A 142,994-nucleotide genomic window follows, 5' to 3' on the forward strand; every position below is an offset into this window, starting at 1 on the left:
TCTCTTTTTTTAATCCAATTATTTCTTGGAAATTGGGGGTTCGGCTGCGCAGGTGCTCTGCTGCTGGCGGTGACTAACCGCAGTTCAAAGATCTTTTGGCTCTTTTCCCGACACTCACTGTCAATTTCCACCAGGCATTTGCCCCACCGGCCACGGTGGGGCGCACACGGCATGTGGTGCCTGCTTACCTTCTCCTTCCCGGTCGTCTTCCCGCCCTTAACCGACACCAGGCTGCTTCCTCTGGTGTCCAGCTGTTGCTCTCTTCTCGCGAGAACTGCTCCTCCCGTCCTCCTCCCTCCTCTCCCCCCTCCCTTGGGCAGGTTCCATATTGGGTAAAATCTCGGTTCGCGGAGCGTCTCGGGAGCTCGTCTCGCGAGAGTACGGCGGGAGGCTCCTGTTCTCTGGCTCGGGAACAGCGACCACTGGAAGCCCAGCCGGCGCTGCAGCTGGGTCCGTGGTCCCGTGGCGCAGCCGGAGTCGGCCTGACAGGGGAGAGGGTGCAGGGGGAGCTTGGCGGGCGCAGCCTGGAGCCCCGGAGTGCGTCCTGCCCCCAGCTGGGCTTGCTCCCATCGCTGAGGCGCGTCCAGCCTGCGGCTGACAGGGGCCGCGCGCGGGAGTCCGCAGGGTTGCGGCCACCGCACCTGCGCGGGTGACCAGTGTGGGGTCCCGCCCTACCGCGTGGGCAACGAGGGCCAGGGAGCGGGTGCGGGTGCAGGCGGGGCCCCGGAGGGCCACCTCCTCCCCCCGCGGCCGCCGCTGGAAGATGTCTCAGGAAAGGCCCACGTTCTACCGGCAGGAGCTGAACAAGACAATCTGGGAGGTGCCCGAGCGCTACCAGAACCTGTCCCCGGTGGGCTCCGGCGCCTATGGCTCCGTGTGGTGAGTGTCACTGGGCCTGGGACCGCGGTGGCTAGCTGGCCCTTTATGCCCCAGAGCCAGGCCTGCCCCCACGGCTCAGCGATGCACCAAGTGGCAGGAATTTTCCTTGGGGGAGGGCATCGCCGCACTTTCGACCCCTGCCCAGCACTCCCTGTGCCCCTTGCACCCCTCACCCTGCACACCTAGGTGGGTGGTCAGCTGTGTGCAGGATGCAGGTCCGTGGTGGGCGGTCGGTGGTAGCGCTGGAGCTCGGCCCTGGCTGCACCCTGCGCATTCCCTCCTTGGGGGTTGCTCTGGGGCCAGGCACGGGGTGGGGGGCACTTTCCGGGGGGGGGGGGAGGTTCCTGCTGGCATCCAGCAGAAGGACGCTCTCCGAGGTGCGCCCACCCCGGGCGCCGGAGCCTGCCCTCTGAGCACAACAGCCCGGGGAGCCGCCGGGAGAAGCAGAAGGGAACAGCCCGACTCGGAGGCTGCGGTCGTCTGAGCAAAACTGAGGACGGAGGGCGTCTGTCGGACTTTTTTGCAAGCCTCTGTCAAAATCCCATTTTGAGAGGCGTTCTTTTTGAATTTGCAGTTGAATTAGCAGCGACCCATAGAGCTTAAAATACCGACTTTATCTCGGTGAGCGCTGTGCCAGCTTGAGTGGTGTGTTTCCGATTCGGTTGGAAGCGTATTTCCTCTGGCAGACTGCGGGGTGGGTGATAGCGCCGCCGAGAACCCTGCAGCTTGAGAAGCTGGCGGCCCCGCCGATTAGTCACATTCCGCTGCTCATTTAAGTATTGTTTGACAAAACAATTTTCTCACTTGGAGCAAGTGAGAATCAGATCCGTTGGGCGCCCTCAAGATCAAAAAGCTCTTAACAATGCTGGGAGATATTGTAAATATTTTTTAATTGCGACAATTCTTGTGAACAGTACCGTGTTTTTAAAGTCCCCGAGCGTTTGCGGGGTGGGGGTGGAGGGGGGCTTATCTACATTTATAGCCCGAGGAACACGATGGTTCTGTGGGATATATCAGCTTTAATTCACACTGTGAGTGTGTTTTAAATGAAATTAAATTAATACCATAAAATTTCCAGATCTGAAACATTTCACTTAACTTCGCTAACTTCCAAGGTTTTAGACATTACATTTTAGAATTACTGTAATTCGAGAGCTCCTTATCTGAAGTTTATTCATGTAATTCATGCCCGTTGAACATTTGAAAAGGGGTCTATAAAATTATTTCTTGTTTTGGAACAAATTCCAGGCTTTTGAACGTATTAATCTTTAAGTATAATTCCTGTGTTTCTTAAAGTCACATCATGAATTTCCTGTTTGGTAGAATCTTCTGGGTAATTGAGATTGTGCAATTGTGTCCAACAACAGATCATATTGCAGTATCTAGTTCAAGCTGCTTGAATTATGTTGCTAATGGCACCATACTTGACATCTTTTCCACATTTTCGTAGTACAGCGGACTACATTTTAAGGGAATTTGCAGCATTTTACTGTATATACAGTATATGTGTTATTGACTTGCTACTTTTAAAAGATGTATTTGGATCATTGCTCCTTTAATAGCTCATTAGTTTACTTGGTTTTTTATTCTTGAATTGACACATTAATTTTTGTAATACCAAATTTTTGTTTTCGATGATGTGTGCTTTAATGCAGTGATACAGTAGAATAGTCCAACTATGATGAGTTTAGTGAACTTGAACTGCTTGCAAGGTTTCCCTGCCGTTGGTGTGAATAGCTCTGCACTGGAACTGGAGGTTCAGATTCACAGTGAAGTGACGTTAAAATGAACTCCACAATTCTTTAGTGCTAGTATTCTTTTCTGGCTGGGGAGCCAGAAATATCCGACACTTGGAAGTAATTTTGTTAAACAGGTTTTAAAAAATACGTAATGCATTCACATTGTATAACGTTCTAAAGGTATAAAAAGATACTCGGTGAAAAGTCTTTTCTTTCTGTTCTCCAGCCATGCTATTCCTTTGCTCAGAGATAGCCCCTGTTAAGTTTCTTTAGTGTCTTCCCAGGAAGGCAGAGTTTGTTTGTTTTGTTCTTTAAGTGGTATTTCTGTGAAGGCTATTTAAGGTGTAACCTTTAGCACATTAGTGGAGGAAAGTACAGCTGATCTATGTAACAATTGACTGTAGACAAATATAACTGATTTTGGATTATAATATCAGAATTTAGATTTAGAAGTAAGTAAGTGTATCATTCAGAGTAGTTATTTGGAGTTCTTTCAATTAGCAACTTTTCAGGTATGGCAGAAAATACTCTATGAACTTCTCTTAGAATTCATTTTTGAGCCTGTGTTATTTTTCACCATCTTCATCCTTTGAGTGTAGATTTTGGGAAATAACAAAATCAAATTGAATCCAAATAATTTAGAGAATTTGTACTAAAGTCTGGTGAAAAAGATTAAGCAGTCAGGTTGGTGATACTGTTTTATGTCTAATAGGAGTCTCAACTGAAAAGTAATGACACAGAATTTCTTGTGTGACTTGTAGAACTGGATCTGAAGTCTGTTCCCAAAAAGAATCTCTGAAAGTATTTTAAGGAATGCAGCATCACTGAAATATGTGTCAGCTTCCTAATTTGATTGTTCTGAACTGCGATATGCTTTGATGTGTAACTTAAACTTTTTTTTATGTCAAGGCTATTTTCATTATTTTAATTTGTGCAAAGTATATAATAAAAATGCAAATAGAGCTAGTGTGATAACCAACCACAAATCAAAGAGCAAGGAATCAGACTAGAAATCTGAGAATTGATAAAGTTTTACAAATATGCCTTTCCTTTTTAAGGGATAAAGGGAACTAAACTAAGCCTTGCAGTTTAAGGAACTTTGTACATTGTCTGTGAGGGGAAATGAAGCAAAATTGTTTAAGAATAGTTGTTGCAAAGCATTGATTTTGTGGGTTTGGGACAGAAATGGGTGAGGGAATCTTTGTGGTTAGTTTAAGGAAACATAAACAGGAACTTAAATGCCTTTTTCTGGGGTATGGTTTTCGGACCCTTGCTGTTGATTAGAGGAGGTGGGGCACTGGTCACCATAAAATAGGTGAGAGTTGAGAATTACTCTTAAAACATATTCAGTTACTTATTCAAGGTATTTATTAAATACAAACTATGGACCTGATAGTGGACTGGGTTTCTTGGGATAGAGTGCTGAATGAGACAGAGCAAGATAATACAGCCCCTCATAGAGCCTATAGCCAAATGTGAATAGAAACCACATTTTATGCATTGCTTACTATGTTCCAGGCATTGTGGCATGAGATTTATATTTATCATCAGTATATAGAGTATATAACAAGACTTAGTAAAAGGTTGGCAACATTTTAAAAAAATATATTTTATTGATTTTTTACAGAGAGGAAGGGAGAGGGATAGAGAGTTAGAAACATCGATGAGAGAGAAACATCGATCAGCTGCCTCCTGCACCCTCCCTACTGGGTATGTGCCCTTGACCAAAATCGAACCTGGGACTCTTGAGTCCGCAGGCCGACACTCTATCCACTGAGCCAAACCGGTTAGGGTAGCATTTCTTAAATCAAGTCCAGTTCCCTGAATGTTTTGTGGAACAGTTGTATATCAATCAATACAATAAATAAATTAAGCTAATTTTTCAATATTAATGCCCATTCATCATTTAAAATCTTTCATTTTTATTTATTTACTTTGGATGAACCAGGACACAAATAAAAATATGTCATCATTGAGTATATAAAGATGTGAAGTGACGTTAAATGAACTCCACAATTCTTGAATTGACACATTAATTTTTGTAATACCAAAATACTCAACGAGACAGACTTGCCCTTTGCTTTACTAGTGGTGACAATAAGCCCATGCTGATCTTTTTTCCCATTTGTTTTTGTTGGTAACCAAAAGTAATGTGATTGGCTGCATATAATTAGTGCTAAACAATAAATATTTAAACATAATGGCAAATATTTGTATTGATAGATAAATACTTTTATTTTTATATGTCTTTATTGATTTTATAGAGAGAGGAAGGAAGAGGGAGAGAGAGATAGAAACATTAATGTGAGGGAATCATCGATTGGCTGCCTCTTGCATGATGGAGCCCGCAATCCTGGCATGTGCCCAGGAATCGAACCGGTGACCTCTTGGTGCAAGGGACTACGCTCAACCGACTGAGCCACGCTGGCCTGGCTATATATAAAGACTTTTAAGAAGAAGTTCAGTCAAGTTGGCTATGAAGCCATTTTATTTATCAAATCCCACTTTTTCACCGATAGTTTTCCATTGGTTCCCATTTTAAAATAAGGGTATTCTGGACCTCTAGCTTTTCAATTCTGCCAGTTTAGTCTCCTGACACTGAGGAGTACTCTGCTTCTGATTTTGTGCTAACTGTGTTGTTTGCCCCCCCCCCCCTTTTCCCTCCTTTTTAAAGAAAGGAGTTGCTAGGTCCCTTGTCACAGAGCTGTGATTATATAAAGCCAATTCCACCAAGGCCATTGCCCAGCTAGTCAGAGGGGTAATGACTTAACTTATTAAAGTCGCATCTCTTCCTCAGAATTGATAAAACAAAAATGAACTTACTGTCCAGATTAAATTTTCTCCCCAGAGAATTATTAGGCAGTGCATATAGTTAATTCCTGAATTTATGAATCTTGTCGATTTGAAATTCCTCAATGTGCATTTTGTAAAGTTGAGACTTCTGTGTATGTTTGTGTTATGTAAGTATAGGACATAAATAGAAACAATTGCCTCTCTAGACCTTTGAAAATACATTGGATTTTTTCTCTTTACTGTGAAATTTGGTATTGAATTGTTCCTGCCCAAGAGGTATAATTACTGTAGTGCTTTAAAAAAAAAATCTTCATTATAAAGTGGGTTCCCTGACTTGGAATCTAGGGATCCCAAGATTTCTTTAAACTTGAAATGTGTGTGTGTGTGTTTTAATAAAGCTTTCAGTATTAGAAGTAGTTTGTCTTTGCATAGTGCTTCCATAAATTAAGTATATATGTGTTAAGGATTTATAAAATTAACTGGCTTTTCAGCATTTCATTTCCTTTTACAGTTTTAGGGAAGAAGGAGATGGTGGTCTGTAAGTTCTGCATTTGAGAAATAGGTCCTGGCTTCAGACATGCTTGGCTCCCAGGCTGAATGCGGGGAGAAAGACACAGAAGAGAAGGGACTCCAGGATGACCCCTGAGTTCTGGCTTAGGACAAATGGCTAGATCTTAGTGCCATTATCTGAACTTTGGAGTATTACAGGGCATAGGATTTGGAGGCAAAGAGAGAGGAAGATGGGTTCATGCTAATCTCTCTGAGGGTAGGACTCTGAATATTATACTGATATTTTGAGCAAATACTATGTCATTCTTCAGGTGCTGGAAATGGGATATGAGCAAAACAGGCAAAAATTTCTGCCCACAAGAAACTATATTCTAAGGGGGTGGAAGTAGAAGATGATAAACAAGTAAAAATTATCATATGCCAGGTACTAAGTACTATGAGGAAAATGAAGCATGGTAAGGAGAGGGACTACTGGGTTGGCTCTTTGAAGCAGAGTAGACAAAATGATTTAGAACACCTGTTGGACGTGAGTGGGGAGAGAACATTTCAGGCTGAAGGATCAGCAGGTGCAAAGGCCCTGAGGCAAAGGTCCCTTGCTCTCTAGGAATAGCTAGACCAGTAAGGCTAGAGCTGAATGAACCAGGGGCCAAATAGTAGTAGGAGAAGGAAGTAGAGAGGCTGCAGATGGGCAGGGATCATGAAGAGTCCTTTTTGCCTTTGTAAGAACTGTGCCTTTTACTCTGAGAGGGGAAGCCATGGAGGGTTATGATCAGAGAAGAGACATGATTTCACCTTCTGTTTTAAAACATCACTCTGCTCTGGGTCCCTACTTTTTTCATTTCTGTGTTTTATCCATTAGAGGTATTAATTGTAGTTTAGGTTGATTGGGAGAGTCAGATGAATTGGTGCACAGCCCGGACTGATGCTCACAATTGTCATTCCAAAAGACTTAGAATACCAGAGCCAGTACTTTTGGTGGGCCCTAGAAATTTGGGGTACTCAAGCTCTTTAAATAACATGGGCTTCCCTGAAACCAAAAGGAAGGGAGCAAAGAGATTATCTTTAGGCTTCAGTAACAAAGGAAGATTAGCCTGCTGGCAGGTTGTTCAACTTTCTTTGGGTTTCTAGGTGTGTGTGTTTCATTTTGTTTTTACTGTCAGGTCATATTTTAAAAGTCATTTTTGCCTTCCTTCAGCATTTAAGATCTCATTTAATTTGTTTTATTTGGGCCTGGATCAACTTTACATTCATCCGCCTTTTCCCCATTACAGTAATTGTAGTCGAGATGAGATTGTTGTTACCAGTTACTAATATTTTGGCTACGAGGTCCCCACAACCTCTCTCTTAACTTGAATACATTTTATAGGTTAAAAGATTCTACACTTGGATGACCCTGTAAGAGCCCATGGGAATGCTCGTCTCCCCCACCTTCACCGATACAAGTCTCTCTCCTCTTTCGGGAAAGCTATGCCCCCGTTCGCTGCTCTGACATATAGTTGCAGAAAATGTGTTCCGTAACACTGATTCCCATGGCAACATAACAAAAGGTTATAGAAGAAATGTTTATTCTGTTTAGATCTGCTGTCAGAGTGACTTTAGACCCTGAACATGCCAGCTCCTGTTACCTGGAATGATGTTGTTAACAGATTTCCTTGTTTTCCTCTAAACCTTCCCCTCAGGCCTCGGTGGTGTTGTCCCCGTGCCTGGGACAGGAGGAAGGTGTGTGAGGATGTGTGCCTTACCGTCAGCCTACTCACAAGTATGCTCTGGTTGCTTTTCCAAGCTTATGATCCAGAGTGCAGGCATCACATAACACACATGTGACCATGCACAACAAAAACAAAAACCCCACAAGCACACCGTTGTCCCCTTGGTTTTCTTAAATCCATTGATTCAGTATTGCCAGTGCTTATAAAGATTAAAAAACAACAACACAAAAGCAGGAAGGATCTCTGCTTTTGAAAGTATCATTCCACAAGGGGCATATTTATGTTGTTTCCTCAGGTTGCTTTGGAAATCCCCTTCCCTCTCCCCCCTCCATTTTTTAAAACTTACATTGCCATCTCAAATCTACCTTTATATTTCTAATGCTTCCTTGAAATCTTTTAGATTTTTCTGTGTCTCTTGAATCTAGTGGCACACTGGTCACTTTTTACATCTAGGGCAACTTCATGCAAGGCTATGGGTTGAAGATCTGCGTCAGAGAAGCCTTCCCATCTGATGACTCACATCTAGAAAGTGGTGACATCAGTTGTGCCCAGAAGAGGTCAGAACTTCTCCTTTTGATCTGCCAAGGGCTCAGGGAGGCTATGATTTAGGGGGAGGAAGGGACGGTGAGGGTAAAGGTCCTCTAAATCCTTAACCCAGCCCTGTACCCGCACTTGAGCAGTATCTCTGTGTGACAGTTTCTCACCTACAAATTAATCTGCCCCTAATCATGCCTTTAGTCTGTCCTGTGACTCTGGCCTGAGGTGTCTGGTTTATGCAAATGTATATTCAACTCGTATATTTCCTCAGCCCTGTAGTAGATATAACTTTATTCTCAGAAATAATTGCCTTATTCTTACTATCCCTAATAGCTATTTCTTTATATACCCTTCTGGCAAATCCTTCATCTAAGGCTTTAGCTAACTTGAACCTTCTTGTACTCAGTCTTTTGAATTCTATTTATGTTTTCTTCTCCAGACTGCCAAATGCTGGTGAAAATCTTAGTTATCTTCCTAATTTGGTATAATAAAAGATGACTCCCTAACACTCTCTTGGTATTAAATTTAAGTGAAATATTGATGTTGGTATCTTAAATTGATATATTTCTAGTAATTTCCTCATCTGACATTATAAGTTTAGCTTGCTTCATTTTCCATTTCCTAGTTTGGTGTCCTAAGTGCCTTTATGCTTTGAATGATATGCTTTGAAATGAGCAATCTCAATACATTAAATGATATAGATGCTAAAAGGAGCTAAAGGGGAAAAACAGTAAATGAAGAGAGCAGTAAATATTATGAGTATCTATCAAGCTGTGTTTCCATTTTCTAATATACATAGTATTCCCTAGGATTACACAATCTATTGACATTTTGAGTGGGATAAATTTTTGTTGTTGTGGGGTCTGTCTTGTGCATTATAGGATGTTTAGCAGCGTTCCTCTACCCTACCCACTAGATGCCAGCAGTAACCCTCAGTTGGTACAACCCAAAATATATCTAGACATTGACCCATGTCCCTGGGGGCAAAATTATCCTTGGTTGAGGACTACTTATATAATCCTGTATATTTAGATCGATTGGCCGTGAATAAAAGTGAGATCGGATAACTTGAATTTCCCCCCTGCAAAAAGGATCGAAGCTATATACTTTCTGTGCATATTTCTTTTGAACTCATTACTTGATACAGTCTCCACAGTGGCCTTGTTCATATACTGTGTGTCCAAGATTGTACTTACAAACTTAATCTTAAAAATTTCTCCTCCTTTGGATTTCAAGTCTATTGAAATGTAGTGTTTCACGCTTTCCCTGATTACTTTCCTACACATTATCAAGGACAGAGCTCTCAGAGACATAGCACTAACTACCCTAGGAATAGATTCATGTTGTAAAATTGTATGGGTCAGCCTTAGATATGTGGAGCTGATATTTGAAGGAAGCTTATCATTAGATGAATGACAGTTGTCATGAAAATTACAATCAGGGAGTGAGCTAATTACCTGAAGATTTCTATTACTCTAGGTATTTAAAGCAACATCATTTTGAAAGTTTGAAATATGTGTGTATATATATGTTTTTATGTTCGTGTTTTATACTTATGGTAAGGAAGGAAATCTGTTGGTCATCCATCATACAGTATTAAATGCTCACCAGTGTATAAAAGAAATAGATATAAAATGTTAGTGAACTGTGTATAGGTATTGCTGTGTATAGAGATATGGGGACATTGTGGGCTGTAGTAGTTAGAATGCTTCCGTGGAAGGAGAATGATATGAAGATTATTTTGAAGGGTGGGCAGTATTTGGAGAGGAGGAAAGGGAACGTTTTTAGATTAACAGGAGAAACCATAACTAAAGGAATTAGATAGGAGATGGACTGGCCTGATGGAGGAGTATCTCAGTAGGGTGAACCCAATTGTTTTTATGCTGGTTTGTGCTTCAGAATCACTTGTGGAACTTTTTAACATGCAGGTGCTTGGGTTCTACCCTCAGAAATTAAGAATTAGGTCTGGAATAGGGCTAAGGCAACTGCATTTTTCTAGGCAATAGAGAGCTGTTAGAATTGAGTTGTAAAGTAACAAGGAAAAGTGTTATTAAATTGGTCTGACTGGAGGTACAGAATGGATTGGAGAAAGCAAATGTGTTGCTCTGTAAAAGTCTTCAGTAATTTGTTTGTGTCTGTTCTTTCTGACTCCGCAGCTAGATTTCTGTTCCTCTAGGTCAGGAACTATTTGCTTAGGTATGTATTAATCTTGCAGTAGTTTCGGGCACTGGGCTAGGTTCTAAGGATAAACTGTAGCTTCTTCTCTCTCTCACAGTCTAAGTTGGGAAACAAATATATAAAGGGATAGTTTTTTGCAGTTCAATGTCATTACGTATTGGTTACATTATATTGCTGTTTTTAGTAGTTCTTAAATCTCATCTAGTAGTCACTGAATAAGTATGCATATTAACTTGTAGAAGCAATATTTTAGTTATCTGTAGGGTGACAACAAATGATTGAGGATTTGAGCCCTCAATTACATTTTAATAATCTGCCTTATTTTACTGTCATTTCAGAGATATGCTCAACCTCAAATTTGAGAATAAGAGATCTAAAAATAGATATTGAAAATAGATTATGTAATAAGTCCCATACAGCTTCATTTCAACTTGGAACATTTAAAATTACCTGCCTTATCTATCTTACCTTATAATAGACAAATATGCAAATTGACCGCACCTTCGCTACGTCCAAGCCACGCCCACCAACCAAGCCACGCCCACCAGGAAACCATTGCAGGGACATTGGGGTGTGGCGGAGCCCAAGGCCTGGAAAGCCTCCCAAGGCTTTCCAGGCCTTGGGCACCAGCGGGGAGCCTGCGCCGATCGCAGGAAACCACTGGGGGTCGGCTCCTGCGATCAGTAGCAGGGATGCTGGGTGCGGCCGAGCACAAGGCCACCGCCCGGGGCCAAGCCCCGACCCTGAAAGAAGGCAGAAGGCGGGGACCACAGCCAAGGCCTGGGTCCCCGGTGCAGGCAGCCAGGTGAATGAAGGTCTATTGCACGAATCTTCGTGCAAACGGGCTACTAGTATATATATATATATAAAAGGTTAATATGCAAAGTGTCTCCTCGGGAGTTCGACTGAGAGACCGGGAGTTTGATCGCTCACTGGGACGTGCGCTGACCACCAGGGGTCAGCGTGGAGCGAAGGAAAGCCCTGGCCAGCAGCTGGGGAAGGAAGGCCCCTATCGGCCCTGATCCCCGGCCAAGCCTAGGGACCCTACCTGTTCACAAATTTCATGCACCGGGCCTCTAGTGTAATTTATAAAGTACTTTCACCTAATTATCTTGAGCCTCAAAACAGCATTTCAAGATAAGCAGAGCTGGTGATACTACCATTTTATTTTATTTTATTTATATTTATTTTATTTTCGTGCACGGGTAGGGTCCCTAGGCCTGGCCGGTGATCAGGGCCGATCAAAGTCCCCACCTCCCTGCCTCCCCACCTGCTCCTTGCCACCAAGCGTGCCACCACCGCATGGTTCCCTGCCTCCTCCTCCCCTCGTTCCCTCAGTGCCCTGCCGCTGGTCGCCTGCCATGTTCCATGCCGCCCCCTGGTGGTCAGCGCACGTCATAGCGAGCGATCAAACTCACGATCAAACTCCTGAGGGGACATTTTGCATAATAGCCTTTTATATATGTAACTAGAGGCCCGGTGCACAAAATTCGTGCATGGGTAGGGTGCCTAGACATGGCCGGCGATCAGGGCCGATCTGTGGGGCAATCAGCGGGATGACTGGGGAGGCCCCCTGCTGGCACCTGCCTTGGCCAGCCTGGGGTCTGTGGGCTGGGGCAGCTGCCCCCTGATGGTCAGTGCGCATCATAGCGACCGGTTGTTCCGCCATTTGATCGATTGCATATTAAGCTTTTATTATATAGGATATCGATTTTACTTGATTATTTTATTTTATTCTAGTTTTGGTTAATCGTCACTTGAGGATATTCATCCATTGGTCTTTAGAGAGAGCAGGAGGGAGAGGGAGAGAAAGAGAGAAACATTGATGTGAAGAGAAACACATCGATTGATTGCCTCCCGTAGGTGCTCTGACTAGGGCCAGAGATCAATCCTGCAACCCAGGTATGTGCCCTTGGCCGGGAATTGAACCCGAGACCTTTTGATCTGAGGCTAATGCTCTGACCACTGAATGACTTTGGTTAAGGCAACACCACCATTTTACTGATTTGGAAACAGGCTCATAGAAGCTTTGGCCAAGATCACTTGCTGGGAAGTGCCAGAACTGAAACTAGAACACAAAACTTTTCACTCCTAGTTTACTTTTCTCTGTATCAGACAGCATGTGTTTGTGCTTAATAGAATTTTTTTAGATCAGGTCCTCAAAATACTGCAAACAGAGACCTTTCACTAGGGTGCAAAAGTAGCTTTGTGAAATGGAATTTCTGTGATTTTTTTCTAGAGCACTAAAAAGATTTTATCTAGCATTCCCAAACGAAAATGAGCTATCTTGAAAATTCCAGTATTTCGATTTAAAAATATCAAGTTGCTTTGGGGAGGTGAACACACAATACAATCCTACATAATAAAATGGTAATATGCAAATTACCATCACTCCGCTACGCCTGCCCACGACTGGGCCGTTGGGAGGCTGGGGGCGGGACTTGGGGTGGCTGATTGGGCTGGCAGGGGGCGGGGACTTACGAGTCCCCGCCCCCCTTCCTCCTGCCAGCATGATCGGCCACCCCGAGTTCCAATACAGGCGGTGCTGGAGGAACTCAGGGTGGCTGATCGCACTGGCGGGAGGCACTCCGATCTGCGGGTGCCCAGAGGAAAACTGGTGATGGCAGAAAACTGGTGCCAGCAGCCAGGTGAAGGAAGGTCTTTTGCATGAAACTAGAATTGTACACCTGAAGCATAATTGTATTAACCAGTGTCACTCCAATATATTTAATTTAAAAAAAATCAAGTTGCTAAGTGTAATGATTTAAAAATATGACTATAAATTACTTGATACTCCTCCCTTCAAGAGGTGGAGCTTAATTCTCCTCCCCTTGAGTACTGACTGTACGTAGGAACTCACTTCTCTAATGTATAGAATGCGGCAGAAATGATGGAATGTGACTTCTGAGGGTAGGTCATAAAAGACATTGTGGCCCCTATCTTGTGCTTTCTCTTAGATCAGTTGCTCTAAGGCAGTTTCTCAACCTCAGTACTATTGACATTTAGGCCAGATAATTCTTTGTTGTGAAGGATGTTTAGCGATATCCCTGGCCTCTACCCATTAGTTGTCAGTAGCAACTAGTGCCTCTCAGCCCCCCTGCCCCGCCCCCCCACACACCAGTTGTGACAGCTAAAAATGTCTGACATTGTTAGATGTCCCCTGGGGGTGGGGTACAGTTGCTCTCTGCTGAGAACCACTGCTTGAGGGGAAGCCAGCTGCTATGTTGAGAAGACGCTGAGCAGCCCTATGGAGAGGCCACCGTGTGAGGGACTGAGGCCTGCAAGGCCATGTGAGTGAGCCATCTTAGACGTGGAGGATCAGCCTCACTCCAGCCTTCAAATGACTGTAGCTGTGGGCAGCATCTTGACTGCATCCTCATGAGAAACTGTGAACCAGAAACACCCAGCTAAGCTGCTCCCAAATTCCTGTCTCACAAAAACTGTCAGATCAGACATGAAATTTGGTGGTAATTTATTATTCTGCATTAGATAATTAATGCACTAAGTAAGTGTTGCTGTAAAAAATATGTACAAGTCATGTAAGATGGAGAATCACAGACTGAGCAAAACCCAAAAGTTTTGAAGACACATTAATTAATGCCTGTTGAATACTTCTGTAGTCATGTTCATAGCATATATTTGTAGGGTGCTTTTCTGGACACAAAGCTTATAAATACTATTACTGTAAAAGCCTGCTATTTGTAGCAGCAAGGCAAAGTTGATTGATGGTCATAATCATTGCTAAATAGTTACAATGTAATATATTATTAGTCTATTTAATATTTCAGATTTGCTTGAAAGGAGTTATGATTTATGATAACTTCAAAAACATTTGTTATTTAAATTTTCAAACACCCAAAGATAAGAAGGTGTACCAATGGTGACAACATTCTCACGGGGATTTGGAAAATAATTCCTTTTAAAAGAAAAAATAGTCCTGGCCGGTGTGACTCAGTGGTTAGAGTGACAGCCTGTGCACAGAAGAGTCTCGGGCTCAATTTCTGGTCAAGGGCATTTACCTGGGATGCAGGTTAGAACCTCGGCCCCGGTCAGGGTATGTGCAGGAAGCAACCAATTGATGTGTCTCTCTCACATTTATGTTTGTTTCCCTCCCTCCCTCCCCCTTCCCCCCCTCCTTCCTTCACTCCCCCCCTCCTTCCTTCCTTCTCTCCTTCCCTCCCTCCCTCCCTCTTTCTCTAAAATAATCAATGGAAAAAATTTCCTGGGGTGAGGATTAACAAAAGAGAAAGAAAGAGAGAGGGAGGGAGGGAGGGAGGGAGGAAGGAAGGAAGGAAGGAAGGAAGGAAGGAAGGAAGGAAGGAAGGAAGGAAGGAAGGAAGGAAGAGAAAGAAAAGAAAACATGGAATAAACAAGAATCCACATGTAATATTTTTGCAGTTGATATGGGTTGACTATTGTTCTTGATGTAGATATATCACTTCACATTTGCAATCAAAGAAATATGTTAACTTACCCCACTATAGCTTTTAAAGTTTCAATGAAGAAATATAAAATCATTGTATTTTCAAATGGATCCTGCAGCAAATAAAGATGAATTGCATTTTAATCGCAAATGGTTTTGGATTTTTAGATTGCATGTCTGAGTGAGTTTCTACATTGTTTGGATGTTTTCATTATCTCAGTAAAAATTGAAGCAGTTGTGAAAAACATTTTTGCTCTAGTAGTTTAGAAGTTTTTGCAGCAGGACTGAAACCGGTTTGGCTCAGTGGATAGAGCGTCAGCCTGAGGACTTGAAAGGTCCCAGGTTCGATTCCGGTCAAGGGCACGAACCTTGGTTTCGGACACATCCCCGGTAGGGAGTGTGCAGGAGGCAGCTGGTCAATGTTTCTCTCTCATTGATGTTTCTAACTCTCTATCCCTCTCCTTTCCTCTCTGTAAAAAGTCAATAAAATATAAATATATTAAAAAAAAAAAAGTTTTTGCCGCAGGAACTGGACCAGATCAGGAATGGCAAGTATCTAGTATGTGTTGCCATTCTCCGAGTCCCTGCCCCCTGGCTAATGTCCCTAATAAATCCTATCACAAATGTATTTTTCTATCTGAATAAGATTTTCATGAAAAAACTAAATTTGCCTAAGAGTTCTTGAACTATAAGTTCTGCAAGGCAAGGTAAGTGATCAATTAATGATCCTTTTTAGGGAGGGGGGCTATGTTTTAAGCCTCTTTGAGAAGAAGTTTTAGAAACTGAAAAGCTGGAAATTGGTTGCATTGCTCATACTTGTATTAATACCATTTTATGTTCTTCCCATCAATAAGAAAGTGCTATTGTAAGAGACTAAATTCCATTTTAAAATACCATGTATAGTGCAAATAGTAAATAATTTTTTTATTTTTGAAAAAACTCTGTTATGTAGACATTAAAACAAGGTATTTGAGAACTAGTGGTGATATTAAAAGAAAGCTCACAATGTTTTATAAAGTCAACTTTAAATCCCTTTCTACTCTGAAGAATATATATTTTTAAAAATATATTTTTATTGATTTCAGAGAGGAAGGGAGAGAGAGATAGAAACATCAATGATGAGAGAGAATCATTGATCCACTGCCTCCTGCACACCCCCAACTGGGGGTCTAGCCCGCAACCTGGGCATGGGTCCTGACCAGGAATCGAACCGTGACCTCCTGGTTCATAGGTCAGTGCTCAATCACAGAGCCACGCTGGCTGGGCTGAAAAATATTTTTTGAGGCTCCTAAATCAAAACTTGAGCTCTAGTTTTTGCATAAAGTTGCCTTTATTTTCATGTTATTTCTAGGAAGGGGCAGAGCATAAGCATCAAATGTACATGATACTTGCATCTGTGTCTGAATTTAGAAGAGAGAAAGTAGGTTTGTGTAATAGAGGGATATTTGTACCAAAAAGTATTTCCAGTATGGTATTTATTGTAATTTATATCAAGTATTACCAGGTAAAGAGAAGGTACCAAGTTAGTAATCTGAATTACTTAGTTATTTAGGAGGCACATTTTGAAGGCAATTCATAATTGGAATTCAGTTGGAACAAAGCCTCAAATTGTATGATCTGTGGAAGAGTAAATATTTCCATTGATTTCCAAAAATAAAATTGTGTTTATCTTGTTAACCATTATTGAGGGCTCATTTTTCCTTATTAACATCACATGGGGATTAGAAAAGTCATCTATGACCATTGAAAGAAATTGTGAAGTTACTTATGATCCCCACAAATTATTCAGAGGCTTGCCAGGTGATTATTTTTCATTATGTTGGGGAAAATCCAAATTGTTTTCTGAGGACAATCCTGGGGCCCTCATTCGTCCTCTCATGCTTTGTGGACGTGGCACTTGTCCGGGTTAGGCAGCACATCACCTTTTTAAGAGGTTGTCTCCCTTCCTCTACCTACCAGCTCAGCTGACAAAGCATATTGCTCTGCCTTTATCCTGCAGCACATCTGCAAGCCAGGTGCCAGTCATGGAACAAACACAAAGTCTTTATACCTATCAAAAGCTCAGTTGATGGGAATCATCATCTTTGGAAGATTGTCTAAGGAATTTGGAGTTGATTAATCTGTTTTTCTAAACATGCTGAAGATTTCCTCTCGGATTAAGTCTGTCGGAGCAGCATACCCTGCTGTTTTATACTCACTCTCCTTTCTCCTTTGCTAACAATGAACTGAATTTTGGCTTTGTGAAGGATGCTCTAAGGAAAGAACCACCTGAAACACACTGTTATATTTGTGTAAAGATGTTGACAGGACATCTTTGCCACATTGTAAGTGTCTTCTTCATAAACATACACAGGAGGAGGAACTTTTCCCTAGTTTTATTACAGGGATAATTATGCCTCTCTTCAGTTCTCCTGAGTACCCGGTTTGTTTTTATTATATGGTTCCTGTGACACGTGTCTTCACTGGTTGTTTTTGTGTCATAGCTTTAGTGGGCTCCGAGCCAAATTTGAGGCCCACCTCTAGCCATATTTAAAAAGGTCCTCCTGATAAACATTTATGCTAGCCTCACCCATAGTGAATTTCTTATTTATCTTAATCACACTTGTGGGTATATATTTCCAGGCTGCTTTAAATTCATTGTGGATTAAAGCAGGGTGGGATATATAAGTAAATTTAGAAGTTAAACAAAATTATATTAGTATGTATTAAGAACCTAGTAAGCCTTTTTTTATTTTCTGGGCAGTTGCGGGGGAGGCAAGTATGAATGTATAACAAAACATTCAATTTTCTTAATGACTATTATTGTGTCCTAGGCACTGCATTTATGATCAGCAGTAAATGAGTGATAGTGACATCCTAATGTTGTAATAACTGCTTTTAATGAATTTTATATTTATTTCTTTATTTTGTTTAACCTCATCAGTGATTTTATAAAAATGTGAATTAACTATAACTTTGGGAGACTTCATTTGAATTTATATTCAGGGGAAAACTTATTAAGCAATGTGTTCTGAATTTTAGTTTGGAGAATCTGATCATCATAAAGATAATTCCATTTTATGATGTTGTCAATGAAAACAAAGTTTTATTTGTAGTTTTTAAAATGTGATTTAAGAGGAAATTTCTCAACTGCTAATATTAGTAAGTGAGTCATATAATAAAGGCAAAGTCAAAAGTTGGTCCTAGGGTTGTCCTTATTCTGGCAGCTTGGCATCCTGGAGAAAGAGTGAGCATTGAAATTAGACAGATTTGGCTTTGAATCCCACTGCATACTCGATCCCCAGTAGGGGGTGTGCAGGAGTCAGCTGATCAGTGGTTCTCTCTCATCATTGATATTTCTATCTCTTCCTCTCCCTTCCTCTCTGGTTGTCCTTATTCTGGCAGCTTGGCATCAAAAGTAAGTTTACAGTTGTGAGTACAAAACAGTTTATTCTTGTATTATTTATTTGTTTTACAATTGCATTGAAATATTAGACAGAAGTTTGGCTTTGAATCCCACTGCATACTTTACTCTCCTCTTCCTCTTCCTCTCCCTTCCTTCCTTCCTTCCACTCTCTGAAAAGCAATGGAAAAAATATCCTCAGGTGAGGATTAACAAAAAACACACCACTTGGATTTGAATTGCAGCTCTCCCAATTTCTGTCTATTCCCTGAATACATTACTTAACCTCTGTGTGCCTCATCATGTATGAAATGGGAATAATAATAGTGCCTTCTCATAAAGTTGTGATAATTAAAGACATTCATTCATGTAAAGATCCGAAAACAGTGACTGTCAATAAATGTAGTTTAAAAAAAATTTTTTTATCCTCACTTGAGGATATTTTTTCCATTCTTTTTCAGAGTTGAAGGGTGGTAGGGAGGGGGGAGGGAGAGAGAGAGAAACATCGATATGAGAGAGAGACATCAATTGGCTGCCTCCTACGCGTGCCTTAACAAGGGCCAGGGATCGAACCTGCAACCCAGTACATGCCCTTAACTGGGAATCGAACCCGAGATCCTTCAGTGCTCAGGCCAATGCTTTAACCACTGAGCCACACTGGGCAGGGCAATAAATGTAAGTTTTTAACATTAATAACAGTTTCTTATTAGATGCTATTAAATTGATCAAAATTGAGAACCAAATGAGCAGTTAAAAGTTTTTCTTTAATATTTCAGGTGACTATTGTTGTAAAATACTCTTTCATATTTTGTTAAGCATTTATTGAGATTGTAACATGTGCCAGGCATTATGCTGAGTTTTACATAGTACAATAGTGAATAAAACAGATGACGCTTTTTGCCCTCGAGATGTTTACGATGAGTGGGGCAGGCGGACGTTAGTAATGTCTAATACTGGACTTTGTCACATTTAGTCCTAACAAACACCCTACAGATTGGATATAAACATTATCCTCATTTTATATGTGAGGGTGAGAGAATTTAATTAACTTCCTCAAGATTATACAGCTACTCTGATAGTCCAATACTAAAGCTGCAGCTCTCATTTAACCACTCTGCTGGGTTGTAAATAAACATAGTAATAAACTGTAATTATTGGGGTCTGTAGGTACTGATTAATCCTAGCCTGCCTTGTAATGAACAGATACAGGAGTCAAATAGAGATTGAAATATGTGTTCTATTACTGTGAAGCTGGCATAGAGAGCGCCTTCTAATGCTTGGACGTGCAGCTCAGGTGGACTTCTTTTTCCCTCCACTGAATTTAACTTGCACACTAAGTCACAGGCAGGTCAGCTAGAAACCTGATGACATCCTTGCTCCAAGAAGCCCCAGCAGGCTTACAGTGGAATAGAGGAGAAACAGAGAGTTGAAGGGAATGGGCCAGACAGGAGCAATGACCGTTGCTTTCAGTCTCACCAGAGCCAGTGAGGGATTTAGAGAGAGTGTAAATTTACTTGGTACTTCCAATAAGGAAGGAGTTCATCTTTTATGGGTTTGTGGGAACAAGGGGAGTAGGAGAGAAGAGAACCAGGCCCCTCCCTTTATGTGGGATAAGGTAGGAAGCAATGAGGGTGTTGTGACAGGGAATGGCTCCTTGGGACCTGTTAAGACATCTCTGAAGGGATGGCTATTTAAGCCCATTCTTCAAGGATAGGGATTCAGCTGTGGGGTGAGTGGAAGTGTAGAGATGTGGGGAGAAGAGCATTTCAGGGACCAGGGACCACCCGCCTGAAGAGTTGAGGGAACTGACAGGAGCCAGCTTGTTCAGAGCACAGTGTGCCTGAGGGGAAGGAGGGACCAGCGCAGGAGCAGGGTGGGATGGCCTCCGGTGGTCGGATCACCTGAGCCTGTAGGCTGATAGGAAATTTGCTTTTTGTTTTATATGCCAAGGAAATTCTTTGAAGGATTTGAAGCAGGGGAGTGGTGTCATCTAAGTTATATTTTTTAAAGGTTGTATTGGATGCTTGTGGAGAGTATATTAGAAAGTAGCAAAATAGTGGGAGACCAGTATAAGGAGCAGTCTGGTGATGAGGATGACTTGGGCTGGTGTGGAAGCAGTAAAATGAAAAGTTGAATTAGCCCTGGACAGTGTGCTCAGTGGTTAGTGTTGGCCTGAGCACCAAAGGCTCGTGGGTTAGATTTCTGGTCCTATTCAGGGCACTTATGGGAGGCAGCCAATCAATGTGTCCCTTTCACATCAATGCTTTTCTCTCTCTGTCTCTCTCACTCCCTTCTGCTCCCTCTCCCTGCTCCCTCACTCCCTTCCATTCTCTCTAAAAATCAATGGAAAAAATATCCTCCAGTGGGGATTAACAGAAAAAGAGAGAGAGAAGTTGAATTAGAGATGTGTTTTGGAGATGGAAACCATGAGATTTGCTGATAGATTTGCATGGGTCGGGGGCAGGAAACAAGGAAAGGGAGAAATCAAGGATGGCATTCAAATGTCTGGCTCGAGCAACTGGATGAAAACTTTATTTGCTGAGATAAAGAAGACAGGGAGAAATAGTTTTGGGTGTTTTGAACTTGCTAAATTTAGATGCTTATGTATTTTTATATGGAGACTAGAGACCTGGTGCATGAAAATTCATGCACACGGGGGGGGGGGGGGTCCCTCAGGCCAGCCTGCACCCTCTCACAGTCTGGGACCCTTGGGGGATGCCCACCTGCTGGCGTGGGCCTGCTCCCTGAGAACAGATGATCTAAAAGAAATAATCATATCCTTTGGTAAGGATTTTTTAAAAAGGTAATGGTCACATGAAAATTCACTGCCAGCATGGCTGAGGGGACTGGGCGCCACCATCTTGTGGCTGTGGGCACCACCATCTTGTGAGGGTGTGAGGGTCAATTAGCATATTACCTCTTTATTATATAGGATGTCAGGTAGGCAGTCAAGCGCAGAGGAGATTTCAGTGAGAGATGTAGATTTGGGAGTTTTCAGTATATAGATGGCATTTAATTTAAAGTCATGGGTAGAGATGAGATCATCAAGAAGGAGAATGTGAGAAAGAAGAGAAGAGGGCCCAGTACTGTGCCCCGAAGAACTCCAACGTGCAGAGCTTGACTAGTGGAGACAAAAGGTGCTGCCGCAGAGGACATAGAAAACCATTCGAATGTACTGATCCGGACTCAGGGTGGACGGTGTTTAGAGAGGGAAGGTGGCAACTATGTCATTGCTGATCCAGAAAAGTGGCCATTGGAGTTGGTAATGAGGCCATGAGGGCACCGAGAAGAGCAGTGTGGTAGCTTGAGGGAATGTCACGTAGATCTGTGCTGCTTCAACACAAGATGCAGATGAATTACCTGGAAATCTTGTCAAAATGTAGATTCTTTTCCAGGGCCTGACATTCTGCATTCTAAGAGCATCCAGATGATTCCAGTGCTGCTGGTCCATGGATTATTGGTTCTCAAATTCCAGTGTATGTTAAAATTACATAGAGGGCCCTGGCTGGTGACTCAGTTGGGCATCATCCCATGCACTGAAAGGTTGCTGGGTCCATTCCTGGTCAGGGCACATGCCGGGGTGTAGACTCAATTCCCTTCAGGAGACAGCAGATCAATGTTCCGCTCTCACATTGATGTTTCTCTCTTTCTCTGTCTCCCTCTTTTTTCCTCTCTCTAAAAATCAATAAAAAATCTTTTAGAAAATTATGTGGAGGGCTTGATAAAGTACATATTATTGGACCCACTTCAGACTTTCTGATTCAGTAGGTCTGGGGTGGTACCTGAAAATTTACATTTCTTCTAAGTTCCTCTGTGGTACTGAATCTGCTGGTCTAGGAACCACACTTTGAGAACCACGGGAAAGGTTTTAACTGTGATGGGGAGCTGTCAAGAGAGATTTTTCATTTGTTTGTTGAGGGTGGCAAATAACTAGAGCATTTTTATGCTGATGAGAATGATCCCTTAGGGAGAAACTGATGATATGAGAGAGAAAAGGAACAAAGGAGTTAGTCCCTGAAAAGATGAGGGAAGATGGGCTTTTTGTAAGAAAGACCATGCGCCCTTCACTATGGCAAGAGAGAATGCCTGAAGGTGGGTCCATAGGTTTGTAGATGTAACATAGGCAGATGGAGTTCCCCTTGGATGGTTTGTGTTTCCTCAGTGAAGGCGTGGGCTACTCCTGAGGAAGGAGGGCGACATTGTCAAAGGCTGACTTTGAGTAGGAAAATCACCTTTAAGGAAAAAATGGCAGTATTGAGAGGCTTACTTGAGGTTAAGGTAAGAAATTAAGAGTGAAACCGATCTGTATGATTGTGATTTCTTTTTTTTTTTTTCTTCAACCACAGTTTTTCAGCCACAGTCAGACATGGAGAATTAAATAGTTGAGATCTCCCAGAGTTAGACTTTATCTAGGTGAGAGAGAGAGAGAGATAGAGATAGAGATAGAGATAGAGATAGAGATAGAGATAGAGATAGAGATAGAGATATGAGGGAAGGAGGGAGGGATTAGAGAAGTGGTACAAGGGAGCCTAGACTACAGTCTAAGCCTGACAAGACAGGAAATGAAGACATGAGAGGGTGCAGGATAGAAATAAGCAATGATGAAGGGGTTAATGCATTAGCATGGTTAGGGTACAAGTAAACTAAAACTAAAAGGCACAGGTTTGTGATGGAAAACCAGTGCTGGCATTCAAAATTTGGTAGGCAGGGCAGCTCTTGGTGGTGATAGAGGTCCAGAGTGTGGCACAAAGGTGGCTGAACGAGGTGGAGTTCCCTGGAGAGGTCAGGAAACTGAGGCCAGGATGTTGGATGTGCCCTCCACCTGGATATTGAGGTTGCCAAGAATGATGACAGAGTTGGGAGTGGAGAGAGAGTTTGAGATAGAAACTAACTTTTCAATGAATGATGGAAAAATCCCAGGTCAGTGGATAACAGCAGCAGAGAGGGTTGTGAGCAGGGACTTTTATAAACCAAAGGGAGAGTTAGGGTTGGAAGTGGTAATGCTTGGCAAGGCGGACATCTACCCACCCTGCTAGCCTTGAGGAACCTGGGATATGAGGGAGAGGGTGCCCTCTAGATGCCAGGCTGTGAGGGAAGTAGTATCTTTAAGGTACAGCTTAGTTTTAGTGAAAGCAGAGATGGAGGGAAGGTTCAGAAAAGGGGTTGAAGATGTACATGAGTTTATCACAAAGAGGGAGTTGAAGAGCAAAGACATAGTGTTGTAAGGATTTGGGAGTGAAGGTAGGGAGCTTCTGGAGTAAGTCCAGAGTCATATGGGAAAGAGAGTTTGGTGATAATACATGATCTGAAAGTCTCGGGCGCCCATTCGAGACTGACAGAAACAGGAGGATGAGGCATGATGGAATTAGCCAAGTCTCTAAAAATACTTAACATGCATAGTAAGTTTGTTGCTGCAGATGTTCTATGTGGTCAGCCTCTGCCTACGAGTACACCTCTGACCTCATTCTCTTCAACTCCGCTCGCTCCCTGTGCTCGAACGCCATCTTTCTCTCGGCCACTTGAGCATGCCATCGTTTTTCTACCCGTTTCCTTTCCCCTTTGTTTGCACCTGCTCTTCGGAGAGGCAGCATAGCAAAGTGGCTAATAGCATGAGCTCTGGTTCCAGACTTCTTTCTGCCACTTTCTAGCTTTGTGGAGGTTATTTAACCTCTCTGGGCTTCAGTTTCCTCATTTGTAAAAGTGATTATAGTACTTACTACAGAGGGATGTTGGGGACTAAAAGAGTTAATTTTAAAAATGTCAGATGCTTTCAGTGGTTCCTAGTATTCAGTGAAGATTCAATAAGTATTATTTTTTTAATGCTTGAAGCTCTTCTTTCCTATTTCTTTACATGGTTGCTACTTCCATTCAGTTGTGTCAGCTTCCCCAGACATCCTAGCTAAAGCAGCATGACTCCATTGGTTTTCTTAACCCTGCATACCATTATCCTGTTTTATTTAGTCATAGCATTCATCACTATATTTTTAAATATGTTTCTTGGATTTTTTAGAGAGAGGGATAGAGAGAGAGAAACCTTGATCAGCTGTCTCCTGCTTGCCCTCTACTTGGGATTAAGCCCATAACCTGGGAATATGCCAGACCTGGAATCAAACGGGTGACCTCTTGGTTCATGGGTTGACACCCACCACTGAGCAACACTGGCTGGGCATTCATCACTATTTGAAGTTATTTTATTACTTTGCTCTCCCCCCTTCCTCTGAGGGTAGGGGTTTGTTGGCTTGTTCCCTACTATATCTCAGCTTCTAAAAAGTGTCAGATACTTTAAAGGTGCTCAAAAGTTTTTATACCAACTTGTCCTGAAAACATGGTGGTTTCCAAGGCGTCTACTCTGAACAGCCAGCTTATTGTGGCAAAGGGACACTGAGACTCGGGCAGAGAGGCCAGCTGGAATCTTGCTCTTTGTGTATTAGTCTGTTGGCTTCTCTGAACAGGTGCCTCCTTTCTTGAGCTACTGGGACATGGCCACTTCCATTTTTTAAATTTATTATCTGGCTGCTTTTCAGCTACCGCCACAGAGTTGAGTAGCTGTGACAGAGACTCTAGGCCTCCCAGAGTCTAAAACACTTACTGTCCAGCCCTTCACAGAAAAGTTTGCTGACCCCGGATTTAGATGCGTAGAAAAAAAAGGCTAATAGGAAACACCAAAAATAGTAACAAGTTTTATTTGGGTAATGGAATTAGAGGTTATTTTAGTTTTTATCTTTATCCTTTTTTGGTATTTTGTTATAGACCCTTTTAATTTGAAAATGAAATAGCCTTGTAAGTGCTTAATTTTGAAGTATTTAGAGCACATGTAATGATGGGGTTTTTTGTGTTTTTTTTCCTTAGTTCTGCTTTTGACACAAAAACTGGGTTACGTGTGGCCGTGAAGAAGCTCTCCAGACCGTTTCAGTCCATCATTCATGCCAAAAGGACCTACAGAGAGCTGCGGCTGCTCAAACATATGAAACATGAAAACGTAAGTTCTTCACTCAATTCTGCTCTGAATGGACTAGAAAAAACTGTTTTTATTACTGCCGATGGAAATACATTCGAGGGCATCGGACTTTGGACCATGCTTCTTACACTGGGTGTTAGTGGTCACAACTTTATGTCAAAGCCTTGGGATGCAATTGGAGCATCTTCTTGGAGTTTGGGTTTTACTCAACGATTTTTAGAGGGAAAACATTAAAATAATTTTTAATAAAAAAGGATATATTATGAGTTACAGCAATTCATAGCAAGTTTTAAGAGAAAATATTACCAAAAAAATGTTGTGTTCTTTACCTGGTTTACTTAAGGCCACCTTATCAAAATATGGGGATCCATGGCTATTTTGTGTTATTGTGGGTTATTTCAGTGGAGAAGTTTGAGGAAGGAGTACCTTAGACTCACTCAAAGTCCTATCAGAGATGGCTATTATTTTATGTACAAATTAATATTATAATTTTTCTTTTCGGTCTGCAAAAGCAGTTTTACCAGATGTGGGTATTTTAATAAATATGACGAAGACATTGTTTAAATTTAAAAAGCTTTTTCTTTTCTATCAGTTTGGAAATTTGAGAGCAATGCCATCCTGCAAAGGAGTGCTTAAAAGTTCTAAGATGGTAAATAAGTGGATGCAGTTGGAATATTATCTGAAAGTGAAAAAACAATTGACTGAGGACACTTATTTGCCTGTGTTTTGAAATCAGGTTAAAAAGAATTTATGTGATTGCTATGTGAAAGGAACTGTAAATTTTGTAGCATTGTAGAAACAGTGACCATAGAGATTTGAGAGTCATTTGACACTATTGATTGTTACTATGTAGAGGAAAAATTCAAAACCTAAATTTCTTACTTGGCTATTCAGACCTTTTCTGTTTTAATAATTGAACTTGTTTGTCCATAGTAAGAAAAAAAACCCATGATAAGTGATACATTATTAATATACACTTGTTTCACAAAGTATAAGTTTCTTCTACATTGAGATTTAAATTCAGAACTGGATTATGGGTGCTGTTATAATTTTTCCTAGGTATAATACAGACAGTCCTAGGGTTACGTCGGACTCAACGTACATCGTTTCGTGGTTACGTCGCCATCTCCCATTTATTTATTTAAAAAAAAAGTTCCATCATGTCGACATGTACATATGTGCTTTATGTTTTTTGTTTGCTTGTTTTTTAAATATATTTTATTGATTTTTTACAGAGAGGAAGGGAGAAGGATAGAGAGCTAGAAACATCGATGAGAGAGAAACATCCATCAGCTGCCTCCTGCACACTACCTACTGGGTATGTGCCCGCAACTAAGGTGTACATGCCCTCGATCGGAATCGAACCTGGGACCCTTGCGTCCACAGGCCAACTCTCTATCCACTGAGCCAAACCGGTCAGGGCGTGCTTTATGTTTTTTATTATTTATTTACCACAAGTAAAGGTCAGGAATTGTTATCTTCCTTTAAAATTTTTTTTACTGTTTCACTTCATTACTGCTGTATGTGCTCCATGTGAGTGACGTAGGTGCTTATGTAGGTGGGTTCCGACTTAGGGTGAAATCGCGTTACATTGTGCCGTAGGAACAGGTCTCCGACGTAACCCGAGGACCTACTGTAATTATAAATTTATAATTATAATTTATAATTATTCTCAGATATAATTTTATAGGAGCATCCATGTGCAAGCCTAAGTTTTTAAAAATTTCAGTGCAGAGCTGCAGTTTTTCTAACCAGTGACAGTTTACAAGAAGTTGAGATTGTGGAAAAAGCTGGCAAGAAAAGCTTGAATCCAAGGTCTGCATAAAATCAAGGTGGCCTGGCAGCTTAACTGATACGTTTACATTGGGTTTTTAACACAGTTAGTGTGTGTGCTGTTTTCATTACATATTAATATGACAGAGACATTGTCATAGCTTTTTAAATATAAAGAATACTTAGAAAATGGAATGCAAGCAAACATAGATAGAACCCTAAAATAGCTCCAGGAGGCCCCAGGATCCCACACTAATTTAAGAACATCTGGCTTACCAGTGCTATATACTTTATTGTTTTGCTTTTCATTGTTGACAAATTAAGCCAGTATTCAGGGCACAGTTTATTTTGGGTTATCTGAATCCATGCCTTGACTTTCCTCAGTGATCATAAGCAACAACCTTATTTAGTTTTCTATGCTTTAATTTTCTGTAATGTCATCATTTGAAATGTGTCATGACATTGGGCTGGTTACATTTGGGCCATTTTGTATTTGTAGAAATGACGCCACAGTGATGGATACAGTTTTTCTCATTTAGGATTGGTTAAGACTCCATTTAAAAGGAGAGCTGAGCCTGGCTAGGGTCGTTCAGTGGTTGAGTGTCTACCCATGCACCAGGAGGTCTCAGTTCGATTCCCTGTCAGGGCACATGCCTGGGTTTCTGAGTCCATCCCTGGTAGGGGGTGTGCAGGAGGCAGCTGATCAATATTGATGTTGATGTCTCTCTCTCTCTCCCCCTCTCCCTCTCTCTTCCTCTCTCTCTAAAATCAAATGGGGAAAAAGAAACATTAAAAAGAGAAAGAGGGCTGACTGTATTAGAAAAACAGGGTTTATTATTTTATAAACAACTTGCTTAATAGCAGTCCATCATTTTTATATTAAGATGTTTAGATTTTAGCAGTATCAGTGTAGGGTCACCTATGCTTAGATATTGGTGATTTTGTTGTTTGAACAAAAGAAGGCATATGGCTGAATGTTTCATAGTTCTCTGTTGTTTTGGCAAATGTTTGAAGGGGGAATGAGAAGAGACCAAAAGACTGACTCAATGTAGAAAAATTCCTGAGTTTTAGTCTTGTCTACAAACAATTGTTAGGTGCTTACAATGTAAAAGTAGTTTTACCTGGTAAGAACCAAGACTTCAAGTAAACTTAAGCAAGGATTTTTTGTTATTGTTAATCTTCACCTGAGGCTATTTTTCCCATTGCTTTTCAGAGTAACCCTAGGACTGTCTGTATTATACCTAGAGTGAAAGGGAGGGAGGAGGGGAGAGGGGAGGAGAGAGAGAGAGAGAGAGAGAGAGAGAGAGAGAGAGAGAGAGAGAAACATCAGTGTGAGAAAGACACATTGACTGGTTGCCTCCTGCACGCGCCCTGGGGAACAAACCCAAAACCCAGATACATGGCCTTGACCAGAAATTGAACCCGCAACCCTTTGGCTCATCGGCCAGTGCTCTAACCACTGAGCAACCTGTTAGGGCAAGCAAGGATTTTAAAAGGAATTCCTCTCCTTTGTCCTCTTCTTCCTCTTTCTTCTTCTTTTTTTAAATGACTGTTTTGGGCCACCATCTGATTTTTAGGTAGCCACCAGGCCACCAAAGACAACAGCAATAGCAACAGCTTAAAACTCTTTTAAAGTTTAAGTAAATATTGATAACAAAAATAAGGTGCTGAATGCCCATGTGATCTTTACACAAAAATGACTCTGACTCACAATCCATGCATGGTTCATCTTAAGTTATTTATTTTACTGGTGATAATGAATGATAGGTGTACATTTATCAGGTGGGTAACAAGAACGAAGGGATGCTTTCTGTGACTAAGTTACTCTGAACAAAGTTAGCTTGCTTGTTCTTGATTGAACTTGTGACCTTGGTCTCATTAATACCTGCTCTAAGGAAAGATTAAAGGGAAGCAGCCTGCCAGCTGCATCCTCTTGCTGTCGGGGTAATTACTACAAAGACTGCCCCGATAAGGACCTGGAGATCTGTAAGTTTTGAAATTTAAAAATGATTAAGGGAATCCTTTCATAAATTTTATTCGGGAACCTAAGATTCAATCTTACCATGGTAGACCAAGTGGTGGTTTTGTGGCTGGTGTTAAATACAGTAAATATTGTCTTTGATTGATTACTAAGTTAAAGTGTTTATTTTTTGAGTGTTTGCTAGTTTAATAAAAATGTATTACCCTGTTAGCTTTTGGACCATTGTAGGGCAATCAGAGATATTTGCTGATTATTTGTATTGTAAATGGGGTTTTTTTGTTTGTTTGTTTTTCTAAAAATTTGAATCCTGGCCTTTTAGGTGTCATATAATGGCACAAAGAATAAGAAAATAGGCCAAAATATGATGAATTAAAAGGAAATTTCCATTAAAGAAATGAGAAATCATTAGATTATGTAATATTCCTAAAATGTTCGCCTGATCTATTTTAATGCTGAGAAACATTTTTTACAATGTTTTCCTTATGATTAACACTCAAAAATATGATTAATAGAGAAGGGATATTTTGTAAAAGACTATAAAACATTAAAAATACTTTGATGTAAAAAAATAAACATAGTTTTAATTTCATAAAATGTGTCTCATTTAAGGAAATTAAAATTTGATAGGGCATTTACTAATATGATTTGCTCTACTTTTTCCAAATTAGTTAATTGTACTTTTAAAAAAATATATTTTTTTATTGATTTCAGAGAGGAAGGGAGAGATAGAAACATCAATGATGAGAATCATTGTTCAGCTGCCTCCTGCCCTCCCCCTACTGGGGATCAAGTCCACAACCTGGGCATGTGCCTTTGACTGCAATCCAACCCAGGACCCTTCAGTCAGCAGGCCGACTCTATCCACTGAGCCAAAACAGCTAGGGCAGGGGATGATGTTCTTGATCATTGCTAGTCTGGATCCCCTAAAGCCACAGCCGGGCACTGGAGCTCAGAGGAAGCCAGACCTTGTAAGTTCCTTCACCTGCCCTTTAAGAGGACCTGCTGGGTCTCCAGCAGCCTCTGTATCACTCAGCCACAATCGTCACTGATTGTTATAACCCAAAGTCTGGGGCTTCTCTTCCCAGCTCTGGAATCCTGGGCTGGGGGTCTGGTGTGGGGCTGGGACCCCTTGTTTCTCACAGGAGGCCTCTGATATCCCTCCCTATTGAAAACAGTGTCACGTGTTGGACCAGCCCGTTCTCGTGCACCTCACCTGCCATTCTCCATGTGCTTTCTTCTTTACTTCTCTAGTTGTAGGATTTCCATTCAGCTAGATTTCAGGCGGTTCTGAATGATGGTTGTTCTGTATCTTAGTTGTTTTAAACTTTTCTTGTATTGAGATGGGGCATCTTATAAAAGGAACCAGTGATTAGAAATGTTGGAACAGGTGGATAATAATGGCTTCTAGCTCTCAGCTACCTAAAATACAAGTGGGTACAGGGGAGAGAGTAATCAAAAGACCAGAGATTTTAAGGCAGGAGTATATCAAACTCAAAGAAAACAATTGTGATTTAGATGGAGAAGTGTGTAGACCCACATCCCGTGTGGTTCAGGGTTCAGGGTTTGGGCTCTGGAAGAGGGACTGCGCGCAAATGACAGAGATGAGACAAGAAATAATAATTTGGAAATATTGGAGGCCAGGCGGGAAAGCCCAATGCAAGAGAAAGTACTTCCACTGGTGTTCAGGCCTTGCCAACTATTCAATTTTGGATACACATCTAGCCCTTCGGCAGGTAATTGCGGTAACAGACAGACTATTGTAAAGATCAGTAAATATTAGAAAGATTTACTGTGAGACTATTTGGTCAGGAAATTGCTTGAGCCCCCATTGTCTGGACTAAACAATCGATGCATAGCTCTGGCCCTTGCCAGGGGCTCAAGGGTCACCAGCGTTCCAGGATCCTTGTTTACACGTCTCTGATAGTGAAGACAATGGGTGGCTTCCCACAGAGTAGGATAAAGAAAATGATTTCACTTAAATTGAAAGCACTGTTGAGAGCCGTGGATACACAAGATCATGGATACACTATTGGTGAGAATGTAAGTTGGCCTCACTTATGGAGGACAATTTGATAAGATTAAAATCCTTAAATATATTGGTGTCTTTTTCATGGAATAATAATAACATTTTAAAAGAAAAATGATACTGTAATAACAATTGTAGAAGTGTGACTTGTTTCTGCTTCTTAGACTATTAGTGCATGTTAAGTCAAGACCCCTAAGCCTTTTTGCTTCCTGATAAACTAGTAGCTATATATGACTAGATCCTAGGGAGTTGAAAATTTTAATAGTAAACTAGATTTTTATGAGAGGTAATATTAACAAGTAAAAACAAAAGCATAATTTTGGTAGAAAATGTGTTACACAGTCTATATATAATATTGTGATGTTATTGAACTCAACGGGATTTAGAATCAGTTCATAGTCATAGACCTGATGGGTGCTATACTAAGTTCAGTATTTATTGACTGTTTGATTTTTATGTTTTCTTATAGGTAATTGGTCTGTTGGATGTTTTCACACCGGCAAGGTCTCTGGAGGAATTCAATGATGTGTGAGTAAAGCTTGTGCGTTTGTCTTCCTCAGCTGGAAGATGAAAACTGGCAGCCCATGTCTATTCCTGAGCCATTTAGCAGTATACTTACTTCAAAAGAGTCTTTAATTCTATCATCCAGTTCTCCTGGGGGCTGGGATGGATACAGAAGATGTGTATTATGGGTAGTGAATGTATTTTCATCATTTCAGACATATTGTACTCTATTTGGAGAGTCGGTGGTGAGTCCTTGCAGATGTTCAATGGAGAAGAGTATATAGGGAGTTTGGACTATGATTTTTGTTCTGAACTTGCTTGCCCCAGCTTTTAAAGGGACACTTTACATTATTACATTTACATAAAGATATGTAATGGAGCCTTGGTTCCCTCTAGGTTCTTCCTTCTCTTTTATCCCACCCGTGTGTGGAAACTGGTACTGGAGCTGCATGCTGACCCTGAAGCATTGGATGTCTGCACTGGGACAGGGGTGGGCCTCGCATAATGAGAAAGCTGGTGAATAGTTCTGATTCTCCCAGTTTTGTGGCCATCTCTATTATTTTAGTAGTGGGGCTAGGGAAAACGAGACGGAAGGATTGAGAAGGCTGCTACAAGGGTATATTATTAAGTTGCCCACCGTTGTGGGCTGTGGGCTACAAACTGCCAGGATCTTTTAGGAACCTATGCAGAGTGCACCTGAGATGGAGAGCATTTACCCACTGGCAAGGTTACTCCACGGGGCATTCATGCCCTCATGTGCCCAGGTTACATATGTGTGAATGCGAGACACATGAGTACACAGGTTTGAGTGCAGGATAGATTCCAGCAGGTGTTTTTGTAGATGTACAAGCACTCTGCTGCAGCTTTCCCACTATGGAATTAGCACACCCCCTCCCACAGTGGTGTATTTTCTTTTTACCAAGGCTGAGCCTACAGTGACACATCATAATCACCCAAAGTCCATAATTTACCTCAGGGTTCACTCTTGGTATTGTACATTCCTTGGATTTGTACAAACGTATAACAGCATATTATTTTGATGTACACCGTATTTTCATTGTCCTCAGAATGATGGGTTTTGATATTCTGCCTATATGTGGAAGAAATGCTGAAGTAATGTGTTTGTGAATTACTTTGGAAAACATTCGAATCAGGTCTGAGCTATTTCCCAAAATTTTAGGTGCAATGAAGAGGGATTTATTTAACAAAGAAATTAATGATTGCTGACCTAGGCAAATGCTGTATTTTGGCTTAATCAGGCATTATGGAATTGGGTTATTCCTAAGTGAAAAGACCTTATTTAAGGCTAGTGTGTGTTTGAAAGGTTAAGTTTTATCCGTTGTAGTGCCTTTGCCTCCTTTATCCTTTTGAAAGCCTACCAACTTCAGCATACCCACTGAACCAAAGTTGTATTTATTTCTTCTTTGAAGGAGTAGAAGAATTAGACTCATGGATGTCTGGTGGGAGAGCATTCCAGGCAGAGAGAACAGTCAGTGAAAGGCTCTGTGGCCGAGGCTGCATGAAGTGTTGGAATTGCAGCAGGGGCCTGTGTGGCTGGAGTAAGGCTAGCTGGTGTGGAGCTGAGTGAGAGCAGGGGAGAGAAGTAGGTGATGAAGTGAGAGTGGTAATTGGGACAGCCTACTGGATTATGTAGGGCTTTATTTGAAGTTGAAGGGATTTTTGCCTTTTGATGAGAGAAGGGACGTGACGTGATTTTTATTTTTAAAGCATTATTGTCTGCTGTGTTGAGAACAGACTGTAATGAGGATCATTGAATGTATTTCAGAGGCTTGCAGTTGTCAATCCCTGTGATTATTTTAAATAGTTTATTTAAATATGGAAGTGTTTTTTGCCTTTTCATAATTGTGCTTTATCAGTTAGGGCTGGCAATAGGAAAGATGCCAATGTGTAGATGTAAAAGTTTTTTTTCCTTCATGGGTTCTTTCTGACTGTATTATGCTTTAAAAACAAAGGTGGTAGGGTAGGAATCTTGACAATTGGGTGTTACCCAAAAGTGCCTAATAACTGAAGTTGTAGAGTAGGGCTGTCTACAGTACTGAAAATCACTTATTGTAGACATTTGCCTTCTTGCCGGTACAATGCATTTTAGTATGAGCCACTTTAAGAAATGGTGGTTTATACTGTTTATAGTTTGATTAATTTAAAGGAGACCATTTTCACAAGAAAAGTGAAAAACAAGATTTGTATCAGCCCATGAAATAATCTTTTCTGCCTTTAGCCTAATAAAGTCCTACTCATTTACCTCCTTTTTAAAGATGGGAGAACTAGGTATAGATAGCTGTCCAGCTGTCCTCAAGTCAAACTTTTAATTTATTTGAGATGTCATGAACACTGTCATGAGCACTGCCTTTACAAAAATGTAATTACATTTGCTTTCCAGAAGCAAATGCTATAGAAACTGGGCTTTCTATTAATGCTCCTTTTGGAATTGCCTTGTTTAAAATGTGTTCATCTACGTTTTCCTCCCACTCCCTAGTTCACTACTTTTAAAAGTTGGCATGTCGTCTATAAGCACTTAGTAACATTGCATGATGCTTGCTTTTGTCTGCTCTTGAAAGATTTATTTTGGAAACCTTTTTATATGTGATGAGTTGGAACTGGACAATTGGTTGTCATGGATTAGTCTTTGAGCTTCATGGAAACAACATACAGTGATTTTGTTAATTCTTGCAAGACACTTCTGCCAGGAATAATGCTTTTCAGTTGATTCAGTTGCAGCCTAGCAGCAGTGCTTGGAAGTTATTACTGTATATACTGGTCTTATATACTTACATAGTGTATAGACTGTCTCACCCTCCATCTGGAAATTTTAGTGGTAAAATGGATATGGTCTCTGATGGGGAGGAGGCTTGAAGGAAATTACATGCTGGTGGAATATTCTAACTGAAAATATGTTCTCTCTCTCAAGCTGTGAAGTCAGGGGTCTCCTGCCTGTATAGGATTCCTTGTCATTGGTAATCATTAAAACACAATAGTTATACTTGAAATTACTGTGGTTGCATTGGTAATACTGCTTAACACTTTTGTGAACTAGCAGACATTTTAGAGGATTAAGACTTTTAGGTTGTATTTCAAGACAAATTAAGGCAGATTCTAGGTAGAATCATCCAAAGCATTGTTTAGCTTTTCTCCTTAAAATTGTTTTTAAATGGTGAGAGAATAATCCTCTTACTACCTGATGTCATAAAATAGAATTATTTGCAAAGCAGTCTTATATGACAGAAATTGGATTCTCTCTTCCTCAACCTGAGCCTTGCAATTTTTTCATAATTGGTGTTTTGGATATTGCAGCCATCAGCCCAGGTTTTCTGGGGGAAGTTCTGATTTCAAAATATTAACCAATTATTCACAGTTTTATCATATTTGTGAGATTATGTGTCAATTTGGGGTTTAAAAAATACAGTGACTGATTAGGATAGAATATTCATTCATTGCTGCTTTGCCAGCTTTCTTTTTCATTAAAGGTTAACTTTGATAATAAATATTGAGAATTGATAAGAAAATTATCAAAAAATACTAGTTCCCTGGTTATTGTGACATTTATAATATATTTTTAAAAGATCATTCTCTCGACTTAAATTTTTTGTCAGCTGGAAGAATGCGGAGGCAGTATATGCTGTGATTAAGATCACAGTCTCTGAGGTCAAATAGTTTTGAATGCAACCCCTGACATTTCCACTCTTTTAACCTTGGGCAAGTTGTACATTCCTGTTCTGTCTCTGTTTCCTCATCTGTGAAATGGGAATACTAATGGGACTTACTTCACAGAGTAGTAGAAAGAGTGCATGAGCCATGGGCATAATGAATAGTGCCTGGTACAGAGTAAGCACTACCTGCCTTTATGCTGTGCTGGGCTTGGAACATCTCTTAAATAAGAACTATCTTTATGGAAAAATTTCAAAAAGCCCCATTTTTTTGTTTGTTTTTGTTTTGTTAATCCTCACTCGAGGGTATTTTTACATTGATTTTTAGAGAGAGTGGAAGAGAGAGGGAAAGACAGAGAAACATTGGTGTGAAAGGAACACATCGTTTGGTTGCCTCCTATACCAATCCCACCAGGAAGGAGCCTGCATTCAAGGTACGTGCCCTTGACCGGAATCAAACCCAGAACCCTTTGGTCCACAGGTTGACGCTCTATCCACTGAGCCAAACCAGCTAGGGCATAAAAAGCGTAATTTATACTTCGTATTACATTTAGAGCCCAGCCTTTCCTCAAGGCAGTATAAATGTGCAACTTTTAAAAATATGAAATGCTAAAAATCTTACCTTAGGGTCACATACATCTAGGCTAACTCCTTTGATCTTGGTGCAATTGGGAACTGACCATAACAGCCCAATAGGGAAATTAGGAAACACAAAATTTCCATTCCTCTTTGAGGAAAAAAATTAATAAATATAGCGGTGTGTGTGTGTGTGTGTGTGTGTGTGTGTATAAAGAGAGGTCATACACATACTTATTCATATTCATATAATGCATTATAGTAGACTTAAATTTACTGGCCTGGTTTCTTTCCCTCCAATTTATTTTTTTTAAAGAAACAAATGAAATGCAATCGTCATTCTTTAAAGCTTAACTAGTCTACATTATTATTCAGCCTCAGGAATGGGTAATGTTCATACACAGTAGATAAAACCTAATTTTTAAAACTTCAGCCTCTTTAGTATTGATGTGGTTTTTATGTTCCCCTCACCTTGTAATACAGTAATGAGTGGGGGAAGGCATTGCATCTAAAATATCTGTGGCAGACCTGTTGGACTTGAATGTAATCATTCCCTGATCTTACTGTGTAATAATAGGATTAATTACCAGCACCACACCCGTGAGGAGTCGTTCTGGAATGCCTCATCTTGCTTACAGATAAAATGTGTTCCTCCTTCCTTTAAAGTAAATGCAGGAATACCATCAGTGAACAATATTCTTTTACCAGTCATTTCTGAAAAAAAGGTGTTATAATTTGAAAATTTAAAGATACTCCTATTTTTTAGAACCTACAACTTGGAGGGTTTATAATGAGGTGCAAATGCAATGGTGGATTTATTTTTTTATTTTTAAATTTTCATATTTTTATTGATTTCAGAGAGGAAGGGAGAGGGAGAGATAGAAACATCAATGATGAGAGAGAATCACTGCACGCACCCGGGGATCAAGCCCACAACCCAGGCATGTGCCCTTGACTGGAATTGAACCTGAGACCCTTCAATCTGCAGGCCAACGCTCTATCCACTGAGCCAAACCAGCTAGGGCTGTAATGGGGGATTTAAAATACAAGATACTTATTATAGCCAGGCATTTAGTTATTTTGTACATTTCTATGCAATAATAACATTTTTAAAGAAAAGTGATGCTAACAGATATAATTCTAATATCCATTTTTATTCTTTAGAGAACCTAGGAAAAGATATGTCAATTAGGAATGAGTATAAAGTTTTTAGAAAAATAGATGGCAGGAGATTAAAGTTAGAATAGTAGTATTAAAAATGAGTCCCCGTGAGAAGTTACTAAGCTGTTAGGTATCACTGTGGTACTTCCTGGGAGGCTTTTTCTTAAAAAGATAAGAACTTCCTTAAGGTTTCTGGATTATTGTGTAACTCTCCATTAATTTCTAGGTATCTGGTGACCCATCTCATGGGGGCAGATCTGAACAACATTGTGAAATGCCAGAAGCTTACGGATGACCATGTTCAGTTCCTTATCTACCAAATTCTCCGAGGTCTCAAGGTACAGACAGTACTAGTAATACTTTTGAGACATGAAATTCTCTGTCTTCTGTTTAGGACTTAAGGGGGTTGGGGGGAGTGAGACCAAAAAAACTTGTCTCGTGAAACATTTAGAACACTCCCCAAATCACTAGTACAATCATAGAATTACGAAGCCCTGTGTTTACTCAATGACCACAATTACCAGCATATGGCCAATCTTGTTTCTCTTGTAGTCCCCAAGCACTGGATTATTGTAAGGGAGGTCTAGACATCATCTCATTCCACCCAAAGATACTTCAAAATGCATGTCTGAGAGTGGAGTACTCCTCATTATTACACCTAAACAGTAATAATAATTTTTTGATATAATCTAATATCTGGTCAGAGTCATGTTGAAACCTTAAAAACATCCTTAAGGAGGCTAACTTATTTGTGAGAGGGGCAGATAAGCAGTGTTTAAAATTAAATCACTTGATATTTAGCTGCTTTGAATCCTCATTGAGCTATAGAGAACCAACTGGAAATAGATTGAAAGCACTGTTTCAATCATTACTTCAGCTTTGAGTCAAGTTCATGGTGTGGAAATCATAGTTATGATAAATGCATAGACTAATAATAATTACTTGTTCTGATTTCTAATCCCATGGTTTGTACTAGCAGTTCTTACTGTTTCCTGAAAATGTACTTCAAATAAGTCATAATGTGGCAGAGGGAGGTTGGCAATGACTTCTTATTTAACTGACTCTTTTCTATTTCACAGTATATACATTCAGCTGACATAATTCACAGGGTATGTCTTGTGTTTTTTATTAAATTATTTTGGGGAACTGGTGGCGGGGGAAGACTGTCATTTAGCCAAGATCATTGATTAACTGTAACTTTACTCTAAGTTTAAATTGATTTAAAAAAGAAGATGGATAGTTTTTACCAATTTAAGGCTAATTAGGGCTAGATAGTGACTACAGAATGGAAATTGTCTGTTTATGGCTGGGTGAAGCCTTAATTTTATGTTAGGATCTAAGGAGAGAATTCACCATGCACAACAAAGCTGTTCCTGTCCTCTCTGTCCTTCCTCCTAGGACCTGAAACCTAGTAATCTAGCTGTGAATGAGGACTGTGAGCTGAAGGTAAGGGGAAGAGACGGTGGGAAATAGTTGTTTCACTTTGTAATTACAGGTTTGATAAACCAGGCACATTTATACAGGGAATGGTTATATAAGCCATGACTTTTTATCTGAAAAGTCATTTTGTCCTCAAGAATATCAAACTTTGATATTTGAACCATAGATTTAGTAAGCTTCAGTTTTTGTGTGTATGGTTTTTTAATATGTTTTTATTGATTTTAGAGAGGGAGAGAGAGATAGAAACATCAATGATGAGAGAGAATCATCGATTGGCTGCCTCCTGCACGCCCCACACCGGGGATTGAGCTAGCAATCCAGGATGTGCCTTGACCGGGAATCGAACCATGACCTCCTGGTTCATAAGTCGACGCTCAACTACTGAGCCACGCCAGCCTGGCAGCTTTAGTTTTAAATGACATTGAAAGTGGCATCAGGTATCTTGTTTTCATTCTAAAAGTTAAATTTGAAATTTAATATATTAGTTATAATAAAGGAAAATTATAGTCTGAATATCAAGTAAGCAGTTCTGAAAAGATAATTATTAAATTGAAAAAAATGGCAGAAGCCTTTTCATTCAAAATAGTTCAAATAAGAGATAAATTGTCTATAAAGAACAAGCAGCTCTGGAATTTCTTTGTTTCATTTCTTTTTTTAATATTTTTTAATTTTTCAATTAAAGTTGACATACAATATTATATTAGTTTCAGGTTTAATTTCATTTTTTACTCAAATTTTTAAAACGTAATTTACATACAGTAAAATGCATCCTTTTAAGTGTACATTTGACAAATTTATATATCCATGTAACCAACTCAGTTATGATAAAGAACATTTCCATCACCTCAGAAAGTGCCTGGTGCCCCTTCCTAGCCGATCCTCACCCCTCTGCCCCTAATCCTGGCTACAGACGACCTGCTTTCTGACACTACAGGAAGATTTATCTTTTCTGGAGTTTCATGCAAATAGAATCATACAGTATTTGTGTGTGAATGTGTGTGTGTCTGATTTTTGCTTAATATAATATTTTTGAGATTCATTTGTATTGCGTGTTTCAATAGTTAATTCCTTTTTTTATTGCTGAGTAGTATCCATTTTATGAATATACCACAATTGGTTTATCCATCCATCCATCTGTCGGTGGACATTTGTTTCAGTTCTAGTTTGGGGCTATGTAAAGCTGCTATGAACATTCATGTGTTAGCTGTAGTGTGAACATTTCTTTTCATTGCTCTTGGGTAAATACCTAGCAGTGGCATTCTTATTTTGCTTTTTGTAATTTCATTTTTCAAAGTACTTGCTGTGTTTCTCATGCATTCTGAACATAGATCGGGATATATGTTTATGAACGTACTATTTTGTTCTCCCTTTTTATAGGATTTGTTCATCCTGCTTTACAAGTCTTAGGAGGTTGAATCTTTCAGCACCTGACTTCTCTCCTTTTCCTTAGATCTTGGATTTCGGACTGGCTCGACACACAGATGATGAAATGACAGGTTATGTGGCCACCAGGTGGTACAGGGCTCCTGAGATCATGCTAAACTGGATGCATTACAACCAGACAGGTATTGCTTACTTTGGTTATTTAGGGCCTATTAATGCCATCTTGGGTGTATTTGGGATTCTCAGAAGTAGAGATAGTGGGAATAGGAGGAAACATCTTTTCTTCCCTCAGTGATCCTTTTAAAGTCCACAAATAGGAACTATTTCAGTAGCTCAGTTAAAATGGAAGTTTTAATACACAGTTTTCAAATTTTGTGATTTAGCAATTGAGTTTTTATTTATTTAGATTTTCAACTTATTCTGAGTATTTCTACCTGAAGACAATGGTTAGTAATCTTCACCTCTCAATATTGAGAGAATCTACGATTTCTACTAAGAAGAAACTTTTGCTCCTTTGTACACAGCTTATTTCTCTTGCCGTAATTATGTTTGGCCTTATCCTACCCTATGAAGCCCTTTACTGGGTGAAGGTCTTAATAAGCTTACTTATTCCTATAAAAAGGGGTATGATTGTTTAAACCAGATGCCTTAAATATTCTTGTGAGTGTTTCGCCCTTAGTTACAGTTTCACTGGGAGCCAAGCCTGATCATAGTGACATCGTATGCACTGTTACTTCTCTTTCCAGTTGATATTTGGTCGGTGGGATGCATAATGGCCGAGCTGCTGACTGGAAGAACATTGTTTCCTGGTACAGACCGTATCCTTTGAAAGTTTGGGTTCTTGTTTTTTAATTGTATCCCAGAGTCTGTGTGAGTATATGACTTTTACCTGTCTCTAGGGAAGGTTCTTAGGTACTTGCCTTTTTAGTCCAGATATGCACATGAGATCTGCCCCTTGGCAAGAAGAGGCTTCGGTTTACTTTTGTGAGTTGGAAAAATTCCTCTTCAGCTGCAAAACCCTTTAAAGCTTTCATATGTCATCATTTTGCAGTGAGTTTAAGATTATATTCATATTCAGCGACCTGAGGGTAGTAGTCTGCTTGTACAAATAATTAATGAGCACAAATACCCGATTTATAAATCAGGAGTGTCTCTTTATGTTTGGTTTACATATTAAAAAGGCTATATTTGGTCTCTGTAATGATATACCTGCTTGTTATGTTTGTTTTACAACAAATAATAAAAGAAGAAGTAGTAAGGTCACCCTGTTTTGTGTGCCTTTTTTTTTTTTTTTCCAGCACAACTTAATTTTTATCCCAGATAGTAGTCAAACCTAATTTACTTCCAGACTTACTGTCTAGTTTGTGATTTATCATGGCCTCTTTATTTTAGCCCTTTCCTGTTTGCTGCATGCCTGCTTCACGGTTTAGTATTAGCATCAAAATGTGCTCTGTTGGAACTCCCATTGGTTCCACGGGGTGAAGATGTGTGGGTGAGAAGGAATGTTGAAATAATATTCTAGAATTAGGGTGGAAGGTTTTTGTTAACTTCGTGGGACTAGCCTTCGGGGGGTTAGGTGGTCACCTGAGACCTGGAAGCAGTTTGTCCCCTCACCTACGCCAACTGTGGTTTATAAACCAGAATGTCAGTTTACTTGCGTACACTTTGGGATATGCTTCTGTGGTGACCGATGTGCATGTTATCTGTCCATGTGTTCTGTCTCCTTCCAGAGGAAATGTACTTTCCTGGTGACCCTCGGGGAAGCTGTATTTTCCTGGGTCTCACTGGATGGATAGGGCTCAGCCTCCTTCTGTTTAGCTCACTTATGGCTCCTCACCTTCAGATTTGAAGTTAGTTTAATACCTGTGTTTCTCCTTTGTCTGTGCTTCATTCACCTTACAGCCCGAGCTAATTGGGGAAAATTTGTATTTCTCCTTTTCCTCAGGTACACAGCTCAGAGTCCCACCCTGAAGTCTGTCCTCTGAGCACAGTGCTCTGATGCTGTCCTCTGCTCTCCTCTCCCCTTCTTCCCCTCTAACTGTCTCTCCATCTACCTTCAGGAGACACTGACACCTGCACACACACTGGCAGGGGAGAGAGCGCTGTTCTGGAGTCAGACTTCTGGGTTTACCTGGGAGCTCTTTTGCTCCAGCTGTGTGACCTTGAGCAGTTTCCCTTTCTCTGTCTCTCGGTTTCCTGAACTGTAAGTGCTGATAATAGTACTACCATACCTCACACAGTGCTGTGAGAATTCAGTGAGATAATACCTGGGAACTGCTTAGCACAGAGCCTGCCGGGAAACGTTAGCCATCTTCTTCATTAATGATCATTGGGAAACAGTTTCTCCCTTCATCTTTGCACTCTGTTGTCTACCTATGAATCACTGAGCAAGACTTCTGCTGTATTTAAATTGGTGGCCGGTAGTAAAGGATGGATCCGCTTGGCAGGCTGCTAGTCGAAAGGTTTCTAAGCAGTTGTGGCCTGTGGCTCACCTGGGAGACGCTGCCTACTCCCTGCTGCTCAGCCCTTTGAGAAAGCTGACTTGCAGCTCCTAAGACTCCTTCCCTGTATGCATACTTCTTTCCTCCTCTGAACTTCAGACAGAAAACCTGGCATTCCAACTTTACTAGGCGATTCTTTTTTTAATACATGTGAATTTATTTCACAATTCTTAGGTTAGTAATGCACTGTTTTCTACTTGACTCTTTTTGAGGCAGCTCAAATTCAGAAGGTTTATATTTGTAACATCCGTCACTCCCTTCTTCTCAGTTGCCTTCTCTGTGGATGTAGCTTTGGTTGCCTGACAAGGAGAGAGGGAAGGGTTTTCTGTTATTTTTTTTTTCTTGCCTGAAGTGTACAGTTGCTTCTGTTCTAGCACAGTGGTTCTTGACTCCCCTTGTGCATCAGAATACTTTGGGGATCTTTAAAAACCTCCCGAGGCCTGGGCACCACTGCAGACTCCACTTCGTTGGTGTGGGTGAGTGCCCAGGCCTGGCAAGAGTGAAGTCCCGCTTGATTCTTGTGTGCAGCTGGTGTTGAGTGCGACTAGAGTTAACCCAGTTGACTTTTAGTTTTAATCTTCTGGCTGATCCTTTTGGGCAGTCTACCCTCATTTTTTTTTTTTTTTTAAGTACCAATGAGCCCTGACTGGTTTGGCTCAGTGGATAAAGCATCAGCCTGCGGACTCAAGGGTCCCAGGTTCAATTCCGGTCAAGGGCATGTACCTTGGTTGCCGGCACATCCCCGGTAGCAGCTGTGCAGGAGGCAGCTGATCGATGTTTCTCTCTCATCCGATGTTTCTGGCTCTCTATCCCTCTCCCTTCCTCTCTGTAAAAAATCAATAAAATATATATATTTTTAAAAAGTACCAATGAGATCAGGAGGTTAAGAATCTAGAATTGCAGAGAAAGATGTTGGAAAACATCTAGTTGTACTCCCTGTGTTTATAGATGAGGAAGCTAAGACCCAGGGAGTATACATCCAAACCTGTTACCAGGTCACAGTTTCTTTCCAATGTTCTGTTTGTTGTCTAGTCCCCTAATTTCTAGAACTCTCTTCTTAAAAAACCTTTGGAGAATGTGCTGCCTCCACACACTCTTCTTCCTTTGCCCAGAAAGACATGCTGCTACTGCCTGTTGGGATTTTTAAGTGCAGCCGCATGCTGAGGGAACCGCTAGAGCATGCTCTTTACTTGAGTACACAGTTTTCTCTGTTTTCCTCATTTACTGATCATCTTGCATTTGAAACTGGTGATTTTAGCTTTAGATAAGAACTAAGTAATAGACCTTCCTGTGGCATTGCAAATGTTTTGTATCTATGCCAGTGATGACGAACCTATGACACGCGTGTCAGCACTGACACGCGTAGCCATTTCTGATGACACGCGGCCGCGAAGGCGGCCGCATGCCGAGGATGAAACATTTGCTGCTCCTGAGGATGAAACATTTGCGAAATAATGTTTTTTCCTCAAAGTGACACACTACCCGAGTTATGCTCAGTTTTTTGGCGAAGTTTGACACACCAAGCTCAAAAGGTTGCCCATCACTGATCTATGCTATCCAGTGTGGTGATTGGTAGCCACCAGCCACATGTGGCTAGTGAGCACTTAAAACGTGACTAGTGTGACTGAGGAACTAAAATAAAAATACATTTGTGGTAAAATGTATTAACATAAAAATTTATCAGTTATACTTTTTTTGTGGTGAAAATAAGCGTAACATAAAATTTACTATCGTGACCATTTTTAAGTATACAATGCAGTGGTGCTAATTATATTCACAAAGTTATATAACTATCACCACTCTCTAGTTCCAGAACACATCATCACTCCAAACAGAAACTCTGTACCCATTCCTCCCTCTCGCAGCCTCTGGTTACCTCACTTCTACCTTCCATCTCTATGAATTTGCTTATTCTAGATATTTCATATAAGTGGAATCCACACTTTTGTGTCTGGATTATTTCACATAGCATGTTTTCAAGTTTCATCCAGTTCTAGACTGTATAGAAATGTATTCCTTTATACTAGAGGCTCAGGGTGCACTGGTGGGGTCCCTTGGCCTGGCTTGTGGGGATTGGGCTGAAACCGGCTCTCCAACATTCCCCAAGGGGTCAGAGATTGTGAGAGGGTGCAGACCAGGCTGAGGGACCCCACAAATGCACATTCAGGGCCGGGGAGAGACTGAGGAAGGGCTCTAGGGCATGTCTGGCCCATCTCGCCCAATCAGTCAGACCCCAGCAGCAAGCTAACCTACCGGTTGGAGCGTCTGCCCCCTGGTGGTCAGTATGAGTCATAGCAACTAGTTGAATGATCAGATACTTAGCATATTAGGCTTTTATTATATAGGAGATTACATTTTGTTTCATCCGTTCATCTGTTCCTAGGCACAGGTAGTTTCTACCCTTTAAGCTATTGTGAGTGGTACTGCAATGAACATTGGCGTGCAAGTACCTGTTTGAGTCCCCACTTTTAATTCTTTTGGGTATATACCTAGGAATGGAATTTTTGGGTCATATGGTAATTCTATGTTTAGTTTTTTTAGGAACTGCCAAACTGTTTTCCACAGCGACTGCACTATTTATAGCCCACCAGTGATGTATGAACAATTTCTCCACATCTTTTCTTTACCAATACTCATTTATATCGTTTTCCTTCTCTCCCCCCCCTCTCTCTCTGTCTCTCTCTCTCTCTCTCTCTCTCTCTCTCTCTGTCTCTCTCTCTCTCTTTCTCCCTCCCTTCCTTACTACTGTAGTCATCCCAGTAGGTATGAAGTGTTATCTTTATGTGGTTTTGATTTCATTTCCCTAATGACTAATAATGTTGAGTATTTTCTCCTGTGTTTACTGTCCATTTGTGTGTGTATATATATATATTTTTTTTTGAGAAATATACTAGTATATCAAATCCTTTACCCATTTTTTAATTAGATTGTCTTTTTGATGTTGAATTTTAGGAGTTCTTTATATATTCTGAATAGTAAACCTTTATTAGATATATGATTTGCTAATATTTTCTTCCATTCTGTGGACTGTCTATTCAGTTTATTTATTTTTAATCCTCACCTGAGGATCTGTTTATTGATTTTGAGAGAGAGAGAGGAGAGCAGGAGAGAGACATTTATCAGATCTATCAGTTGCCTCCCATATTTGCCCCAACCGGGGATCAAACCCGCAACCTTTGGTGCATGGGATGACGCTGCAACCAACTGAGCCACACCAGTCAGGGCTATTCACTTTCTTGATATTGTCCTTTGATGCAGAGAAGTTTTCATTTTGATTAAGCTACAATTCATCCGTTTTTTTTTCTTTTGTTGCTCATGTTTTTGGTGTCATCTGAGAATTTATGACCAGATTTAAGGTCATGAAGATTTACTATTTTCTACCAAGAATTTTATGGGTTTATCTGTTGTACTTGGGTCTTGGATCCATGTTGAGTTGATTTTCTATATGCTGTGAGGTTAGGGGTCCACTTTTATCTTTTGCATGTGGAAATTCAGCTGTTCCCAGCACCATTTGTTGAAGAGACTATCCTTTCCCCCATTCGGGCTTGGCATGCCTGTCAATGATCAATCCTGTGCCATTGGTCTGTATATTCTCTTTATAGCAGTACTATACTGTTTTGATTACTGTAGTTTTATGATAAGCTTTGAGATCAGGAAGTGTACGTCATTCAACCTTGTTCTGATTTTCAAAACCTTTTTTTTTTTTGGCTCTTTGGGCTTCCTTATAATTCTATATGAATTTGAGGGTGTGTTTTTCCATTTCTGCAAAAAAGCTGTTGCAATTTTTATAGAGATTGCATTGAATTTTTAGATCACTTTGGATAATATTGACATCTTAACAATATTAAGTATTCTTTTCCAGGTACAGGTGAGGTCTTTCCATTTATGTAGGTCTTTAATTTCTTTCATGTTTTATAATTTTTACCCATTTTTCTCTCTCTCTCAGATGTTTCTTTCTAATGAATTGACCATTACATTTCCTAAGTTCTGAAATGGCCAACAGACCAGAGAAAGACATTTCTTTAGGCTCCTGCTTGAAACCAGCAGCTTCAGCAAACTGCTGGCCTTGATTCAGGGCCAATGTATTTTATCATTTTAGTGGACAAGTCTTTCACCTCCTTGGTTAAATTTAGTCTTAGGATTTTATTCTTTTAGATGCTATTGCACATGGGATGCTTTCTTTATTCCCTTTTCACTTTGTGCATTGTTGATTTATAGAAACACAACTGATTTTTGTTGGTTGCTCTTATAACTTGCAATTTTGCTCTATTTGTTTATTAGCTCTAGTAGCTTTCTTGTGGATACTTTGGTATCTTCTATGTCATCTGTGAAGAGATGGTTTTACTTCTTCAATTCATATTTACATGCTTTTTTCCCCTCTTATCAACTGGCTCTGGCTAGAACTTCCAAATATAGTGTTGAATAGCAGTGGTGAAAGTGGGCATCCTTGTCCTCTTCTTATCTTAAAGGGAAAACTTTTTAGTCTTGCACCACTGAGTATGTTTTTAGCTGTGCATTTTTCATGAATGCTTTTCTTCATGTCAAGGAAGCTTCTATTCATAGTTTTTTGTGTTTTGTTTTGTTTTGTTTTAATCCTCACCCTAGGAAATGTTTTACTGATTTTAGAGAGAGGGGAAGGAGGAGAGAGAGAAACATCGACATGTGATCGCTTGCCTCCCGTATGCATCCCCCCAACCCCCTACCGGGGATTGAACTAGAAACGTAGGTATGTGCCCTGACTGGGAATTGAACCATTGACCTTTTGGTGTATGGTGACAATGTTCCAACAAACCGAGCCACACTGGCCAGGGCTATTTATAATTTTATGAGTGTTTTTATCTGATCTGAATTCTAAATTTCATTAGACTTTATTTAGATTACATTTAAATTTAATCACATGATATTACTGGTATTGTATTGTGCAGTTTTAGATCTCTGCAAGTCTTTCTATTTCACCTTTTCATTTTTTTGTGATTAGTCTTTTTCTTGAGGATTCCTTTGGTACTGGCTGTTAATAATCTCTGGAGTTCTCCTTAAGATATAAGAATTGTTAATTTTTGTTTTAAAGCTAATTATATATTGCTAGGTCAGAAATTATTCTCATTTGTGACTTTGCAGACCCGTCCAGCTAACCCAAAATAGAATTATAATTTTTTTTAAAGAATGAAGCCCTTCCTTATGAGTCTAGTTGACTGGGTACATCAAGTGGACACAGCTGACAGAACTTTACACTAGAAGAGAGGATCCAGAATGTCTCTTCAAGTAGAGTATAGTTAGAAAATGTTATTACTAACGCTTGAGTGTGCAGCCTAAGGAAGAGAGAAAGTGAGATTCATAGCCCTGTTACACATTACATACTGCGTTCTCTTCCAGGGGCACAGCCTCGGTTTACTGCTGTTTTCCTTCCCTAAGTGAATATCCCCATGTATAAAACTTTTTTCTCCTTTTCGAATTTTAATAGAAATGATTCCCTTATGACATTAACTGGAGGGTAATGGGGCTGTTGATTTATACTCCACTTGCCATCAGCTAGCTGCTCTGCTCCATGTCACTTTCCCTAGTGTATTAAATTTACTCCTTACTCTATTCATTTCATCTCTTTTCAGACACTTTATGAAATACTTCAGACATAAAAAAGACAATGAATAGCCCGGATAGCGTGGCTCAGTGGTTGAGTGTCAGCCTATGAACCAAAAGGTCACCGGTTCGATTCCCAGTCAGGGCACATGCCCGGGTTGTGGGCTCAATCCCCAGTAGCGGGAGTGCAGGAGGCAGTCAATACATGATTCTCTCCCATCAGGGATGTTTTTCTCTCTCTGTTGCCCTTCCTCTCTCTGAAATCAATAAAAATCTATATTTAAAAAAAAGACAATAAGTGAACCCCTGTGTTCATCTGACCCAGATGATGAGATAAAACTTTGCCCCGGGAGCTAGAACTTCTGGTGTACCCCTTCCCAACACACTTTCCCCTCACTTCCAGACGATGGCTTCAAATGTTCTTTCTCGTTTTTAAAAAGCAGTTGCACTGTAGACACTAAAAGTCAAGTGTCCTAATAAATGTTAGAGAAGAAAAATGCCAAGTTGTTACTTGCCTTTCCTTCTCTAATTTAAGAATATATTTTTCCAGAAAAAGCTAGAATCCTCAGGTTGGCTCACAAAACCTAGAGTACCTTAAGGAATTTTCTTTGGCCCTAACTGGCTTGGCTCAGTGGATAGAGCATTGAATTGCAGACTGGAAGTTCCCGTGTTTGATTCTGGTCAAGGGCACATGCCCGGGTTTTGGGTTCGATCGCTGGTGGGGGGCGTGCAAGAGGCAGCCGATCAATGATACTCTCTCATCATTGATGTTTCTATCTCTCTTTCCCTCTCCCTTCCTCTCTGAAATCAATAAAAATATATTAAAAAATAAATAAATATATAGATAAAGGAATTTTCTTTGTATAACAGTGAAACAACTTTTAATGACCAAGAAGAGAATCAATCAATCAATCAAGTTGCCTCATTTTGGTCCATCCTGTCTGTCACCATGAGGATTTCCCACCCTCCAAAGACCGATGTTCTAGCTTTGCCCCATACAGAGCTGTTGTTGTTTTTAATTGAAAACTGCTGCTCACAAGCAGTAGTAGTCGCAGGTAGGCCCTGCAACTAGTTCTTTTTTTCGTCTTCAACTCTTCAATCTGTGGAGGTTTCTAGAAAATGTCTAGCACACTTAAAACTAACTAAACATCCTTCTTGCTTTTCCTCTAGTTCCCCCACTATTCCTTCTAGTTTCCTTTCACTTTTGTTACAAAGGACCTAAAGAATAATTTTAGGCTGAAGTCATATTTGCATCTCTTTATGCGCAGTATTTTTATCTCTTTATGTTTTAGGAAGTATCAGGAAATTTATGGTTTAAATTTTGACAATGTGGTCATTATAATTAAAATATATTTTTAACTAACTGTAAAAATAACACCAGTCGGGGGGAGGGGTGCAGAGTTAAACCTATTAAGAAGGATGGCTTGCTGTGGAAATAACTGTCATATGTGGTAAATTTTGCTTTGCTTTGCTTATATAGCTACTTGAAGCTCCTTCTGGCCTTAACTGCCTGGACACATTGTAGTGGCCTTACAGTGGCTGGTGCTGCTGAAGACTGACCTGTGTTTCAGTGGATTTGCCAGCTCTTGGAGAACCTATGGTGATGTCCTTTGAGGTTTGCATGCTTTGACTTCCTTCACGCAAGTGCTTTTAGCTGCTAAGTAGATTTCTTTTGGCATTGTGTGTTTACTAATCTCCTCAGTATTGACTGTCATGCTCTTCCAACTCTCTTTGTCCTTGGCCCTCACACACTAATGCGCAGCATTTGTTTATCTTTATGGTGTAAACACTTCAGATGGAATATTTGAGAACTTGTTAGGTCCCCCGTTAGATGATGCAATTTTTCTTGACTGTTTTTCTGTGTATAGACTTTATACAGAGTCTGGTTCTTCTAGATTTTGAGGGCAAGGCAGAGGGGTGACGTTGAGTTGAAAAGTATAGTATAGAAAATGTTTTCAAATCTCTCCATATTTACTGAGCCTACTTTGTGGAAGGTGCTGGGGATAAGATGGTACCTGTCCCCCAAACCATATGGTCATACTCAGTGGAAGGTGAGTTACAGGAGTTATTTGAACAAATTTTCACTCTCTGATTATAAAACAAGACAGAGTGACTTAAAAAGTACTATATTAGAGGTATTACTAAGTTAACGAGAAGAAGCAGGGATTCATTTGAACTCAAGATAACCAGGAAGACTTCGTGGCAGAGTTGTTATTTGAGCAGGGCTTTGAAGAGTAAAAGAAAAGGCTTGGTAGGAGGGGAGAATGGAGGGTAGTCCTGTTTGTGACTTGGGTAAATAGGAAGTTGGAAGCTAGGACGTTCCTAAAACATTTGTTGTGAATTGAAGCATTGGCTGCATTAAGGAATAGTGGTTTTAGATCTCTGCAAGTCTTAGATCTCTTGAGACAGAGTCAGAAGAGAAGCCTGATGCTAAGTCAGGGGGGCGAGGAACTGGGAGAAGGACACGGTCCCGCCTCAGTGCTGCAGTGAGCCCTCCACTGTGTGGAGTGAAGGAGGGCGTTGAGAACTCACACCCAGGAGTCTTCTGTCTCCTCGGGGGCTTGAAGCTGACTCGTTCTTAGTAGTCAGAACTCTCCTAAACAAGACACCCAATCTCAGCATTACTTCCAGAGGTTAGTTTTAATGAATTTATCATAAAAGTACCTGTTTGAGAGCTGAGGGAGTCTAGTGTTTTGTTTTGTTTTTATATGCAATATATTTTATCTTTTGGGGTAGCAGCCTAGTTAAATTTACTTCTGAAGAGTTTGAGCAAACTAAATGTATGCAAATGGAATCATTTTACATGAGCAGAAAGTATTCTGTATTAAATTCTATTGTTACATAGTTAATTTGATTATTTTAGAGCAAGATGGTATGCATTCTTTGCTCTGCTCTGTCTTCATTAACGTATGCTTTAAAAATTTTCTCATCAACTAAGAAATAAGTACTGAACATTTAACCTCCAGAACACATTAACTTCTGCCATTTGCAGATGACAGAATTCTCTATTCTTAATTCAGAAGTAACTTGTGTAAGTGGACTTGTTTATAATTTCTAGAAATAAGTTTTTTGGGTCTAGGATGGGGTTCTGCAAACCTTTTCTTAAAGGGCCAGATAGTAAATATTTTAGACTTTGGGGACCATGTGGCTTCTGTTGTGTCCAATGAAAGCAGACATAAACAGTATATAAATGGACAGGCAAGGCTGTGTTCCAATAAAATGTCATTTTCAAAACAGGCAGCAGGTTGGGGTTTGCTGACTCCTGTCTAGAATTTTCTTCCACGTAAGCCAATTTCATATCTGGGGAAGGAAAAAAAAAAAAGAACAGGGCAAGATGCCAGTGATATTATTGCATAAGTAATTCCTGTAACTTAGGCAACAACTGTGACTTGCAGCAGCCATTATTTTCAAGTTACATTGTGTTGCCTTTATTTGTATAACCATAAGAACAAGTATTTCCTTCCTCCTTTTCTCCATCCTGTTCTATCTTCTCTGCAAATATTTTGAGTGCCCACAGGCAGCAGGCGTTAGGCTGAGCACTGGAGATACGTGGTGGACAGGCAGAGTGGCTCCTTCCCCCAGAGAGCTGCAGGTCAGTAGAGGTGGCAGGCAGAGAGCAAAAAGTGGTTAAAGATTGTGATGAGCACTCTGATGTTGTCAAGCATCATGCTGAGACAGATAATGGAAGTGGGGGCTTCTTTATAGAATGTTGGAGAGGCTCTCTGGGGAGGTGAAGGTTAAGCTGAGGCTGAAGTTGAGAAGGACCTAATCATGCAAAATCTGCAGGCATCAGAGGTAGTCATCCTCCCGTCCTGTCCCCTCGAATGCCAGTTAGACGTGGGCAAACTACTCAGATTTTCAGAGAGATTATTAAAAGCTATTTTATAAGACCCCCCCCCACCCCCTCCTTTTCAGGCAAGGCTAAAAGCAGTAAGAACAAATGGGAGTTTTTGTTGTCTCATTAATATGTGCACATACATTCTGAGGGTACTTGAAGACTTGGTACCAGCATAGAGGTTTGGCGCTGTGGCCTATGATTTAGAACCTTTGGGATGTGTGAGGTTTGTTCATGTTTTTATAAGGTTAAAACCTCATCGGTCCTGCTTCGTTACGGCACTCCTGGAGGTCATACAGGTGCAGTGTGGGAGTGAGGCCTTCTGCTGGCTGTCACTCACAGTTCTCTGCCTGCTGTGGCCAGGGCAGAGGGAGAGGCATTCCAGAGGAATGCTCAGTGGTTGGGCTCTGGGATCTGCACAGGCCCTGCCACATTACAAGCTCCTAGGTCAGGCCTCGGGGATAGTTACGGGGGGCTGGTCTACCCTGGCTCCTTTGCTCTGCTGCTTTGTTCTGTAGCCTCTGCTTACACTGCTCTGGCTTGACTGGCTACTGATGTGTTGGTGGAAGGTGAAGAGGTAGGTGTGGACTGAGCATCTGGACGGAGGGAAGCTCTCGTGTTTCGCCTGCTGTCTGAGCTCAGTACCCAGCTACAGTCGCTTCACTTTACTAATAGGGGGTGTGGACAGATGCACAGATGAATGTACGTGGGGTGTGTGGTAGCATTTGAATCCTTGTACAGGAGGAGCATGTCCTACTTGAAGTGACCATCCTGCAGAAGCCTTAACTAGACGATTCACCATTTTGGCTTGGTTTTTCATTTTTGTCATTGGGGTATTCTGTTTGTTTTTGTTTTGTTTTATTTGTTGTTTGTTTTTCATTTTTATTTTGTCCCAACATTTTCCTTTATAGTCCACCTTTAGATATTGATCAGTTGAAGCTCATTTTAAGACTCGTTGGAACCCCAGGGGCTGAGCTTTTGAAGAAAATCTCCTCAGAGTCTGTGAGTTGATGCTTTGATTGTAATTATCTGCCCTGTTGGGAGTCTGCAACTTGCCTTCCATCTGTACCTTGACTCGGGTGTGTTTCTAAGCACGTGTGCCCTTTGTGTGCTGAGTTCTGGATGAGGGGTGTGTGTGTGTGTGTGTGTACACACACTTGCACATATACACACCCTCCTGGTCACATGCATGAGTGTGCTTTTTTTTCTATCTGGGTATGCATTAGATCACGGGGCCTGTATTGGGCAGTGGTATCCTAGTGGTAGTAAATGAGATTTGAAATTCTAATTCATCCCCAGAGGTTAGTGGAAATTTTATGTCTCTGTTTCAGCCCTGACTTTATCGTTCTTAGAGATTTCCCATGTAGTCAAGGGCTCTTCTCACTTTTGAGTTAGTGTTTGTTCTCAGATCATGTGGTTCACCATGGATTAGTCTACCATCAGCACTAAAAGAATGAAATGTACATTGCACGTTATTGCCCTTTTCCAGAAGTTCCTTGCTTTCTATTGGTTGAGAATAGACCGCCTGCACGCCTACGTAAAGCATCAGTTCCTCTCTACCCAGTCCCCAGACCAGCAGAGGTTGCTCCCCACTCCTGCTGCCTCAGAGCCACAGGAATGGGGTTGTAAATCCTTCCTCCCACGGCCTGTCTTTGTAATTACAAATTGTAATAACCCGATAAAAAGCTTTGGCACAGTGCTTTCCTGCCTCCACGCAGGCGTTGACAGAGAAGCCACTCTGGCTTCCTTTGGCCACGATTTCCTGCTGTTGGGCAGGAGACATGAGCGAAATCGTGAAAGCCCAGCCTGTCTCTCTTTTCCCTCTGTCTGCTGCCAGGCAGTGGATAGAGGGCAGAGGCTGCAGGGGTGCCTTCCTGGGTTCTCCTCCTAGCATGGTCCCTTCGCCCAGTTGGGAAGACTGCTGGGTAGCTTGCGCAGGTGAGTTCAAACGGTTCGTCTCCCTGTCAAATACAGACTGTTGTCATCTGGAATGTGTCTGGTACATTCCTTAAAAGGACCACAAAGCCCAGGGTATTTATGAATTTCCACTCTGACGATATGTAAGAGAATGTACCAGCCCTATTTTATTTTATTTTATTTACTTATTTGGGACGATGAAGCAAAAGCACAGAAAGGCTGTGACTTGCCTGAGTCATGCACTGGGTCACTTGGCAGAGCCGAGCGTAGATCCCAGATGCTCTGAGAACGTGAGCTGAACCTGAATCTCAGGTGACTGCACATTGTGTGAAAGTCACTGTCAGAGGTGCCGACCACACTGTCAGCCCAGGGGAGTGTTTTCTTCTGCTTTATGAGATGCAGAAGCTGTATTGGAGCAGATCAGAGAAGATACGAGGAGATGCTTAGAGAGGACACGTGCTTTTTTGTTTTAAATGCCTTTGCTTAGAAAGATTGGCTGGTAGAGAGGACATGAGGGAGGAGAGTGGAGTTGAGAAGAAGTTGGGTTTATTAATGAGCAGAGCTAATGAGACTAAGATAGCAGATTCATGCCACCTGGGGTGGCTACCACAGCTCCTGCTCAGTCCCCTCCCACTCCTACCCACCTGCCCGTAGATATGTGCCATTAGTCACAAGAATTTCTAAAAGAAGAGGTATGGGTAAAATAGTATTTACCTGTTAGTAAGCCACCATTTATTCTTAAGAAAGAAACAGCACCAAGTGCCTGACCTAATATTGAAATGTCTTTATTTTTGGTGAAATAAAGCACATTATATATTACAAAGCTCTAGAGTTGGGCATAATAAAATTGGGTACCAGCATACAGAATTTACTCAAATAATATTGTACTGAGTATAGGAATAAGAACGGGTGGTTTGGTTTTTTCCTACATAATTATGGTGAGTGGATAAAAGTAGTTTAAGCATTCAGAAGGGTAGGCAAGATTAATTTGATGTTTAGTGATATTGCCCAAGTACCAATTTATTTTAAAAGCACATGATGTGTGGAACACGTGATATGAAAATAACAAAAGCCAGGTGAGTAAAATTATTTAAAGATTCTTAAAGTTAAAAATTCATTATTGAAGGAATGTAGTAAACAGAAAGGCAATAGCTATTTTCATTACTCCTGAAAAGCAGGGAAATAGTGTAGAAATTGAGTCAGTAAAGAGGAGGACATTCTGAGTAAGAGAACGCAGTAACAGATGGTCTGGTTGAGAACAAGTCAGGATGTGCCCCGAGAGAAGGGATAAATTGGCCCTGATGGATGGCTAAGGAGATAGACTTCTTTTGGTTGGTGACCCAGTACATATAGCAATTAGTGAAACAACAAAAATCCTATTAAGAAAGCAAAAAGAGCCGTTTCACTGACTCATTCTCATACTTTTCCCTAGAAATTTATTTTTTCTAACCCCTGACAAGGGGATATAATAGCCTTTTTGGCTAAAGAAGACAAAACAGACAATGTACAGGCCAAGTACATGGTGGGACAAATGTAGGTTTACAGTTGTGAGTACCTGAAACACAGTTTATTCTTGTATTGTTTATTAATCATTTTATTATTTTCCATATAAACAGCTGTACACCTGTGTTTGCCCCACCCTGAATTATTCATAGGAAAGAAGAGAGAGGTGGCGGGATTTTAACATTTTAAAACCCAATTGGCATTCTATTGCTGGTTTACTTACTGGCCCCCTTTTGTTATTTCTCTTGGCATGCAGAGTACTGTTTGTTATGTCATTTGTTTAGAGGTAAATCTAAACTTTGTGTGAGGATGTTAAGAGACCATCCCACCTTTAGAATATGCTGGCGCATAAACGGCAGGGTAGAACCAGCTCTTTCCTGATGGCCAGCCTTACAGGTGTTTGTAGTAGTCTGACCACTAGGGAAACTGAGTTCAGGGAATGAGCTAAAGCAGAAAATTACTGAGAGAAGCCACAAAGAAGTGAAATCACTTGACCAGGATGCTTATGAAGGTGATGCTGCAACCGAAGGAGGGCGTTAATGGTTAACAAGAAAGGGAGTATGACAAGGTTTTTACTGAATTGTGTTGAGGATTTTAAAAATCCCATCACCTCTGCTTTAACAGGAACACACGGTAAACGAACAGTCCTCCTAATATTTTCGAAGAGGGGAATTGTGTTAAAATCGATGGCACAGCTAAAAGGAGTACGGCTTGTGTACGTGCTTGTTTATAGTTCTGCCTCTGTCGAGTAATTGCAGTGTTTTGCAAACGTCGTCCCAGCTATTTGTTAGCTGAGGTCAGTCTGGTCACGGGTTAAAACGACTGGGAGAAATCACTGTGGTATGCAGGCTGGGTCTTCTGTGACGAACAGCAGCCTGGAACTTCTCTTTTGTCTTTACCATTAGCTTCTAACTTCCCCCATGTTCCCTTTCTTCACTTACCTGTGTGTTTGTGGCATGTATTTTAAATGTACCACTACTAATGTCTCTGAAACTTGGCATTGCTTATCAACCCAACACCCACACATGTCTTATATTGGAGGGGTGGAGATCACCAGAGCCTGTGCCTCAAAATTTAACCTCTTCCTTAAATGGGCACGCTGGGTATATTCTTCTGAACTGAATTGAGTCGGCATTTTTTAATCATCTCCATTGACCCACAAGCAAATGGGTTTTAGCCATCAGTACTTGGAATAGTTCTCTGGCTGGCATCCTGGATCAAGGGGCACCTCTTTCCAGGGATCCTGAAATATATAATGCTAAAGATGATGCCAAAACCACAGAAATTTGTCCTTATCTGCACGGCCAGCCACTGGCTACATGCCTGATAAGTCTCGTGCCGTTCACGGAATCATGCTTCAGTATGCAGCCTTGGGCTCTGGCCTGGCGTGGGTGGGACTGGTGGGGATTAGGTTTTCTATTTGTTTGGGGGTGACTATTGGCCTTTTAAAACTTGAGTTGAAAGTTATTTTTTGCACCGTATGTTTGACAGTGCCCTTGACTAGGCATCTAAGATATTAACCAGCTTCAGCAGATTATGCGTCTGACGGGGACACCCCCTGCTTATCTCATTAACAGGATGCCAAGCCATGAGGTGAGAACAATAGCCTGCACAGGGAATGCCCCTCAGACGGCCACATTCTCGTTTGATTGCCACTGTATAACCAGCACACTTGTACTGTCACTGAATGCTTGCATGTGCCTTGAGGCCGCTGAGGTACTGATGCCTGTGTGCTGCTGCAGGATGTTGATATTTGGGATAAATTCTCATTCAATCCTGTGGATTGAGAATACAAGTTATAGACTTACATGTAGAAATGATGTCACTTTTCTACTTGGGATTTATGAATTTAGTGCTCAAGAGGCTGTTCTGTCTTCTGGGTTCTGTGCCTGTGGCTAGGGCATGCTGCCATCTGTTGACTTGCAGCTGCAGGTATCGTTACTGAAGGCATTAGCACACTTCCCTAGTCATCAGTTTTTTAATGACCAAAAGAGGATTCTTCATTTAAAAAACACTAAAATACCCAACCACTAATAAGTACTGTGTTCAAAAGAATACACAAATAATATAGAATAAATATGGATACCTATGTAGGGTGAGGTGCCTTTTTTTACCAATTCTTAACTATTGAGTCTAACTCTAGTCCTATCATCAGAGATGGTTGGGGCACTTTTTTCTAAGGTGCCCTCACATTCTGGGAGCCGGGTGGGCATCACAGAGGCCTTCCCTTCAGCTACACGCAGCTCGTCTTGTCCGATTGTCTCGTTCGAGGGATGAGACAGACCTCTACATGAGACAGGCCTCTCCGTCCTCCCGTCCCTTCAGCCTCTTTCTGTGTGCTCAGGAGGAAGGGACGACCGCCACGCAGGTGTTCAGTCCCTAGAACTTCCTTCTCGAATCAGAAAGAGCCTCAGCCGCTTTTCACAGCGGGTCTTGCCTGCTCACTGCACATGTAACGAGAAGGTGAAGTTGCCCTAGCAACTTTTTTAACCTCGTGTGTTCGCGCGCATGTGTGTGTATGCACGCATCCACATACATGAGTACCTTTATGTTGAGAAATTTTGAGGAGGTGGTTAAGATCGATTCAAAGAAGTTTTATCTCAACTACGCAGATAGTGGGATTTATTCATTGAAACAGGGAAGGTCATTGATGTAGTTTAACACCTAATACCTGACGCCCGCATTATGAGTTACATTTGTATTTATGTGGTTATTCTCAAGACCAGTTTTTGGAGCTGTCAGTCCTTGAAAGAATGTGGCACCTTACATTCCCTAGAATGTAGCTCAGCAGCTGGGCAGTCTCCACATCCTTAGGACGCGAGAGCAGACTTCCCCCCTACAGGCAGCCGCGGTACAGCCAGTGTCGCTGAGCTCGCTCGGGACCCAGTGCTGTGCTGAGGAGCACTGGTTCGCATCACCAGGCCTTGCTCCAGCACTGGGGGGTAGGCATTGGGACTGATCCCTTTTTACAGCCGAGGAACTCAAGACTCAGAGATAATAAGTAACTTGCTCAACGGGTTAAAGTCAAGATTCAAATTCAAGCCTGTCCCAGCCCAGGGCCCAAACATAGAACAACCTATTGGTAACATAAATGTTGTTTGTGTCAGAAATATAGTCTGAAGCTCTTTCATGAGTCTTGCTTGAGTAGCACAATAACCATATGAGGTAGACAAGCCACATACTAGCACCAAATATTAATATTTTGCAGATGAGACTTGAGACATGCCCAAGAAGATGTAGCTTATAAGTGGCAGGGGAAGGATTTCTGCCTGGGCTGTGTAATTTATAATCCACTATTCTTTATTGCTCTCATTGGTTTAGTATTTTTAAAATGTGTTCGAGCCTCTTTGGATATACTAAACTTACGTTTACTTGTTACCAAGATTTAATATTTATACTTTTGGTGTACTAAGAGCACCCACTAAGACCAGTGCCATCGAAAGACTGCCAGTCCCGGACTTTCATTAGGGTACCAGTTCCTACGCCATTTTTAGCTTTTAGGGAGGCTGTCTCAGAAAGGGCTGCTGCTGGCCTCATTTTTTTTTTAACTTCTGATCAGAAAGCTAATGAAAGGGAACTTGATTAGTTAGCATTCTCGTCCACTTGAAATATAACTGAAATATAGCAGGGATATAAATAAGGTAGTGATCATAAATAAGGAAGTTTAGGACAGCAACTAAGAGAGACGTCCACCCAAGACAGTCATGAACATTGGAGCTAGCAGACTTTGTCAGCTAACGCTTCTTCCTGATCAGGCCCGAGACTCTCTGAGGGCAGTAACATCATTGAACAAAAAGCCATTTTGAAAACCCTTTGTTTTTGCAGGCAAGAAACTACATTCAGTCTTTGACCCAGATGCCGAAGATGAACTTTGCAAATGTGTTTATTGGTGCCAACCCCTTGGGTAAGTTGACTGTATCCTCATGTCATGGATATGAAATTGGTTATAACCAAGTTAGGGATTTGAAGTCTGTGACTTGTTCACAGCTGCTGTCGTTTCTTATCCAGGCTGAGGGGAAGAGCAACAGACAGTGTTGTGGGCCCCGGCGCTCCCCGCCGTGTGCCCCGCTCACCTGTACCCTCCCGCCCTTTCCCTGCCCCTCTTCTTCTGCTCCCCAGAGACTTAGCCTTTCTCACTGGAGTGAATTTGCCACCTCAGGCTTTAAGGAATGGCCCCATATTCCTGCCACCATCACTTCCAGGACCCTTGGCAAAGGGACTTGACTGGCAGCTGCAGGATGTATCTGCCCTAGCTAAAGAAGGAGCTGCCTTAGTCCCTAAAGCTGGGGGCGATGTGGGCTTCAGTGGCCCCTGCAGGTGGCCTCGTCTGAGGCTCTAGCACCCCGACTCAGGGCACAGTGGACAGTGGCAGACGTAGAGAGCTCAGACCGGAGGGAGCGAGGAGAGCCTATGATGGTGGCATGTGTAATCAACCTTCTCGCTTTTCTCAAGAGTGCATGGTGGGTCACCCTGCTCAAGGGTCCCAGCAGCTGTGCTTCAGGGTTAGAGTGAGGCTGAGAGGTTTTACCTTTTAAATACCTCATCGTCACGGTTGTTGACTGCAGTCTCAGTGTCACTGTGGTCATTCTCAAGGTCGCACAGGTGCTCTCGCTCTGAAGTGTTGGGCAATCGCTGGTGAGTTACGTCCGCCCTGGAGGTGGAGGGTTCATCAGGTCTCAGCTGGTCACGCTTCCAGGAACAAATCCACAGACTCTCGGGGGCGTGCAGAATTCTTGGGTTGGTTTAGGTTGGCATCTGCCCTGCTGTGCTCTCATTGGCTGTGTCTGACTTATTTGAGCTGTATTGTCTAGTTCAGGGATCTGTGAGACGCTCTCTGAGTTGTAAGTACTCCAAGAATTTGGGAGATGATGTTGTATGCTAGTAGCTTTCTTGTCTGTCTGTCTGTCATTCTGTTCTGGGTGTTTTTTCATCACATCGGTTCATGTTTCAGACCTGGCAGTGCTTACTTAGACTTCCTGTTCTCTGACTCCGATGTATTTATTCATTTTTCGGGGTGGGGGGTGGGGGTGGGGAGAGAGGTGGGTGACTAGCAGCTTATTTAGGTCACATGCATCTGATGGGTGTCCCCTTCTCTGGAATCAAAACATGTAAACATTCAAAAGGACTAGACACCACATAGCACTGCAGACTGCAAGCGAGGTGCGTGGAGGCGTTAGGCCATCTGTGCTCCACTGCGGTTCCGGGAACCTCAGCCCGACGCCCTGCCAGGCGCTGATGCCATATAGTCTCTTCTTGCAGACGACTGAGAACATGGTGTTACTGACCAGGAACCTGTGCCCAGCTGTTAGCTGAGCAGGAATGTAAATATTGACACCTGTTGTGTCAGTCACTGACTTCCTGTTTCACATTACCCTCCAAACACGAATCAAAACTGAAACTGCCCTTAGATGTAGTGAGTGTGTTTGCATCTGCCCAGATCTTAGAGGGCCCTCTTTCTCACCCCTGCTGTTCCTTGTCGGGGGGCTTGTTTGCAGGACATGGTACTCTTTACCCTCGGTGGCAAAGACCATATGCCTCAAACAACAGCTGATGCGGTTTATTTTTTCTAAGAAGAGAAGGACATATATCCAGGCATTTATCCCAAGGCTATAAGTGTAAACGGAGCCTGAATCAACACATAAGTATTCACCTTGTTTTCTATCCCTTGAAACCACATTCTTTGGTTTCTCTGGAAGGCTACGGAGTGGGGTCTTTCACTCCCTCGGTGTACCCAGCAGTAACCTCTTCAGGAAGCTGTTCTCTTCACGCCCCAACCCCGCCCCCTTGCGCAGTGAAGGAATAGTCAGTAATTTGCAGAGCCTCAGAAGCCTGGTTTCACGGGGTGCCTATGATCATGCAGTGTTTGTCCTGCGTCCTCTGAAACTCAGCACACCCCCATTTGACAGTTAGAACATCACCATTTCGTGACCCTCCAGAAATAACTGCTGTGAAGAAAAATCGGGGGCTGCTGGAGCCTTAAGTGAAAGGACCGGAGGCTATTCATGTGGTTTCAAAGAGCCCGGCAGATCACTTGCTTAGGGCAAAAAGGAAACAACCCTGTGACCAAGTTTAGCACCATTCATAACGGGACAGATGCCTACTGCTCCTTCAGGTCCCCACTCTTACTTGTTAGAGCTAACGTGGTTTCCAGGGGAATCACAGGGGGTAGAAGAAAACACAGGTGTAGATTCATGATGGACATTCTCAGGACAACTGGGCTGAGTAGGAAAAGGGAGAATTTGTTTCTCTAACTAGGTCTAAGGTAATAGGTAAGATACTTTGAGAAACTAAAGAAACCCAATCAAATGCAGTGTGTGGCCCTTAATTGGTCCTGGTTTGAACAAGGTGGGTGTAAAAGACAACAGGATAATTGGAGAAATTCTAACTTGAACTGGATGTTAGAGATTTGGAAATTATTTATTTGTCAGATGTGATAGTTTTATGATTGTATAGGAAGATGTCTTTATGCGGAAATATTTAACTATAAAGTATCACGTGTATAATTTTATTTTAAAAAGGGGCAGCAAAAAATAGAATAAAGAAATACAAAATGTTAATTGTTGGATGTGGGTGGTCAACCTGAGTATTCACTGTATTGTTTTGTTATATTGAAAATTTTTAAAATAAAGTATCACTTTATCCAGATACCCTGTCTCTCACCCACACACCCGTGTAAAGAAAGCCCTCATTCTCTCCATTGTTTGAAGACCCGTTTGAAGAATAGTCATTTATCTTACATTAGTAAATAAACAGTGAGGGGGACAAAAACGTTGAAAAATTAAAAACCAGCCCTACTTACCTCCTCTAGATCCCTTTGGTTTTAGGCTTTCGCTTTGGCACAGTTGGACCACAGTGGTAACAGTTTGGCATGGTCATTCCACAGAATGTCTGCTTGTTCAAACAGAATCTGTTATTTTTTTAAAGTTCTTCAGTAGCATATTCTTTAACAATAATACAAAATACACACACGAGAGAAAAGTGAAAATATGTCCTGGAGCCGATGCTCTGGAGGAGAATTCTTTGTGTGGGCTTGAAGGGTCAAAGCTATGTGTTTGCTTAGTAAGGCCTAACTTTGGCTAACATGTTAAAAATTAAAACTTTTCTTTTTCGTGGACTAACAGCTGTCGACTTGCTGGAGAAGATGCTTGTACTGGACTCGGACAAGAGGATCACGGCAGCCCAAGCGCTCGCACACGACTACTTCGCTCAGTACCACGATCCTGACGACGAGCCCGTGGCGGACCCTTACGACCAGTCCTTCGAGAGCCGGGACCTGCTTATCGATGAGTGGAAAAGTAAGGCACAGAGGCAGCGCTGACACCTGCCTGACAGCTTGGTCTGACAATCCTTCCTCGGTGAGCTGCTCGCCAAAAGCTGTGCCCAGGAGAATAAGATGCCTGGCTGTCAGCAGCTCGCTAAAACTGGTCGGGGCCTCGCCCAGAGTGAGCGCCTCTGTCGGAAGCGTGAAGGGGTGACACTCTCCAAGCTGGGAGACCCTCACGTCTGCTCTGATTTTGCGCGCAGCCCCTCACACCTGCCTCGGCCTCTGAGGTTCTCAGAATCTTTTTCTTTACAGCATCTCTCTGAGATGAGTAAAGGAAGGAGATTTTTTACAGTTTTATACTTGATACAATTGGGACAAAATATCTTACCTCTTACCTTAGACCTAGCCACGTACATAGCCGGAAATGAAACCTGTGCCTAATCTCATATTCTTTCCATAAAACACAAATTGGGAACTCCGGGTAACTGCCCAAAGCCAGTTTGTGGGGCTGCTCCGTTATGCTTGAGCTCCAGAAGGAGGCACTGAGCGATGAAAGAAACAAGGAAGATGGGTTTAGATATGTGTCCTTGAACTTCTGGGCAGTCACATGATCCGCTGGGATCCCACACAAGCAGTGAATGGTTGCTTGGAGTGTCCCTCACACACTAGCCGGGAGAGGCAGGGAGGCTCTGCGCTCAGAAGCACAGTGCTTGCCAGCAAAGAGAACAGCCTGAACTCACCTGGGCTTTCCTTCCCAATCCCTAGGCCTGACCTACGACGAAGTCGTCAGCTTTGTGCCTCCGCCCCTTGACCAAGAAGAGATGGAATCCTGAGCACCTGGTTTCTGTTCTGCTGATCCCACTTCACTGTGAGGGGAAGGCCTTTTCACGGGAACTCTCCAAATCTCATTCAAGTGCCTCCTGTTGCGAAGATCTCCTCCATGGTGGAAGAGGGGTGTGTGCGTGCACGCATGTGTGTTAGTGTGTGTGTCTGTCTTTGTGGGAGGGTAAGAGACTATGAGCAGCAAACTGCCATCACAGTGACTCCGTGGCGTTCCAGATACCCCGTGGCAGCCTCTGCTCGCGCTTCTTCGTGAGTCGGCTCAGGCAGGCAAGAGCTGCCGTTCTCTTAGGGTTGTTCAGTGCAAAGTAAAAAACATTCAGTGTCCTACATCCCAGTCATGCTTTCACTCTTTTGGCCTCTCCTGTGGGCCCACCTTGACCACCGTGGCACAGAGAAGGCTCGCCCCTTCTGGCTGCTTCAGCTCTGGAGCCGTCCTCGGGATGCGTACAGCCAAAGGGACCACCTGGCTCCGTGCGCTAGTCTGAGAACTCGCTCTGTACCTTCCTCAGAACGCAGCAGGTGTATCTGGGACTCTAAATATGTTTGTGCCTTAAAAGGGGAGAAGAGAGTGCGGCAGTTGGCTCTGAGCCAGGCGAGTAGTCAGCTGGGTGGACGACCTTGTGAAACAGCCTTCAGAGGCTCCGTGTGCATGTGTGGGCATGCGTGTATGTGCTTCTCGCTCGACCCCGGGTGTTGTGCCATTTCTCTGCTTGCCCCCTTCAGTGCAGAGGTTTCCTGAGTATTGGACCCAGTCACCAGAGGCCGGCTCTTGCTGTCTGTGGACGTCCTGTGTGCTCTTTCTTCCTAGCAGAGTGATGATGTCTTGCACGCCTTGCTGTTTGAGCATGCACAGCTGCTTGCCCTGTTTTTTTGGGGAGGCCCTGGTGCCAGGCAAGTGGGCCAGTGAGGACTTCTTGGAAGTTCAGAACTCGTGTCACCTTGGCTGATGCTACGGGCAGGTGACATCTTCTCTCCAGCCCCCAGTGCTGTTTTGTGTTGAACACAGTTGATACTCCAGGTGCTTTTGATGTGAAAATTATGAAGAAATGGAACAGATGGATATATAGCATTTTCTTTCCTGCCATCTGATTTTCAAGAAACTATTTTTGGGGAGCCATCATGGGAAAAATGGGGCTTTTCCCAGGAAACCTCAGCCTTTGGAAACAAGTCATTCTCTCCCCTCCCAATAACCAATGCTAAGAAATGCCGAAATCAAAGTGAAAAATCAACGCTCATGAGGCCAGAACTCCTTTCTCTATTTTTGTCTAAATATGGTTATTTTTCTAAAGTAATGAGGTGTCTTTTCCACCTTCTTTGGGGTCTTCTTGGCAGCGTAATGTTGGCTTCTTGGTCTCAGTTTAGGGAGAAATGAATTTTGTATTTTGCAGGAATCCTTTGAGAATGTGATTCCTTTGATGGGGAGAAAGGGCAAATTATTGTAATATTTTGTATTTTCAACTTTATAAAGATGAAATATCCTCAGGGGTGGAGAAGAGTCGTTTCCATAATTTTCTGAATTTCAGGCATCGTGTGCTACGTTAGGGCCCAGGTATTTAAATCTTTTGTGAAATGAGAAAGTGTAAGGCCACTTGCAGGGTTGGCCATGTGACAGACTCTCTCACTGGCGCGAGGTGTTTCCATTTCTGTCACAGTGCACTGACTGCACTCCAGGAGGACAGCGTAGGGCCGCATCAGCCGGAGCGAGGGAACGAGGCAGCTCATGGTGGTCATGCCACACCCGGGATTGTCCCCTCTCTAAGGACAATGAATGCAAAGGCCTCATCTCCTTGGCGTGCAGTTCAAATCCTCACGGCCCACGGCAGGGTGAATTTTGTCAGCGTGTTGGGTTGTACGTGCTAGTGTGATTTCCTCCCACGTGCTGCTCTGCATACCTTCCCGTCCAGGTCTCTGCAGGTGTTAGGAGCTGAGCGGCCTGGGGCAGGGCTCCTGTGTCTGAGAATCATGCTCCCTTCTCCTGACTTCTCTGAGCGGAACTCAGAAGAGAGAATGAGGGAAACTGCTATTTTATTTGTACTCATGAACTTGGCTGTAATCAGTTATACCATATAGGATGTCATACAATACCACTTGTCAAAATAAAGCCTATTTTTCAAATTTAGTGAGTTTCTCAATTTTATTTTTCTCTTGATCATTTTTATTTAATGCTCAATATAGCTTTATATCAATGTTCTTTCAGGTATGGCCTGGCATACGCTTCTGACAGATCTTAATATTACTCCTAAAATTAAAAAAAAAAAACACAAAAAACATGTATAGAGCTCCTTGGTTGTGCATTTATGGTGAAGCAGATCTGAGTCTTTGAAGCGAATGGGTAAAGCAAAGACCAGATAAACAAGGTATAAGGAGGCAGGTGCTATGCGTATTGCCCTTGGGTGTCAGAGTAGCCTGGGACGGGTCTGAGACCATGGCCCAGGGGCCAAATCCACTAAAAATGGTTGAAGGAAGAACAGTGTTTTTGTAGCATGTGAAAAATAATGTAAATTCAAATTTTAGTGCCAATAAATAATGTTTTATTAGAACACAGTCACATATTGGGTTAAGTGTTGTCTGTGGCTGCCTTTGGGGCTACCATGACAGCTGAATAGTTGTGGCAGAGAACATGTGCTTACAAAGTCTAAACTACCTACACTTTTACAGAAAAAGTTGTCCAACCCCTGGTCCAGGATTTCCATTTCCTCATTTGTAAAATGAAGTTTTTTAAAGTAGGTGTTTGGGTTTTGTTAGGTTTGACATTCTAAGACTATCCATAGAAAGTATATTTTTATTTTCAAATTTCCAGAGAGAAGGTTGGATGGGTACCTGTGTATACATTGATTATAGACTTTTAAGCAAATGTATTTTATGACTCTTGTGTATGGCCCTTGACAATATTCTTCAGAGGATTTAAAGGGCCCGAGTTCTCACAGCTGTTTTTAGGGTCCGTGTTGGTTGCTTCCTTCTCAGTGGCTGGGCGTGCTGGCAGGTGCCCCAGGGTGGGTTGTGCTGTCCTGTGTCGTCTGGTTCCTGGCTGGTCGTCGGGGATGGTGGCAGTTACAGAAGGCAAACCCAGCACAGGCTGTTTACAACCTTCCTCCTAGGCTTCTGAGAGTGGAGGCCTCTTCAGCTCAAGAAGAGAGTTGGCGCCAGAAGAAACTCACCTAAATGAATCCACATAGAAATGAGGACCAAAATTTCATAGTATGTGGGGTCAGGGAGAGGAAGTCTGATTGGGACTTTTACTGTGAAACCAAAATTATAAAAGCAAAGTCATAATTTCAAATATCCTACACCAGAGGCCCGATGCACGAAGATTCATGCAAGAATGGGCCTTCCTTTCCCTGGCTGCCGGCACCGCCTTCGCTCCGGCTGGAGCCACCTTTTCGCTCTGGCCCAGAGTCATCTTTCCGCCTTCCCATGCTGCCCCAAGTCCCGGAGCAGCTGGGGCGGTGCAGAACACCTGTGTCTGATGACACAAGCGTCCCGCCCCGCCCCCACCACTTGGCTCCTGCGTATGCAAATTAACCTACCATCTTTGTTGGGTTAATTCACATAGTCCTGATTGGCTGGCAGGCGTTGCGAAGGTGTGGTCAATTTGCATCATACTCTTTTATTAGTGTAGATAATAAAAGTGTAATATACCCTAACTGGTTTGGCTCAGTGGATAGAGCTTCGGCCTGCAGACTGAAAGGTCCCAGGTTCGATTCCGGTCAAGGGCATGTACCTTGGTTGCAGGCACATCCCCTGTAGAAGGTGTACAGGAGGCAGCTGATAGATGTTTCTAACTCTCTATCCTTCTTCCTTCCTCTCTGTAAAAAATCAATAAAGTATATATTAAAAAAAAAAAAGCGTAGAGGAGAGAAACCAAGATGGCGGCATAGGTGAACACCTAAACTGCTGCCTCGCACAACAGTTTTAAAACTACAGCTAAAAGACAGAACGGACATCATCCAGAACCACAGGAAAGCTGACTGAGTGGAAATTCTACAACTAGAAGGAAAGAGGAAAGCACACAGAGAATCAGAGGAGCTGCAAAAGGCTGAGGTACGGAGACACGCGCACGGAGAGGACGGGCGGCTGAGTGCCTGGCTGGCTTTCTCTAGTGGGAGGGAGACGGAGGCTCCCGACTGCACTGAACCCCAGTTCCGACTGCACTGAACCCCAGTTTCGGGTGAGACCCTGGGGATCCAGACTCATACGGGGCGAGTCTGGACTGTTGGGAAAAGAGAGGAGCACACGGAAACTCAGGGGAGCCGCGAAAGGCAGAGGTCGGGGTGCACGCGCAAGTGCGCGCAGAGAGGACTGCAGCGATTACTGAGGAACACTGAGACCCAGGGGCCTCATAGGGCAGGGCTGACAGGAAGCCAAGACTGTCTGCTCAGCCCTGAGACTCCACCCCATCCAAGCTGAGCACAGAGGCTTTTGCAATTTTGCAAGTCTTGTCTCATAAGGATGTCTCCAGCACAGAAGTTCTCCTGGCAGCGTAGATAGCTGATCCTCACAGCCAATTGGCCTGGGGGTCAATTCCTCCCAGTGATACCAACAACAATCAAGACTTAACTACAACAAGGCTGTACACACAGTCCACAAAGGGGTGCACCAAGTGTCCACCTCAGGTAACTGGGGAGGCTGAGCCACTGGGCCATATAGGACACCTAGCACACAAAGCTACCCTACCAACTCAGGGAAGCAGTGAAAATGCGGAGACAAACAGATCACAAACGAAAGAAATGGAGGAAAACACACGACTGGATATAGAGTTCAAAATCACGGTTATAAGGTTTTTCAAGAATTTCCTAGAAAAGGCCGATAAATTTAGCGAGACCCTTGAGGATATGAAAAAGTACCAACTAGAAATAAAACATACACTGACTGAAATAAAAAAATATTATACAGAGATCCAACAGCAGACTAGAGGAACACAAGAATCAAGTCAAAGATTTGAAATACAAAGAAGCAAAAAGCACTCAACCGGAAAAGCAAAAAGAAAAAAGAATCCAAAAATTTGAAGATAGTGTAAGGAGCCTCTGGGACAACTTCAAGCGTACCAACATCAGAATTATGGGGGTGCCAGAAGAAGAGAACAAGATACTGAAAACCTATTTGAAGAAATAATGACTGAAAACTTCCCCCACCTGGTGAAAGAAATAGACTTACAAGTCCAGGAAGCACAGAGAACCCCAAACAAAAGGAATCCAAAGAGGACCACACCAAGACACATCATAATTAAAATGCCAAGAGCAAAAGACAAAGAATATTAAAAGCAGCAAGAGAAAAACAGTTAGTTACCTACAAGGGAGCACCCATACAATTGTCAGCTGATTTCTCAGCAGAAACTATGCAGGCCAGACGGGAGTGGCAAGAAATATTCAAAGTGATGAATAGCAAGAACCTACAACCAAGATTACTCTACCCAGCAAAGCTACCATTCAGAATTGAAGGGAAGATAAAGAGCTTCACAGATAAGAAAAAGCTAAAGGAGTTCACCACCAAACCAGTATTATATGAAATGCTGAAAGGTACTCTTTAAGAAGAGGAAGAAGAAGAAAAAGGTAAAGATAAAAATTATGAACAACAAATACATATCTATCAACAAGTGAATCTTCAAATCAAGTGAATTAAAAATCTGATGAACAGAATAAACTGTGAATATAATAGAATCAGGGGCATAGAAAGGGAGTGGACTGACAATTCTCAGGGGGAAAAGGGTGTTGGGGGGTGCGGGAAGAGACTGGACAAAAGTCGTATACCTATGGATGAGGACAGTGGAGGGGGGGAGGTAAGGGCAGAGGGTGGGGTAGGAACCGGGTGGAGGGGAGGTATGGGGGGAAAAAAGAGGAACAATTGTAATAATCTGAACAATAAAGATTTATTAAATTTTAAAAAAGCGTAATATGCAAATTGACCAAATGGCAGAAAGATCGGTCGCTATGATGTGCATTGATCACCAGGGGGCAGACGCTCAATGCAGGAGCTGCCCCCTGGTGGTCAGTGAGCTCCCACAGGGGGAGCGCCGCTCAACCAGAAGCCAGGCTTACAGCTGGCAAGCGCAGCAGCGGTGGCGGTAAGGAGTGAGGGGTCCCGGACTGTGAGAGCCCCATACTGCAAGAGGGATGTCTGACTGCTGGGGGGATCAGGCCTAAGCTGGCAGTTGGACATCCCCTGAGGGGTCCCAGACTGGGGACCCTAGCCCCCAACCCCCCCCCCACCCCCCAAAGCACGAATCTCGTGCACCGGGCCTCTAGTATTCTTATAATGAACAACGAATGAACCAAGTGTTAGGTTTTAAAGTGAAATTGTGTTTAGTATCCTACAGTATCCTTCCCATTTTACTTTTGCAGCATAATCTTAGGTAATTTTTGCAAAAATATTTGAGGTCTTCCTCAGTTTTCCTCAGGACCTCAGTCTTGATAGTCACATTGTTTTTTTTTATTGGCATCTATTGGTGATCACCTTATCACCTTTCCCTTCAGTAACTGGGCTGAGTATCTTTCAGTGGCTTTGCTTGATATTTGAGCAGTGTTCTAGCATTGTTTATAAAAAGTTCATCAAATCCACCATCTTCTACTAAATGTGCAAAACTATTGCAATTAATCTCCATTATATGTGTGTCATTTGCCATATGCTTACAATGTAACCGGTTAGAGACTAACGGAGGACAAGACCGGAAAGGGTAGGGTAGGCCCTCTGGATTCCCAGGCTTGTGAACAGGGAGGGACTGGCTTGATGAGACGGGTCAGCAGTGTGCTTTCTTGTGATGACTTTCACAGGGACTTGGCTAACGAGTGTGTGAGGAACAGCCAAGACCCTTCTTATTGCTAATACAGATGTTTGAGTGTACGTTCCCTTTGACTTAGCATTTGCTGGTACACTTCTCAGAACTTAGAGGGCTCCCAAGTGCACCAAGAAAAAAGGAAAAGGTTATTCAGTGTTATGTTCTTCGTAATAGCAAAACATGGGCAGTGAGCCACACTTCTGTCAGTGAGGACTCGATTGAGCTGTACAGTGGGAACCATAGAGCTGGGCGTGGATATGTGTGCAAGATGGGTGAGGAGAGGGAGACAGTAAGTGGCAAAGGATAGCATACCGCCCCCCATGCTGTATTGATGGTGATCCATGTGGCCAGGGAAACCCTAGAGGAACACACACCAAACTCCGCAATCACCTCTGGGTAGTGGGGTGACAGGCGGCTCTAACATGTTTTTTGTTTTGTTTTTGTTTTTTATCTTTTTATTGATTTCAGAGAGGAAGGGAGAGGGAGAGATAGAAACATCAATGATGAGAGAGAATCACTGCACACACACACACACACACACACACCCGCAACTGGGGATCGAACCCACAACCCAGGCATGTGCCCTTGACTGGAATCGAACCCGGAACCCTTCAGTCTGCAGGCCAACACTCTATCCACTGAGCCAAATCAGCGAGGGCTTGTTTTGTAATGTTTTAATTGATTTCAGAGAGAGGAAAAGAGAGGAAGACAGAGAGAAACATCAATGATGGGAGAGAATCATTGATCAGCTGCCTCCTGCACACCCTCTACTGGGAATCGAGCCCAAACCCTGGGCATGTTCCCTGACCAGGAATCAAACCCATGACCTGGTTCATGGGTTGATGCTCAACCACTGAGCCACACCGGCTGGGCGAGACTAACTTCGTACAGTTTCTGTTATGTTTGCTTTTTTAAAAACAGTAACTTTTTAAATTTTATTTTTCAATTACAGTTGACACTCAGTGTTACAAAGTGTCCGTCGGCTTTTCCGGGGCCCACCTGGTACCGTACATCAAGCATGTCAAACTTGCGGGCCAAGTGCCCCCGTGGGCGTCCGGTCGGACTCCCTGAGTCAGGGTGACTGTCACCTTTTAATCATTGCAAAGCACCTTGTCCTCTGCTTCCTGTCTTTGCAATCAACGATCTTTAGAAGCAAAGATTATCTAAGGGAAGAAACCAGATACGTTCAGATTATCTGTCCTGTCTAAGACGCGGTTTAAGAAGAGGCAAGCGTCAGAATTGGATTCTGAGTCTCTTGCCTACATCTCACTGTGCAGTTCAAGTTGGATGCACAACAGTTGGCTGAACTGGAACAAGAATCAAAAGATGTTGGAAGGCGGCCGATGGCCATGACCCAGAGACGTGCTCCTGTTTCCCATCCCTCTCCACTTCCCCATGAAAATATTAGGGGGAAAGGGGGAGAGGGGGAAGTCAGGGTGGCGTCCTGCACCCTCCTTCAGCCGTTCCACAAACTGGGCCACTTCTCTGCGCCAGGCACTGGGAACGTGGGAAAGGCAAAACACTCCTGCCCTCTCGGAGCTGGCCTCCTAAAGCGGGGAGACCGTTGGAAACAAGAGCTGTTGCCATGTTCCCGGCACCCCTAGAACAGAGCCTCTGAGCGCCGGCTGCTGGTGGCCATTTCCGGGGGCCCACCTCTCTGGCATTCACCTGGCCGACGGGGATTTTTTTGTGGGAGACCTAGCCCTGTGTGTCCTCCAGGGTGTTACCTCCACCTGGTCGGCTGGCTCCACCTGCAGGCTGCCAGCGCAGCCTCTGCTTCCGGCTGTGAGGGGGAGGCATCATCCAGCACCATCACGCAGGGCGCTTCTCGGCCTGGCTCAGGCATGACAGCTGGTGGCCGGCTCTGCCCAGGGACCGGCAGTGACTGTCTGCCTGGTAATGGCTGCTGACAAAGTGCTTCTGGTGGGGAGTGTCCCCATTTGGAGGCTCGTCTGCCCCCAACCAGCCCCGCCCTGCTCCCGGTTAGGAAACACCCCTCCCCGGCCTCCCCCGCCTCCAGGTGAGTCAGGGGCCCACTCCAGGTGTTCCTGGAATTTGCGCCAACCTGGCTGGTGTCACGGCATCACCACATCGCTTTTCCCAATTGTTATTCTTTCATGACACATCCAACCTGTTTATTCTTGAAAAATGTTAAATGTAGGTGACATCCATCACCCCACCACCCGGAAACAGCAGCTGTTCACAGGTGGGTGACTCCTAGAAAATGTCCCAAGTCTGTAAACATGCCTCACTTTCCAGAAATGAGCGAATATCGTTCAGTCCGCTGTGTCAGTAAATGGTGTTGGAGCCAGCGGGCAAACTGCTTTCCTCCTTTAGCCACAGCCACTGCAGACGGAACCAGAGATTTACACGCCATCGGCGGGCGTTTGAGGCAAGTCCCGAAGCCCAGGGGCCATAAAGGGAGGGGCTAATGACTGTCGAGCCTCAAAGACTGTCAGACCTGTCACAGCGCAGCAGGTTGGCAGCACTCCGTGCGGGCGGAGCTGCCGGCCTCACGAGCCTGCGTTGTATTTCCAGGTAATTATTCACCAGAAACGTTCCCGCTTGGGCTCAAGGAAAGGAGCGTGGGGACTTCCCATCAGTATCATTTGTAATGGCAGAACAGCCGGAACCACCCGCCCCCTCCACCCCAGCAGGAGAAGTTCACACGACGCATTCATTCACAGGACGACGGCGCTAACCCGGTGCTGTCTGCCCCAGGGACAGCTGGCAATGCGGGGACCTCTTTGGCTGTCACAGCTGGGGGTGGGGAGTGGCCGCTCGGGGTAGAGACCCGGGGTGCTGCTACAATGCACAGGACCCCCCCTCACCAACAAAGAATTATTGGGCCAATGTCACTGGTGCCGAGGTGAGAGACCCCGAGCTAGACCAGGTTAACGTGCGCAGGTGTCACCAAGAATTCCGGGTGGACGAGGAAGCTGCAGGATGAGCGGGTGGATACTTGGCAGAGACAGACACGTAGCGCACGTGCGAGGCGCGTGTGGGAATAACAGCCACTCCCTCATCGGGAACAGTCCACCCTGGCGTTTCTTTTACCTTTTTTTTTTTTTTTTTAATAAACAGCAGCCTGCTCTTTTTATTAAAAAAAATAATTTCAGAAAGGATGGGAGAGGGAGATGGAGAGAGAGAGATAGAAACATCAATGAGAGAGAATCATGGATTGGCTGCCTCCTGCACACACCCTACTGGGGATCGAGCCCACAACCCGGGCATGTGCCCTGACCGGGAATCGAACCCTGACCTCCTGGTTCAACCACTGAGCCTCGCCGGCCGGGCTCCTTTACCTTTTCCCGTGACGCTGGAAACGCCTCTTTACCGGCGAGGATGCCGTGGTAAGGGCGTGCCCTTGTCTGTGTTGCGTGGACTAACTTATGGCCCTAGAATTACCAGCATAAACGAGATGCTCGTTTTCACGGTTTCAATAACAAACGGTTCTGAAACCCTGGGCCCATTTGCCCTCCCACCTGCAGGGGACGGTGTGCTGGTTCCTTTATGCTCCCCGCCCTCCAGGTACGAGCCTCTGGGGACAGGGACGTGACGTTTGTCCACGCATCCTCAATGTCTTGACAAGTGCTCAGCAAAAGCAGGTTGAGCTGCTTAAGGCTTTGCAATGCATTGCTAAGTAGGTACAGAGGACAGAGCAATGAGCCACTCAGGCCCTCAAGAAACTTGCAGTTTAGTTTTGTTTGAGAGGTAACTGGCAATTCGAGTCTAAGGACCTGCTGTGCCCTAAGTCCTGCAGGAGTGGGGGGCTGGAGGGGGCGCGTGGGTAGGCCCAAGGGTCCTCCCATCCTTGGCAAAGCAGAGGAATGGCATTCTAGGCAGGCGACAGCTCACGCACAGGTGTGGTGGCAGGGATGGGTGAGGCACGTTTGTGAGGTGGCTGGAATGGAGGGTGTTTGTGCAGAGACTCCGTGGAGGATCTGATGAGCAAGAATGCCAGGGTCCCGACGGGGCAAGCCCTGTCCACAGGCTCTGAGCAGGCACCTGTCACAGCTGAACCGCCCCAAGCTGCACAGCGGCTGCCCCCTCCAGGGGCCGAAGCCAGATTCCCGGGCGAGGAAGAGGAAGGGAGTGGGGGTGGGAGGAGCTCAGGCCCAGAGGGCCAGCGGGCGTTTGTACCTGAGTAAGCCCTTACTCACCCCTGATGACAGGTGTGCGGGAGCCCTTCACTGTGGCTCTTGAGGACCGATTTTCTTCTCAGCTCCGTGCTCAGTGACTTCAGGTCCGTACCTTGAACTTGGCCATGGTGGGCTCTTACGCCGCAGAAACCCACAAACACCGTGCTTTAGGACTCCCCATCCGCACGGCCAGCCCAGCACACCACCGGCTGTTTCCTTCCGGAAGGAGCGGAGATGCAGTTACGAGATTTGGAGAAGGGCAGGAAGGGAGATCCTTGTTTAGGGGGGCCAACTGGGACCGTGAGGAGGAGGAGTGTGAGCACCCTCCGTGGTAGGTCCCGGGTCCTAACGGCCACGCCGGCGCCTCACCGGCCGAGCACAGCGGTTCCAGCACTGACTGCCGGCGGACTGCCTGGGCTCGGGTCCTGGCTCTGCCGTTTACCAGCTGTGTGACCCTGGGCACGTCACTTGACCTCTCTGTGCCTCGTGTCTGCCATGTGTGAAGTAGAGGCCATTAGTGACCCATCTCATAGGGTCCTTAAGAGGATTAAATGAGTTCCATGTGCATTAAGCGCTGGGACAATTTGGGGCCAGTAGCGAGCACCCTGTCAGTATTGGTTAACTGTGTAAGACGGAAAACCAGAGCACCAGCGAGGCAGTGCCTTACCTCCGGCACACAGCATTCGAGGCAGAGCTGGAGTCGGGGCCCACGCCTCTGCCATGGCAGGTAGTCCTGCGCGTCTGGTCTGGGTCTCTGTGACCCTGACCCGGGCTGGGGCTCCGGAGGGTGATCCCTGTGTCCTGGTGCTGAATGTTTACAAGAAGGGGAGGAGCAGGCCGACCCCGTCACCCTGTTCCTGCTGTCGGCAGGCACTGGAGCTGGGGCTGGGACTGCTACAGGCATGAAGGTGAGTTTGGGCCACCTATGCACAGGAATAAGAGTAGCTTCCATTTATAAAGCCCCCACTTCGCACCTGCCATTCAGTCAGTCCCCAGATGCCGCGTTTGGGTTTCAGCAATGGACATAGTGTATCAAACCTCCACCCGCATAGACCTGACCTTCTAGTAGATGGTAGACAGATGAGATATAAGGGCTTGAAGGGAGATGAGGCCGGGTAAGGCAGGTGGGCGGGGCCTGGGATGGAGTCAGGGAGGACTCTCAGAGGAGGTGACATCTGAGCCGTCCTGAAGGACGGGAGGGAGCACCGCGCACAGTGCCTGCGGCCTCCTCAATCCAGTCTCATCACATCCTCCTCCGCTGAGCGATGAGCTCCCATGTTACTGACCAGGAAGCTCAGAGACATGCATGCACCTGCTCAAGGTCACACAGCTGGAGTGTTGGCACGAGAGTCAAGCCCAGCTCTGCCTCCCAGTCCTCGGCTACCCTCCGCTGGCTCCCAGGAGCTCAAGTTCACCCGAAGAGTGTGGACATCACCCAAAGAGTCCGGGTGTGGGGGCGCCAGAGCCATGGGGTCAGGAGGGTAGTACCGGGGTCCTGGGGTGAGCAGGTCTGGAGTTCACTCCATCGCTCGTCCTCAAAGTAGTGAGTTTGGAGCTGAACTTTAAAGGCCAGGAAGGAAGGGCGATTCCAAAGGGTAGGGGGTCTGGCTTATGTAGAACCTCAGCAGGGACAGTGAGGGCTGTAGGCAGGGAGGGGCCAGCTTTGGAATGAAGTTTGGTGCAAATTCTTGGTGACAGAAGAAGTCCCCAAATTTGGGTTGTGCCCCCTGGTTCTTAATCAAAAACCTCTCCCACCACACACAGGCCCGGCCTCGTGCCAGGATGTGGAAGCCACACAGGCAGACGGCTCCCGGGCCAGGCCTCCAGGAGCGAGGGCAGAGCAGAGACGAACCAGAACCCTTCAGTCCAGCCAAATAGAGACCACACGGCCCAGACAGTCCATGGGACCTGATTCTAAGTATCGTCCCTACTGCTCCTCAGTCCCACCATCTGGGTCTTCAAACCCCCCCCCCCCACCACCACCCCCCTTATACCCACAAGAGACAGCAAGATCTTTGATTCATCTTTTCTTCTGTCCCTGGCGCCTGGGTTCCTGGCCCGGGTGAGCAGGTCTGGAGTTCCATGGGGGACTCCACACCTGGACTAATGGGCTGTAATGAGCTCGGGTGCTGAGCACACCCGGCTGCACCTCCGGACACGGGCCTGCTGTGGGCCCTGCTGGAACCCCAGCTGCACCTTCCCCAGGGCCGGCTTCTCTCAATAGACTTTGCTTCCGCTAAAAAGTAAAAAATCTTTGGTTCATCCATTCGCTAAGCTTTCCTGAGCACCTCGGCGGGCCAGCACGGGCTGGGGCGCAGCAGCGGCGAAGCAGCTGCCCTCGCCCTCAGCCCTCACCGAGCCGTCGATCCAGGGCAGCTGCCCCCGCGCAGAGGACAATGCGGAGTGAACCAGCCGCGTGGAACACCACACAGGACAACGCAGAGGTCGATGGAGCGGAGCAGTGTCCCACGGAAGGACCCAGGCCGCACCTTCCCAGGATCGGACCAAAGGCCAGTCCTGCAGGCCGGGTGAAGGGATGTGGGTCTTGGGGTGCAGCGGCGGCGTGGGGGAGTGAGGGCCAGGGCGGTGTACCTGTGAAGGGGAAAAGTCTACCTTCAGGGGCCCCAGCAGGGCAGCTGTGAGGGCCACATGGGCAGAGCTGTCCCTACCCCTGTCCTCCACCAGGGGGTGCTAAAGCTGAGGGCAGGGAGCAGACAGGTCAAAGGGCGGGGCTGGGAGGCTGAGAGAACGCTCCTGCAGTTGAGGGGCCTGTGAGAAGAGGCCTGATGTTTGCTCTTGGGATGGATGTGCTGCTCAGGCACTGAGTCGGCCCCAGTCCCTAGAAGGGAAGAGGTGCTGGGGAGGGATGGCTCAGTAAGCCGGAGGCCAGCAAGCTGCCCCAGGTGTCTGAGCTGGGTCCCAGTAGGGACTTACCAGAGACTGCGGGGGGGGGGGGGGGGGGAGGGGGGGAGGGGGAGTGGCCGGGGCGGGGGGAAGGGCGGGGGGGGGGGGGGAGTGGCGGGGGCGGGGGGAAGGGCAGGGGGGGGGTAAGGAGGCTGGATCAGATGTGGAGAAGTTTGGAGGAAATGCACCTGTTTCCCCCCCAGAGATCCAAGGGCTCACTGCTTGGCCATGCAGGTGTTGCTCAAAAGTCGCCTCTTCAGAAACCTTCCCTGACACACACCTGGGCTGGGGAGGCAAAGCTGGACAACACCGGGGAGGAGCGTCCAGAGAGCACCTACTATGTGCCAGGCATGAATTGGACACATCTTGTGTCATCTCTTTTAGTCCTCATGATGACCCTGTGAGGTGGGTATAGTGACCTACTCCTGTTTTACAGCTGAGGAAACAGCCCGAGCTGGTTTGGCTCAGTGGATAGAGCATCGGTCCACGGACTGCAGGGTCCTGGGTTCGATTTCGGTCAAGGGCACGTACCTTGGTTGCAGGTTCCCCAGCCCTGGTGAAGGTGCATACAGGAGGCAACCAGTTGATGTGCCTCTCTCACATCGATGTTTCTCTCTGTGTCTCTCCCTCCTCCTTCCACTCTCTCTAAAAATCAATGGAAAATATCCTCGGGTGAGGCTAGCTGACTTAACAAGCCACCGAGTGGCCCCCACGTGCAAGGCCATCCTTGGCTGCTCCCAACCTCCTTGAGATTTTGACTGTCTGGTGGGGTTTGGGAAGGCGCGGAGGAGCCTGGGAATCTCTGAGTTGGGGCCAGAGCTGTGGGCTCCCGTGCTGTGTCCTTCCCGAGGGGCCCCAGGCGTCATGACTTCTGTGTACAGGTCTCCTGGCCAATCATGGTGAGGATGTGAGTTGCTGGCCCTGCCGTTTGGGACAGAGAGGCTGTAGTGTTAGAGACAAGATGGATCTGGGGGGTCAGAATGGGGACACGGCAGGTTCTAAGAAGCCAGTCATCACTCCCCAAACCTTGTCCTGCCCTCCAGAGGCTCACAGTCACTAGGCAACCCTGCAGCACCAGCCCTCTCAGCCCGCGGGCCCCCTGCGCGCTGAGTCACACGCCCAGCTGGTTCACCAGGTGACCTTTGGCAGGAGGCACGGATGTCCCTGCCTCACCGGGTGGCGGCCACACTGCACCTGGAATGATACATCCCCGGGACTCGTTAGCTATGCTTGCCATGCTTGACCCTCATTTCCATTTTACAAGGGGGGGGGAGGGGACTGGATTCGGAGGGGAAGGAGCTTTGCCCATCACCCAGCTGGCAGAACAGAGCCCGGATGGAGTTCAGGTCTCCTTCCCAAGCTGGTTTCCTACCCCCTGGCCTCTGCATTAGCAGGGCAGAAGCCAACACTACAAACTGGGCCGATGTCTGGGAAGGCAGAGCAGAGGGGTCAGCGCTCAGAGAAAAAGGAGGCCCAGGGGCTGCGGAAGGGGAGTCCCCAGGGCCGCGGGGGGGGGGAAGGGGGGGCAAGGGGAACACCCACATCCACACCCGGACAGCCTCAGGGGCCTCCCCTCAGCCTCGCCGGCCCTGTGACTTCTGGGACTGGATGCCTCTCTCCAAGGCTCTGGCTGCTGAGTAAACGCCGGCCCAGGGAGGCCGAGGTGGGGGTCAGTGTCGGCGCCTGCGCCTGAGTCACTTCCTGACCGTTGCCTAAGAGGCTGCGGAGCCACAGCCCATGGGCCGCTGTGCCCTCGCAGGATTGCGTCCACTTGGGCAATGAGCGCTTCCCTGGTATTGCTCACCTTCTGGGCTCGCCTCTGCCACTCAGGTTTGCAAGACACAACAGCGAGGCCCAAGCCCGTCCCTACCCTGGAGATCTGGATCCTCAGCCCAGAAGGAAACCAAGTCCCCAGACAGTTCTCTCCTGTCTGCGCCCAGTCATGAACAGAGAGGTTAAGTAACTTGCTGAAGGTCACACAGCTGGTAAGGGGCCCAGAAGGAAACCAAGTCTCCAGACAGTTCTCTCCTGTCTGCGCCCAGTCATGAACAGAGAGGTTAAGTAACTTGTTGAAGGTCACACAGCTGGTAAGGGGCCCAGAAGGAAACCAAGTCCCCAGACAGTTCTCTCCTGTCTGCGCCCAGTCCTAAACACTGGCCCCCAGGCGTCTGTTCCAACTTGAGAATTGGGGTTCCTTCCACCCCAAAGTTCTGAACCTCTCTAGACCGCCCAGGCACCCCTGCCTTCCTTTTCCTCCCACAGGGTCTCAGGGCCAGCGTCAGGGGTAGGGCAGGGGGCGGGGGGGATGTCAGACACCGGGACAGGACGTGCTGAGGGAGACATGCGTGTTTGAGCAGCAGAGATGTCCTCATGATGTGCGAAGGCAGATGACTTCACACATAGGCCGCTTCCTTCGAGGAGCAAAGCCTCTCAACCCAGACACACAGCACAGCCCCGGGGCCCAGAGCCGGGACGCTAAAGCTGGGATGTGCCAGCTTATTCAACCCAGCTCTGCCCCTTACCAGCTGTGTGACCTTCAGCAAGTTACTTAGCCTCTCTGTTCATCAGGTTCCTCACCTGTAAAATGAGGATAACAACAGTACTGACTCACAGGCCTCTCACCAGGATTGAGGGAGTTGTGCGTGTAAAACACTTAGAATAATGACTGGCAAATGGCAAACACTAGTGTTCATTAAATAAATATTTTTTAACTTCTAATGGGCTGACTCTTCCATTCATTCTCCATGTTTTTTATATCCTACTGTGTGCCAGACATAGACAAGACTGATCCCCTGCCTGCACTGCCTGTTGGGTATTTCTGTGGGAGCCCTGTGCCCCTCCCCCACAATGCTCTTCTGGACGGTGACGCTGTGGCACTTTATGAGCACGGCTGTGGCACCAGGTGTGAGGCCTCCTTGGGGAGGCCCCCAGCTTATTGTAGGCCAAGGGCAGGTCCCTTTCCTCCCTCAGGCCACCTTCTCCCTGTTTGACAAAGTGGTCCCCACCCCTTCCTCAGCCCCATTTCCAGGCCGGCCAGGACTTGGACAAGTCGGGCTGGGCATCCGACTTCGTGTAGCCATTCTCTGCCCCCTCCCCTGTTCCTGGGAGGCCTCTGTGATTTTTTAAAAAATATATTTTTATTTATTTCACAGAAGAAGAGAGAGGGAGGGAGAGAGAGATAGAAACATCAACGACGAGAGAGAATCATTAATCGGCTGCCTCCTGCACACCCCATACTGGGGATCAAGCCTGCAACCCAGGCATGTGCCCTGACAGGGAATGGAAGTGTGACTTCCTGGTTCATAGGTTGATGTTCAACCACTGGGCCACGCCGGCGGGGTAGGCCTCTGTGATTTGATTTGAGCACAGAATTTTCTTCAGGCCGCAAAGCCACCAGACACAGGTGCGGAGGCCCTGCGCGAGCCGTTGCTCTCTGGGCCATTAGGAGGCGAGCAAAAACTGTTCAAAACAACATTTCGACCTGGACTGGGTTATAGAGTTATAATTTCTGTTATTGCTTTTAGGTGTAAAAATGATCTTGTGGTATGTTTTTAAAATAATCCTTATCTTTTAGAGCAGTGGTCGGCAAACTCAGTCAACAGAGCCAAATATCAACAGTACAACGATTGAAATTTCTTTTGAGAGCCAAATTTTTTAAACTTAAACTTCTTCTAACGCCACTTCTTCAAAATAGACTCGCCCAGGCCGTGGTATTTTGTGGACGAGCCACACTCAAGGGGCCAAAGAGCCGCATGTGGCTCTCGAGCCGCAGTTTGCCGACCACTGTTTTAGAGACACAAAAATATTTATGCCTGAAATGATGATACCTGATTTTGCTTCAAAATAATGAGGGAGGAGGGATGCAGATGGGATAAAAGTGACAAGGAGCGGATGTAACTGTTGAAGCTGAGGATTTGGGTGTAGAACCTCACCATCCGTGTGGTCCAGAGACCCTCTGAGCCTGGAGCTGGTTAGAAATGGCTCCACCGCAGACGGCCTGCATCAGAAGCTGTCTCTGAATAAAACACAATTCCCAGGGGGCTCGTGTTCACAGTCCAGTGTGCGAAGCACCGGGCCATTTAGCCTATTTCTGTATGTTTGAAACATTCCGTCATCAGTGGATCCTGAGGTTTGGTTTTGTTTTTCCAAACCTGTCTTCAATTTCACCGGGAGATCTCCCCGCAGAGTCCGGGCTGCAGAGAGCTGGGAGGCCCTGTCTTCTCGCCGGGACCCCTGCGCTGGCACCGGCCGGCCGGCCGGCAGCACCCGTCCTGCAGGGCAGGCACCTGCCTCCCGCCGGGCTGCTGTGGGCCGCGGGCAGGCCCGGGCGGGACGGGGCACCTGGGCGCCGGCAGGTGGGACGCGCCGCGGGCCGGCCCCGCCTCGCGCGGGGGCGGAGCGGGCGGCGCAGGGGGGCGCGGCCGGGCCGGGACGTGGGCCGGGGCCGAGCCCCGCGGGCGCGAACACAGCCGCCGCGCTGGGGCCGCCGAGACTGGGTGCGTTGGGTGCGCGGAATGAGCCTCACCCGGAAAAAGGGCTTCTACAAGCAGGACGTCAACAAGACCGCCTGGGAGCTGCCCAGGACCTACCTGTCCCCGGCGCACGTCGGCAGCGGGGCGTATGGCGCCGTGTGGTGAGGCCGGCTGCGCGCCGCGGGGGACGCGGGGGACGCGGGGGACGCGGGGGACGCGGGGGACGCGGGGGACGCGGGGGACGCGGGGGACGCGGGGGGGGGCACGGAGGGGGCACGTCGGGGCGGTCCGACGTCGGGCGCTCGGGCCCGGGACTCAGGGGGAGCCTCCCGACCGGCCCGGCCGGGCCGAAGCGCCTCTTTGCGCTCCCGGACCGCCTCGGAGTGCCCTCCCCGGCTGGGCTCCCGGGCCGCGCGCCCACCACCCGGACTCCAGGCCCAGCGCCCCGCGGGCTGGAAGACCCTTCAGGGGGCGTTTCCTGGGCCAAGTCGGGGGGCGGGGGGGGGGGAGCCGGGAGGCGAGGTAGAGGGTGGGCGGGAAGCAGAGGCTGCGGCCGAGGCCGGCCTGGGCCACCCCGGCGCCATCTCTCTCCCCTGGCGTTGTGGGGCTCTGTGGGTTGAACTGGGACTGAGCCTGGTTCCCCAGGACTTGAAGTTACAAGGGACCCCAGAGTTCTTCCGGGCGAACCCCCATGGTACGCATGGGTGCGCTGAGACCCGAAGGAGGAGGAGTGACTCGCCGAGGGGATAGTGGGCTCCCTGCGGCCCGGTCCGCTGGTGTGAACGGTGTTGGGTCCTGGCTCTGACCTCTGGTGTCTGCGGGCTCCCTCCTCCGGCCCTCACCCTGCAGCCAGGGCATCCTGTCTCCCTAGCTGGCCTGCGGGCCGGAGGGATGGGGCGAGGGCGGCCGGGGAGACACCCCAGGATCGGAGTGGCGCTGCCCAGGAGGATGCGCTGCCTGCTGACCTGCCTGTGCCCCCAGCTCCGCCATCGACAAGCGGTCAGGGGAGAAGGTGGCCATCAAGAAGCTGAGCCGGCCCTTCCAGTCTGAGATCTTCGCCAAGAGGGCCTACCGGGAGCTGCTGCTGCTGAAGCACATGCACCATGAGAACGTAGGCCGGCGGCGGCGGGAGGGCTGGGAGCGCGGGGAGCCCACCGGCGGCGGACCTGCCCCTGTGCCGGGAGCGGCCCAGGGCGCCCAGAGCTCAGGACAGCGCCCGGGGAAGGGGGACCTCCTCCTGCCCCTCTGGTCCTGGCCACGCACCTCATTATGGAGATGGGGTGCAGGACCTGCCCTGCCTCCTTCCCAGGAGGGGGGTAAAGGGGGTGTGGCAGTGCAGCAGAGCGACCTTTTGGGGTGCAGGCCTACTGCCTCACTGTGGGGAGGACGTGGGCACAGAGGAACTTTGTAATGTGGTCCAGATCCAAGAGCTGGGGCCAGGATCCAGGTTAATGTTTGCATATGTGACCCTGATAACAATGGGTACACACAGTTCAGGCAGTCCTCGGCTACGTCGCGCCGTCTGAACGGATATCCGACGTAACCCGAGGGCCTACGGGATTGAGCACTCATGTGCCAGGCACCGTTCTGAGAGCTTTGCCTAAACCAACTTGTTTAATCCTCACAGTATCCCATGAGATACGTACTGTTAACTCCCATGTACAGATGGGGAAACTGAGGCACAAAAGACCCACAGATTGTGTGGTTAGTCAGTGGCAGAGCTGGGATTTGAATGCGGGCAGCCTGGCTCCAGGCCTTGGTGCATTAGACTGTCCTATCTGATAGAAACAGCTAGAAAATGAGTGACCCAGCATTGGGTCTGACAGCCAGGCCTTGCTCTGGGATACTCAGATTGGAAAGCAAGCATTTAAAATAACATTTCAGCCCCATTCCTCTTCAGCAGCCCTCCCCGTGGCCTCCAGCCAGGGTGATCTTGCCCTTGGCTCTGAACTAGCCCTTTGGAGGCAAGAATCAAAGTGGCAGGAGACTCAAGGTCAAGGGCAGGGAGCCTGCTGGCTGGAAGGCCCCTTCCCTGTTCCCTCCTGGATTCCCTTCGCCATGGGTGGGTCCCAGCTCCACTGGAGAGTGGTTTTGTGCTGCTTGCCCTGAACATCACACTTGGAGGCAGTGAGCAGAGGAGTATCCCCCTCCCTGCCTCCCCAGCCTGACGCTCCATCACTGGGCTCCCCCCCAGTTAAGGGGATTCCTCTTCTGCCTCCACCCATTAACCGCTTCCTAGGACACTGGGAACCTGCCTGCTGCTGGAGGTGGTGTGTTAGGAAAGGGTGGATGGTCCCATGCGTGGCTAGGCCCCGGGTGGGGGAGGGGCAGGGGGACGGGGGTGTGGTGAGGCCTCAGTGCCCCCCAGCCCTCACTGGCAACCTTCTCCCCAGGTCATCGGGCTCCTGGATGTCTTCACCCCAGCCTCCTCCCTGCGCAGCTTCCATGACTTGTGAGTGGCTGCACTGGGTCCCAGGGAACTGCAGTCCTTACTCCCACTGGGGAGCACGCTGGGGGTGGGGGGCTTCCGGCCCGCATTCCCCTGCCTCGCAGTGGAGGTGTGGTTCTCTCCGGAGAGATCCTTCCAGCCCAGGGTGGAGAGAAAGGCGGGCAGGAAGGGGTGGGAGGGGCTTTGTGGGTGCGTGCTTGGCTCCGAGCTGTCTGCCAGCTGCTTTGCTTGTTACTCAGCTTTAACACCACCAAGACACCATTGCCAGTCCTCACAGGGCTGGCACCAGCTCCCTGGGCATTCCCTAGGGGCCCAGGTACGGGTCTGGGCCCAGATACGGGTCTGGCCTTGAGGCTCCTTCTAGCATGAAGCAAGGATCAGGAAGCCTGGCTGCCTTGGCTAATGAGGGTTGACAGTTATACAGAACCGAAACATTTCGTTGCTAAACGCCTGGCTTGGCTAGTGCAGTGGCTGGTCTAAAATTTAGAAATCTTTGGGAAGGTGGATTTTTTTTTTTCAGTCCTATTTCAAATGCTCTGAAGACCTCTTCGCTAGCATGCTTTTGTTGTGAATGTAATACAGTAATTTTGAATGGAGTGGGTGTTTGTTTTTTGTTTGTTTAAGGAGGTAACATTTTCTTTTAACTATTTTTTCAATTATAATTTATATTCAGTATTATTTTGTATTAGTTTCAGGTGTACAGCATAGTGGTCAGCTAATCATAAACCTCACAAAGTGCCCCCCCCCCCCCCCGATATTTCCAGTACCCATCTGGCACCATACATAATTATTGCAATATTATCAACTATATTTCCTATACTGTACCTTACATCCCCATAACTATTTTGTAACTACCAATTTGTACTTTTTACTCCCTTCACCTTTTTCACCCAGCCCCCCAACCCCGCTCCCCTCTGGCAACCATCAGTCTGTTCTCTGTATCTCTGAGTCTTTCCTTTGTTGTTATTTAGTGAAATCATATGGTACGTGTCTTCCTCTGTTGGACTTATTTCACTTAGCATAATACTCTCTAGGTCCATCATGTTATCACAATGGTAAGGTTTCGTTCTTTTTCATGGCAGAGTAATATTCCATTGTATATATGCACCACAGCTTCTTCGTCCAGTCCTCTTTGAAGGGCACTTAGGTTGTTTCCACATCTTGGCTATTGTAAACAGTGCTGCAATGAACATAGGGGTGCCTATATCTTTCTGAATTAGTGTTTTGGATTTCTCTAGATAAAAACCCAGAAGTGGAGTTGCTGGGTCATAAGGTAGTTCTATTTTTAAACATACTGTTTTCCATAGTGGCTGCACCAGTTTGCAACACCCCTCTCCCCCAATGCATGAGGTTCCTATTTCCCCACATCCTCACCAGCACTTGCTGTTTGTTGATTTATTGGTGGTGGCCTTTCTGACAGGCGTGAGGTGTATCTCATTGTGGTTTTAATTTGCATTTCTCTGATGATTAGTGACATAGAGCATCTTTTCATATGTCTCTTGGCCATTTGTATGTCCTCTTTGGAGAAGTGTCTATTCAAGTCCTCTGCCCATTTTTTAAAAAAATATTTTTATTGATTTTTAGAGAGAGAGAGAGGAAGGAAGAGGGAGAGATAGAAACATCAATGATAAGAGAGAATCATTGATCGGCTGCCTCTTGCACACCCCCTACTGGGGATCAAGCCCACAACCCTTGACTGGAATCGAACCCTGGACCCTTCAGTCTGCAGGCCGATGCTCTATCCACTGAGCCAAACCAGCTAGGGCCCTCTGCCCATTTTTAAATTGCATTGTTTGTTTTTCATGGTGTTAAATTATATGAATTCTTTATATATTTTAGATATTAACCCCATATTGCATGTATCGTTGGCAAATATCTTTTCCTATTCAGTAGGTTGTCTTTCTTTCAATTTTGTCAGTTTCCTTTGCTGTGCAAAACTTTTTAGTTTGATGTAGTCTCATTTTTTTGTTGTTGTTCCTCTTCCCAGGTAGCCCAGATTTATTTGCAACTTCTGAGTAATCACTTGAATGTTCACAGTCTCTTCGAAAGTAAAGTGTCCAAAATGGAGTTCAGTATCTTTCTCCCAAGATCTGTTCTTCCTCCACCTTGGATTCCAATATATAAACCTGAGATATATATTTCAAATATTAAGAGCAGTGTCAGAGAATTTACTGCTTATGTTTTCTTCGAAGAGTTTTATGGTTTCAGGTCTTTTTTTTTTAATTACTTTATTGATTAAGGTATCACATATTTGTCATCAACCCCCCCCCCCCCCAATTCCCATCCCAAACCCCCCCACACTCATGCCTCCCTCCCCCTGTTGTCCGTGATCACTGGTTAGGCTCATATGCAAGCACACAAGTCCTTTGGTTGATCTATCTCCCTTCCCCACCCTCCCCTACCTTCCCTCTGAGGTCTGACAGTCTGATCAATGCTGTTCTTGTTTTTCAGTCTATGTTGTTCATCTTTTCCCCTAGATGAGTGAGCTTCAGGTCTTACATTTAAGTTTTTAATCATTTTGAATTATTCTTGTATATGGTGTAAGAATGTGATCTAGTTCTTTCTTTCTTTTTTCTTTCCTCCTTCCTCCCTCCCTCTCTCTCCCTTCCTTCCTTCCATCCTTCCCTCCTTCTTTCTATCTTTTTTGCATGAATCTGTCCTGTTTTCTTAACCCCACAGGCATCTTCAAGTCCATGGAGGTTTTGAGCAGGGGTGTGTGACCGGATTTGGGGGATGTACTCTGGTGGCAGCGAGAAAGGGTTAGGGACCAGCTCTGGGAGGTGGGAACTGGAGGGTAGAGTTCAAGACCCAGACCTTGATCTACATAGAGTAGAGGTGATGGATGCCGAGAGCAGACCTGAGCCCCTTGGGATGCCGTGGCTGGGAGGGCGGCATAGGTCAGGGCGTGCCACATTCCGGCTTGGAATCCAAGGTGGAGGAAGAACAGATCTTGGGAGAAAGATACTGAACTCCGTTTTGGACACTTTACTTTCGAAGAGCCTGTGAACATTCAAGTGTTGACTCAGAAGTTGCGAATAAGCCTGGGCTAGGAACGGGGATCTGTGTTGGAATAACTCCCATGGGTGACAGCCGAAGCCCGGGGCAGGCAGTGCAGAGCCCGCACGATGCTGCGGATGACAGCAGCATCACTGAGGTCCAAGAGGATGCGCAGGTGACGCGCTGACAGCACCTCATCAGGGCAGAGCAGGTCGGCAGAGAATCTTGAGGGGGAGTCGGACTTTGCAGAAGGTCGATAGGAAGGGAGGGGGCCGGCGGGTGGTGGGCCATATTAGTGACCCTGATCAGAGCAGCTTTGGTGGTGTAGCGGGAGCAGACACCAGCTTGTGGGAGGCCTGGGATGGAAGGTGTGGGGTCAAGAGGTGTGGACCACTCTCTGTAGAAGTTTGGGGGGAGAGAGAGAGAGAAGGAGCAGTTACTTAAGAAACAGGGTCACGGGAAGGTAGTTCTAGCACAGTGAGACCTCAGCGAGTTTGTGGGCCAGGAAGGAAGAACAGGGTCTCCTAGAAGTCAAGGACAAAGGCGGGAGGGGCGGTGTGTGGAGCAGGGCCAGCAGGAGGGAGGGTGTGGTCGGGTAAAAGGCTGCAGAAAGTCACAGGTTCACGCAGGTGGCCTCCCCACATCTTGTGCCCCGCCCCCCCTTTAATGTTCCTTTTTCAGTCTGGATCATTTTTTGTTCTGGACTTTGCTGTTATTGTGCGAGGAACGGTTACATTTTGCTGACCTCGATCTGTTTTGCAATTCCTTAAGAGGGTGCAGCGGCTTAGCCACCTCCTCCTTCCTTCTTCCGCCCTCCTGGGAATTGTTTTCTTGTTTCCTTCTTGGCTGGGAGACCTTTTGGTTGTTCCTAGAGCCATCTCAGAAAGGCGTGACCTCTGGGAGAGAGACGGTTTGGACAGAAGCAGAGGGAAATGTTGAGAGAAGTTTCTAATGCACAGCTCTGGCTTCTATGGGGCAGAGAGGAGGCGAGGAGAGGGCACCTGGGAAGAGAGGGAACCCAGCTCCCTTTGGTTTTCCTGAGCACCCTCCAGCTGAGACGCTCACCCTGAGCTCCGCCAGCTGGGCGGCCACTGCGGCCAGTGCGGAGCCAGGAGGCCCGTGGGATGGGGGTGGGGGGTGGGAGGGGTGGTGTCTGGCTGGCTGTGGTTGGGCGGTTCTGCTCACACTTGGAGGGCATCGCTAGGGCCCCTGTTTTGCCCCAGCCCCTCCCCCCTCCTCTGAGCTCAGACCTGGGCTGGGTGAGACTCGGAAGGTACACGAAGCCCTCATGCCTTGCAGCTACCTGGTGATGCCTTTCATGCAGACGGACCTGCAGAAGATCATGGGCATGGAGTTCAGTGAGGACAAGATCCAGTACCTGGTGTATCAGATGCTTAAGGGCCTTAAGGTGGGTGGGGAGCTGGAGGATGGCAGAGGGGATGAGACCTGGGGTTCGGGGAGGCCAGGCTTGTGGGGCGGGCGGTCTCTGAGCTGAGGAGCCAGTGTGAAGCAGCGCACGGGACCACCCTTCTCTCTCTCCCCACACAGTACATCCACTCGGCTGGCGTCATCCACAGGGTGAGTGCCGTGTCCGCTACGCTCCCGCCCGCGCCGAGGGGCTCTCCACAGCCCGGGAGGGGAAGGTGGAGGGAGGGCACGGGCCCCGGGGACATGGGATGTGGAAGGCCAGGCTCAGCAGAGTTGCTGTGTTCTGGGGACCTTCGGGGGAAATGGTGTGAGCAGAGCCAGCCCCAGCTGGTGTTTCGGGGCGCCTTAGGGCTGCCGGCCTCGGCCTCGGTGTGCACATGAGGAGGCTGACGCCCTGGGTGGAGGGTGGGGAGGTCGCACGCTGGGCCTGGCGAGTGGGACACGCTCCCATCTGCCTCTCGCCTGGTGCTCGTTCCCTCCTCTCCTCTAGGACCTGAAGCCAGGCAACCTCGCTGTGAACGAGGACTGCGAGCTGAAGGTGAGTGGCCCAGGCAGGGTCGGCCGGGGCTGGGGTGGGCCCCTCTCCCGCAGAAGCCCCCCGAAGCTGCTCCAAGAGCCTCCCCTCCTCAGCGAGCTCCTTCCCCGTGTCCCCCGAGTCATAGATCTTGGATTTTGGGCTGGCGCGGCATGCAGACGCCGAGATGACTGGCTACGTGGTGACGCGCTGGTACCGGGCCCCCGAGGTGATCCTCAGCTGGATGCACTACAACCAGACTGGTCAGTGGTCAGCGGCCGGGCGGGCCGGGGGCCGGGGGCCGGGGGCCGGGGCTGGGGCCTCTCGCAGCTCCCCCAAGGCCATCTTGGTTACTCTGGGTTGGCTGCCTGTGGCGTGGTCAGCGGCCCAGGTGACGCTCCCTCCCCCCCTTGCAGTGGACATCTGGTCTGTGGGCTGCATCATGGCGGAGATGCTGACGGGGAAAACGCTGTTCAAGGGGAAAGATTGTATCCTTTGCTGGGAAGCCCAGCCTCCATCCAGGGGCCCATCCCTTCAACAGACACCTTCTTACTTAAGTCTGTTTTTTCTTACTGTGAAAGGGACGCATGCTCACTGCAGAACAGTCTTAGTGCAGATGGGAACACGATGAACGGCAGCCACGTCTCTCCTCCACGACGCAGGACATACTTCACATGTTGGCCCCACACACTCGCCGAGGGCCCGTGTGTGCCGTGCAGGCGGGGATGGGAAGGGGCGGGTCTACCTGCCAACGCAGAGTGTGAGGGTGGGAGACCACAGGGACCTGGTGAGCGTGACCGAGTGGGATGAGGGCAGAGCAGCAGGCCAGCAGCATTTGTGGCCGGGGGCCTTCCAGAGACCTGCGTCCTGAGGATGAACCTCTCCCCAATAAGGAGGAGGCGGGAGGCGGGGAGGCGTCTGGAGCCGGGGTGGTCGCCGCAGGGCCAGGTGGGGGTGCTGGAGGGCCAGCGGGAAGGGCAGCTCCAGATCCGCCAATAGCGAGTGCGGCTGAGCCTTAACCTGCGGCCGAGACCTGGACCAGCTGACCCAGATCCTGAAGGTGACCGGGGTGCCAGGTGCAGAGTTCGTGCAGAAGCTGAAGGACAAAGCGGTGAGTGGCAGTGGCCGGGGCAGGGGGGGCAGGGGGTAGGCGGGGCAGGGGGCAGGGGGCAGGGCAGGCGGGGCAGGGGTCAGGGGGGGCAGGGCAGGTGGGGCAGGCGGGGCAGGGGTCGGGGGCAGGCGGGGCAGGGGGTAGGCGGGGCAGGGGTCAGGGGGCAGGCGGGGCAGGAGTTAGGGGGGGCAGGGGTCAGGGGGCTGGGGGCAGGCGGGCTGCAGGCTTTTCGGGAGGAGGGCTTCCCTGTGTTCCCTCTGTCGGGGCAGGTGCTTTGCCTTCATCCACTTTGGACTGACCAGAGCCCTCAGCCCTGCTGGGGCTTTTCCAGACTCTGCTCTACCCCTGGGCCTGAGCGCGGGGGCGGGGGGGGGGGGGGGGCTGACCTGGGGATTACTCAGTGCTTCTCTGTCTTCAGGCCAAATCCTACATCCAGTCCCTGCCGCAGAGCCCCAAGAAGGACTTCTCTCAGCTCTTCCCCAGCGCCAGCCCCCAGGGTGAGTCGGGCTGGGCCTCTGCACCCGTCCGGGGGGTTGGGCTCTCCCAGGCCTGGGTGCGAGGCTCCTGCTCTCTCCGCAGCCGCAGACCTGCTGGAGAAGATGCTGGAGCTGGACGTGGACAAGCGCGTGACGGCCTCGCAGGCCCTGGCCCACCCCTTCTTTGAACCCTTCCGGGACCCCGAGGAGGAGACGGAGGCCCAGAAATTCGATGATTCCTTAGAGCATGAGAAACTCACCGTGGACGAATGGAAGCGTAAGAGCGGGGGCCCGGCTCCCTCCTCGCGCTGCCGCAGCCTCTCTGTCCTTGGCCTCTGTTTCCCTGTCTGGCCTCCCCGGCCCTCCCCCTGGAGACCACGCCCCTCTGCTCCCACACTGTCCCCCGCGTGCATTTCCTCCCTGGGCTGACTCTGCTCCCTGCTGTGTCTGCGGGGCGGGCCGGGCTCTCTCCTCCCTCAGCCCCCTACCCACCTGGCCACCCTGCCTTCCTCAGAGCACATCTACAAGGAGATCGTGAACTTCAGCCCCATTGCCCGGAAGGACTCGCGGCGCCGGAGTGGCATGAAGCTGTAGTGAAGGGCCCAGCGGACCTGGCTGAGCCCGGGACCGCCACGCAGACCCCTCCTGCCTCTGCCCGGGACCAGTGTCTGCCTGTCACTGCTGAAGGCTTCGTGGGTTTTAGCCTCCCAAGCAGAGGACAGAGGGCCCTCGCCCTTGAGTAGGACGCAGGCCTATCGAGGCGGAACGGAAGGTGTTGGTTGGAGGAAATCGCTCCGATGCGCGGGCCACATTAAATGCCTCCTGGACAGTCGCCTCTGCGGGGGTCCTTTCTTCTCGGGGTGCTGGGGCGAGGAGGGTGGGCTGAGCCGGGGTAGGGCCCGCATCAGTGCTGGTGTATCCACTTGCTAGGGCTGCCATAACCATGACCACAAACTGGCTGCTTAAAACAACAGAAATGTGTGCAGTCGCGATTCTGAAGTCTGAAACCGGGGTGTTGGCGGGCCGTGCTCCCTCCGGAGGGTCTAGGGAGGAACCCTTCCCCGCCTCTTCAGCTCTGCTGGCGCCGGGATCTTGGCGCTCTTGGCATGTAGCTGCCTCGGCCCACTTTCTGCCTCCGTCTTCACAGGGCCGTCTCCTGGGTCTGTCTGTCCTCCCCTCTTAGAAGAGCACCAGCTAGTACAAGTAGGGTCCCCTCGTGTGATCGCATCTCAGTCCCTCCTCATTACATCCGCAGAGAGCCCATTTCCAAATGAGGCTACTTCCTGAGTGCTGGGTAGACATGACTGAGGGGGACGCTATTCAGCCCACGAGGGAGGGCCCTTTCCCGCCGGGCGCTGGTCATGGAGCCAACATGCGCGGCTGCTAAGTTGAAGTGGTGGAGGGAGCCGCGGCGGGAGAGACGCGCATGCAGGCTATTGGGGAGTGATAGGCCACCAAGCCTGAGACCAGCAGGCCTGCTGACTGGGAGCTGCGAGCCGGACACGGGCTTTCCCAGGCTTTACAGAGCACTGCTCTGCGCCTCCCCGTTGGGAATGTCCGTCTCTGCCCAGCCCTAACCTGACGACGGCTGGGACCCTTCTGTTTAGGTTTGGGAAGCCGGTAGGACACGTCCCCACCCGGGGGTTCAGATTTAAGGGCCTGGGTGGAGCCCCTAGATTGTTGGAATGCAGGCTCCTTCCCCTCAACCTGAGCCTAGTGATTCTGATAGGTATCGGGCCATATGTAGAGAGACATTTAGCTGATTTCTGAACCATTTAATTTGTCAAAGGCCTAAGGTAGGAACCTGCAGCGGGAGACTGAGGGGTTTGGATGAGCCTCACACTCTCATCTTACAGATGTTAGAACTCGGCTCAGACAGGGCCATTGGGGCGCTGAAGCTCTTCTGTGTGACACTGTAATGCTGGGGACCTGACATGATGCACTTGCCACGATCCATAGAATGTACAGCACAGAGTGAGCCGTGATGTACACTGCGGACCTCAGTGATGATGTACCGATGCTAGTTCATCAGCTGTAACAAACGGGCCACGCACGCAAGCTGTCATTAACGGGACCGTGGGGACGGAGGGAATATAGGGAACCTTCTGCCCTTTGGGCACAATTTTTCCAGAAACTTAAAACTGCTCTAAAAAAGGTGTATTTTAAAAAAAATATATTTTTATTGATTTTTTAGAGAGAGGAAGGGAGAGGGACAGAGAGCTAGAAACATTGCTGAGAGAGAAACATCAATCAGCTGCCTCCTGCACACTCCCTACTGGGTATATGCCCGCAACCAAGGCACATGCCCCTGACCAGAATCAAACCCTGGACCCTTGAGTCCGCAGGCTGACGCTCCATCCACTGAGCCAAACCGGCCAGGGCAAAAATGTGTATTTTTTTAAAGCCTCAAATAATGCCCCCTCCCTGGGAGATCCGGCCAGAGCCCCAGCTGGGAAGGGGTGGACTCAGGCTCACCCTGGAGCCGCCTCGAGCCCCCACCGGCTCTTAGCCACACCTGGATTCCAGGGCTCACGCCTCTCCCTCCTGGCCTGTCTCTGGGCGCCGCTGCTGCCTGTGTGCACGACTCCTCTCTCTCCCACTGGGTGGCCCTGCCATCAGCGCGGAGGAGTGGATGGCGGGTGGGGCTGGCTATGTCCTGCTGCCCTGACCTTGCTGGTCACTAAACTGCCCCAGGTGTGCTGAGTCTAAATCCCTCCGTTGAATGCCTTCTGAGGCTCCTCACTGGCCCCAGGGGAAAAGTCCAGCCTTCGATCCTGGCATTTGAAGCCCCTTGCTTCTCTCTGACCCCTCCAACTCCCCTGCCTCCCCTGTCTCCACGCCCTGTAGCCTGCCATGAGCATGAGTCCCGGATACTCCACGACTCACCTGCGCAGGAACAGGTTAAAGGCTCTGACAAGGCCTGCAGTTCAACACGGCTTAATCCAGACCTGAATGTGCCTACCCACAGGACCCCGCTTTCTCCTGACAGCATCACGCAGAGCCCAGCGCAGCCCGGCGCACAGTCCCCGTACCCTGGGCTCTCAGAGCCTCCGCACGGGGCCTTCATCTCTCTTCTCCCTGAGGAACATCCTCCTCGTTCTTCAGGACTCAGCCTCAGGCTTGCCCTTCCCCTCCCCCTCCGCCTAGGCCCCGTGTGCGCGCGTGGGGCGTCTACAGTGCGTGCTGTCTGTCTCCTCTCCCCAGCCCACTGGGCGCCCCTGCTGGGAACAGGTATCTGTGAATGAATGAATGAATGATGTGCCGGGTCCTGCTGGTCACTTCTCCGCCCGGACCAGGCCAGCATGGTGTGGAGAGCGGCCGGGAACCTAGCACGAAGCAGCAGCGGAGGCCAGCCTGCGCCTCGGAGTCGCCCGCTAGAACCTCTAGGCGCTCCAGCTCCCGGGCCCCTCTCCAGCTTCACTCAGCAGCCCCCAGTCCCTCCCGGATTAAACTTCTGTGGTTGCTGCAGCCCTTCCCTATACTTACCCCAGCCAGAGAAGTTTCCCGAAGGGAGGGAGGATGCTGAGCAGCAGGTGGGGTCCCTGGGTCCCAGCCTCACCCTGTGGGCGCACGGCCAGAGGGCGCGGGGGGCTCCGGCTCAGGTAACCTCTCAGGTGGCCTGCAGGTCCGCGGGCAGGTCCCGTGGCCCCAGTCCGCGGTGGACAGGTTGGGCTTTGCCCTGCGGCCAGTGGGGCAGCTCAAAAGGACTTGGAGAGAAGGAAGCCAGCCCCGGGGGCGGGGGACAGTTCGGTGACAGCAGTGTGGCCTCGACGCCCACCTCAGTGAGGTGAAGGTGTCCTTGCACGATGGCTCAGCTCCTTTCTCAGGGTCACCCAGGGCAGGGCTTGCCTGGTGGGTGCTGGGGTGGCCCTGCTCCTGTGAGGGGCAGCGCATGGAGAGGCAGGGGGTCTGCCCTCCCAGCGGAGAGCCCGGGTGCAGAGGCCAGCTCTCACCTGACACGTGAAGCGTGTGGCAACTCCTCCTGCCTCAGCAGAGCTTCAACCACAGCTGGGGGTTGTGGGGGGAGGGGGGGAAGTCCCTGCCCCTCCCCACTCTGGGCTATTGTGTCCTTCAATTCTGTTGAAACAACCCCCCTGAGAACCAAAGCTGGGTGCGCCCCTCACTTGATCCCACAGTGAGCTCAGGCTCTACCCTCATCCTCCCGAACCCCCTGCAATCCAAGCTCAGAGGCTGGCGATCTCCTTGTTCACAACGGGCAGCGAGGCCCAAGGGCATCGGCTAAACTGCGGATCTCCGTGGGCTGCCAGTCATCCCCCCCCCCCCACCCCCCCACCCCCAGATTCCCCGGGGCAGGTGGGACTCGGCCTGGCTCCTCCTGCAGAGCCTCTGCCCGCTGCGCGCTGCCCTCATTCTGGACCAGAGGTCAGCAAGGCCCCTCTGGCTGGGGGCTCTTGACAGTTTGGGGGCCATGGATCGCTTCTCAAAATAATATTTTCATGTGTATACGATAAAACACACTGGGTTGCAGAGCAAGCTAGGCATGTTGGGATACGGTTGTGAAAATACTTGTTTAAATGTGTGACATTGGGAGACATGGGTTTCTTTGTTAACTCGTTACATAACGAGAGCTGGGGAGCCTAATACACGACGTCGGTGTGAAGTGGGAACGGGTGGGTGACGGTTCAGGATCCCTGCGCAGGGAGGGGACACAGCTCTGTGCCGGCACCACCAACACACTGGAGTTCAAACGCAGGTGAGTGGGACCCAAGTTGTAATATTTCAATCCAAGTTCATGGCCTCTGAATTAGTGTACAGTTATGGTTTATAGACCCCAGTGAAGAACCCTTGTTCTAAAATCAGGGTGTTTTTTAAAAATACATTTTTACTAGAGGCCCGCTGCTGTGCTCGCCAGCCGTGAGCCCAGCTTCTGGCTGAGCCGCGCTCCCCCTATGGGAGCCCACTGACCACCAGGGGGCAGCTCCTGCATTGAGCAGGATCTGGCTGAAACCAGCTCTCCCACATCCCCCCAGGGGTCCTGAATTGCGAGAGGGCACAGGCCAGGCCAAAGGACCCGATCAGCGATGGGGAGGGATGCAGGAGGTTGGTCAGCTGGGGAGGGACCACAGGAGGGGTCCAGGTCATGTCCGGCCCATCTTGCTCAGTCCTGATCAGCCGGACCCCAGCAGCAAGCTAACCAACGGGTTGGAGCATCTGCCCCCTGGTGGTCAGTGCAGGTCATAGCGACTGGTTGAGCGGCCTTAGCATATCAAAAGCATATTACGCTTTGATTGGTTGAACGGCCGACCAGGCGACCGGCCACTTAGTTATTAGGCTTTTATTATATAGGATTGATTTCAGAGAGGAAGGGTGAGGGAGAGAGAGATAGAAACATCAATGATGAGAGAGATTCATTGATCGGCTGCCTCCTGCACACCCCACACTGGGGCTTGAGCCTGAAACCAGGTATGTGCCCTGAACTGGAATCAAACCTCAACTTCCTTGTTCATAGATCAACGCTCAACCTCTGAGCCACGCCAGCTGGGCAAGAACCCTTGTTCTAGACCAGCAATAGCCAACCTTTCAGACCTCACGGACCACCGGTTGGCGACCGCTGTTCTAGACACTAAAATGAGACTGTAGGAACCCTCTGCGATGTCTTACCTGCCCCACCCCCACCTGTTTGCTCGTGCAGCCAGGATGCACCCAGATGCCTACAGCACATATCACCCCGCAGGCCCCTGCCTCCCAGCCTCACTATCCAGGTGGAAGGGGTCTGACTGGGGCATTTTGTAGGGAATTTCCCAGCCTCTACATCTACTTTGCAAACTGGGTGGAATTCTCCTGCCCCCACCCAGAGTGTTCCTGAAACGTTTCACTGGTATTTGGGCCCACAGTAGAGGCTGGGGCCCAGGTCCCGCCCATCGACCACTGCACTGGTCTTTCCTCCGCCACAGGGCGCCATCACTTACTGAGATCAAAGTGCGGGTTTCTCTCTCTGCATCGCTGCCCCTGCCCCCAACCACCACAGGCAAAAGATAGCCGGGCCTCTAGGTGTGTGTTAACTGGCCAAGAGAAGAATCTACCAGAAAAGCACTTGTTTCTCTCTGTTTTCCCCGAGATCTCACCCTGAGAATATTTTGCTAGGAGGTGGGAGGAGAAGGTTGGGAGGGAGAAACGGAGGGAGGGAAGTACGTTTGAAGAGTTGGGGTGTTGTTCCTGAGTGTCAGAGGCAGAGGACTGAGTGCCCACGTTCTTTGGGGCTGTGCCCAGCTCGCCACCAGCACTCTGGCGAAACTCAGGGGGAGGCTGCTGGGTCCACTTAGGAAGGCTGGGCCTCAGCCTGGGGCTCCTCGTCTTGGCTGACACTCCTGTGTCCCGAGGTGTCCTGGGGCCGCAGAGCCATGGCCTGAATGAGCTCCTAGGATTGGGACAGGCACAGCTGGTTTCCTACCCAGCGATTATTTCCTCTCCTTCCTTCAAGAGCCCACATTTTGTTCAGGCTGCAACTGGTGCAGATGCTGGGCCTCTCCTCCAGCCCCGGGTGGTCACCCAGGGCTGCCCTAAACCAAGCGCGCTAACGTTTCCTTGGCTGGTGATTGGTTTAGGACTCAGTTCTGGCCAAGAAGGCTTGGGGAGGGCTTGGGGGAGGGCTTGGGGGAGGGCTGGGAAGGCGGTCCAGGTGATCCGCATCTGCTGTCTGCCCCGAGAGGAGTGGCGTTGTGAGCTCTGTAGCTCCGGCAGCCATTTAGGGACCATGAGGACCAAGGTAAAGGACCCACACATTGAGGGTGACAGAGTGTGAGGATGGATATCCCGAATCCTTGGCCACCAGGAAGCTGTGAGCCATGTCAGGGCCTGCCTGCCTCTGGACTCCAGCGCAGTCAGTCAGGAGACAGCGCTGCAGCTGCCGCCCTGCCACGCAGGCCTTCCCCACACCAAGCCACACATTCTTCCTGAGGCAGCATCCCTGTGGCTCTAAGTACAGACTGATGGTCAGAGGGGCTTCCCTCCTGTTGCAGGGTCCATAACATTCTCGAGCTTCCGTGCGGTTCTGAGGAGGAGACCCAGGAAAGACGGGGTTGGACTTCCCGGCCCAGCAGGATGGGCCTTGGCTCAGGAGCCGCGCTGGGTCCTGGCTCTCCTTGTCACCCTCCCTCACGGGAGAGCTCCTCGCTCCGCTCCGGTCCTTCCCTGTGCACTGTGCTCCGTAGGTAAGTGTTGGGCTCTTGAGGCGCCGGCGGCTGCTCTGCCATTAACCCGACGTGGGATCCTGGACCTCAGTGTGCTCATCTGTAAAGTGAGGGTAAGAATACTAAAGAGCTTAGTGTAAGGAATGCACTCCGCACGGTCCTGGCACATCGGAAACACCCTACACGGGAACTGTTTCTTATGGTCTCGGCCACGCCCTCTTCCCTCTGTGACGATCACATCTTCCTGGCTTCTTCACTTCCCCTTTCAACTGCAGTTTTCTCCGCCCACCTGGCCTCCTGCATGTACATCCTCCCTCAGTAGGTCCTTCAGGGCTCTGGCTCCTGTTATAATGCTGGCACATGCACCTCTCCTGCAGGGCCTGGGAGCCAGCAGCGTGGAGTTGAGGACAGGGCTTTGCGCACAGAAAGACCGGGGTTAGGAGAAAGAGGGATTTAAGGAACTGGCTTATGTGACTGGGACAGGGGGGAAGGGTTGGCAAGTCTGAAGTTTGTAGGGCATGCGGGAAAGCTGGAAATTCATGCGGGATTTCTATATTACGATCTCGAGGCAGAATTCCTTCTCCAGAAAACCTCAGCCTTTGCTCTTAAGGCCTTCAACTGATTGGATGAGGCCCACCACATTATGCTTTGATGTCAACTGATTGTAAATGTTAATCACATCTACAAATTCGTCACAGCGTCATCTAGACTAGTGTCTAACCAAACACCTGGAACGTAGCCTCGCCGAGTTGACACATAAAATTAGCGGTCACACCACGCATTTGGGGGGAAAGAATTTCAATCGCCGAGGCTCGTTTTTTTCTCTAAGTGGAATAGCAGAAGAACCCGCCTCATAGGAAGGAGGGGAGAGTGCCCAGTAAATGTTTGCTGTTGGTACTAGTGTGTTGGTTGTGCCAGGAGGTGCTCAAAAACACACGTCGACAACGACAACACTCTCAGGAGCGCCAGGAAACCAAGCCCCGCTCCCGTGCGCATGCTTTCGGTGGGTTTCACAGGCATCACACAAAGCCACAGAGGTGTTCCCGTCTGAGTCCCACCCACAGGCTGGCCCAGAGCCTCTAGTGCATGTGAAAACCCCTAAAAACGAATCTCTAGAAATTCTTCACGCTCTTCTTTAAAAAAAAAAAATTAAAAATAATCTGTTTTATTGATTTGAGAGAAAGAGAGGGAGGGAGAGGGAGAGATAGAAACATTGATCAGTTGTCTCCTGCACGTCCCCCACAGGGGATCAAGCCTGCAACCCAGGCATGTGCCCCAAACGGGAATCGAACTGGCGACCTCTTGGTGCCTGGGACGATGCTCAGCTAACTGAGCCACACTGGCTGGGCTTCCCTCTTCTTTATGGGGAGAGGAGGGCGGGGTTTCCACAGGGCCTCTCCGTCTTTGGGACAGTGTGGGGCTGGAGCAGTACGTCAGAAAGAATTAAACGTTCCGTCTTCAGCAGCCATTTCATCCGAGCTGCATGTTCATGTTGGTAAACAGCCGAGCAGGAGCCAGATGACAGCTCAGTTTTCCTGGAAATCAGGAAATCAGTCAAGCTGCCAAACCGAAGCGTGTGCATTGTGAAATACTGCTAGCATTCTGGAGACTGTTTTTAATTTTTAAAAAGGGAAATTCTTTTTCATGCTCTCTCTCTCCCTCCTTCCATTTCGTACGCCCACTTGAAACGTGGGTGTTGCCCACAGTGTGACTGTTTCTTCTGATGGGTTCCGCCTAGGCATGAGTTTAAAAAAAATAGGTGGGGTGAGCTATGGGTCTCTCTGTCTCTGAGACCTTTCCATTGTCCCGTTAACCGGCACCCTTCTCTGCCTGTCCAGGAGTCGGCTGGCCTTTCTGCCCTCCTGTTTCCTGCCCCTTTTCACAATAAAACCATGCTTTCAGCCACCTCTTTCAGAACCAGGAAAACAGTGTGGAGATTCCTCAGAAAATTAAAAATGGGCCGAAACCGGTTTGGCTCAGTGGATAGAGCATCGGTCTGTGGACTGAAGGGTCCCAGGTTCGATTCCGGTCAAGGGCATGTACCTTGGTTGCGGGCACATCCCCAGTAGGGGGTGTGCAGGAGGCAGCTGGTCGATGTTTCTCTCTCATCGATGTTTCTAGCTCTCTATCCCTCTCCCTTCCTCTCTGTTAAAAATCAATAAAATATATTTTAAAAAAATTAAAAATGGAACTTCTGTTTGACCCAGTGATCCCACTTCTGGGAATATACCCCAAGAAACCTGAAACACCAATCAGAAAGAACGTATGCACCCCTATGTTCATAGCAGCATTATTTACAACAGCTAAGACCTGGAAACAGCCCAAGTGCCCATCAGTAAACAAATGGATAAAAAAGCTGTGGTACATTTACACCATGGAACACTATGCAGCAGTAAAAAAGAAGGGTCTCTTACCCTTTGAGACAGCATGGAGGGACCTGGAGAGTATCATGCTAAGTGAAATAAGCCAGTCAGAGAAAGACAAATATCACATGATCTCAATTTTTTGTGGAATCTAATGAGCAAAATAAACTGGCAAACTAAATAGGTCCAGAGGCATGGAAGCATGGAACAGGCTGACAGAGCTCAGAGGGGAGGGAAGCGGGGGGTCAGGAAGAGATTAACCAAAGAACTTGTATGCATAGCCCATGGACACAGACTTTAGTGTGGAGAGGGCCTGGGGTTGGGCAGGAACTGGGTGGAGGGGGGCAATGAGGGGAGGGGAGACAGGGGGATACATGTAACAGTCTCAACAAGGAAGATTTTTTTTAAAAAAAGAGTACTATGGGGGAGGAAAAGGAGACATATAGAATACTTTTGACAATAAAGAATTTAAATTTTAAAAAAAGAAAGTAAAATTTCTGATAAAGCAAGGGGGGGAAAGTATTGGTCAGGAATTTTGTAAAATGTCTCTCAATTGGGGTTTGTCCGGTATTTTTCTCGTGATTAGACTGGGGTGATGTGTTTGGGGACAAGGCCCACAGGGGTAAAGTGCCATTCTCTTCCCATTATATCAAGAGTGACACTATCGACCCGACTCACCACCCAGGTGACGTGGGCTCTGCCAGCTCTGTCCACTCTCCTGTTGATTTCCCGCTGGTCACTGAGCACCGCCCCCGAAGGAGGGGCCGCCCCACTTCCTTGCCGAGGGAGCACCTGTTGGGTCAGCATGTGGCCCCTTTTGTCCACAGTATGAAATAATAAAGTCAAATATAATAAATAACACTCCTGAGTATTACAGCTATTTCTAGGTGCACTGTTTGGGGTACTTTAAATCTATAATTTCTAATCTTCACACTAATTACAAGCTATTACTATTCCCATTTTACATCCGTGAAAACGGGATCTCTGAGGATTTAAAGCCGCCCCTCGAGGTTTCCCTCCTGCCGCCCAGTGTGCCCCTCTCAGTGGTCTCTTCTCTGGCCCCTCTCCCCACCCCCCTCCCCCATGACCTCGGGCGAGCCCCTGCCCGCTGAGCCTCACTTTCTAGTCTGGCAGCACTGTTAGATGCATTCAATTCGATGCCTGAAGTCTTCCACACAATAAGTGACACCTGCTGTTACTGTCCATTTCATTAGGATCAAAGTAATGTTTTGTGGGTTTTTTTTAAAACTCTCTATTCTTGGTTCTCTTTTCTACTTATGCTCACTTCTAATGATCGCTTCTGCTCTCCTGGCTTTAATGTCATCTACATGCCAATGAATACCAATGCGTATCTCTACCTCGGATCTTTCCTCTAAGTTTCAGACACCTCCACACCTTCACCTGAGTGTTTTAAAACAAAACTAGAGCTTCATCTTCCAGTAGTGGTGAAGTAGTCTGTATTAGAGAATAAGTATGGACTTTGGAAAAAAATTTAAAAACACAATTATTTGAAGGGACTGGTGAGAACAAAAACAGACCGAAACTGGAGAAGAGCCAACCAGGACAGAGGGCGGGGCAGCGGCTGAGATTTGTGATGGAATGATTTTGCCTGAAGGCGCAGGGAGCACGGCTGCCCAGGATTCAAGCATAAACTTGCTAGTCTTACTGGTTTAACAAGTCAGAGAACGGGGCTTCGAAGGGAAATCCAAGATAGAAAGAAGCCACAACGGCGTTCTAAACGCGCGTATAAAACTTGGCCAAATCCTTGGCCGACTTCAGACCAGTGTAGGTGCAGGCGGTACTCCAAGGGCCGCAGCAGAAAACAACCAGAAAAAAAACAGCTGGAAGTGGAAAGAACTGAGCAGAAATTTTAGCTGCTGCCAATCTGAGGGGACACAAAATTAGAAATGTTATGCCTGCCTGCTTAAAAATAAACACTCTTTAGAGGAAGATTAAAGAATCTAGATTTTCTACAATTTACCATCTACAATGCCCAGGATTAAAATATTTTTTAAAACTCACTAGACAGATAAATGTGACCCAGATAGCCAAAGAAGGGCAGTCAACAGAAAATAATTCTGAAATAACTTGGCTATTGAATTAGTAGATGAAGATTTCAAAGGGCCTATGGGACTCAAGGACTTTAAAAAAAAATACCCACAATGAATAAACATATGGGCAAATTGAACAGAGACGTAGACACTATAAAAAATAACCAATGACAATTCTAGAATCGAAAAGCACAATATGTTAGGTGAAAAATTCACTAGGTATTCTGAATAGAATATTGGAGATAGAAGAAAAGTGAACTTGAATAAAAACCAAAATAATGTACACTAATCTGAAGAAAAAATATATTTGGAAAAAAAAGCAAAGCTTCATTGACTTGTAGGACAATATCAAGTCAGCTAACATACATATAATTCAATTTCTAGAAGGAGAGGAGATAGACAATTGGACAGAAAATTCATTTGGAGAAATAATGGCCAAAAATTTGCCAAATTTGATAATAAATATAAATGAACAGATCCAAGAACAAACCCAAAGCTTGATAAATACAAAGAAAAACACTCCTGAAACACATCATAATCAAACTACAAAAAATCAAATGTAAAGAGGAAATCTGGAAAGTGACTAAGAAAACCAACATAGTCTGGCCAGAGCATGGCTCAGTAGTTGAGCATCGACCTATGAACCAGGAGGTCATGGTTCAATTTTTGGTCAGGGCGCATGCCCAGCTTGTGGGCTTAATCCCCAGTGTAGGGCATGCAGGAGGCAGCCAATCGATGATTCTCTCTCATCATTGATGTTTCTCTCTCTCCCTATCCCTTCCCCTTTGAAATCAATAAATTATATTAAAAAATATACACACATTTATGTGTATACATTTTATTTGTTAATCTTAAAAATAATTTTTATTTTAAATTATAGTTGACATACAATATTATATTAGTTTCCGTGTACAACCCAGTTATTAAACATTTATATAACTTATAAAGTGATCACCCTGATAAGTCTAGTACCCATCTGATACCATACATAGATATTACAATATTATTGATGACATTCTGAAACAGGAATTTTGAGGGGTGAAAAAGACAGGTTTAGGAAATTTTAGCAATTTTGGAAATTAGGGGGACCATGGAGGAAGCACAGGGCTGCAGAGCAGCAGAAGGTATATTTCCATAGAATAGGGGAGCTGAAAAGCTGCAACAGGTACATTTCCACAGAATGAGGGAGTAGAAATAGCAGGTCTATATTTACTAAATAAAGGGAAGGAAGCCCTTCATCCAGAAGGAGAGAAGAAAGCCCAAAGGGAATAGGAAAACAGTAAGGAAGGAGGGAGGGAGAACTTCACTTGTCCCATATGAGGTTTGACTTTGAGCCCAGGAGTTACCATAGTAACCAGACCAAGGAAATAGTGACCAATCAGAGGGGATATCAAGGCACCAGGATCTGCAGCCTTTATAAGCCGTGGATACAGGGAATTGGTGGGCCCCTTCCCCACGTGGGAGTCTGTACTTGTTCTTCAACAAATTCCCACCTTTGCTATATCACCTTCTGTCCGTGGATTCATTCTTCAACTCCCACGGACAAAGAATCCGGCGAACTATCCTGCCAGGGGAACACCGCGTGTTCCAGTCCAAAAATCCCGCTTCAATTCTGTGTGCTATACTGTACATCCCATGACTATTACATAAATACCAATTTGTACTCTTTAATCCCTTCACTTCTTCACCCATCCCCCAAACACCTTCTGTCTGGCAACTATCAAAATGTTCTCTGTATCTATGAGTCGGTTTCTGTTCTCCTTGTTTGTTTATTTTGTTTTTTATATTCCACATATAAATAAAACAATCTGTCATTTGTCTTTCTCTGACTGACTTATTTCACTCAGCACAATAGCCTCTAGGTCAGTCCATGTTGTTGCAGATGGCAAGATTTCATTCTTTTTTATGGCTGAGTCATATTCCATTGCATATATGCACAATTCTTTATCCACTTATCTGCTGATGGCACTTAGGCTGTTTCCATCTATTGGCTATTGTAAATAATGCTTCAATAAACATAGGAATGCATATGTCTTTTCAATTTGGGGTTATTTATTTTAAATATATTTTATTGATTTTTTACAGAGAGGAAAGGAGAGAGATAGAGAATTAGAAACATCAATGAGAGAGAAACATCAATCAGCTGCCTCCTGTACACCCCCACTGGGGATGTGCCCGCAACCCAAGGTACATGCCCCTGACTGGAATCGAACCCAGAGCCGCCCCAGTCCGCAGGCTGACGCTCTATCCACTGAGCCAAACCGGTCAGGGCAGGGTTTGGGGTTTTTTAGATCAGTATCCAAAAGTGGAATTGTTGGATCCTTCTTTGTTTCCTGTGATAGCCTTGGTTTCTAAGTCTGTTTTGCCTGGAATAAATAAGCATTGCTCCCCCTGCCTTTCTGTGCAGTTGCATCTCGTGGTGTCTTTTTCCGTCTCTTCACTTTCAGCCAGTGTGTCTTTCCACCTGAAGTGAGCCCCATGCAGACTGCATATGGAGGGTCTTGTTTCGTTATCCATTCAGCCATCCTGCCACGCTGCTGCTGCCTGGCCTACTCCTCCTGCACGTCAGTTCAACAGCCCCATGCAATGGCTTTTTGGTTCCTTTTTTTAATTTTATTTTCATAAAATATTCTGTGGCTACATAGAGTATTTTATTGTAGTCAAAAAATATAATGGGAAAGGTAATCCAGTTAATAACATCTGCTCTCAGAAGGCTAGCCTCCAGGTCTTTTTTTAAAATTTTAAATAATTATTTATTGCTGAAAGCATAACATATGACCCCTTCCCCTCCCCACCACCACTGACCCCCTCCAGCTGCCTCCACCCTCACCCCAGGCCCTCTCCTTCCCATTGTCTGTGTCCATGGGCCAGGCATATGCATACAGGTCCTTGGTTGATTACCTCCCAGCCACCCACGCTCCCCCACCTTCCCTCCGAGATTCCACACTGTTCCATGCTCCCATGTCTCTGGATCCACTCCGTTCGTCAGTTTATCTTGTTACTTCCAACACATGTTCAACTGAAGTGGAGAGAGTGGGCAACCTTGCCTTGTTTCTAAGGAACTGCTTCTTAAACAAAGTTGCAATTAAGTATAAATATTTACTGGTCTTTGGTACATACACTTTCTCAGGTTAAGCAAGTTGACCTTTTTTCCTTGTTTGCTAGTTTTTTAAAAAATTACATAAGTGTGTTAAATTGTACTGAATTCCTTTTCTGTGAAAATTATCATGTTGAAACGTGAACATTGAACTGGAACGCGTGGTGTTCCCCTGGGCAGGATGCAAAGGTGGCCTCGCAGGTCCTTGTCCAGGTGGATTCGAAGAACGAAGCCACGGACAAAAGGTGGCACGGGAAGAGGTGGGAATTTATTGAGAAACAAGCACAGACTCCCACGTGGGGAGGGGGAGAGGGTCCCACCAAGTCCCTTCTTTCTAAGGTTTACAAAGGCTGCTGTTCTTTGTGTCTTGATATCCCCTCTGATTGGTCACCACAGTAGTAGCTTCAGAGCTCAAACCCCACGTGGGGCTCCCCTCTTCTTCTCCCTTTTGTTTTTCTATTCCCTGTGGCCCCGTCTTTATTCTGTGAATGTATGCCTTTGGGCAGCTCCCAGCTTTGCAGCCCTGTGCTTCTCCCCATGGACCCCTAATTCCTAAAACGTCCTAAGCCTGCCTATTTTACCCCTAAACACTCCAAAATGAAAAGGGAACCCACTGTATGGGAGAACATATTTGCTAATGATACATCTGATAAGAGGTTAATTTCCAAAATACATGAAGTACTCGCACAACTCAACAAAAGGAAGACAACTAATACAATTAAAAAATGGTCAGAGGACCTAAAGAGATCCTTCTCCAAACAGGACATACAGATGGCCAAGAGACATATGAAAAAAATGCTCAGTGTTATTAACCATCAGAGAGATACAAATAAAAACAATAATGAGGTACCACCTCACACCTGCCAGAATGGCTACCATCAATAAATCAACAAAGAAGCCCTAGCTGGTTTGGCTCAGTGGATAGAGCATCAGCCTGCAGGCTGAAGGTTCCCGAGTTCTATTCCAGTCAAGGGCATATGCCCTGCTGTGGGCTCGATTCCCAGGAGGGGGCATGCAGGAGGCAGCCGGTCAATGATTCTCTCTCATCATTGATGTTTCTATTTCTCTCTCCCTCTCCCTTCCTCTCTGAAATCAATAAAAATATACTAAAACAAAACAAAAAACAAACAAACAAAAAATACAAGTGCTGGCAAGGATGTGGAAAAAAAGGAAACCCTCGCACACTGTTAGTGGGAATGCAGACTGGTGCAGCCATTATGGAAAACAGTGTGGACTTTCCTCACAAAATTAAAAATGGAACTGCCGGTGACCTAGTGATTCCACTTCTGAGAATATCCTAAGAATTCCAAAACACCAATCAGAAAGAATATATGCACCCCTATGTTCATAGTTATTTACAATAGCTAAGATCTGGAAACAGCCCAAGTGCCCATCAGTAGCTGAGTGGGTAAAAAAGCTGTGGTACATTTACACCATGGAACACTATGCAGCAGTATAAAAGAAGGATCTCTCACCCTTTGAGACAGCATGGAGGGACCTGGAGAGTATCATGCTAAGTGAAATAAGTCATCAGAGAAAGACAAGTATCACATGATCTCACTCATATGTGGAATCTAAGTAACAAAATAAACTGACAAATAAAATAGAACCAGCGGCATGGAAACCTGGAACAGATTGAGTAATCTCAGAGGGAAGGGGGTAGGGGAACAAGAGATTAACCAAAGAATTTATACGCAGATATGCATTACCCATGGACACAGACGATAGGGTGGTGAAGGCCTGGGGTGGGGCGGGAACTGGGTGCAGGGGGGCAGTGGTGGAACAAGGTGGGGGGCATCTGCAATACTCTCAACAATAAAGATTTTTTTAAAAAGAAGAAAGCACGGGGGAAAGGCAGTTTCTTAATGGCACGGCACTTCCTGTCGTCAGGGACAAAACATCCACGGAACCAACCCAAGTTGTCTTAAAGGCACCTGGGCACTCACCTGCTGCCTCGTGGCGGCAGAAGCTGCTGCTCCTGTTGTCTTGACATTTAAAGCCGAACCTCTTCCTAAAATCATCAGGTCATCCTCTGCTGACATTGAATTCTCCAGCGTTAGATCCTTCACCTTCCTTTTGCTTTTTCTCAAATCATATCAGAGCCCATAGGAATGCCTTCCTTATGACAATCCTGCACCCACTTAAAAACTGCATTTTCTTTTTCTTTTAAATATATTTTATTGATTTTTTTACAGAGAGGAAGGGAGAGGGATAGAGAGCTAGAAACATCGATGAGAGAGAAACATCGACCAGCTGCCTCCTGCACACCCTCTACCAGGGATGTGCCCACAACCAAGGTACATGCCCTTGACCAGAATCGAACCTGGGACCGTTCAGTCCGGAGGCTGACACTCTATCCACTGAGCCAAACTGGTTTCGCCTTCTTTTTCTTTTTTTTTTTTCTTTTTTTTATTTCAGGGAGGAAGGGCTGAGAGAGATATACAAACATCAATGATGAGAGAGAATCATTGATTGGCTGCCTCCTGCATGCCTCCTACTGGGGATCAGCCCACAACCCAGGCATGTGCCCTTGACCGGAATTGAACCCGGGACCCCTCAGTCCGCAGGCCGACGCTCCATCCACTGAGCCAAACCAGCTAGGGCAAAACTGCACTTTTGATATCAGATAAAGTTACTTCTCAAAAAGTGCAAAGTTTTCACACCTGCTGTCATAGCTGCAGCGGCGCCTTCATGAATTTCCTTTTCCCTTTTTCTACACTGGCCCTTATGCTGGACTTATTTATCGTGACAGGTGGGCAGCCACAGCTGCAAACCTCAAGCTAAGGCACATCGAGCGACTCAGCTTTTTTTTCTGGTGTCGTGATGTTTCTCCGCCTCTTGGAGCACTTGCAGCATCTGGTGTTAACACAGGTTTATGGCATTGCACTAAATACGATAAATGCAAGACACCACGCTTTACCGCCATCTGCAACTCACAAGGGCACATACCTTGGTTGCAGGCTCCTCCCTGGCTCGGGCCCTGGTCAGGGGCATGCAGGAGGCAACCAATTGATATGTTTCTCTAACATCAATGTTTCTCTCTGTCTTTCCCTCTCTCTTCTGCTCTCTCTAAGAAATCAATGGAGCCCTGGCCAGTTTGACTCAGTGGATAGAATGTTGGCCTGTGGACTGAAGGATCCTGGGTTTGGTTCCAGTCAAGTTCACATGCCTGGGTTTTGGGCTCGATCCCCGGTTGGGGGCATGCAGAAGGCAGCTGATCAATGATTCTCTCTCATCATTGATGTTTCTATCTCACTCTCACTCTCCCTTCCTCTTTCAAATCAATAAAAATATATTTTTGAAAAAGAAGAAATCAATGGAAAAGTATCATCCACGGGTGAGGATTGAAAACAAGCAAGCAAACAAATAAATACATAAAATAAAATATGGACTGTCACAGACTAATCTGGGTTCAGCCCCTTTGTGTCAGAGGGTAGCGGCCCAGCACTGGGGGTGCAGGCCTTTGATGAAACATCAATGTCAAATATTTTTTAAAATATCTGTTATTTTGGCTTATGCATACTTTTCCCTTCACTATCATTGGGAATATCATTATTTATTACACAATTTTGTCTTTTATTTAAGACTTTTTCTGATAAAATGTTGTCATCCTATCTAAAAGAGGGAATATGCAAATTGAGTGTCACTCCATCACAAAGATGGCGGTGCCCATAGCCACAAGATGAAGGTGCCCAGCCCCCTCAGCCCCGGCAGAGTCCCCAGTCCTTTCAGCCCTGCCTGGGGGGGCGGGGGAGACAGGTGATGGCAGGCATACGATGCGGCTGGACCTGCGCTCAGCCCCCCAGCCACCCAGGGCTGACCCGAAGGCACAGGCAAGCCTCAGATGTCAGCTGCCCAGCCACCCAGGGTGGGCCCGAGGCTCAGGTAACCAGGGCCAGCCGAGGCTTGCACTGCCAGAAGTGGCAGCAGCAGAGGTGTGATGGGGGTGTCACCTTCCCCTGATCACCGGGTCTCCTCCCGCCCCTGAGGGCTCCAGGACTGTAAGAGGGGGAAGGCTGGGCTGAGGAATCCCCCCTCCAGTGCATGAATTTTCATGCACTGGGCCTCTAGTATTACTATATACGAGACTAGAGTTAAAATGTTTTTGATATAATGATAGTGGCTGTGCAAATATAATAGGATGATGCTTTTTTTCTTCTCTCATATCTCCTCAAACTAACAAATGGGAGAATTAGGCTATTTTACCTCTCTAATCCCCTACAAGGGATCTCTAATAGTAACTTATACAAAATTCATTCTCTTGTTCCTTTAACAGTGACAGACTGCCAAGTATTGCGCCAGATAAAAAGGATCTAGAAAAATGACAGGTTTGTGTCCTGGAATACCTACAGTCAGAGCAGGAAATGGATACATGATTGCAGGGGGGTTTGTATGTGTTAAAATATGGTAGACACTGCTCAGAAAACATACTTACAGGTGTGATAAAAGGACCAATGAGAGCATATAACTGAGAGCAGGGGTGGGTAGGAAAAGGGGATTCAGGTAATACATTAGGGAGAAAGTGATACTGGAATTGAGTCTTGAAGGACACGTTGTAGTGTGCCAGATGGAGCAAGGAAAGACTTAGGTGTAGGACTGGCCTGAGCAATGGCAGAGGCGTGATAATAACGCACGTTCTGGGAACATCAGGACATCCAGTAAGTGCAGCACAGATCATGAGGGGTGGGAGGGGGCAAGAGGAGGAGGGAGAAGTGGGCTCTTTCATATGTAGTTTTAAATTGTTTTTATTTTATTGATTGATTGGTTTTAGAGAGAGACACATCAATATGTTGTTCTACTTTTTAAAAAATATTTTTTATTGATTTCAGAGAGGAAAGGAGAGGGAGAGAGAGATAGAAACATCAATGATGAGAGAGAATCATTAATCTGCTGCCTCCTGCACACCCCACACTGAGGATTGAGCCCGCAACCTGGGCATGTGCCCTGACCGGGAATCAAACTGTGGCCTCCTGGTTCATAGATGGATGCTCAACCACTGAGCCACGGTGGCCGGGCTGAACCACTTTTTATGCACTCTTTGGTTGATCCTTACATGTGCCCTGACCAGGGATCGAATGCACAACCTTGGCATATTGGGATGAAACTCTCGCCAATTGCGCTTTTAAATCTTTTGTGTGTTTGTGTGTTAAATCAATTTTTTATTGATTTCAGAGAGGAAAGGAGAGGGAGAGATAGAAACATCAATGATGAGAGAATCATTGATTGGCTGTCTCCTGCATGCCCCCTACTGGGGATCAAGCCTGCAACCCAGGCAAGTGCCCTTGGCCAGAATCAAACCTGGGACCCTTCAGTCCACAGGCTGACACTCTATCCACTGAGCCAAACCAGCTAAGGCTTTTCACTGGGTCTTTTAATTAGGTCCCCATTTGTGTAAGATCTTTTATTTCTAATTTCTGAATTCTGTCACTGCATTCTGTGTGAGGTGTTTTTTGTTTTTTTTCTATTTCTGATTTAGGGGCTTTCCATGCCATATATTATTTTAATGTCTTAATTTGTTTTAAAATACTAGGTTACAGCTTTGATCTACTGTTTGAGATTGTCCTGGCACTTGTTCATTAGCCGTAGGAATGTTATTCTGCATATTATACTTTTTAGGATAATAATTTTGTATGGGATTAATTTGATACTTTTCTGTTGCTCTTTTTTAAAATTGTGGTAAAATACACATAAAACCTACCATCTTAGTCATTTTTAGGTAAACAGTTCAGTGGTGTTAAATACATTTATACCGCTGTGCAACTATAGCTGCCATCTATCTCCAGAATCCTTTCATCTTGTCAAACAAACTCTGCACCATTAAACAGTGCCCTGTCCTCCCTCCCCCGGCCCCTGGGAACTTTCTGCCTCTAAGTTTTGTGGGGGGGGTTTGTTTTTTTAAGAGAACATTTATTGAGTAAATTACAGAGGTAGAAAGGTGATCCCTAGAAGAAATGGGCTTAGCAGACAAGTTCTGGCGGCACCGAAAGGGCCCTTGGGGCTTGGGAGTGGGGAAGAGAAAGCGAAAGGCACCGGCTGCTCCGGGCCAGAGAGCGAGCTGGGGAGGGTTTTAAGGGCGGAGATGTTAGGGCGGGGGTGGGGGTGGGGGGGGGGTGGTTATGGTGGTGGTTCGGGGAAAGATCTTAATAGAATATTCAGCAGTTTCCCAGGGGTGTCCTTTCAGGGTTGTGGTCTCCACTGATTGGCCAGCACCGGGGCAGGGGGTTATTCAATGCTGCTGATCCTGAAGCTGGTGTTGCTGCTTATCTGGGCCTAGAGCTGAAAAACAGCTGAGGCCTCCATGTTATCTCTAGGGAGGTGAGGTCAGGGCATCCAAACCTCATGACCAGTGATAAGCTCAGGGAGGAAAAGTCGCCCTGGGGTGAGGTCCCACCCTACAATTGATTGTCCATTGCTAGGCACCTGGGGTTTTCCAGTTCAACTGACAGGTGAAAAATAAAACTTAGAAGACAATTAATTGAATTAGACTCTAATAATCACAACTGTGTATTACAGAGTCTGCTGAAACACATGTTTCTCCCTAAAATCACCCTCATTTTTATTAAAGAGCCAACTTAAGACCAATTTATTGACTGCATTAAGTCTAGTTTCAATTTGGCCTGATTGTTTGCAAGAACACAATAAGAAGAGCAATAATTGCCCTAGCTGGTTTGGCTCGGTGGATAGAGCGTCAGCCTGCGGACTGAAGGGTCCCGGGTTTGATTCTGGTAAAGGGCACATGCCCGAAGTTGTGGGCTTGATCCCCAGTGGTGGGCGTGCAGGAGGCAGCCGATCAATGATTCTCTCTCATCATTGATGTTCCTATCTCTTTCTCCCTCTCCCTTCCTCTCTGAAATCAAATAAAAATACATATTTTTTTTAAAAAAGAAGAAGAGCAATAATTATATAAGCTTTTTAAAAATCTCTTTGCTGGAATTTCATAACTGAACTTCACTTAGCCCCTCAGGGCAGAGAAGCTGAGCTGCCTCGTTGCCGGCAGGTTTCCTGCGGGGCCTGTAGACGTGGGAGAATTCCTCAGGTTCCTGAGGGTCCCAAAATGTCTTACGTTCCTTCCTTGCCATCTCTCCGGAAAGCAGCCTTCGTTCCTCACCTGGAAGACTGCCGTGAAACACGTGACTAAGCAGGATACCAGGCTATTTCTTCAAGGTGCTCCTATTGGCTTCAGAGTCAGTTTTCACTCCTTCAAGCTTTCTGGAGACATTCAGAGTCCAGGCATTTCTCTCTCGGACATGACATTCCAGTCAAAGTCTTGGTTAATAAAACCACAATCGATACTGACCCAGCAGGGGAGGTACCATGATCGTGAAAGTGGTTTCCCAGGGCGAGGCGTCGCCACTGCACTCTGGATGTGCTGACCCCTGAGATTTCCCCAGAGTGGGAAATTATCTGCATAATTTGTGGCAGTCGGTGGCTTGCACACTCTCCCCTAAAAAATAAGTAAGTACGTAAGTAAATAAAATGAAATTGGAAACTGGTCTTATTGGATTCATGCAAAGAAACATATTGCCGTGACTCACTCATTAAGAATTGCCAAATTCTGGCCCGGCTGGCGTAGCTCAGTGGTTGAGCATCGATCTATGAACCAGGAGGTCACAATTCTCGGTCAGGGCATATGCCCAGGTAGCGGGCTCGATCCCCAGTGGGGAGTATGCAAAACAGGCCTGACTGCAGGGTGGCATTAAACTGAAAGGTGTCATTATCTGGCCAAACCCCTGCACTGTGCACTTGAAAGTGGGGCCAGGCTATGTTACAAAAACGCTTGAGGCATTGGGTAAAATTTCACTCAAAGGGGGAAGGCGAGGCACTGGGGACTGGTTCCCCATCTACAGAGGGACAGAAAAACCCCAGCTAGCCCCTGGGCCGTTCGGGCCGTGGTCCTGTGGTCTGAGTACTGCTGTAGCACAAGTGCTTCTACCGCGTGTCGTGAGGGCAGACTTACCAGCGGTTGCAGTGATGGCCAGCACAGGGAGGATGGACTCATGGGCTCAGACAGGCGGACTCCACTCGATGAAAATCCCAAGCGAAGCCTAAGCGAAGCGTCCCTGCTTGCCTGGCTCCAGACTTAGCAACCTCACCGGAGGCCCCCCTATCAGATCTGTCGGTACAAGGGGTACCTAGCTTCTCCTAATGCCTCCGTGGCCTCAGACGGAACACTCGTCCTACAACTCTAGTTTCCAACTGTTGGGCTAGTGACCTGCACCCTGCCTTTCATGTTCCCAAAAGCCCTGACCCCTTAGAGGCCAGTGAGAGGGTTAACTGGAAACGCAGGGAGGCAGGGCAGGGGTCCCGGGGAAAGCAAAGGCAGGTGGGACATGGGCGGGGCAGCTTGAGCAGCCCAACCACAGGAACCGCCACGCAGAAATAATGAAATGTTTCTGGACTCAAGGCGGGAGGCATGGGAGGAAAGGGGAGCGCCAGCAGCAACAAGGTGTACGAACACATAGAAACAGAGAAAGTTCTGCACAGGAAGAGAGAACACACAGAAACAGGGAAAGCTCAGGTCCGTTGCTGGGCAGGAACAATTGAGGGAATCAATCAGGTGACGACACAGGCAGGCATAGAGCAGGCTGTGGCACACATAGATCCTGGACTACTGGCTTCAACGGGCAGCCCACTATAGGGTCCCCTCCCCACTGGGGAGTCTGAATCTGCTTGGAATAAACTTTCCACACTTTTCCTTAAATCTTCTGGTCCTTAGAGCTCATTCTTCAACGTCATAAGACACGACCCCGGGGAAAACACCTCTCCCGTCATCACCAGGAGAGCAGCCGCCCCTCGAAGGGAAGGAAGAGCCCCTATTAAGTTACCCCAGAGGCTCTCATAGAAGTTGGTTTCAGGGACCAAGGAAGATTCCTGGCGGCCTCTGTGGCTTAGCTGGGCCAGACAGACAGAGACAGCACCTCGGGCCCTGAGGGCAAGTCCTGCTGGCCTTCCTCAGGAAGATTAGAAACTTCCCGGTGGCCTGAGCTGGTTTGGCTCAGTAGATAGAGTGTCGGCCCGTGGACTGAAGGGTCCCGGGTTCAATTCCAGTCAAGGGCATATGCCCCAGTTGCTGGCTCAATCCCTAGTAGGGGATGTGTAAGAGGTGGCTGATCAATGATTCTCTTGCATCATTGATGTTTCTATCTCTCTCTCCCTCTCCCTTTCGCTCTATATCTATATATATGAAAGGCTAATATGCTCTAAGTGTCCATCCGACCTGTCACTATGACTCGAACTGATCAGGGGGCAGATACTCAACACAGGAGCTGCCATGACACGCACTGGTCACTTACAGAGAAACGGCACCGCAGACCTGGCGCTCAGAAAGCAACACTCGGCTTCCCCCTAAGTGGGACACAGGCCCAACCACCACCCTGGAGCGACACCCCACCAAATCGCAGCCAATGCTGCTGAGACCCCATGGTGCAAAATGGAGCCCACAGCCCAGCCCAGCCCCAGTTGCTGTGGGCGCCGGGTAATGACGTCATGTAGCAACTCCTGGCTTCCTCTCCCTAGCAACTAGCCTCCTTGCAGTTTCTTCAGCCCAGGAACACGACTTGCTTTATAGCCAGGTGCAAACATTTTGCACTGTAACCAAATGTCTGTGAAGCAGTTTCCCATGCTTCTTCTCATTTGATCCTCACAGAAGTGCTGGTGTAGGTAGATAGGAGACTCGGTGGAATCCTATTTTCTTTTCATTAACCAGAAAAGGGAGATTTAGAAAGCTTAGAAACTTGACCCAACTGAAAAGAAGTAAGAAATGGTGGACCTTGAAAATGACTTCAGGTTTTCTCACTGCACAGAATATAGTCAAACACTGCTGTAGTTACATATTTTACCCTTTGTTCTCCCTGCATGATCTTCAATAATAATCTGCTTCGTGTTGATATTTATTGCTGTGTTGCTGACAAGTACCTGAAAGAGAAGTTGGGGTGCTTCACTGGGCTGGAAAAAGTTTAGCTAAATCAGAAAGCAGGTGTAATTAAGCAAGTTTAGTTTATATCTATAAAAGTATAAGTTGACTCGCACATGCGGGATACATATAAAGCTCTCGCTGGCACCAATCGCACACATGTGTTTCCATCTGTCATTGTCGATTGTAAATTTGGTTGACACTTCTATTATAGAGAAAGGGTGAATAGCGATATTAAAATATTTCTTCTAATTAATTTCCTTTCAATGTGCACAAATTCGTGCACTGGGCCACTAATCCTATCTAATAAAAAAGTAATATGCAAATTGACTGTCACTCCAACACACAAGATGATCGCCCCCATGTGGTCAAAGATGGCTGCCCTCATTTGGACACATGATGGCTGCCACAAGATGGCCGGCAGGGGAGGGCAGTTGGGAGGGATCAGGCCAGGAGGGGAGGGCAGTTGGGGGCGACCAGGCCTTCAGGGGAGGGCAGTTAGGGGCAATTGGGCCATCAGCAGAGCAGTTAGGCATCGATCAGGCTGGCAGAGGAGTGGTTAGGGGGTGATCAGGCTGGCAGGCAGAAGAGGTTAGGGGCAATCAGGCAGGTGGGCAAGTGAGCAGTTGGGAGCCAGCAGTCCTGGATTGTGAGAGGGATGTCCCAGATTGGAGAGGGTGCAGGCTGGGCTGAGGGACCCCCCCCCCCCCCCGCACGAATTTTATGCACCAGGCCTCTAGTATTTAAATAAAAGAAAATAAACTGCCATGTGTCCCTTATTTTCCAAGCTGAATGAGTTGAGGCTCTCATTTATCCAGCAAAAGGTCGTGTTCAGATCCTCAGAAAGCAATCCCAATGGAAAAGCCAAAGTTAAAGAGCAGCCATCTCTTTTCCCTTAGTTACCTTGACCCTTATTTATAGCCTAGGGTTTCTCAAGCCTTAACCCTGGGCTCCACCTCAGGGATTTCAAAAATCTCAAAGAATGTCAGCCTGAACTTAACTCCAGACACAAAGGAAGGAAGAGAAAGGAAAGAAACGAACATGCTTCCAGCCAAAGGGCAAGGATATCTCTCTCTCTCGTTCTCTCTCTCTCTCCCTCTCTCTCCCTGCCCCCCTCCATTGGAATTAGTAACCTGACAGGGAAAAGCCATGGGGAAAGGCCTTGTGTGACTTTACAGTGTTCCCGCTGCATGGACATTGTCTTGCTGTCAGCTGGGTGACTTCCCCAGTCCATGACCTACTCATCCTTTCACAGGAGTCCTTCAGCACAGAGCAGCAATCTGAAGAGAGAGAGAGAGAGAGAGAGAGAGAGAGAGAGAGAGAGAGAGAGAGAGAGAGAGAGAGAGGACCCCATGGCTGGAGGAAAAGATGCAGGGAGGAAAGAGAACATAGTCATGTCCTTCAAGCCAAGGTGGCGAGGACTTACTCCGCTCAGGCAGGCAGACTCCACTCTACCGAAGTCCCAAGCAAGGTGTCCCTGCTTGCCTGCCTCCAGACTTAGCCATCCTTACCTGAGTCTCCCCTCCTCCCGTTTCACATATCTGTCCAGATTGTTTCAGTAATATGCTGAAATAACATTCTTGAAATGACAAAGTTATAGAGATGGAAATGGAGTGGCTGCCACTGGTTAGAGATGATGGAAGGAGGGACAGAGGAGATCTTTGTGCTGATGGAATAGTTCTGTATCAGTGATTAAGCAATCTGAGTCACAGGGCACCAAATATGTAGGTGACAGGAATGGCACCAGGTGTCTGACTGGTGGGGTGAGGTCAAACCTGGACTCAGCATCCTCGGTGTTTGGGTTCTGGCTAGGAAAGAAATCAGAGCAAGACCCAAACTGTAAGAGAACATTTATTGAGTAAATTACAGAAAAAATGAGTTTAGGAAACCAGTTCTAGAGTAAAGAAAGGGCCCTTGGAGCTTGGGAGCGAGGAAGCTGATGGTAAGGTGCCTGGGGTGGGGTGGGTGGGAGGCATGGGCATGCTTGGAGAGGGAGAGCTCTATGGTTTTGTCTATTCTAAGAATCTCATAAAAGTGGAATCACATTTCTCTTTTTGGGACTGGCTTATTTCACTTAGCATAATGTCCTCAAGGCTCATCTGTGGTGTAACATATTGCAGAAATTTTTTACAGTTTAAGACTGAATAATATGGCCCTACCTGGTTTGGCTCAGTGGATAGAGTATCAGCCTGCAGACTGAAGGGTTCCAAGTTCTATTCTGGTCAAGGGCACATGCCAGGGTTTCAGGCTCAGTCCCCAATGTGGGGTGTGCAGGAGGCAGCCAATCAATTATTCTCTCTCATCATTGATGTTTCTATCTCTCTCTTCCTCTCCCTTCATCTCTGAAGTCAATAAAAATTTATACACACACACGCGCACACACACACACACACACACACACACACACATATACATACTAGAGGCCAGGTGCATGAAATTCGTGCACAGGGTGGGGGGTGTCCCTCAGCCCAGTCTGCACCCTCTCCAATCTGGGATCCCGCTCACAATCCAGGACTGCTGGCCCCAACTGCTCTCCTGCCTGCCTTCCTGATTGCCCCTAATCTCTTCTGCCTGCCAGCCTGATCACCCCCTAACCACTCCCCTGCCAGCTTGTTTGACCCCAACTTCTCTCCTCTGCTGGCCTGGTCACCCCTAACTGCCCTCCACTGCAGGCTTGATCGCCCCCAACTGCCCTCCCTTGCAGGCCTGGTCCCTCCCAACTGCCCTCCCCTGCTGGCCTGATTGCCCACAACTGCCCTCCCTTGCAGGCCTGGTCCCTCCCAACTGCCCTCCCCTGCTGGCCATCTTGTAGTGGCCATCTTGTGTCCACATGGGGGCAGGATCTTTGACCACATGGGGGCAGTCATCTTGTGTGTTGGAGTGATGGTCAATCTGCATATTACTCTTTTATTAGATAGGATAGAGGCCTGGTGCATGGGTGGGGGCCAGCTGGTTTGCCCTGAAGGGTGTCCCGGATCAGGGTGGGGGTTCCCTTGGGGTGTGGGGCGGCCTGGGCGAGGGGCCTGTGGTGGTTTGCAGGCTGGCCACGCCCCCCGGTGACCCAAGCGGAGGCCCTGGTATCTGGGATTTATTTATCTTCTACAATTGAAACTTTGTAGCCTGGAGTAGAGCCAAGCCTTCTGCTCGCTCCATGGCCACAGCCATTTCTGTTGGGGTTTATTTATCTTCTATAATTGAAACTTTGTAGCCTGGAGTGGAGGCCTAGACTGGCCAGGGCAGGTGGAAAGCTTGGCTTCCTCCATCACCAGGGGCAACCCTAGTCTCCTGCTCTCTCCAGCTCCGTGGCTGCCGCCATTTTTGTTGGGATTTATCTTCTACTAGAGGCCCAGTGCATGAAATTCGTGCACTGGGAAGGGTGTCCCTCAGCCCAGCCTGCACCCTCTCCAATATGGGACCCCTCGGGGGATGTCCAACTGCAGGTTTAGGCCCGACCCCTGTGGAATCGGGCCTAAACCTGCAGTTGGACATCCCTCTCACAATCTGGGACCGCTGGCTCCTAACTGCTCACCTGCCTGCCTGATTGCCCCCTAACTGCTCCCTCGCTGGCCTGATTGACACCTAACTGCTCCTCTGCGGGCCGGATTGCCCCCAAATACCCTCCCCTGCTGGCCTGATCACCCCCAGGGCTTTTATTAGTATAGATATGACCCTGCACAGAAAATTTTACTAATCCTGCTTTACAATAAGGGCTTGACGATTGAATCATTAGGACCAGACACCAAGATTTCCTTTCTTTGAATAGTGGAAGGAATAATTATCTTGTCTTTAAGTTGCCCGGAAATTAAAATGAGATAATGACTTAGGAAAGTATAAAAGTATAAAAGCACCATATAAAGACAACTGTCTTTTTAATGAAGTGGTAAAATGAAAAACACTATTTTTATTCTCCCCTTCCTTCCTTTAAAGCTTTTATTTAAACTTTGAAATTTATAAAAATTCTACTCCAATTTTCATTTCTTTACATTCAATATTATTTTGTATTGGTTTCAGGTTTTATATTAGTTACAGAATAGTGGTTAGACAATCATATACTTTACAAAGTGTTCCCCGATTTTCTAGTACCCACCTGGCCTCATACCATCATTACAACACTACTGACCATATTCCCTATTTAAGTGACAATGGGTTTACAGGTTCCTTTCAGTCTTTCTTTTGTGTTGCTCGTCCTTCCTTTTCTTTCTCACTTCTTCCCTCATTTTCTTTATATAGTATCTCAATTGGCCATCAAAGCTCAGTGAAGGCAGTGGGACATGCTTAATCCATTTTACAGACCAGGAAACTGAGGCCAATTCCAGTTGGCTGTGGAACTTGACTCAGCACACAGGAAACCCTCAGAGCCATGCTCTTTGCGCTTCCTAAGGGGCAGCCGCCCAGCAAACAGAACAAACCTTCCAGTCAGGCTTCCGAGCCTCTTTCTCAAGCAACCTCTTCATTGCGGATGCTCCACATTCTTTCCTCTCCCCGTCCCCTGCCCCCCATTCTTTACTGCCCCCACTTCTCCGGAGCAGGTGGAAGGCTTCGCACTCACTGCCTAGGCATGCTCTGCCATGGGGCAGGGCACCGCGGGCTTGCTTTTAGGTCAAGGCAGGAGCAGGAGTCGCCGCCTCTGAAGTGTGAGGCCCATTAGCACTGGGAGCTTCTCTGAATCACATCAGTCAGTCCAGTACCCTGCAGTGCAGCACCCCTCCACTGAGATGGCACCACCCCTCAACCCCCGCCTCAGGGGTGAGGGTCCTTGCCCCTCTGCCAGGAGTCCTTCCATGCCCCTTGATCCCTGGCTGGGCTCTAGTACCCACCTGGCATCATACCATCATTACAACACTATTGACTATATTCACCCGCGTCTTGGGGCAACTGCAGAACCTCTGTCTCTCTGCAGATGAGGCAGATCCCCTTGGTCTCTGCAAAGCTATGAAATCTGTGGCCAGAGGCCAGGTCTGGGTCTCAGCAACCCCATGCCTGCAATGTTCCCAGGGACCCCCTGGGAGCGGCTAGGCGGGTCCGGCCTCGCCTCCCTGGGGCTGCAATGTTCCCAAAGCCCCATGGGAGTGGCTAGGCAGGTCAGGCCTCACCTCCCCGGGGCGGCGATGTTCCCAGGGACCCCTGGGAGCAGCTAGGCGGGTCCAGCCTCGCCTCCCTGCGGCCGCGATGTTCCCAAAGCCCCATGGAAGTGGTTAGGTGGGTCCGGCCTCACCTCCCCAGGGCGGTGATGTTCCCAAGGACCCCGGGGTGCATCTAGGGAGGCCGCTGCCCTTCCTGGGGCCTGCGATGAACCCGGACCCCTCCTGTGCCATCTGGCGCTGCCCACCGCACTGCCTCCCCAGCTGATGGACTGGTACCTTGTGGGCGGTGTCTGGCGTTGCCCGCAGGGCCTCCTCCGCCCCCGATGGACCCGTACCCCCGGAAGCAGGCCATGGTGTTGCCCACCCTGCCTTCATATGCAAATTAACCGCCATCTTTGGTGGGTTAATTTGCATACTCACTCACTTTGATAGGCTGTGGGCATAGCGAAGGTAGGGTCAATTTACATATTTGTCTATTATTAATAAGATAATTGAAACTTTGTAGCCTTAAGCGGAGGCCTGGGCCAGCCAGGGTGTGTGGAAAGCTTGGCTTCCTCCATTGCTGGGGAAACCCATGCCTCCCTCCTGTTCTCTCCATGGCCGCAGCCATCTTGGTTGGGTTAATTTGCATACTTGCTCCTGATTGGCTGGTGGGTGTGCCTGGTGGACTTGGCTTTGTGGGTGTAGCAGAGTGTTAATTTGCATATTACTCTTTTATTAGATAGGAGATATATATATATACTGAATAATATGTATATACTACATTTTTCTTATCCATACATAACTGGACCATCAGTAGGTCCGTGCTGCCTGTCACTACTTGGGCCAATTCAGCAGAGACAGGGTTGAATCATATATGAGCATTTATTCCAATACTGCCTGCAGTGTGGGAGAGCAGCAGGTCATCCACAAAATCTGCTCTGCAGCCCCCCATAAGCCAGCTGCTTGTATAGGGTAGGGCATGGATGTCAAACTCAAAGGCTAACACAGGCCAAATAAAAAAAGGTTAAGTTTATGTGGGCCGCAAAAAGAAAAAAGCTTCAATTTTCATAGAAACATATGTTTACTTCGATAGAGACATGCTGAAAACAAAGGGCTGAAATAAATGAGTAATCGTTAACATAAAATAATAGAACATTTTAATAAAAATTAGTATTTTTTTCTTGAACATTAACTTACCAGACACTGAATAACTGCACAAATTAAGTGTAAGGCAGATTAAACCCTTATCTGGGAGAAACCAAGATGGCGGCATAGGTTAAACACCTAACCTACAGCCGGGCACAATAATTTCAAAAATACAACTAAAAGTCAAAACGGACATCATCCAGAACCACAGGAAAGCTGGCGGACTGAAATGCCCACAACTAGAAGGAAAGAGAAAAACACAAGGAAAATCAGAGGAGCCGTAAAAGACTGAGGTATGGAGACACGGGCGGAGACACGAGCACGCGCGCGTGCGGGGAGGACGGAGCCGGAGAGGAAGGGGCGGCTGATGGCCTGGCCGGCGTCCACTAGCAGGAAGGAGGTAAAAGCTCCAGATTGCACTGAACCCCAGCTCCGACTGCACTGAACCCCAGTTCCGGGAGAAACCCCGGGAAGCCAGACGCACGCTGGGGGAATGAATCTGGGCTGTGGGGCGCAGGCACAGTGGAGTGGCGAAAGGCAGAGCTCCAGAGGCGCGCACGGGAAGGTGCGCAGTGGAGGGAAGGTTGCCTGTACCGCTGAATTGCCCTGGTGGGAAGGAGACAAAAGCGCCAGACTGCGCTGAGACCCAGTTCCAACTACACTGAAAACCAGTTCCAGGCGAGAATCTGGGAATCCAGATTCATTAGGGGAGAGACTAGACTGCTTGGCAGCGGGCGAAACTCCAGGGCGTGTTTCTCTCAGAGGTGTTTGCAGGGAGTACAGAGGGACACAGACACAGGAACCTCATAGGGCGGGGCTGACAGGAAGCCAAGGTTGTAGGCTCCACCCTGTAACTCCGCCCCATCCAAGCTGAGCACAGAGGCTTTTCCCTGCTGAGTGCCTCAGGCAGTAGCTGACCTACACTACATTGGAGACCCAGAAACGAGGGCATCTAGTGGTCGGTGTGAGATGACACCAGATTTCAACCACGCGCACAAGGGACACATTCAGGAGGCAGACTCAGTGAGCGCCAAAGCATTGCTGCACCAAGACCCGGCCCATAAACATGTCTCCTGCACAGCAACTCTTCCTATATAGACAAAGAGGGTCCTCACGGCCAATTGGCCTGGAGGACAATTCCTCCCAGTGACACCAACAACAATCAAGACTTAACTATACAAAGGAGGACCAAGATGGAGGCATAGGGCAGAAGCCTGATCGTTGCCTACCACAACAATTTTGAGACTACGATGGGAGAGCAGAGCAGACACCATCCAGAACCACCAGAGGGCTGGCTGAGCAGATGCTCTACAACTAGAATAAAAGAGAGGGGTACACGGGATGATGCTGATGCCGGTGACCCAAAGTCCACACTTTAAGAACTATGGCTCAGGCGACACAATGGCGGCCTGGAACGTGCTCGGCGCAGTTCCCCCGGCGGTCTCCGGCTGAGGGGATGGCTCCACTCGCTGCCAAGCACAGACAGACGAGCCCCTGGGAGACATGAGGTGGGAGACTCTGCGCTTGCTGACCTCCGAGTCCTTTAAGAATCTCAACGCCCCGGAAGCGGCCAGGTGAGCACGCTTGGCGACCGGCCACTGCTGCAGACCCAAGGGCCGACGCAGCGACACCGGACCAGCCCGCCGCCGTGCACCGGGCACACCGGAGCTTTGCCGAGCCCGCCGCCCAACGAGTTCTGCGGCAGCCACCCTGGAGCTCTGAGAAAATGGCTGAAGGAATTGCTGAGAGGGAAGTGACCAACAGGAATTGGGATCAAGAAGATGAAACCCCGCTGAGACCCAGATCCGGGCGAAGCTGTGAGCCTCTGGGTGTCCCTGGGTCTGGGTGAAGCCACGCGCCCCTGGGTCTGGGTGAAGCTGGAGCCCGGGTCCGGGTGAGGCCATGTGTCCCTGGATCCGGGTGAGGCTGGGTCCCGGGTCCGGGTGAGGCCTCGCGCACCTAGGTCCGGGTGAGGCCACGCGCCCCTGGGTCTGGGAGAGGCCACGCGCCCCTGGGTCCGGGTGAGGCCATGTGTCCCTGGATCTGGGTGAGGCCTCGCGCACCTAGGTCCAGGTGAGGCCACACGCCCCTGGGTCTGGGAGAGGCCACGCGCCCCTGGGTTCGGGTGAGGCCATGCGCCCCTGGACCCGGGTGAGGCTGGGTCCCTGGGCCCGGGTGAGGCCATGCGCCCCTGGGTCCGGGTGAGGCCGTGTACCCCTGGATGCGGGTGAGGCCACACGCCCCTGGGTCCGGGTGAGGCCACGCTCCTCTGGGTCCCGGTGAAGCCGGATCCTGGGTCCGGGAGAGGCCGTGTGCCCCTGGATCCGGGTGAGGCTGGGTCCCGGGCCCGGGTGAGGCCGTGCACCCCTGGGTCTAGGAGAGGCCACGCGCCCCTGGGTCCGGGTGAAGCTAGATCCCGGGTCTGGGTGAGGCTGGGTCCCAGGCCTGGGTGAGGCCACGCACCCCCTGGGTCTGGGTGAGGCTACGTCCCCCTGAGTCTGGGTGAAGCCGGGCCCCTGGGTCCGGCCGAGACCAAACCAGAGGGAGTCGGACCTCCGTTACCACCATTTGTCCACCATCCAGAGCTGAGGGGTCAGTGCTGACATGTACACATAAGGAACTGGTGGACATTGAAATTGGGTCTCTAAAGAACTGTTGGTCCAGAAAGAAACTCACTACAGACTGATTCATTTGCCTGTCAGCATAACTATTATTGCTCGTCTCACATTCAGTTCTTATAAGTATATCTCTAGTGACACATGATCTCGCTCATCTAGGGGAAATGATGAACAACATAGACTGATGAACAAGAACAGAACCAGAAACAAGGAGGCATCGATCGGACTATCGGGCCTCAGAGGGAGAATAGGGGAGGTTGGGGGGAGGGGGGAGAGATCAACCAAAGGACTTGTGTGCATGCATATGAGCCTATCCAATGGTTAAGTTCAACAGGGGGTTGGGGCATCCGTGGGGAGGGGTGTGGGATGGGAATGGGGGGATGAGGACAAATATGTGACACCTTAATCAATAAAGAAATTAAAAAGAAAAATTACGTGTAAGGCAAATAAACTTATTTTTCTTGTTCTCCGAAAGCAAAATATTTCCTGTTATGCACACCGAACAAGTCAGTACAAGACTAATGACGTGGCATTTGGCTGCTAAAATACTCGCTGCTAGTATTAGTGGAGAGAAATGGTGCACCTGCGCGGAAGGCGTGTAAGGGAAATGAGCAACACGATTACAGTAATCAGTCATTAGCAAATGTTGTGGTTCGTTATTATTAACTAGAGGCCTGGTGCATGAAATTCATGCACCGGTAGGGTCCCTAGGCCTGGCCAGCGATCAGGGCCAATTGGGACCTTCCTTCCCTGGCTGCTGGCCACCGGCCGGGGCATTCCTTCATTCCGTACTGTCTCCTGGTGGTCAGCGCATGTCATAGCGATCGGTCGAACTCCCAGTTGGTTGAACTCTGGAGGGGACAATTTGCATATTAGCCTTTTATTATACAGGATGATGTATAACAGGATATTATAAAAATTAAGTTACAAAATTTTTATTAAAACGTTTTTTACATATCATTATATTGGCTGGGCTGCAAAAATATTCACTGTGGGCCACAAGTTTGACATGCTTGGGGTAGGGCAAAGATTGCATGGGGAATTAGGGATTACAGGCAAGAGGAAGAAGGCAATTAGGGCTGGGGTGGGACTCATTGTTTGGGCAACAAGGTTGTTAATCTTTCCATGGTAATAGGCAGTTCTTGAATGAGAATGGCCCACATTCCAAGGTTGACTCCCAGGTTGGGGGATGGGGGGAGGTCTTACAACCCCCAGCCAGGTTGGAATGTTCTTTCTTTAACCAGAACAAGGCAATCATGGTTAACAGAGCATGGTTAATATTTCCCATAACCATAGCCAGTCCCCAATGTTCTTTTTGCCCTTAACACATTCATCTGTTGATAGATACTTGAGTCGCTTCCATGTCCTAGCTACTGTGAAAAGTGCTGCTATGAACATGAGTGCACAAATAGTTCTTTGAGACCCTGCTTTCAAATAATTTGGGTAGATACCCAGAGATGGAATTGCTGAATCATATGGTAGTTCTATTTTTTAATTTTTGAGGAACCAGCATATTATTTTCCACAATGGCTGTACCATTTTACATTCCCACCAACAGTGCACAAGAATTCCATTTTCTCCATGTCTCACCAACACTTTTCTTTCTTGTTTTTTATTCTTGTGATAGTAGCTACCTTAAGGGGTGTGAAGTGGTATCTTACAGTAGTTTTGATTTACATTTCCCTAATGGTTAATGTGTTGAGCATCTTTCCATGGTCTATTAGCCATTTGTATATCTTTTTTGGAGAAACGTCTATTCAAGTTCTTTGTCCATTTTTTAATTGGGTTGTTGTTGAGTTTAAGGAGTTCTCTATACATTCTGGATATTAATCTCTTACCAGATGTATTATTTGCAAATATTCTCTCCCATTTTGTGGATTGCCATTTTATTCTGTCAATAGTGTCTTTCAATACACAAACTTTTTTTTTTTTTAGAATAGTTTATTGATTTTTTTTTTTTTAGAGAGAGAAGAAGGGAATGGGAGAAATAGAGAGAGAGGGAGGAGAGAGAAAGAGAGAAACATTGATTGGCTGCCTTCGTCAGGCCCCCTACCAGGAATCAAATCAGCACTCTGGGCATGTGCCCTTGACTAGGAATGGAACCAGCAACCTCTTGGTGCATGGGATTGACGACCATTCAACTGAACCACACCAGCCAGGGCTGCACACAAGTTTTTAATTTTCATGAAGTCCAATTTGTTTATTTATTTATTTTTAAAATATATTTTTATTTTTTAATTGATTTCAGAGAAGAAGAGAGAGGGAGAGAGAGATAGAAACATCAATGATGAGAAAGAATCATTGATTAGCTGCCTCCTGCACACCCCCTACTGGGGATCGAGCCCGCAACCTGGGCATGTGCCCTTGACCGGAATCGAACCTGGGACCCTTCAGTCCACAGGCCGATGCTCTATCCACTGAGCCATACCAGCTAGGGCCAATTTGTTTATTTTTTCATTTGTTACCTGTGACTTTGGTGTCAAATCTAAGAAATCATTGCCAAATTTAATGTTGGGAAGCTTTTGTTCTATGTTTTTTTCTAGGGCTTTTATCGCTTAGGTCTTTGACCCATACTGAATTAATTTCTGTATATGGTAAGGGTCCAACTTCCTTCTTCTGCATGTGGATCTCTAGTTTTTCCCAGCACTGTTGGAAAAACAGTCCTACCCCCCACTGAACACATCTTTGTCAAAAATCATTGACCATATCAGGGAGGGTTTATTTCTGGGCTCTCCATTCCATGCCATTGGTCTATATGGCTGCCTTTAGGCCTGTGCTACACTGTTTGATTACTACAGCTTTCTAGTAAGTTTTGAAATGTGAGTTCTCTAGTTTTGTTATTTTTAAAAATTGTTTCGGCTAATTGGGGTCCTTTGATATTCCATTTGAATTTTAGGATGAATTTTTCTATTTCTACAGAAAATGTCACTGGGATCGTGATAGGGGTTGCACTGAATCTTTAGATCCCTTTGGGTAGTACTGACATTTTAACAATATTAAGTTTTCCAATCCTTGAACATCACATGTATTTCTACTTATTTATGTCTTAATTTCTTTCAGCAATATATTGTAGTTTTGTCTTTTACTTCCTTGGTTAATTCCTAAGCATTGTATTATTTTTATGCTATTTTAAATGAAATAATTTAAAAAAATATTTATAAGAGTTTATTTGAGCCAAATTGATGACATATACCAGAGAGCAAGATCTCAAATGTCCTCATGAATTTGTTTTTATAATTTCCTTTTCAGGTTGTTTATTGTTAGTATATAAAAAAGCAACTGATTTTAGTGTGCTGACTTTGTATCCCATTACTTTGCTGAATGTGTTTATTATTAGTTCTAGCAGTTTTTTGTGTGGAATCTTTAGGGTTTTCTACATATAAGATCATATCACCTGTAAACAGAGGAAACTTTCTTCCTTTCCAAATTGGAAACTTTTTTTATCTTCTTTTTCTTGCCCAATTGCTCCGGCTAGCACTTCCAATTTTATTTTGCCTTTGTGTTTTCTTTGCTCCTTATATTGTCCCTGTTTTGCTCAATTTTGATTCCACTCCCCAACTTCTCCTCAGTGTGGAGTCTCATGACCTTCCTGGGGATGGCCTTGCACTGACTGGCTACCGCAGTGAGCGAAATCCCTCCCGGTCTCTGCTCCTGTTCTCAGAATCCCCCACTTCACTTTCTAGCAATAATTTTGGGCACTATTTTGGGGTTCTCTTTTTCTCGGGCCCCCCAGACACACCATTCTTTTCTCAGCTTCCTCTCACACATATGCTGGTACTGTGCAGATGTGGGGCTGTTGTCTTGGTCCTGCTTTCTGTTATTCTGGGGTTTGTCAGCTAGTTTTGTTATAAGTATCATCCATGAGATTTTGGTTTCACTATCTATCTAGTTATACCAGCGTGTGCTTTTTAACATGAGGGTAAACTCATTATGATACTCTCAAGTGGTCACACAATGTGTGATTCCACTTATAAACGTTCTTGAAATGACAAAGTTATAGAGATGGAAATGGAGTGGCTGCCACTGGTTAGGGATGACGGAGGGAGGGACAGGGGAGATCTTTGTGGTGATGGAATAGCTCTGTATCTTGAGTGTGGGGGCAGTTATATGAATCTACACATGTGATAAAATGGTGCACACATTATGTACCAATGCCAAATTTTTGGTTTTGATATGGTCCTATATTTAGGTAAGAGGTAGCCATTGGGAGAAACTGGGTAAAGAGTACAGAGGACCTTTCTCTCTGTACTATCCATGCAACTTCCTGTGAATCTATAATCATTTCAGAATTGAAAACATTTTGTAAAGAGGGATGGAGCACTGATACACACTGCAACATGGATGACCCTTAAAAACATGAGCAGAGAAACCAAGATGGCGGCATAGGTGAAACACCTAACCTGCAGCCGGGCACAACAATTTCAAAGGCACAACTAGAGGTCAGAACGGACATCATCCAGAACCACAGGAGAGCTGGCGGACTGAAATGCCCACAGCTGGGGGGAAGGAGAAGGCCACGGGGACAATCGGGGGAGCCGTAAAAACCTGAGGTATGGAGAAACTGGCGGAGACACGAGCACGTGCGCCTGCGGGGAGGATGGAGCCGGAGAGGAAGGGGCGGCTGACGGCCTGGCCGGCGTTCACTGGCAGGAAGGAGATAAAGGCTCCGGAGTGCGCTAAGCGCCGGCTCCGACTGCACTGAGCGCCAGTTCCGGGCGAAACCCTGGGAAGCCAGGCGCAGGCTGGGGGAATGAATCTGGGCTGTGGGGCGCAGGCACAGAGGAGCGGGGGAAGGCAGAGCTCCAGAGGCGCGCACGGGAAGGGGCGCAAAGGACGGACTGTTGCCTGCGCCACTGAACTGCCCTAGCGGGAAGGAGACATAAGCTCAGGACCGTGCTGAACCCCAGTTCCGACTGCACTGAACCCCAGTTCCGGGCGAAACCCTGGGAAGCCAGGCGCACGCTGGGGGAATGAATTTGGGCTGTGGTGGCGGAGGCACAGAGAAGCGGCGGCTCCAGACGCGCACACTGGAAGGTGCGCAGAGGACGGACTTTTGCCTGCGCCACTGGGTGGCCCTGCTGGGAAGGAGACAGGGACGCCAGACTGCGCTGAGACCCAGTTCCAACTACACTGAAACCCAGTTCCAGGCGAGAATCTGGGAATCCAGATTCATTAGGGGAGGGACTGGACTGTTTGGCAGTGGGCGAAACTCCAGGGCGCGTTTCTCTCAGAGGTGTTTGCAAGGAATACAGAGGGACACATACACAGGAGCCTCATAGGGCGGGGCTGACAGGAAGCCAAGGTTGTAGGCTCCACCCTGTAGTTCCGCCCCAGCCAAGCTGAGCAGAAGCTTTTTCCTGCTGAGTGCCTCAGGTAGTGGCTGACCCACACTACATTGGAGACCCAGAAACGAGGGCATCTAGTGGTTGGTGGGAGATGACACCAGATTTCAATCACTTGCATAAGGGAGGCATTCTAGAGGCAGACTCAGTGAGCGCCAAGGCATTGCTGCATCAAGACCCGGCCCACAAACATGTCTCCTGCACAGCAACTCTTCCTATATAGACAAAGAGGGTCCTCACGGCCAATTGGCCTGGAGGACAATTCCTCCCAGTGACACCAACAACAATCAAGACTTAACTGTACAAAGGAGGACCAAAGTGGAGACATAGGGCGGCAGCCTGATCGTTGCCTACCACAACAATATTGAGACTACGACGGGAGAGCAGAGCAGACACCAGCCAGAAAGACCAGGGGGCTGGCTGAGCAGATGCTCTACAACTAGAATAAAAGAGAGGGGTACGCAGGATGATGCTGATGCCGGTGACCCAAAGTCCACACTTTAAGAACTATGGCTCAGGCGACACAATGGTGGCCTGGAACGTGCTCGGCGCAGTTCCCCCGGCGGTCTCCGGCTGAGGGGACGGCTCCACTCGCTGCCGAGCGCGGACAGACGAGCCCCCGGGAGACATGGGGTGGGAGACTCCGTGCTTGCTGTCCTCCGAGTCCTTCAAGAATCTCAATGCCCCGAAGTGGCCAGGTGCGCATGCTCAGCGACTGGCCACCGTTGCAGACCCAAGGGCCGACGCAGCGACACCGGACCAGCCCACCGCCGGGCACCGGGAACACCGGAGCCTTGCCGAGCCCGCCGCCCAACGAGTTCTGCGGCAGCCGCCCTGGAGCTCTGAGAAAATGACCGAAGGAATTGCTGAGAGGGAATTGACCAACAGGAATTGGGATCAAGAAGACGAAACCCCGCTGAGACCCGAGTCCAGGCGAGCCTGCGAGCCTCTGGGCTCAGATGTGGTCACACGCCTCTGGGTCTAGGTGAGGCCTCACGCCCCTGGGTTTGGGTGAGGCCACGCGCCCCTGGGTCCAGGTGAAGCTGGATTCCGGGTTCGGGTGAGGCCATGTGCCCCTGGGTCCGGGCGAATCTGAACCCTGGGTCCGGGTGAGGCCGTGGGCCCCTGGATCCGGGTAAGGCTGGGTCCCGAGTACGGGTGAGACCGTGAGCCCCTGGATCCGGGTGAGACCACGCGACCAGGGGTCTGAGAGAGGTAACGCGCCCCTGGGTCCGGGTGGCTTCGTGCACCTAGGTCCAGGTGAGGCCATGTGCCCCTGGGTCTGAGAGAGGCCACGCACCCCTAGGTCCGGGCGAGACCATGTGTCCCTGGATCCGGGTGGGGCCTCGTGCACCTAGGCCCGGGTGGGGCCGCATGCCCCTGGGTCTGGGGGAGGCCAGGCGTCCCTGGGTCCGGGTGAGACCATGTGTCCCTGGATCCGGGTGAGGCCTCGTGCGCCTAGGCCCGGGTGAGGCCACGTGCCCCTGGGTCTGGGGGAGGCCAGGCGTCCCTGGGTCCGGGTGAGACCGTGTGTCCCTGGATCCGGGTGAGGCCTCGTGCGCCTAGGCCCGGGTGAGGCCACGTGCCCCTGGGTCTGGGAGAGGCCAGGCGTCCCTGGGTCCGGGTGAGACCGTGTGTCCCTGGATCCGGGTGAGACCTCGTGCACCTAGGCAGGGTGAGGTCACGTGCCCCGGGGTCTGAGGCCAAGCGTCCCTGGGTCCGGGTGAGACCATGTGTCCCTGGAGCCGGGTGAGGCCTCGTGCACCTAGGACCAGGTGAGGCCACGTGCCCCTGGGTCTGGGAGAGGCCAGGCGTCCCTGGGTCCGGGTGAGACCATGTGTCCCTGGAGCCGGGTGAGGCCTCGTGCACCTAGGACCGGGTGAGCCCAAGTGGCCCTGGGTCTGGGAGAGGCCAAGCGTCCCTGAGTCCGGGTGAGACCATGTGTCCCTGGATCCGGGTGAGGCCTCGTGCACCTAGGCCCGGGTGAGCCCAAGTGGCCCTGGGTCCGGGAGAGGCCAAGCGTCCCTGGGTCCGGGTGAGACCATGTGTCCCTGGATCCGGGTGAGGCCTCGTGCACCTAGGCCCGGGTGAGCCCAAGTGGCCCTGGGTCTGGGAGAGGCCAAGCGTCCCTGGATCCGGGTGAGACCATGTGTCCCTGGATCCGGGTGAGGCCTCATGCACCTAGGCCCGGGTGAGCCCAAGTGGCCCTGGGTCTGGGAGAGGCCAAGCGTCCCTGGGTCCGGGTGAGACCATGTGTCCCAGGATCCGGGTGAGGCCTCGTGCACCTAGGCCCGGGTGAGCCCAAGTGGCCCTGGGTCTGGGAGAGGCCAAGCGTCCCTGGGTCCGGGTGAGACCATGTGTCCCTGGATCCGGGTGAGGCCTCGTGCACCTAGGCCCGGGTGAGCCCAAGTGGCCCTGGGTCCGGGAGAGGCCAAGCGTCCCTGGGTCCGGGTGCGACCATGTGTCCCTGGATCCGGATGAGGCCTCGTGCACCTAGGCCCGGGTGAGGCCACGTGCCCCTGGGTCTGGGAGAGGCTAAGCGTCCCTGGGTCCGGGTGAGACCATGCGTCCCTGGATCCGGATGAGGCCTCGTGCACCTAGGCCCGGGTGAGCCCAAGTGGCCCTGGGTCTCGGAGAGGCCAAGCGTCCCTAGGTCCGGGAGAGACCATGTGTCCCTGGAACCAGGTGAGGCCTTGTGCAACTAAGCCCGGGTGAGGCCACGTGCCCCTGGGTCTGGGAGAGGCCAAGCGTCCCTGGGTACGGGTGAAGCCAGATCCTGGGTCCGGGTGAGGCCGTGCGCCCCTGGATCCATCCGGGTGAGGCTGGGTCCCAGGCCCGGGTGAGACTACGTGCCCCTTGGGTATGGGTGAGGCCACGTGCCCCTTAGTCCGGGTGACGCCGTGCCCCTGGGTTCGGCCGAGACCAAACCAGAGGGAGTCGGACCTCCATTACCACCATTTGTCCACCATCCAGAGCTGAGGGGTCAGTGCTGACATGTACACATAAGGTACTACTGGACATCGAAATTGGGTCTCAAAAGAACTGTTGGTCCAGGGGGAAGCTTGCTACAGATTGATTCATTTGCCTGTCAGCATAACTATTATTGCTCGTCTCACATTCAGTTCTTATTAGTATATATCTAGTGACATATGATCTCGCTCATCTAGGGGAAATGATGAACAACATAGACTGAGGAACAAGAACAGAACCAGAAGGAAGGAGGCATCGATCGGACTATCGGGCCTCAGAGGGAGGATAGGGGAGGGGAGGGGGAGGGTGGGGGGAGAGGGAGAGTTCAACCAAAGGACCTGTATGCATGCATATAAGCCTATCCAACGGTTAAGTTCAACAGGGGATTGGGGCATGCGTGGGGAGAGGGGTGGGATGGGAATGGGGGGATGAGGACAAATATGTAACACCTTAATAAATAAAGAAATTAAAAAAAAAAAAAAAAAAATACAAAAAAAAAAAAAACATGAGACATGCCGAAACCAGTTTGGCTCAGTGGATAGAGCGTCGGCCTGCAGACTGAAGGGTCCCAGGTTCGATTCCGGTCAAGGGCATGTACATTGGTTGCGGGCACATCCCCAGTAGGGGGTGTGCAGGAGGCGGCTGGTCGATGTTTCTCTCTCATCGATGTTTCTGGCTCTCTAGCCCTCTCCCTTCCTGTCTGTAAAAAATCAATAAAAATATATTAAAAAACAAAACAACAAAAAAACATGAGACGTAAAAGAAGCCAGTCACGAAACACTACATATATTACTATTCAATTGAAACAAAATGACCAGAACAGCCAGACCTAGAGACAGAAAGTAGATTAGCCTTTGCCTAGAATGGAGAGGAGACGCGCAGCAATCTTGCTTTATTGTGAAGTCCTCAAATTCCAGGAAGTGACTGCTGATGGATCTGAGGTGCTTTGGCGGGTAATGAAAATATTCTAATAGTAGATAGGGGTGATGGTTACACAATTCTGTGAATATTCTAAACATCATTGAATTATACACTTTAAATGGGTGAACTTTATGGTATGTAAGTTATATCTCAATAAGGCTGTTTTAAATATTAAAAAGGTGGCCCAGCCAGTGTGGCTCAGTTGGTTGATGTTGTCCCATGCACCAAGAGCCCTGGTTCAATTGCAGTCAGGGCACATGCTGGGGTTGCAGGTCTGATCCCCAGTAGGGGGTGTGCAGGAGGCAGCCAATCCATGATGTTTCTCTCTCAGCAATTCTCTCTCTCTCTCTCTCTCTCTCTCTCTCTCTCTCTCTCTCTCTCTCCCTCCTTATTTCTTCCTTCCTCTCTCTCTAAAAACCAATAAAAAATATTTTAAGGAGAAACATTGATTATTCAATCAGCAGAGGAACTCATTGAATCTCACTCTCCTTCTCCCTTCCTCTCTGAAATCAATAAAAATATATTAAAAAAAAAAAAAAAGAGGCCTGACCTAACTTTTGGACATGATGGATGTGCTCATTATCTTGATTGTGGTGATGTTTTGCTTTCTTTAAAAAAATTTTTTTTATTAATTTCATAGAGGAAGGGAGAGGGAGAGAGAGATAGAAACATCAATGATGAAAGAGAATCATTGATTGGCTGCCTGCTGTACTCCCCCTACTGGGGATTGAGTCCGAAACGCTGGCATGTGCCCTTGACTGGAATCAAATCCAGGACCCTTCAGTCCGCAGGCTGACACTCTATCCACTGAGCCAAACCGGCTGGGGCTGTGGTGATGGTTTTATGGGTGCATAGATAGGTCAAAACTTATAAATTCATGATTTACACATGTGCACTTTATTTCAATTATACACAATAAAGCTTTAATTTAAAAAACTATGCTGCTATCATCTTCCTGAAATCAGCAATCATATTTAAATCTTCAAGATTCCTATTCTTTATTCCTTTCTTCGTAGTATTATGACTTTTTTTTTTTTTTTTAGGAAAAAAAGCTATCTATTTGAGAATATTATTTGTTGTTATTGTTTCTATTCTGTCATTTGTCTCTGTTGTCAGGTATTTTTTCTATTTTTTTATCTTGGTTTTCCACTTCCATGCTATAGGCCTCTCGCAATGTGGTGCGATCTTTGGTTTTCTGTTCAGATTATACAAACAGGGAAGAGGGCCTCTCAGTGAGGCCATGAGCTCAGGAGGCCTGCATTGCATTCGGTAAGGTACAGGGTCTTGCTTTACAGCGAAGTCCTCCAATTCCAGAATTTGAGGAAGGGCTTTACTTGGGGTGCCAAACCTAGCTGCCCTAGGTCCCGCTGGGCGTTCCGCTCAGTTCTTTTCAGAGAATTACTCTGTGCTCTGTGCTAGGACTTGGGTGGAAGGGAGTGGCAATTACCCTCCTGCTTTTAACTTCAATATGCACTTCCACTTGAGTTACCCATTGAAACCACATCTCCTCCCTTATCTGATGAAGCTGTTTCTCCCTGGCGTGGAACACAGCTACCTCTTCCCTTGCAAGAGAAAGGAGTCCTCTATAAGTAGAGTCAGAGCGGGGCATGTTGTGGGAGGGAAAAGTTCAAATCAAACCTTGGATGCCCTGGCCAGTTTGGCTCAGTGGATGGAGCGTCGGCCTGCGGACTGAGGGGTCCTGGGTTCGGTTCCAGTCGGGGCATGTGCCTTGGTTGCGGGTGCATCCCCGGTGGCGGGTGTGCAGGAGGCAGCTGATCGATGTTTCTCTCTCATCGATGTTTCAAACTCTCTGTCCCTCTCCTTTCCTCTCTGTAAAAAATCAATAAAATATATTTAAAAAAAAAACAACCTTGGAGTAGAAGGCTTCCACACACACAATGATGATAGGATTTACTAATTCCTATCACAGACTGGATTCTGTGTCTACCCACCAAGATGGGAGGCCTGTCATTTTAGATGGGAATTAAGGTACTTGATGTGGTGTCCTCACTCAAGATTCTGTACTCATTGTGCTAACAGCTGAAAGAAGTTCTAACAGTTCGCTCAGCTGGTTAACCAAAACCCAGATCCACTCTGGTCTTCTCTTAACAATGGACCACAATAACTTGAGGTGACAGAAAAAAATTTTTTTTTTAATACAGGAAAAGAAACTTAAAGACGTAGGACGACAGAAAGGTTAGAACACTGTGTCCTATGTAAATACCACCAATACCACGCACATACAATCTTGGGCCCCTAGTGAGCTCAGAGTATATTCCCTTCACCAAAGGGTGCCAGCATCTTTGAAAAACACTTTCATGTCTTTCTGTGAAAGCCACTGATGTTGCTGGAACACGGAAACGAGAGGAAATGCCTACATTTAATGGGGCTGGGAGCGTCCAGCGTGGCAGAGGTCACACTGAGGCGCTAACCACCAGAAGCAAAGTGGGTGTGGTTAGCAAAAGAGGCAGTAGAGGTCTTAGACGTGTTTGCTTTGATTTCCCAACATCCTCTCCACCCCAAATGATTGGTCTCCAAGTCAATTGTGGGCTTCTTATTCCCTTTGCCACTCGTTGGTTTAGGATTGTGCATGTCCTCAGTTCTGGCCAAAGAGACATGAAGGGAATAGTCCCGAAGGCTCTTCAGTTCTGCCACAAGACACCCACACCCACAGGAAGGGGCAGGAGGGAACCTTTCTTCTTCCTTTGGACTTTATGTCTGGATGTGACACACAGAATGACTGCAGCCACTTTGTGATTTTGAGGGAAGCCAGCCTGAGCAAGGCCACCACCCAGAGGGATGGGAAGTAGAGCAACAGAAAGAACCCGTGTGATGACAGTGCTGAGTGCTGGTCATAATGAACCCTTCGGAGTTACAACCCATCCTGAAGCAAACTCACCCCACCGTGAACTTCCAATGTGTGCGGAGTGCAGCTTTTCTTATCATTGAAGATCGCTGGGTCGGGGGTTTTCTTATAGTCAGGAGCATCCTGATAAGGCCCTGGGATGGAAGAAGGTGAGCAATCTACTCCAGACCTACTTGATGTTTGTAACTGAAAAGCCCTAGTGGAGAGGCAGGGAATTCTTTCACTTAGCCTTTAGTGGCTCCGGTGGTGTTCCATGAATGGCTGGCAGATGAGATACCTTCTGCAGTCTGTGGCAGGCCTCAGGAGGAATCTGAGCAGAAGGCCCTAGAGTTATAGAGCAAAATGGTGACTTCTCAGGCAAGTGATTATTTTCATTAAAGAACTTGCTCTAGCCTTGCTCCTGGTTCCTTGGGAGCCCAAATGCTGGTGTAGGTACTGAAGCTGCCCTCTATGAGTTACCTGAGCCACCTAACTATGAGGAAGGGCATTCCAAGCAACACTTTATCACTAGCTGGAAGAGGTGTAACATGCAGGATTAGGTTCCAGCCATTTTTAAAGACAAAATAAGCTGTATGCGTATGTTCCTCATACCCCCTCCATGCCTAGACCAGCAGCTTGCCTTACAGAACAGCAGTGACCTATTGAAGATCCAGTTGATCCTCCAGCTGGGACAGCACCTCATGAGGTTGGGATGCTGGCCTACAGGATGCATTACATGTTTGGAATGATGAGCCAATGTATCAGTATGTGTTGCTTTCCTGTAATTAGAATATGTAGGCATAGGAACTATGAGGTGGAAGTGGGATAGTGTGTTTCATGATTAAGTCAAATGAAACTTAGAGAAATTAGAGATAATTGCTTCCATGAAGGGGAAAAGCAATGTTTCCCATGCTGGTAATTTTGGGCTTTTATACCACAAATGATTAGGCAATAAGGGGTCATGGTATTCATAGGGGTGACTGATTCTAGTAGTCTTGACTATCAAGGTGAAAATGTTTCAGCTTCAAAGTGGGCATGGGGGATCCTAACAGGTCTGTTGTCTGGAGTGTTGGAGAGTGGGAATTTTTGAGCATTCCAGAGAGGCCATGGACTATGCCCCAGATAGAGTTGTCAGTGCTGACACGAGGCCAGGCCTTGAGATATGGTCTCATGGCCCCTTCCCAGCACATAGGCCTTCTTTCACAGAACACTGTCAGCTTTCTGAAGAACAGGATGACCCTGTGAATAACATGGTCGTCATTGGCATGATCCTGACGTTGCTTGGGAAAAACTGTTTTGTCTTGGGTTACTTGTTCTGCAAAAACCGGATGTGGTTAATGTGCTTAAAAGCGGTCCTACACAAAGGGTCGCGGCTGCTCTCTGGTCTCCCTGCGTGGAGAATGGCAGAGCAGTCACCGGGTCGTCCAGCCGCCTGGCTAATAAAAGCTCCCTAAATTTTAATTTGGTCTGGGCTCCAGTGGTCATTCACTCGCATCTGCTCCACAACATTTGGAGATGCCCCAGCGAGATCACCAGCCTTTGACTGGTCCTGTGACCAGAGCCCACCGGGGTCCCTGGACTCTCCAACCCAGGGGGAGATCTCTGAGAGACGTTCCTCAGCCCCGGGACTGGTAGAGGTCGGAAACCCCGTCTGCTAAATTTCCTGATTGACTGATTGGAGCCACCTGGATCTGGTTCTTACCGGTAAGAAACTTATTTCTGGTTCTGTTCTGTGGGTGCCCATCTGGGGTCTCTGGAAGGCTGGACACAGCGCAACTTCCGAGACCAGATCCCGGTGCACGACGGTGCCCAGCGATCCTCAGTTGGTTGTCATTGTCTTTGTTATTCTGTGTTATTGTGGTCTAATTGTCTCTATCATTAGAATAGGTCAGTCTGCTTCATGTTCTTCTGTCTGTACTCCCCTGCAATGTTTTTTGAAAAATTTTCAGGAATTCAAGCGGCGAGCAGATGATTACGGAGCTTCCATTAATGCTTTTGATTTACAGAAATTTTGTGAGCAGGAATGGCCAACTTTCCCATATCCCAGTGAGTGGAAGTGGGAGCTTGATCACCTCCCCAAGGTCAAAAACTCAGACTGTCTGGTGTATAAATGTAAGTGTGAGAGTATTTGTTATCTCTTTCTGTTGTTTAATTTGTAAGGATTTCAGTTTGCTCTGATTTGTGAATTTGCTGTATTAAATTGAAATTTTGGAATTCTAGGGTTAATTTGTGAAGGTTGCCAATCCGGAGAAGCAAGAGGGAACTTGTTGGGTTAAAACTTCTCCGGAGCAGGTGTAGAAAGAGTAGAGGCGGTAGAATTCACTCTCAGCCTGCTGAGATAGGGAAGCCCTAGGCTGGGCGACAGGGGATGGTTGGAGATATCAGAAGTGGTGAAGGTTGAGATCCTCTGGGACCTTGGAGTAAAGAAGGAAAATCTGGGAGGGAGAACAGTTGTTCCTTAAGTGTAGGGAGCCTAGTTATACAGAATCTCAGAAAGCTTGCCTTATTTCCCCTGCTAAGGACAGAGTAAATGGTTAATGCAGAAAAGGGGGAGAGCAGGGAGAGATAGGTTTTTGTTGATTTTGCTGGGTACAACCAGCTCTGCTGGCATCCTTGGTTTCTTGCTTATCTGAACTCTGCTGGCAAAACACAGTGGATCTTCCTCTGCCCGTTTTCTTCTCTTTAACCCTTCCAACACACATGAAGACTGAGCCTGGCAGGGTGGGGTTACTGGGTACTTCTTGGGCGGTGGTAGAATATTCAGCAAAGGAACTTTAAGATATAATATCTTTAATGTTTAAGTTATAAAAATATCTGTCTCTCAAAAAGAAATATTTTTACCAGCTCTTAGTTTTATCACAGAAGGTCTAAGTCATAAATGTTAATCTAAGAAATTCTGGCTGTTTAGTTTTTAGGATTCATTAAAGGATTAAAGTTTCAAAGAATAAGGAATACCGAGTAGAAGGTCTGAGGCATGGTTATGCATTTTTAAAGGACATAGAAAGAAGGTTTAAAGGCTAATTTAGAAGTGTCTGTTTCAATAGAAGGTTGTGTAGGTGTAAGAAGGAGAAGAGATATGTTGTAAAGAAATCAAATAATACAGACCAGTAAGCCAGGAAGAGTAAATAATTTGCATTTTGCCTCCCTAAACAGAGGGTTAATAGCTTATGCCAAAGTACTTAGGGAGGGACTGATAAAATAAATCTAACAATTACTGTTTTTTATAATTTAAAAAGTCCGTAAAAAGGACTGGCAAGAAAAATTCTATTTCAATAGAAGTTATTAAAACTGAAGGATTTTCTTTCCCTTCCACCAGACCGTTTGTTACAGTTTGTCTCCACCAGGTCACAAGCCCACTTCCTTCTGTGCCCAGGCCTCATTGTCCCCCTGACAGACAGCAAGGATCTCTTGGCTCTGAGAGAAACTTCTGACCCGCCTCAGCAGGAAGTAGCTAGAAGAGCCTAACGACGTCCATTTTCCCTAAAAGAATTCAGAGCCAGGATCCTTGAGGTAATATATTAGGCAGTTAGACAGATATGAGCAGAGCAAGGACAATGGGCCAACTACCAGATGCAATTAAGTCTTTCCATCTCTACCTATGTGAGACAAGGGGACTCCCCAGAAGCAAGAGGGAGCGAGGCTGCAGATGAAGCAGCCCAGGAGGCTGCCCTAAAACCAGTGGGGCCTCTACAGATTCTAGTGACTCTTCCAGACCCTGACCTACCCATCTCACCAGCTTACATAGAAACCCAATCTAGAAAAGCTGAAATCCATAACCAGTCTTTACTCAAGTTCTTACAGGCTTTACAGTCTACCCAGAAAGCAGTCCAGAAGCATCTCTGATCCGGTCCATCCTTCCACCCTGGTGACTCTGACTGACTCCTACCTGGAAAGGACCACCCCCACAGCAGTCAAGGTCGATGGGATCCCGACGTGGCTTCATCACACCCAGCTTAAGATATCAAGCTTATAGTGATCATGGGTCAATATAACTCCCTCACCAACAATGACCCAAAAGAGTCAATGATTTGACTCATGTACATAAAACCAGTGGGGAATGTTGGAGAGTGGGAATTTTTGAGCATTCCAGAGAGGCCGTGGACTATGCCCCAGATAGAGTTGTCAGTGCTGACACCAGGCCAGGCCTTGAGATATGGTCTCATGGCCCCTTCCCAGCACATAGGCCTTCTTTCACAGAACACTGTCAGCTTTCTGAAGAACAGGATGACCCTGTGAATAACATGGTCGTCATTGGCATGATCCTGACGTTGCTTGGGAAAAACTGTTTTGTCTTGGGTTACTTGTTCTGCAAAAACCGGATGTGGTTAATGTGCTTAAAAGCGGTCCTACACAAAGGGTCGCGGCTGCTCTCTGGTCTCCCTGCGTGGAGAATGGCAGAGCAGTCACCGGGTCGTCCAGCCGCCTGGCTAATAAAAGCTCCCTAAATTTTAATTTGGTCTGGGCTCCAGTGGTCATTCACTCGCATCTGCTCCACAACATGGAGCAGGTCTCATGCTAACTACCACATCCAATGGAAAAAGTTAATGGAAGACTACATATGCCCAAAGGACAGAATTGTCAAGGGCCCAGATCCCTATGATGGTGAGTTTGGTAAGAAACCCCAACTCACTGAGTGCCTTTGTGAAGGCAAAGGGGACACGACACAAATTACAGAGGGGGAGAGTCATATACACCAACTACATCATCATACGCAAGCCTACCTAATAAAAGGCTAATATGCAAATTGTACCCTGGACCCGGAGTTTGACCGAAAGTTCCACCAGAGGGCAGGGCCGGCCCGCCAACCACCTGCAGCCCCTCCCCCCAGCCGCTGGACCCCACCTGTGCATGAATTCATGAATTCTCTAGTTAGAGAATAAAGACTGTCACCTCTACCCACATTTCTTTCTCTATTGTATAGATATTTACACATTCTTTTTTATTATTATTATTGATTGAGAGAGGAAGGGAGAGGAAGAGAGAGATAGAAACATCAATGATGAGAGAGAATCATTGATTGGCTGCCTCCTGCACACCCCCTACTGGGGATCCAGCCCGCAATTAAGCATATGCCCTTGACCAGAATCGAACCTGGGACCCTTCAGTCCATAGACTGACGCTTTATCCACTGAGCCAAACCAGCTAGGGCGATATTTTTACATTCTAATGAATATTTTTCTTCCTTCCTCTTACCCACTTCTACTACTATACTTGGCATGTAAATAGTGGTTAACCATGCTTTTAAAAAATACATCAGATTTATTGAGATATAATTTAGTACAGTGAAATTAATCCTTTTTAGGTATACAGAACAATACATTTTGATGAGTGTACAGTTGTAATCACTTCCACAATGAAGATATCAAATATTTCCTTTGCTTTCAAAGTTCCCTCATGCCCCTTTGAAGTCAATTTTCTCCCCAATTCCCAGTCCTTGGCAGCTGCTGAATTTTGACCTATACTTCTGCCTTTTATAGAATGTCATATATATGGATTTATACATTATGTACTCCTTTGTGTCTGTCATCTTTCACTTGGCATAAAATATTTTTAATGTATGAAATACTTTAAAAAATAAAAATGCAACAACAAGAGATCCAAAATGGAGTACAGAGAAATAAGAAGTTGAAAAACTCTGAGAGAGATTAAGGGGAATAGAATGCAAAGACTTAATGTAATCTAACCAGTTAAGCCCTAATAAAAGAAAAGAGTCAAGAGACTGGAGAGAAGCAATGTTAGGTTAAGCAATTACTGAGAATTTTCCAGATCAGATGAAAGATACATCCTCAGATCCAAGAAGCAGAATATATACAAAGCAAGATCAATTTAAAAAGAACCACTTCTAAGTACACTGTAGTAAAACTCAGAATATCAAAGAAAAAGAGAAGGCTTTAAAAGCAGCTAAAAAGGATAAAGGCAGGTAATCTACAAAGGAACAACAAGCTGACTAATAGCAGACTTCTCAACAGCAACAGCAAATTCTAGAATATTGGAATAATGTCCAAAGTGAGACAGGAAATAGTTATCAACCTAAAATTATATGTCATAAATTTATCTTTCAAGAATAATTATAGCCCTGGCCAGTTTGGCTCAGTGGATAGAGCGTCGGCCTGCAGACCCTCAAGAGCACATGCCTGGGTTGGGGGCTCGGTTCCCACTAGGGGGCGTTCAGGAGGCAGCCAATCCATGGTTCTCTATTGTCGCTGATATTTCTCTCTCCCTCCCTCTCCCTTCCAATAAAAATATATTTAAAAAGAAAAAGAAAAATTATGAACTAAAGATATTTTCAGGTAAACAAAAAACAACTAGCCTTCTCTGAAGGAATTTCTAAAGGGTGTAATTCAGGTAGAGAGAAAACGATCCCAATAGGGAGGTCTGAGACGCAAAAAAGAAGAGTAGGCTAAAAAAGATTGTAAACATGGCCTGGCCGGCGTGGCTCAGTGGGTGAGTGCCCATCTATGAACCAGGAGGTCACGGTTCTATTCCCAGTCAGGCCACATGCCTGGGTTTCGGGCTCGATCTCCAGTGTGGGGCATGCTGGAGGCAGCCAATCAATGATTCTCTCTCATCATTGACGTTTCTATCTCTCCCTCTCTCTTCCTCTCTGAAATCAATTTTTTAAAAAAAGTATGTATATATATATTTACCACAGCCTTGACTTTTAAATATATATAAAAGTCAATATATATTTAAAAGTCAAGGCTGTGGTAAAAAGGGATTACTAAGAGCAATGTTTTCTCTTCTTAAAGATGCCTTGCAAGACATACATGGGACAAAACCAAGTAAACCCCAATTTAGACTGAATGACAGACATAACCTATACTCAAAACTGCGTAAGTGCTGCCAAGAGCATCACAGAAGCGGCCTGGGCATCAAGTCCAATAGATACCACAGGGGATTTACATAAAAAGAAAGAGACCAGTGGTGGCATATCTCAGAAAATATTAGTAAAACGACATTTCCTGTGGATAAAGGGACTCACCCTGAAGTGAACAACCTACACCCTTTTCACACCGCAAATGCTGAGAGAGCTGGAAATCACCAGGCAGAAAGCAACCGGTCAGAAGCTGCGTGGGTGGAAGTATAATAAAGGTGAAAGGAGGACAGAGAAATGAACCAGAGGTGGCAGATCTCAGAAAATGCCCATGTAACACACTCACTGAAGGAACCTCCTACAAATAGTTGAGCC

The 142,994-nt window shown here is 46.9% G+C and overlaps 2 protein-coding genes and 2 non-coding genes across 7 annotated transcripts; 3 read left to right on the forward strand and 1 right to left on the reverse strand.

Annotated features, from left to right (window-relative positions):
- The first annotated feature begins 342 nt into the window (after window positions 1-342).
- MAPK14 (mitogen-activated protein kinase 14) lies at window positions 343-65,172 on the forward strand. 4 transcript variants are annotated; one of them, XM_054721735.1, is made up of 13 exons: window positions 7,638-7,680; window positions 8,084-8,187; window positions 25,000-25,129; window positions 31,358-31,416; window positions 37,021-37,132; window positions 37,874-37,903; window positions 38,193-38,240; window positions 39,685-39,799; window positions 40,364-40,435; window positions 52,453-52,532; window positions 58,776-58,854; window positions 62,072-62,245; window positions 62,980-65,172. In XM_054721735.1, exons 1-13 carry the CDS (start codon window positions 7,651-7,653, stop codon window positions 63,045-63,047), a joined length of 1,101 nt encoding a protein of 366 aa, XP_054577710.1. In that variant the 5' UTR covers window positions 7,638-7,650; the 3' UTR covers window positions 63,048-65,172. The 4 variants fall into 4 exon arrangements, with proteins under 4 accessions (XP_008150195.1, XP_008150194.1, XP_054577710.1 ...); XM_054721736.1 differs by lacking the exon at window positions 52,453-52,532 and adding an exon at window positions 56,464-56,543; XM_008151973.2 differs by lacking the exons at window positions 7,638-7,680; window positions 8,084-8,187; window positions 52,453-52,532 and adding exons at window positions 343-879; window positions 56,464-56,543.
- Window positions 46,063-46,199, reverse strand: LOC114235313 (small nucleolar RNA SNORA2/SNORA34 family). The gene has a single exon (XR_003621500.1). It is a non-coding gene; the product is annotated as a small nucleolar RNA SNORA2/SNORA34 family (small nucleolar RNA).
- A 16,129-nt stretch (window positions 65,173-81,301) lies between the features above and the next one.
- On the forward strand, window positions 81,302-91,154 carry MAPK13 (mitogen-activated protein kinase 13). Its single transcript, XM_054721737.1, has 12 exons — window positions 81,302-81,508; window positions 82,329-82,458; window positions 83,741-83,799; window positions 88,093-88,201; window positions 88,342-88,371; window positions 88,712-88,759; window positions 88,884-88,998; window positions 89,152-89,223; window positions 89,767-89,846; window positions 90,265-90,343; window positions 90,426-90,599; window positions 90,837-91,154. Exons 1-12 carry the CDS (start codon window positions 81,390-81,392, stop codon window positions 90,914-90,916), a joined length of 1,095 nt encoding a protein of 364 aa, XP_054577712.1. The 5' UTR covers window positions 81,302-81,389; the 3' UTR covers window positions 90,917-91,154.
- Window positions 91,155-112,273: 21,119 nt separating this feature from the next.
- LOC114235316 (U1 spliceosomal RNA) lies at window positions 112,274-112,429 on the forward strand. The gene has a single exon (XR_003621502.2). It is a non-coding gene; the product is annotated as a U1 spliceosomal RNA (small nuclear RNA).
- The last annotated feature ends 30,565 nt before the right edge of the window (window positions 112,430-142,994 follow it).

This window comes from Eptesicus fuscus, chromosome 10 (genome assembly GCF_027574615.1).
Source record: "Eptesicus fuscus isolate TK198812 chromosome 10, DD_ASM_mEF_20220401, whole genome shotgun sequence".
NCBI lineage: Eukaryota > Metazoa > Chordata > Mammalia > Chiroptera > Vespertilionidae > Eptesicus > Eptesicus fuscus.

What these genes read in the sequence shown, in the direction of transcription:
- MAPK14 (XM_054721735.1), top strand. Translation starts at nt 7,651, where the DNA reads ATGTGTGCCTTACCGTCAGCCTACTCACAA. An exon ending in TACCGTCAGCCTACTCACAA is followed by an intron (nt 7,681 to 8,083) that starts GTATGCTCTGGT and finishes TTTTACATCTAG; the next exon opens with GGCAACTTCATGCAAGGCTA. An exon ending in CAGCTGACATAATTCACAGG is followed by an intron (nt 37,904 to 38,192) that starts GTATGTCTTGTG and finishes CCTTCCTCCTAG; the next exon opens with GACCTGAAACCTAGTAATCT.
- MAPK13 (XM_054721737.1), top strand. Translation starts at nt 81,390, where the DNA reads ATGAGCCTCACCCGGAAAAAGGGCTTCTACAAGCAGGACGTCAACAAG. An exon ending in CGGCTGGCGTCATCCACAGG is followed by an intron (nt 88,372 to 88,711) that starts GTGAGTGCCGTG and finishes CCTCTCCTCTAG; the next exon opens with GACCTGAAGCCAGGCAACCT. An exon ending in GATGCACTACAACCAGACTG is followed by an intron (nt 88,999 to 89,151) that starts GTCAGTGGTCAG and finishes CCCCCCTTGCAG; the next exon opens with TGGACATCTGGTCTGTGGGC.